Source organism: Chelmon rostratus, chromosome 9 (assembly GCF_017976325.1).
Source record: "Chelmon rostratus isolate fCheRos1 chromosome 9, fCheRos1.pri, whole genome shotgun sequence".
Taxonomy (NCBI): domain Eukaryota; kingdom Metazoa; phylum Chordata; class Actinopteri; order Chaetodontiformes; family Chaetodontidae; genus Chelmon; species Chelmon rostratus.
In genome coordinates, this window is record NC_055666.1 from 8,018,668 (window position 1) to 8,158,875 (window position 140,208).

Here is a 140,208-nt window from a genome sequence, read left to right on the forward strand (position 1 = left end):
TGAGCCAAACCTCAGTTTTACTCCCTCAGGAGCCAGTATTTGTTTACAGCTGTTTGTTTGGTCTGGATAAACCATGACAGCCCCTCAGTCACTGTGCATACATACAGCCCATAACTAATTCATCATGGGACTGGCCTTCAAACGGCCCAATTACTTTTCACTGCAGATGCTGATGAATGTGTGAGAGAAAGACTCACTGGGAGTCTATCTTAATACCAGAATGACCCAGTTTCACTGCACACCACCGACCTTGTTACTATGCTGTGTCACTGCCTCCCTTTCTTTAATTTCCCTCCTCACTGCACCAGTAAACCTCTAAATCTTCTATTTATTCACCTCATTGATTTACAAAGAACTTTTCTCCCTTTGTTGTCAGCGAATGACTCAAACTGAGAGCTCCAAAGTGATTGTTTCTTTTGACCCCGGACAAAGAGCTTTCTGTTTGAATAATCGTTTCCAAACTCAAGTTTTTGCCAAACATCTTTTTGCAGTATTGGCGTTAGACTCGTCTCCTCCCGCCGATCTCGTATCTGGAGATATTAACACCCCAGCTGTGGACTCCCTCTTACTAAGTTTGAAGCGGCTAAGATTATGTGTGCTTGCACGGCTAATTCACGGAGGAAATGAGTGAAACACGGGGAAAGAAGCATGATTCTTTCTTCACAGAACATCTGGAGGTCAATGAGACTCTTGGTCTTTGAAAAGATTTCTGATCTTTGTGGCACTGAACTAGATTCAGTAGATCATAGTTGCTACAGACTGTAGGGCTTTAGCCTTGCATGCGAATTTACACAAAGTGCATATCCAACTCTTCTTGATCACTTTGTTTAGAGAAGAAGAAACGCTTTCCTCTGGTGTGCCTCTAGCAAGATGGCTGAGAAGCGGAATGGCAACTCTGCGGCTGCAGTCCTGAGCGGCCGCAGTGTCACCACCAGATCACATCAACAGCTTTAATTAATTAGAATTAACACATCATGTTCTGGAGAAACAACTGAGTGTGGAGGGAGGGATTAACATTAGCAGGAGACAGATAAAGAGATCAGCGGACTAATGGAGGATAAAAAGATCTTCTGTGCAGAGAAAAATGTGATGATAGTGGAGTTTTATTTTATTTGTGCATGGAGCTTCAAATTGTGATGCTTTTTTGTCAAATTTCAATTCTAAGGAATTGATAAAAAAGCAAACAAGACCTCCGTTTTCAAAAATTTAATAATTCTGAATCTATTAAAAAAAAAAAAAAAAACATGCTCACCTTTATTTGTTGCGGGAAACAGCAGTTTTTATGAATGTCAGAAGGCTTTATGTGATTTGGAGAAGTGATGCAACGAAAACGTTTTGAAAGTCAAACTGAGGGGGCTTTCTGTCCGTGTGCGTCACAAAGCAGACCACAATACACCAGTGGCTCAACACATTTTCTGCGGAATACACGATCACTGTTGTGGACACTGTTCACAAGCTTCCTGTTAGAGCAACGACAATGTCTATAAGCAGGGGGCGAGTCCTCCGCTGCAGGGAGCCGTCAGGTGTTTAAACAGCAGGGAGTCTGACGGCAATGATGTGATAGAGTGGGCAATCTGAGAAGTTTTATTGTCTCTTTTCAAAAGGGAGGCTGAGTAACGGCTTGACATAGCTTGACCCCAGTTGGTCGTCAGGCTCCAGATTGCTATCATCTTGTCTGTAAGCCGTTAGTCCTCGCCTTTTTCCTCCAGCTAAACCTCAAGAGTGATCATTAAACATGAGCTTGGCCCTGCACTGTGGAAGAAAAGAAAATGCCCTCTGCATGTGGCCTTTGATGTGCGTTGAGTGGCCAAATCCACAGTGTGCGTGTCCAGTGTAGATAAGCGCAGGTATGCACACACTGTAAGCATGCGCTCATTTCACAGCAGCGCTCAGCTCGTGCCCTTCAGTGCCCTCGCACATTTTAGAGATATGTCTGAAATGGCAACTCGAGGCAACTTGCAGGAAAATCTGCGCTTCAGTACGCAGGGAGCATGTGATATGACATTAGTAAACTGCACAAGGAAGGCATATGTTTAATGATGTCGAGAACTTAGTGTGCCTTATGCCTAAGGATGTAAGAGCAGACAAAAGATTTAATGTTGGGGATTCTGCTTTCTCTGCTATCAAGCATACAGTTTATACAGTGTCCACAGATGAGCCAGGCCTTTCTAGGCATCCTGCTTCGCTGGCTGCTCGCCAGCAGCAAGATGGGGGGGGCGACCAGGCAAATCAAGTCTGGTTGCGCCTAACTATCAGGTTTCTATCGGTGCTTGTATTGGCCATCCACGAACTGTAGCAAGCATGAAGAAATCAACATATGTTCTGCAATTTTCCACTGTCTTGCATATTTCCACTAATGAGAGAGGAGGTTTCCATAAGTAGCAAATAGGCCTGTAAATAGCAAATGATGTGAGATCATGAGAATAACTGGAGACTTAAACAATAATCATTTATGTACGCTATGTATGTTGTGAAACCAACAGAGAATCAGCAGCCCACCTCAGCTCTGCGGACCTTTTTTATGTCTTTCACATCGTTGTCTTGACTCAGTGGTTGGCTTTTTGGTTTAGTCTCATTAGGGGCGTCCAGCAGCAGGCACAGCGGGCTGTTGTTTCCAAGGCAGTTGTTTCGAAGCCATAAAAAATCCACATTACACTACCTGCCCAGCACCAGCAGGCCACTGCCTGCCAGCACACGTTATTTCCGCTTTATAAGGTGATAATATGTCGGTGTTGTGTGTTCAGCTTGTTTCGCTGTGAATTAATTCCAGTTTCAGGACAGGGTGAACGTGTTGTCTTGATGCACTGTTTTAAAGGGGCACCCCTCTGATTTTACATGTCCTAGTCAATTCAGTTAGCCGCGTAAAGTAGCACACAACCAGTGAGATTACAGTTGAAGCAGCAGCGTGTTTCAAACAAGTTTGGACAGGCGCAACAACAGGCTGGGAAAGTTATGGAACGCTCCAAAAACACCTGTTTGGATCATTCCACAGGTAAACAGGTTGATTGGTAACAGGTGACAGTATCATGATTGGGTATATGAGAGGAGCATCCTGGAAAGGCTCAGTCGTTCACAAGCGAGGATGGAGCGAGGTTCACCACTTTGTGAACACATGATTGGATAAAGGATGTTACGACATGGACTCAGAAACACTTTGTAAAACTGTTTTTTGCAACGCTTACACAGCGTCCCAATAACTTTGGAGTTGGGGTTGCAAAAATATATCGGTGATTTCGTTCAATGTAAAGAAGTGCAGTGTTATCAATAAACTCCTTAAAAACAAATTGGTAGTTATACTAGCAGGGACTATCCTCACTTCCTGCATAGCTTATGTCTCTGCTGCGAGGTACACAACACAGCAACCACAGAGTCCCATCTCTAAGATGGCCCTGCCTCGCCGGCTGAAACAAACATCTTTTTGTGCAAACGGAGGAGCAGCCGATCATGTGCTTGACATAATCTGTTTATGGAGCGGTAATACAGAGGCCTTCTGTCTTCTAATAAGCAAGGTCAAGCTCAGCAGTCTGGTCTGTCATTGATGTTTTGGATTTGTGATCAACAAGGAGGCTAAATTTATGTCTGAATGTGGCCTCATAAGAATGAGAATGTGCTCTTAATCTAGAGATCTAACTTGTTTCTTGGTTTAAGTTAATATGTTTATGCACTGTAAAGACTGTAGAGTTTTATGATTTATACATGTGGTGATAATAAAACAATTGTAAAAGTCTACCACAACTCCTCTTGAAGTGCTGCCCCTTAATCAAAACAGCAAGAAATTGCTTTCGCAAAGAAATAGACATAAATAATCAAAAAGCAATCAAGAAAATGGTCAACTGGCTATTGACTCCGTTAGAGAGGGGCAACAATAAGATGTGCTGGTGTGACACCCAGTGGACAGGGTTCGTAACTCTTCATGCTGGCAGTGTGAAGTGCAGTGGATTTGACAGCGAGGAATTGTCCGAACATACTAAACTGACATGTATTGAAAGATTTATTAATGCAGCCGTCATATGCAACATGAAATATTATTTGCATACAATAGAGATACAGAAGCATATTTTCAGATGTTCAAAGGAATACTTTAACATTTTGTTTCTTGCTAAAAGTTAGAAGACTGTTTTTTAGCTTTAAACTGAGTGTAAAGACTGGAAACAAGGGAAGCAAGTCACAGATTGTGTGGGTTATACAACATGTTCATTAGTGAGCGGCAGGGACACCGGAAAGCTATTTCCCATTGTTTATAGTTCGTGTGCTGAGCTAGCAATCAGCCAGCTGCAGTTTCATATTTACTGTACAGATATGAGACATTGATCTTCTCATTTAACTCTTGGCATAAAAGCAAATGAGTATATTTTCTCAAAATGACAAACTATTCCTTTAAACCTACATTCCCGAACAGATTACAGTACTGAAAATCAAGAAGTTTATCTTTGTAAAGTAAGAATTGAGCAAATAATCATTATCGTCTTACAAAAAAATAATAGCAATTATCAATAGCACAGAAAGAAACTCATTACTCATATTAAAAAGAAAGTTAGAAGAGCATAATGACGGGTAATGAAAGATGGTCATTGCAGCATTTACAGTGGTAGAAGAATAAGGAGAACGATAATAGTGAAGAAAAGTAAAGGTGTACAGTCAGCAAAGTTTAGCCCTTCTTTACAAACATTCATATGCAGGTTGTGCGATATGAGAGTCGAGATTCTGGAAGAAGATCCAGATAAAAACACCATGACGTAATCTACAATACATTCATACACTGATATACTTTTTATTAATGTATTTTTATTTGTAATTCCACAGTTTGAGTAACTTTTTGGGACACAATAGGTTGCTGTGTCACATTGATAAACATCACTTAAATATTGAACAATATGCACTATTTAGAATAATAAATACCAATTTTAATGGAAAACATCCTCCCAAGACTTGTAGCTTAAATGTTTAAATACTCTTTTCACGAGTAACCAGACCTCATTTGTCTAAGCTTTTTTTCTGCCTTTGATCTTCTAATGTGTCTCTCAGCTCCTTCGCTGGTTTATAATGACAGCACAAGACATCCTGGACTCTTTAAAGGTTTCCTACGCAGCTTGTTTAATGGCCCTCTTGCCTGGTGAGCTGGCCTTCAGCTGGTGTTTTTCCCCAGGCTCTGAGCCTGTGACTGGTTGGCTCTACGTTGCGTGTTGCTGCCCACCACCGACTGCCTCAAGGAGGACAAGCGATTGCGGAAACCCTCTCCAGAGAAAAAATAAAGCAACGGATCAAAGCATGAATTGGAAGCCGCCAGGCAGAGTGTCACCACCACAGACTTCTGCATGGCAACCCGCTCTGAGCAGGTGGTGTCAGTTCGGGACAGGAAGCTCAGGTGGATGGTGCGCTGCACGTGGTATGGCATGAAGCTGATCAGGAAGGTCAGCAGGACTATGACAATCATTTGGATGGCTCTGGTGCCGGTGTCCCGCTGGCGTCGGGCAGCGTGGGTGCGGGACAGCAGGGCGCGGACGATGCCACCGTAGCAGAGGAGGATGACCAGGAAGGGCAGGGCAAAGCCCACCACCAGAGACAAATTGTTCAGCACGAGGAGTTTCTGCACACCTTGACCTTGTGGTGGCTCAAAGCACTTGGTTTTATTCGTGATGGGGTCAAAAAGCTGGCCAGTCATCAGGAAGGGTGAGGATGAAACACAGATAAACACCCAGACACCCACACACACCAGGCGAGCACGGTTCACCGTCACCAGGCGCATGTTCTGCACAGGGAAGACAATGGCCAGGAAACGTGTGATGGACATGGCAGCCATGAAGTAAATACTGCAGTAGAGGTTCACGTAGAGGGCGTAGGAGCTGATGCGGCACAGGAAGTCCCCCTGGTTCCACTGACCCTTGTTGACATAGTAGAGAACTCGCAGGGGCAGCGTCATGACACACAGCAGATCAGACACAGCCAGGTTCACCATGTAGACGTGAAAAGGTGAGCTCTGACGGTAGGTCCTGATCAACACCACCAGGGCGAAGCCGTTCCCAAACAGGCCGAACACAGTGATGAGGGAGTAGGATGTGGAGTAAACCTGGTTACGGAAGTCATCGATGGACGGACAGTCAGTAGAGTTGCTCTCTACGCTCTCTGTCACATTCTCTTCATCCATTTGTGGCCACATCTGCAGCTGCTGAGAGAGAAATGGCACGATGATGTGTGCAAAAGAGAGCATGCCAGTGAAAGAAACTGCTAGCGACGACGGGTCACCCACCCAAAACCAGATTTTTAAGAAAAAACACAGCCCTGCAGAGTGCGGTAACTGCACGGCAGATTGTTTCTGAGATTGGCTCTAGTTTCTGCTGCTGCACAGACTCTGGAGGAAACTCAGGAAGAAGATAAGCATTTCTGATTTTTGTCTGTCACATGACAGGTTCTGCTTTTTTCCTGAGTCAACAAGGTAAATAAGCAATTGCTATTTCTGCGACAGCTGACTGCATCAGTGAATAGAATACATTCTGATGAATTCTACCGAACTGAAGGAGACCAGAGCATACTGACTGTTTATATATCTGCACAACAGATCAAAATAAGTAATGAATTTGCATACTTGTTAGATTAACTGACAGCCTCAACTGAAAATACAAAGGCAATTTATAGAAACCTTTTTGTCCTTGTGATTGATGCTATAAAATGCAGTGGATGCACTTTACTGTCAACATGTTGTTTATCTGTGTAGCTCTAATACACTTTGTGTACAGTCTGTGCACAGAGGAACATCAATGAATGTTGTAAAAATCATACATTCATTCATTCAGACATGCTCCATGAAAGATTGTCTGCTGTACAAACTGAAAATGTTTGCTTTTGCTCAAATGATGTAACACACGACATACAGTTACATGTTGTAACTTGAATTATCAGTCAGTTACTTCCCCTTAAAAAAAAAGCGAGAACGCCTCTGAGCAAAAGTAATCCAGCTAGTTTCAATACGATAAAATCAGATTCCAGCAGGTTTTCCTTACCGCTGAATTCCTGTCTGGTGGCAGAACTGTGAAGCCAGTCTGTTGATCTTTCTCTCCTGGTTGATGTGCACAACAGCAGCGCTGCCTCAGAGTGTGTTTCCTCCACCGCCCTGTCTTGCCTGCCAGATGTCACAGCAGTGGTGGGAGGAGGACGCTGCAGCAGGTGACTGCCTCCTCAGACCCTCAGTTATTGGGAAGCTTTTCAAAGTCTTCCACTGCGCAGCGCAACAGCTCAATGATTGATGATTGTCAGCTTTATAGCAAAGAAAAGAAAAGTGAAGGTAAAAAGGAGATGAATCAGCACTAACAGCGGTGCTCGTATTATTTGGTTGCCCTGGACATGATTGACTTAATTTATGACTTAACCATTTGCCTGAATTCCCTTCAGTGTGCAGGCACAGACAGACATGTCTCTGCCCCAGAACTTTTGCCAAAGGCATCAAATTTTTTTTTCTTATCTTATATTTCAGTCTCATTTTCTGATATTTGCTTCTCCCTGCAAATACACAAAGACAGAACCTGTTCTACTCTAACTGCGCTAGTTATACTGTGTACACTGGAACTTGTCAACAATCTTTTGGCATGTGTGTCTGACAACTACACCATTAATTGATTTCATTGAATGTGTCATTAAAGAGGCAGCCTGGGCAATGAATCTATTGAGTTTGGTGCTGCTCTGTATTCTGTAGAATCATAACCTGAGATCAGATGGTGTGTAGATGGTGTAAAGCAAAGACCTATAAAGACACATGGCTCAGTCAACACAGTATGTCTTGGCTGATGATGGAAGACTTCTGTTTATTTCACACTATTTCCTCTGGATGATGCTAATGTGCAGTTAGTAAATGGAGTGCGGATACTGCAGTGGAAATGGGCACACTCATTTTTGCAGTTGAGAGGCCTGTGTGGTAGAAGAGCAGGATCATTTATCTGTAACTCATTTAGTGGTTAGGCCCCAGCAAAGACAAACTTTCAGCCCCACATGCACTCAGGGGCTGTCTGTATCAACACCGCTGATTCTATGATCAGAGACTTATTAACCTATTAGCTTGATGGCGCATTAAGTGCCCCAAGAAGAAGAACTGCTGGAGCAGAAAGCCGCAGGAAATGTTTTGACCCTTCTGAGACATGATGAAAGTGCATTTGTAGTTTCTGAGTAATCCCATTTGAACTTCTCTAAAGTACCAACTTAGGTCACTTTATTGTTTATTGATTGCATCATGATGAGGTCTTATTTTTGGCAAGAGATGCTCTCCAATCCAAAACATGCCAAGGAAACGGCATTCATCAACAGGTTAATCAGCGTTTCAAACATATCCCACGTAGGCAGCAAAGTCAAATGCAGGCGCACAGATTACAGCTACATATACTGTCTGCGTCTGCAGGTGGTCGAAACAAATGGCTGAGTGCAGTTTAATGTGCTGGTGTGGTTACTTTGTGGAGCGTAATTGCAGCGATCTGCAAAATCCAATAATGTGGGTGGGAAGCAGAGATGCTTGTTATACTCAGTGCATGATCGTGTTTTTGATTTGTGAGTGGATTGACTTTCGCAGTAACAAAATGGCCTGTTGACTTGTAATGTTTTTATTACCTCACCTCAGTATTTCCAGGACATTGGTGAGCATGGAAAAGAGGTCAGACGTTAATTTTGGTATTTTCAATTGTAGCAACAGGTAATGGCTCTGTTCCATTTATTTTGCCAGTGAACCAGCACGTAGAATGAGAAGCATTGGCACACTCAAATGGAATGTGTCCTTTCTTCATGTTATAAGTGGCGTGTGTCAAATCAAATATCGGCTGTTGGCAAAAAACGGTGTTGGCGGTGTGGGTGGGAGGCCAGTGAGGGAGCGTTGTTTTAGCTCCTCAAAACCAGAAGCAAATGACTCCGCGAGGCACACGGCCCTGCCATCGCCAAACAAGAATATCATGATTGGAAATCCCGCCTTGTGTTCAATGACAATGTTCTTTAAATTATTTATTCCTGAAGCGTGTGCACATGACAACAGTAGTAAAGTTAAGGTTCGGGAAAGACTGTGGTTATTGCAAATAAATTACAGTTAAGGTGTGTTTAAGGTAAGGCAACTAAAACTCATGGTTGCAGTATAAGGAAAGATCAGGGTTACGGCTGATAAAAAGGCAAACATGAACTGCAGGTCTTTTTCAACTCCCATTTCCTGTATAACAGACTTGCTACATGCCCATCCACCTCCCTGATCTCCACACCCTAACGTTCTGCCTCACTAAGAGCACGCTACATCCTGCACTGGCAATGAGCATCGGCACTGGACATAAAACACAAGGTGCACGATTGGTCACTACGGCTGTAATTCCACAGGTATACTGGGCTGGCCGTGCACTGATCAGGGACCATTCCAAAGTGTGAGAAAAGAAAAAAACATACACATAACAGCATTAGCATTCATGTGGAGTTGTGTGTGCCTGAAGGGTCGCTGTTAATATAAAAATACTGATTAATGCAGCTTTATCAACAGAGGCTAGAAAGCACTCACACTTTATGAGTCATAATGGAAGGTATTAACTAAGCGCCTATGCTCTCAGTTAGTTATAAACAACTTCTGTTTACTTAACACAGACAACCGGCATATTTGAACAGGGCCCAGCGGCTCCTCTGCCTTTGCTGCAGCACCACTCCTTTCATGGAAATGAGAGCAGCTGTTTGCCCTGAGCTAACACACTTCAATTATCACACGTGATTCATTTCATAATTTGTATGTTTTTACTCTGCCGTGAAGCTGTAAAGATCGGCAACACTGTTCACCTCAACAATTACAGTGCAATCTTGTTAATCTATCTTACATTAAAGATGATGCGATGGATTTATGGAGTTTGGATTAGAAAAGTCAAAGACCACTGGTACCTGGGTGGCCTGCTTACTCTGAGATCTGTCATCCAAATGGGCCTCTTTGCTGCTCACATAGAGCTGGCGAGACCCTGCAGACAGGATGTTTTTGTAGGTCACATTATCGCTGAAGTGTGTTGTTCATCTCAGCAGTTTGTTGAAGCATCTCACAAAGAAGGCTCGTGCTCGGAACAACGGTGGGAAACAAACAGCTCGCAAACAATCTAAAAGACCTTTGTGGTTTCCAAGTTGTTGAAATTGTACATGCAGCCTGTACAATATCAACAACTTCAGCATATTTTAAAGACAAGGCGGAGGCCTACCACACCTCTCGTTCAATGTCAGGTGGGATCAGCCCCTGCGACCCTTCAAAGGATAAGTGGTTATAGATAATGGATGGGATGGATGAGGCCCAGGTTTGCTGTAATGCGTCACTTTTCCATTCAGAAAACGAATGGCTTCAGGCATTGTTTAGATAATCTCACACACCTATTCAGCGGAGATGAAACCAAAATAGTTGAGCACGTTTCAACAAACACGCAAAGACAGACGCATCCCACTTAACAGCGTGTAAACGGGAAAAAGGAGAAACGCACTTATGTCCCCTGAGACAACATCCCGAGGAAGCTTCCCATCATTGTTATTGTTATGATGGCCACTTTATGATGCCTTCATCATTTTATGAAGGCTTTCTGGTTTAAGTTACAGAAGTTCATTTTTGTGGAAGTCGTCACTGATTGAGGTCGGGATGTGAGTCATTAGGCGGCCTTTCAATCCTTCAGCGGCATGAAGTCATGTTGTTGCCTGTGAGTCCGCGCAGGAGTAATTTGAGCCATCATGGGCGTATTCCATCGAAATGAACAGGCAGATTCACAAATCATACAAGGAAATCTTCCCTAAATATTATCCTTATTGTCTCTTTTTGTTTGTCATTTCCATACAATTTCCACGTAACATAACTACTACTGCATATTCCAAATAACAATTTTTGTAGTCTTTTCTGCCCACTCCCCCTTTTTTTTTCACCAAGGTTACCGGTACTTGTGGAGGGCACTGCAAGAGGTCCACTGTGGAAAGTGGACGGTAGTTCCTCCTAATCCTTTGTCTAATCTAATCCAAATCATTTTTGAATGAAAATAATCAGAATTTTAATTGAATGACAATCTCATCATTTCAGATTGTTCAACTTCAGTCTGCTAATGGGCAAAGCCGTACTGTTCAGTGTGCTGAATCAATAGAATCCGTTCATTAAAAAGATTCACTCAAAAGATTTGTTCACCGAATCATTCAGTGCTGACACAATAGCTGTACATAATATTTCATTTGCCCCAAAAGCAAGTCAGTCCCCATTGACCCCTTATGACCCCCTGCGTTGATCTGTTTGAATCAGTTTCAGCAACCAGGCTTTATTAGGCCCGTCTCAGCTTCACCCACGCTCCACCTCTTTGCCCAGTTTTGGATTAGCGTTTGGTGAAGTCGGGCGCTGCCAGGATGGTGGCTACCAAAGCCGCTGTCACTGAGCTCCACGATGGCTCTTCACGAACCTGTGGGTGATGCCATGGAGACTACGCTCTGTGGTCTCAGCCAAATGTTTTTTCATATTGCGACATCTTCAGTGAATGATACAACAACACTGACGGAGTCTACCACCACATCAGAGGCTCCGTGTTGAGCTAAAGCAGTTGTGGTTTGAGCTAAATACTCATCAGCGTGCTAAACTGCCACCAATGACAATCAGTGTCAATACTAGCAGGATGTATAATGTTTACCAAAGTTATTACAGTTCGTCCTGAGGGACATTTCATGATAATTTATCCAAGCATTCTCAGACACTTCACTAAAAACCAAAAATGTCAACTTCATGGTTCAGTCGAGGACAAGTTTCCCCTAAACACTAGAAAGAAGGAGAAGAAAATGTTACCAAATCCCACCACACGTAACGTCCTGTTTATGTGCATATTCTTGATATTTGTGAGGAGACCATGAAGCCAGCAAAGCTTTTGATTTTCTGATTTTGGTTTGGATGTAGTTTATATAAAAACAACTTTGCAAACAGTTTAGCAAATGCACTGAATTAACACACACACAGCACATGATTCACGTGCATGCAAGCACGTACACACACCCACACACACACACCCACACCCCCACACACACACACACCTGCCTTCATTCTGACCCTAAACATATTTCAACACTTTTCCTGTTATATTTGGCCAAGACGCTCATTCCATGGCTCACACACAAACACTCACATGCGGTGTGATACACACTTACTCACACACCTGGCCTGTTAAACACTGTCACATGGTCTATGAACGTCAAAACTAAAAACTAAAACAGAAAAACTAAAGCCACCTGCCGTCAGTCAACCATCAGAGAGGTGCAGCAACTCATGAATTAAGCAATGAGTGATTAGTCAGTTTAGAGGAGAGTCACGTTGTGTGTCAGCAATAACAAAGGCCAGTTTTCATGGTGATCACACCCTAGTTGCTATGGATACAGTTATTTGTTTCATCCGTCCTGCCCTAAAACAACACCCAAAACACAAAATGTATAGGTTGTTCCACTGAAGCCGAAACAACAGCGTACAGTAAATCCTTCAAGCAAACATTTCTTACATTTTTTTTCTGTGGCTGTTATCAGTGATTTATTTTTGGAATCTTTGGAATCCTTCCCTGAATGGATGCAAGGCATCTCATCAGCTCACTCCCTGGCACCGGTTTCCCCATATAAAGCTCCTTTTTTGGCTCTGTGTTACATCCATGGAAAAACACAATACAGGTTGACACTGATGCGGTGCAGGGAAACCCCGCGGGCTCCGATTCTGCACCAGCATGAGTCAGGCACAGTCTGGCTCTTCTCCAGACGAGACACGATGACACTAACAGACGGTTGAAGCAGCCAGCGTTGATAAAGAGAAGAGAGAGGGAACTCCTCACAAACGCTCGCTCAGCCTGTGTTACAAGAGGGGCTAAGAATGAAGAAAAACACTATCAGCCCACATCAGCCCAGGTGAAACAGGACAATGACTTTAAATCCCAGCTTCCTGTCAATACACAGGTGAGTCCCGCACAAACAAGACACACTGCTTTGGTTACAGGTAGATACAGCTGTCAGCTCGTCGGTGGAATCAGTTGTTGAACAGTGGGAGTTTTGGATATGAAGAACCCCTTAAGATATTAACACAGGGGCCAACAGGAGGGGCTGAGGAGATGGATGGATTGAATTAAAAAGATGAAATGTATCAAATTCAATGAAATATCCACAGCTTTTCAGACAAAGTCCCTCCTCTGCCTGCTATGGTTAAGGCACTGCAGTCAGTAAATGTTGTACGCCATGCTCCCTGATACAACATGCACTTCCCTGATTGTTTCTGTTCTGTTCTTCCACCTTAATTTTTTTAATGACTGAAGTGTCCCTGTGTTCCATATGCTGCCCTTTTCTTCAGTTAGAATCTGTGCCACATGCTGTTTTAGTGGAGTTCGGAGTGGATGAGCTGGGGGAGGATCAGCCTGTGTCAGATGATACCTGTAACACGATTTATTGATGGCTTGTTTGCTTGTCAGGGCCTCTGCCCACTTGCACAACACTGTGGCAAAGTCATAAAAATGAAGAAGCGTGCAGAGAGAATTACAGAGCGATAACTCATGTGTCTGTGCATGAGTGCGTGTGTGTGCGTGTGTGTGCGTGTGTGTATTTGCACTAATGAACAGGTGAAGCATTGAGAATGTTAATACTGAAGTGAGATGGTCTCATTGAGCTCCACGTGTTGAACTCTCTGCAGATCATATCAGGTTTTAATGTCAGTGTTGGGGATGAACTCCTGGTGCTGGCCCAGCTCAGTGACAGAAGGAGGGCTCTCGGCCTCCAGAGGATGGCTGCGCTGGTTCTTGCTGCTGAAGTTGGTGACGGTGCTGCTGTTCCCGCACAGCGCAGTCCTCCCTCTGCTGGTGAGCTGCATGTACAGCCTGCGGGTCCTGTTGCTGCTCCGCTCCCCGCACGTCTCCACCAAGCCCTCCACTGTGCTGCTGGGCCAGCTGGCTCTCACAGACAGTCTTGTGCTGCTGAACTGGATGCTTCAGCTGGGAGCGACTCTGGCCTGGTGCATGGAGGTGACGGGCTGTGAGGTTAAGATGGGCCCCATGAAGGTGGGGGAAACAGTCTGGTGGAAGGAAGCTGTGAACCCACTCCGTCAGCTGCTGCTTGATGCCCACCACCTGGCCTCTCTGCTCCTGCTGGGGCTGCTGGGACTGGAGGCCACGCTGGTGTCACGCTGGCCTCAGCAGACTCGGAGATTCAGGACTTCTCGCTGGGCTCAGCTGAGCTGCAGCCTGGTCTGGATAATTGTGCTGCTGGAACTATTTTTCTCGCTCCACGTGCCTCTTATTCCTTATTCTTCAACACTACACAACTCTGAAACTTCCTCTCCGGGTCTGGTGCCTTCTCCCTTCCTTCCAGCTCTCTCCTCCTGCGTGAGGAGGACATTATGGCTGGTGAATTTATGTCTGCATTATGCTGTCCGCTACAGCAAACCACAGAAGAGAAAGAGCTCCTTTCATTAAAGGCTTTGGCTGTAAATTGGCATGAATTCAACCTAAATTACTGTCTATCCTTGCCATTATATTTAATTGTTTTTATATAACAAAACTATGTTTTATATGTATAGAAGATATTCTAAATAACATATCTTTATATGGGCCTTAAAGAGAGACTATGAATCTTTATAAGTAATATTTAGAAGTTTGTTAAAATTAGCTACAAGCCACAAGCTACTGGTCATCCCAGACCAGACAAGGCTGTAGCAACCGAAGCCCTGAGTGTATCACAAACATAAAGGGTGCTTTCATTACTTTTGCACTTGACTTTTTTTGTAAAAGGAAGATTGTGTTGTTTCTTCTTTGAAATGTTACACCAGCTCCACTTGAATGAAGAGGGCAATTCATCCTCAGTGTGACACATGAACAGTGTGACAACAGTAAAAACATGTAGTATCATGAATGTGTGGCAGCAGGCCCATAGACACTGTGAAAGGTGGCTTTATGTTGTTTCCTCAGGTTACACTGATGAAGCAAGCTGATCTCACATTTAAACACTGACAGATTATGATCTGGTTCATGTTGTACACTTGCTGTCAGCCTGCAGCCTCTCAGCTGCTCGGTCTGGCAGACAGCCCAGGATAAGATGTTAAGATGAAATGCAACGCAAACATGTCAACACACAGCAACTCGCCAGCTCTCTAATGTGTTTCGAAAAGTGTGTTCTGCTTGTAGCTCATGTTTCTCCTGCAGGCCACTAGCTCACAAATGTCTGCAGTCTGTCACTTGTACAGCAAACACTAAACAGGAGAAGATTTATTTCTGCTAATGCGGCTCCAGCTTAACTTGTTCAACGTCTGCCACCCACCCAGTTATTCAGCCGGCTACTCACATAATACCAACATGTTCTCACTAACAACACGTCAAATACGGCAGCTTGGTCAGTGGCCCAATGCTTCAAACTGTGACACTCTATGTACACAGAGTAGAAAAGCATTTTCTGTCTATCTCAATCAAACGCTGGTACAGCCAATAAGAGACATAGTTTAAGGCTTGAAAAGCAGAACCCAGGCACACTGTGGCTTCAGCTCTGATATCAGGCATGACAATCATCACTGCTCTGCACAAATTTGTCTCTGAGGATGTGAAAGATCAAAGACGTACATCCTGTGTTTGCATCTGTAATGATTGAAGGGTAACTGTGACCACATCACACAGCACAGTCACTGCTGGGAAACATTTGCTTTGACACTGGTACAAAGGTCCCGACTAAGCAGGAGAAAAACTCACACTGGACTTGGTTTAAGGTACAGGTGAGTGAAAATGTGCAGCTTTATTTCAGTGATGAGCCACTCAGGGTTTTATTGGTGTGAGCTGCGTCCAGCAGAGGGAAGCACAGAGCAACTGTAAGTCTGCTATTGAGATGCTCTCTTGACAATGTGCAAAAGGCTGAAGAGGATGGAGCCATACACCAGCTAATTAACATGGCTGCTGCAGTGCATGTTGGTTTGTGTGTGTGTGTGTGTGCGTGCGTACGTGCGTACGTGCGTGCGTGTCTGTAGCAGCAACTTCAAGTGTTCCTGGAACTAATCAATTGAGGCTGAAAACTGAAGAACAACAGGGTGAAGAGGAGTGAGGAACACTGGTGGCAGCTTCCTTCCCATGATGCTCTCTGCTTGGCAGTGGTAGGACCGCACAGTGTACTTTGGCACAGGGGCTGTCAGTCACGAGTAAACAATGTGGGAGGTCAGACTTTTGAAATAACAATAGATCCTGTTTGTCCTCTTCAGCAAGTCAAGGTTCATTTGTTCACTTCAGACTTTAAAAGACCAGCATGTGCCGTGATAATTAGGTACAGAAATACAGGGAGGATTCCTTTATCATGAAATGTGTGTAAAGAAAAAATGTATGAATTAAAAAATATATGAGACGATAGCACAGAACTATTAAATTCATCAATGACATGTTGAATGAAACACTGCCGCCCTTCATTTGGCCCGCCAAGAACATGCCCTGCAGTATGTTCTCTTGCTTTGCCATGCAGCTCTAGCACCTCCTGATGGACCGACAGGATGCATCCATGTCGGCGTGCAGTGGTGACTTTTTACCCAGTCACTGTCTCCAGGTGATGGATGAAGGAAAACCAACTTCTAATATAGATACATATCATATATATATATATATGTATATATGTATATATATATATATATATATATATGTATATATGTATATATATGTATATATATATATATATATGTGTATATATATATACGTATATATGTATATATATGTATATATATATATACGTATATATGTATATATGTATATATATATATATACACATATGTGTATATATATACACACACACATGAATATATATATGTATATATATACACATATGTATATATATGTATATATACATATATATACATATATATACATATATACATATATGTACGTATATACGTATATGTATATATACGTATATATATATACATATATATGTACATATACGTATATGTATATGTATACGTATATATACATATACGTATACATATATGTGTATATATACATATATGTATATATGTATATATGTATACGTATATGTATATGTATATATGTATATGTATATATGCATATACGTATACATATATGTGTATATATACATATATATATATATATATTTTTTTTTTTTTTTACATTTTGAGCTGTCAGAGCCAGAAAAGCACAGCTGTTACTATTAACATTAACAATGTTCTGTTCAGGTGTCCCAGTAAGCCATGGCTTACTGGTGTCAATGAGCCTGCATGAGCAGTACCAGGACTGGATTCATAATGGAATTCAGCCATTGCTCATTATTTAGACCTGAAAATCCCTACAGAGATGTCAAATTAACACAAGAGAACTATAACTATCTGTAGCTCTTGCTTCCTTTATGTCTATCACTCAGACATTTTACCATCAAAACACTGGCAATTTTAAACCTTTTTACATCTGCTTCTTTAATAAAACCAAACATGAGGGAAATCATGAAATAGACTTGTGTAGTTATCAGAAATACACCCACATCCATCTCAGCATAAACTGATATCAGTTCAATGGAATATAAAAAATGTGTCATATACAAAAATGTTAATATGGTTGATTTGTTCTTTGCTGATTTCATGGAGGGCACTGAGGTGAGGAATAGTTGTCGGCTGTTTTTAGGTCAACAAAATAAATTGATAATCAAAAAAGAAATAATAATTGAGTACCTCTCTCTGTCTCTCTCTCAGAGTTTTAAGAAGTTAATAATGAAGTCCCTTGGCCTATTTAAATATGGCTTTTCATCTTGCCTTTATGTCTTGTGTATGTCTTGAATTGTCTGCTTGTTCAAATGTGCTATAAAAATAAACCATGAACTGATCAAGTCTTTATCAGCTGACTTTATACTGTGTGTACCCTGAGGTACGTCAGCCCGTTGTATCTCACAGACATAACAGCAGGCTCTGTCTGCACAGGCCGGGGTCAGTCTGGTCAGCCTGTGCCTCGTCTCTCGGTCTGGAGAGCCAGTGCTCACCCATGGCTGCTCATGCTGCACCTATCAGTGCTGTGGGATAAACAGCCACTCGATCTCTGTGGCTGCAGAGCGTCTGCGGTCTCCCTCTGTGCTCTAGGTCGCATTGATCCGGGCTCTGTTCTGCTGTGGATGAGCTGGCCTCCAGTCAGGTCAGAGCTGAGCGTTGGCTCACAGGGCCAAAGGTCAGTTATAGATGTACACACATACATACTTGGGACACCCCACTGCAGTCATGTTAATATCAGTCCATAAAGCCTATAAAGCGTGAGACTCCTGTGTTGTACTGCCTCGCTGCCTTTGTCCGGCCCTGTTGTCAGGGCAGAGGTATGTATGGCACGACGGGGCTGCCCCTAAACCCTCCTGGAGCCAATGAATGAGAGGATGGACGGAGGCAAGAGGAGGAAATACACTCATCATCGCATTAAAGGAGAGCAGGGCAGAGGGGTCGGAGAGGAGAGGAGATGGAGGGAGGGTGGAGGGAGGTGCAGTAATGGGGTCTTTGTTCTGGTTGGTGTGACTCACAAAGGCTTCGCCAGGGCAGCACAGCTTAGTTACCGTTACCAAACACAGAGAATAAGGAGGGAGGAGTGTATGTGTGTGTGTGTGTGTGTGTAAAGAATGAGGGAAGTTTCTGCAACCCAATCAAACCTCACATGTCCTCTGGATCATCCAATCATGACATTTCAACACAGCTTTTGCTCCTCTGCCTTCGCTTTCATGAGTTTGGCTTCTTGGTCCCAGTTTGCTGCTGTGACAGTGCATCACAGTAGTCGTCAGCTGTAATCACCCTCTCAGACTGTGAGAGTTAATCAAAGTGACGTCATTCTCTGCAGTATCTCCTCCTTTGATTACACAGGAGTCTATTGGCGGGAGTCATCTCAAGAGACAAACTCATCAAAAGATAAGATAAGATAAGATAAGATAAAACTTTATTAATCCCCAGCTGGGGAAATTTGGGCATTACAGCAGCATGTAATAGCAGTTTGAAAGAAAAATAGCAAAACAAGGTAACAAGGAAACAGGTAGCCTACTCAAAGGACATGAAAACCTGTGAATCACATGGTTTGGAGTTGGTGATTAAGTTGTTTGGCCCAACCTTAATTGCTATTATGTCCAAGTTAATGGGAAACTCTTAACTTGCCACCTAATGAAACGGTACCAAGCATACATGAAGGCCAATATTAGAATCATGTTACGAAACCTGATGAAGGAAACATGTTTTTGTCTCAGCGTGTGACTCATACACGTACACTTCAGCAACAACAATAAAGAGGTTGGACATGGTATGTAATGTATTGTGTGTGTGCATGTTAAACGTGTGTGTGTGTGTGTGTGTGTGTGCCTGAGTTCAGCAGTAAGCAGGATGTCCTGTCCTCCCTGCTGCTATTGTGGAGCGGTCAGGCAGCCAGATGTAACCCTCAAAGACTACTTCCCCTCTGTCAAGTGCCTCTCTCTCTATCTCTGTCGCTCACACACCCACACACACACAAACACAGACAGCCCCATGCCAGCCTGAACACAATGGGAACCTGTCCAACACCGCCCTATCACCTGGCTAAAAATACCTCTTTCAGTGGCCCCAGACATGAAGATTGTATTGTAACAACAATGTGGCAGGACTTTGAACAGCCAAAATAGCACTCTGCTGTTATTCTGAAGTATCAAACATCACAGTGTGTTTGGCTGGTGTGAAATTAGCAGAGACTCTGTAGCTTCACCCCATTTTGAACTTAAATTATGGCTCTCTTCTTTAATTGCTCTGCAGGAAGATTATAGTTTGTGGCTTGTTGGTCTCAGGATAGTCTCTCATTATGGGAAGTTCAGCTACTCTGATGTGCGCAAGCACTTAAATCTCACTTTAAACAATTCAATTTGTCCAGCAGAGTTTGTGAAGAATTCAAGGCTGATAAAAGTGTCTGTGTTTACACTACAAAAGGCACTTCAAATAAAATTGAAACTACAGTATAATGATTCTGTTATAAAACAAAAAGACAAGAGAAATTAAATCTGTTATAAACATGTCATAAATACAATGTTGACCTTTTGTTTAAAGTAACGATAAAGTCTAAAGCCAACTGTAAGCCAATATACAGTAAACATAAAAGGCTTTGCCGAGGCTTCATAGCTGATTAGACTTCATCACAGAATATAAAAATCGATATTTGAAGATGTGGGTCTAAGCAAGCAGCAACATAATACATACACACATGTTTCTTTGAATGTTTCACACCTTATTTTCCGCTCATGAAGCTAAAATAAATAAATGACATAGATATAGCATGATATAGCAATGTAATGCCCTGCTACAAGTCTGGCATCTAATATTTACTTCAACTCAAGGACATATCCTCTTACTAACCAAATATAGTACTGATAGTAAAACTAATGCAGAACCTTTCAGACTGTAATAGATTACATTATTGTATTAATATTACAGTTAGTCTACGTATGAATTTGTGTGTAAGCAGAATTTTAATGCGTCTGGTTGAAGTGGAGCTACTACCTGGCACACTGCTTTGTCACTTAATCTATAATAATACCTCATATATCGTTTGGGTTTAGTACTGCATGTTAAATCTCAAAACACAAAACAGCAACTAAGGCTGTCAAATAAATGCAGTGGATTGAGAAGTGGCAGAAGTAGAAACATAATAAAAACAAATAAAAAGACTTGAGGCACACCTCAGATTTGCAGTTACTTTGGACCACTGGCCCCTGACTCAGCAGAAATATCTGCTGTCTCATGAATATTATGACACAGTGAGGTTGATGAAAACAGCTAACAAAGTGATGTCTGTGAGGACTTCCAGACATCCAGCTCCTGCTTATCCAAGGCGGGCTGAGTCAAGGGCGACTGGACTCGTTTGGAGAAACTTGAAACTCGCACCCAGGTCCCGTTGCTCTTGATTCTGCCCCCTTGGACAGCTAACAAAGTATGTTTCTGGCCCTAAAACGCTGCGAGTTCTCCAGCTGATACACCAGCCTATGTCCCCCGCCCCTCCACTCTCTCCCTCCACAATCCCCTATTCACACCCCCCTCCACTACCTCCTCCTCCCCGCTGCCCAGCCGAGGTGCTATTGTCTCGCTTCCTGTGTCCGCGCGAGCGGCCCTCCGCATCCCCGCGCGCTCATGCACGCGCGCGCACAAACTCCCCGGGGTGGATGAGACGCGGTCCCATTTCAAGCGGAGCGAGTCTGAGACTGAGCGAAGAGGTCACCCCCCGCGGGATTTGTTGTCGCTAACTGGCTGAAAAGCGGCTCCGTGACTTCTTGGCGGCGTTCAGGAGCGGTTGGAGTTGGAGCAGCACCGAGAGAATATGGAGTTTTCCCTCTGACAGCTGCGCTGCTGCCGGACTGACAGACCTCAGAGACCCGGAGGTGAGCTGTCACCATCCATTCAGCCGCTGCCAGTAAGTCCTCTCCGCTCTGTCCTCAGACGATCACATGTTCGAGTCTGGCTGCAAAAACACGGTTTCACTCGGGTTGAGGAAAACTTTTGAGTAGCGGACTGTTTTATGCTTTCCCACCGTAAACTGAGCTGACAAACAGAGCTGAGATTTACTGTGCATGACAAGGCTTTGAGCTGCCACTCAGTCCACTCTAATGCTATTTACCACACAGAGTATGCGCTCTCAACAAACTGGTGTTAATTGAGTAGTGAAGTGTAATTAGCCCCTGCAAAAACTGAGATATTTGTTTTTTATAGGAAGTGAAAATTATAAGGGATATTGCAGATTTCATGTTCACAGGCTTAACTAATGAGTTTGGAGGCACAAAACAACACATTTAATTGTAAAGTTAATGCAATTCACTACAACATCTCTACAAATTGCAGTATGGCCTCAAGAATTAGGTGTGGATTGAATCTCAGTCCTGCCAGCACCTAATTTATTTTTTATTAGTATTTGTGTTTAGAAAATTTAAGGCTGCATCATTATTTAAGTATTGTATCTATTGATTTATTACTTTGGTCTACAAAATGTCACATTTTCCCAAGGTGACATTTTTAAACTCTTACCACAACCACCGCCAATTTCAAAGATAATCGAATTGCCACCAATGAATATTAAGAAATTCAGTGAATTAAAGTGACCCAAATGAATAATGAAGAAGTCAGTAATTAACTGTTTCAGCTCATTTTTACTTAACACTGTGGACCTCTCTGATTGAAAGTATGCTCTGTATAAACTCCATCCGCTCTCCTGGCTGTGAGCAGTGAAGATGTCCACTGTAAGCCTGGCTGTCCTCCACCTTCAGCTCTGCCTGCCTTCTCCCTCCTTGCATGTGAGAGAAAGGAACAGCTGGATGTGAGCTGAGCCTGAACTCGATCCGTTCAGACCAGCGGGTCCCAGAGGCCTGTTTCTGTCACTGCCACGGCCAGCCGCGGGGGGAAACCCTTTAACTGTGCAGCTGTCCTCAACATGTACATGAAACACACGCACACACACACACACACGCACATGCTCAGGTCTGAAATCTTTCAGCGGGACTTATAGAAATCCACAACTTGCTTGAATGTGCCTCTGCTCCAGCTCTGGATGTGGTTCTTGTTTATTTTAACATAAACTCTATAGTAGCCAAATTCAGTGTTCTATAGACTGGCCTCCCTGCAGAAACAACATCAGCTGAATATGAAGCCAGCACTGTCAGGGGTCCTGGGACGGAGCCACAGTACACAGAATCCTACAGTGTGTGTGTGTGTGTGTGTGTGGGTACATGGAAGTATTTGCCTGTTTGCGTGTGCACGTGTGGAGAGTTGTGCATATGTAAGTGTGTGTTTGGTGCAGATGGGTACAGTGAGGGCATTGTGAGGGCCGATGGAGACTTAGTGGGAGGCGTGTGAAAACGCAGTAAAGATGTCACTCTGCAGCTGGCACAGGACAGGACTGATGGACTGCCTGCACTCACAGCGTTGCCTTTGTGTCTGTGTGTGTGTGTGTGTGTGTGTGTGTGTGTGTGTGTGGTGAAAAGACATATATAGAGTGAATCTTTTCCAGAGACACTCAGGATTTTTACAGGCCGACAACCTCACTGCTGCTTTAGCTTTGTTTCATAACACAAGATAAGGCCAGTGAAGCTTGTTAAATCTGCTGCTGTAGTGATTTAGAGTTTCTCTCCCGTGAAGCTGGACTGGTGAGGGACATTTAAGTAAAGACAGATAGAAGAATGGTCGAAATCAATAGAGCAGAGGCTGAGATTTCATAAGTAGTCCATAATATAGGTCAGGCTCTATAAACTATGGATCCCACGTAATGCAGCTGGATAGTGTCTTCCCCTCCCTGCCTAACGAACGGCCATCTGTATGCTTCAGTTTTTAATGTTGCATTTCTTTAAATTTTGTAGCCTTATATCTCCAATCCCAAGGCGAGATAACCCTGATTACATGAGTAAGGTTATTTTTGAGGGAGCTTCCTCCAAAGCCACACGAGACTGATGAATCTAATGTGCTAAATTGGTGGAGTTTCCCTTTTAAGATGGAGCAGTGAAGTTAAAGGGGAAGAGGACGCCTGCTTCTGTTTTGTCAGTTAAAACTTCAGCGATTCAGTCCAACACTAGACCATTTTGTCTATTATTTATTTGCCAGGAAAAAACTGCCGTTTACTGTGAGTTACAGTGTGTTTAGTTCTGTCAGCACTAAGTCAGTAAACTAGAAAAGAAGTGTACCGATGTGATTTTGTGGGTCATGAAGAATTGGCTCATTATTCAACATAACACGTACGTTGTCATGGTGGGAGCAATAACTCTTTGGTCATCACATCAATACAGCTGCTGAACATGTAGAATATGAAGTGCGCTCGTATAACAAAGCTCACTGTGAGATAACTCAGCACATTCTCAACAATCCTAGTTCCTGAAGGCACACATTAACACAAATATTGCTTCAAGTAAATGAAGTATTGTCACTGTCTGTCACAGTGTCAGGTCATTCTGATTGTTGGTGTTGGACAACAAAACCGTTGTGTTTGCGGCCTCACTGCTCTGCGGTGGTCGGAGCAGCTCTGTGCTGCTTCTGTGCCAAGCCAACATGTTGACATATTTACTTCCTGCAGTTGGAGCTCAGCCTTGAATACTTTCTGTACTCTACTTTAATGCTGGTTCATGAATGAGTGTGGCTGAAGCAGGTTTTTACGTCCTAATCTGCTATACAAGTTTCTGTCTCTGGCAACCATTTACCTCTCACAGTCCTGATGACAGCCGAGTGCCTCGTGAGACACTGCCATGTGAACTAAAACCCCTGTGGACGGATGAGATTGAATGTATACAGATGTGCATACACACACTGACAAGCATGCAAATAAACTTGAATGTTACAGCAATAACAACACTGAAAGTGTGGAAGTTATGCTGTTGATTTTTAAACATTTTTAAAATGATTTAGATTGTGCGCCATTTATACTTTACTGTGAAGACACATTCACATTGATTAATCTTATGAAAGACAGTGGTATACCTCTGTCAACTGGCTGTGATGGATGCAACCTGTGTTAATGTTGGTCCAAATGGTTGAATGAAATCTAATTTACCTGAGAAAAATGTAACAGGGGTTTGCATGTTGGACATTCAAGATTCTGTTTAATATTCCTGTTTGTGTGACATGGTGTGAATATCTCTCCACATTGGATACAGTAAACACGCTAAATGTGTGCTTGGTGTAAGGCTAAAGGCGTACAGGTCTACCATATGCTTTGTCTTATAGAGAGAGTTGTTTGCTTCTCAGTCTGTAACTTTTATAGCGAGGAAGTGACCGTGTGCTTTTCCTTTTCTCTCCACAGGATGACTGGCCAGCCCTGCAGGCGTGCATCCTGACTGTCTCTCAGCCTCCATTTCTGTCTAAATGTCCACGATGACTAGGACGGGACTTGACTGGTGGATCGCCTGCTGACACCTCCGATCCCCAGATATCCGCCGCGACCCTCCCCCCTCCCCTTTCCTGAGGGCTTTGGTGTACCGTTTTCTGTGGAGGCCCCTCTCCTTGTTTAAGCTGTCGCCATGGCTAGCCTGGTGCTCAACGAGACTGGAATGGAGGACTGCGGCATTGACGACTCCTTCAAGTACAACTTGTATTCAGTGGTTTACAGTGTGGTCTTCGTCTTAGGCCTGATCACCAACTGTGCTGCCCTCTTCGTCTTCTGCTTCCGGATGAAGATGCGCAATGAGACCACAATGTTTATGACTAATTTAGCGTTATCCGATTTAGTATTTGTTTTTACGCTGCCATTCAAGGTCTTCTACAATGTTAACCGCCATTGGCCATTTGGAGATGGTCTGTGTAAGGTGTCAGGAACAGCCTTCATCACCAACATCTACGGCAGCATGCTCTTCCTCACCTGCATCAGCGTAGACCGCTTCCTGGCGATAGTCTACCCTTTCCGCTCCCGCTCCATCCGGACGCGCAGGAACGCGGCGCTGGTGTGCGCTGCCGTGTGGCTGACCATCGTGGGCGGAGGAATATCAGTGACCTTCTTCTCCACCATCAACAGCACAAACAGAGCCACCACGTGCTTTGAGGGCTTCTCCAAGAGCACCTGGAGGACGTACCTGTCCAAAATCACCATCTTCATCGAGGTGAGGAAGGACAGGCTCTCATAGTCACACACAATACACGCGATTTATACACTCTTTATGATGCTAACGAGTGAATGTTTCTTATTTATTTCCCAGATCGTGGGCTTCCTTCTCCCCCTCCTGGCTAACTTGGTATGTTCCTCACTTGTCCTGCGGACGCTGCGGCGTCCAGTAACTGTTGGTCATGGCTGTGACAGCAAGAGACGTGTCCTACGGATGATTTTGGTCCATCTGGGCATCTTCATCATCTGCTTTGTGCCTTATAACTCTATCCTCTTCCTGTACGCCCTGGTGCGAACCCAGGCCCTGGCTAACTGTGCTGTGGAGCGCTTTGCCCGAACTCTTTACCCCATCACTCTGTGCCTGGCCAGCCTCAACTGCTGTCTGGACCCTGTGGTCTACTACTTCACCTCAGAGAGCTTCCAGAAAAGCTTGACCATGGGAGGCAAAGGGTCCGGCTCCCGGCCCGAGAGTATCCCTCGCAGCGACACAGAGACCCAGGACACAGCAAACAGTCTTCCCAGAGACACACACACTCTGGCCAGCAATGGAAAAGACTCAAAGATGTCTGAGAGTCAGTTCTGACTCTGCAGGAAGAAGGAAGGCAAAGAAGGACAGGTTGGGTTCGACAGGAGCCCTGAATTTGAAAAATTAAGCAATCAGCTGTTTGGTCCTGGAAGTGACAAACGCATAACTCAGCAGATTAGTTCAGTCCTGAGGTAAGTCCTGAGGTATGGCCTGGGCTTTACGGATTAATCCACCACTGGAGAGCAGAGGAATGTATCTATGTGCTAATTATGAGACACTACAGGGACCAGAGCGCCAGCCACACCGGGACTGATGTCCGGAGACTCCAACACATCATCACTCAGGCTTAACACACACAAACACTCACAAATGCACTGGATTGTGGATAAGATGGAGATTTCCGTCCACATTGTTGAAATATGCTGTTTAGTACTTTTGTAACACACTGAGCCCTTACATGTTATTGATATAAGGTTGAAGCTTTCACAGTACATTATATCACTGTAGACATTAATGTTATGACACTCTTTAGTGTGGTGGGACCCATTGTTATTATAACACAGCAGCGCGCTGACATGCTGAGTTAAATGTGTCTCATGTTGAAGTTTGAGGCCATTAAATGTCTGTTTTGAATTGCGTTCGTGGCTGCATTTATTATTTCTGTCCCCCGCCTCGTGCCTTTTGGTTCATTCAAACATGTTCTGAACCGGCCTTTGTCAGCATGACTGTAGGTTTGAACTCATGGGGGAGTTTTTTGACCCTACTCTCCCCGTTTTCATCAAGCAGCCCGAGCGATCTTGTTGTCGGAGCAGAGGGCAGTTCTGATCCAGTCGAGGACCTTGGCCTGCGTGCTGTGTCACAGGCCAAATGCTTATTACGACTGGAGCAATGGTCCATTGTTTGCTTCTGAATGAGGTCTCTCTGTCTTAATCTGGCCTTAGCCTGCAGATCTGCTCAAAGTCTCCTACACACAGCAATGTGCACACACTCCAAAGTACGAGTGAACACTGTTGACTAAATACCCAAAATCATCGCGTCACACTGCACAAAGTGCAAAACAGCGATGTCAGCAGGTCCAGTTTTGCTAGATTTGAGGGCCGTTTGGTGAATCTCTTATCCAAAAGGTCAGGAGTATGCCATCAGGGCATGAACTTTATCATGCAGGACCTAAGGGGACTAAAGGCCCAGTCAAACCAGCATTTCAAATGGCAAAAAAACAGTGAAATCAAATTCATTGTAAAGGGGAAAGTAAATGTCTTTGCTTTCACATCTGTGTGGGACATTATACGAGATGTCAGTACAAGTTGTTTATCCATTCTTTCGTAGAGCCATGCACAGTTAGAGATTAATGGCCATGCCTGGAAATGAATAGGCCTCTATACCTGCAACAGAAGTATGCACAGAGTGCAAGAGAAAGACAACAAGACCTAGTAATCCTGGTAGGCCTCTCTGTTGGAGTGAGTGATGTGACCATGTGCATCCAGCAGCAGAGACAAAGAAAAAGTAGATGCAATCAGGGATTTGAGGCCAAGGGAAGCAGAGGACAAGATTAATATACTGGAGTGGAGAGAGGTGCTGTAGAGCAAGAAATAAGAAGAGTGGGAGTGTGGAAAAATATGTAAGAACCATCTTTCACCCCTCGATTGGTTCATGCCAAAGATGTGCAGAAATGTTGCAACAGAAGACACTCAGAAGAAGAAGAAGAAGAAAAGTGTGTGCTGTAGCTCAGCTGAGAGTATTGGCCTGTCCTGACCTCTAGTGGGTATAAGTTAGAACACACATTTTAGTGAAAATACCAGAAAGGACACCACTGACCACTAACTGCTGTGCATTTCTTTGTGTTCTACATGTTTGAGGACCATCAGCCTGTACATTAAACTGCGTGTATGAACTGAAACTGCACTGCAGCGGCACAGGAAGCTTCACACAGGCCTGGCACACGCTGGGAACATGTCAGTAAGCCATTTCTCTGGGTTTGGCTTCAGGTGCAGTCAGTGGTGTGAAACTTACACGATAGATAAAACTGCTGCCCTTCTGCTGAACTGTGGCTTTGCATTGTGGAGGCATGAGAAGACTTTTTTTTGTCACAGAACTGAAACCGAGTAGCAAAAGTGTTAATAACCACTCCTTGCAAACAGTAACCGCAGAAGAAATAGCATCACAGGACTTTGTTACAGAGGACAGATGAAAAGTCGACATACATCAACTCACAAATCTACCATCCAGAATGAATGCTTTGATTTACAACAGCTTTAAAAAAGGAAGTGTAGCACTGATAGGGGAAGTGGATGGACGCTAGCATTTTTGTCACAAAGCCTAAACATTACAGGATACAAATTGAGACATTTGCCGCACAGCACTGTACAGCGTGGACATGTAACTGCATGAAAAGCAGCAGGTGATCTAAGGCTGTGCTGTGTCGTCGGACCAGATCATCTGCTGTAGACAAATTTCAGAGGTGACAGTAACTAACATCTTTTAGATGAATCTCTTTTTCATGTAAGTGCCTCATTTTGGTTTCTTAACCACACGCTCGCCCTCTCTGTGTACTTGTCACTGTGTGCGTCTTCAGGTTTGGCTGTGTTGTTAGGCACTCTGACGCAGCAAACGGTAAGAAAAAAACACTCACATGCATGAGGGCAGCTTCCCCTTCCCCTCATGAAAACACTGAGTGTGAGACCAGCCCACACCAGACACCATCACCTCACGCAGCTACGCTTTCAAACAGAAACCGCATCACTGGCGGCTGAAGGCTGACTTGTCCGCATGCACACGGGGAGGCGTTTTCTGTCTGCTGCTGTAGTGCTTCAAGACGGTTTGCTGTTGACCTCGTCTGCGGCTGTACAGCTCGGGGAACCAGGGTGTCTGTGCTGTTCACAGAGGAGTGTGAAGCTGCTGGAGCATGTGGTCGCTGGTGGTCACTCCTGGCTCTGACCTCTCCCCTCCGTGCTGATCATATAGGAAGAAACAAGGTAATCTGACAGTTTTCATTAAGAGAAATAATGTCTGCAGTGTGGTCACACGGCTGCGCCGTGTCTGAACGTTTGTGGTCAAAGTCATGCATCGTATTTTGCTGATCATAGAGGCTTTGCTGTTAAATCCGCTTTCAATTAGCACCTCATGACACATCAAAATGTGTCAGTCAGAGGAATTATTAATGTCAAATTAGTTGCAAAATGAAAAAAAAAAAACCCCTGTAACTTTTTTTTTGTCTCTGTTGTGTCATGCATGCGAAATGATGCCGCTGCAGCACTCTTTGATGCAGCTGTTATGAAATGTAATGACTGATTTAATTCTAAACTGGAACATAAGTCATGGAGTTGGAGAAACTGTTCAAACGTGATTTCAAAATGTTTTTTTACTCTGAAGTCCCCACAAAAGGTGGCTCGTGTATGACTTCCTCAAACTCAAGTATTAAGACATACGGTTGCACAACTCTTAACTGTGCAGGTAATATGAGGGGATCTGCTGGCTGACTGGGGGCAGACTGATACCCCCAACAGCCAGTAGGAGCAAAACACAAAACTGGTCAGAATTACAGTAAAGTAGCAAAAAAACTGTCGCTAGTTGTCTGTTGCCTCTCTGGGGCTGGCAGAGGAAGGGTGTGGTCTCGTCTTGATGGCAAAAGGAAGAGTGGTGCGTCACTGATAAGCAGAGTTAATCTCTTTCTCCTGCATGTTTCCTGCTGCAATCTAAGGCCACACAGAATCCTCTCTGATTTGTTAGACTTTTTAATCCGTGCTTTTCGCAAACCTGTTTAATTTGGCATCTAGCAAATCAACTGCAAAAAAACTCCAAAGATTTTCATATCTTACGACAGCTATGATGGATGATGCGTACAAGAACGGGGGAAATCATTTTTTTGCAGGTCGCTGCACGTTTCCTGTGACATTCATGAATTACAGAAATTTAATATCTAATTTTTTTTCTGTGATATATTTCAAGTTATATTTTTCTCTTGAATCTTTTTAAATTGTATTTTATTGCTCTTCTTATTTTTTTCTAAAATTCTATGTTTGTTTTTTTACTTTTTTGTAAGGTGACCTTGAGTGTCCAGAAATCACCCATAAATGCATTATTATTATTATTAATATTATTATTATTACCACTTTCTAATAAGGCAAAATGTTGTAAATAAATAACTTTATTAATATTAAGAATTGTCATTAATATTTGACAAATCATTCAGCTATAAGCCATTACTGAGAGCAATTTTTGGGTTGCCAGGTTGTGAAAAATCTCATTGGCCGCTGTTTATCCTCCATCAGCATGACTGCTGAAGGAAAATTAAAAGACCATGAAGTGGATTGTTTTGCCAACCACCAGCCAAAGAGATTTTTTACAACCCGGCAACCCAAGTTTTGTCCTTAATAGTAATATATTAGATCTATTAAGCATCACTCAACCATTTATCAGTGTTTAAAAAGCCATTAGTTAGGACCTACAGGCTGTTTAAAGGCTGCCTTATTACATTAAAAGTGGTCCCAAAAATGGTAACAAATAATTTTAGAAACGTATCACACATTGTTTGGGGCAGTAGTTCCATAACTCTTTTTTCTCTCTCAGGTGTTATGGGTGTCTGAGTAACTTCAAATGTCTCTGAATACGTCTGAGAGTTGGGAGGAGTCCCTGGCCAACTCCTCCTCACAATGTGGTCACAATATGAGCAGCTGGGAGCAGCGCATGGATACGATGTACACCTACTTCTACCTGCTGCTCTTCATCCCCGGGCTGCTGCTCAACACCACTGCTCTCTGGGTCCTCCTCAGACATATTAGGTACACATTCAAACACGCACACGCAGAGCCTCAGACACACTCTGCACGTGGCTAACTCTCCTGCATGTCGCTCCACAGTAAGAAGACCAAGGCGGTGATCTTCATGATAAACCTCTCATTAGCAGACCTGGCCCACATCCTCTCTCTGCCCCTCAGGATTTACTATTACTTCACACACGCCTGGCCCTTTGGACGAGGCATCTGCTTGTTCTGCTTCTATCTCAAATACCTCAACATGTACGCTGCTATAGTGTTCCTGGTAAGCTGGAATATGGTGAAGGAGCAGTTCAAATGACAGCTTAGCATCTCCTCATCTGTTTAAAAGGAGTCACTGCAAGAACAGGAAGTAAATCCAGTCTAAGCTAGTGACTCCGTTCTCCTCAGATTTGGAGCAAGTGGCTCGAAATCTGCTTGATATTTTTCATGTCACTGTTTTTCAGGTGTGCATCAGTGTGCAGAGGTGTGTCTTCTTGCTCGACCCGTTCTCCGCCCGCCGGTGGAGGCGGCGCTACGACCTGTTGATCAGTATCATAGTGTGGGTGGTGGTCGGCCTGGCCTGCTCGCCTTTCATTCTCATGCGGAGCAGCAGCAGCAATCCCAGTATTGGTGCACAGACAGTCTATAACATGTCCTTCTCTCCAGACGCCACTTCTACCCAGCATCCCTCAGGTTACACCAGGCTTTATGCAACAAGCCCCAGTGGAGTCAGTTCAGTTAGTCCCAGCTCCGCAAAAGGCAGCTGCTTTAAGGACTTGCCCATGCGCCGTCTGTCCGTCTCTCTGGCGGCCACCATGATGGCTCTCGCCGAGCTGTTTGGTTTCGTGATTCCTCTCGCCTGCATCGTTTACAGCTCCGTCCGCATCGTCCGCTCCCTTCACCAAAACCAGACCCAGGACCAACAAAACTCTGCTGTGCTCAACTCCTCGGCACGCAGCCGTCTCCAGTCCGTCACCTCCAACTGTCAGACGGATCACGAAAAGCAGACAAACGGTGAGAAGCGGCGCGCTCTGCGGATGGTGCTGAGCTGCTCTGCCCTCTTCTTGGTCTGCTTTGCCCCCTACCACATCAACTTCCTACTCTACCTGATGGTGTCGCAGGGCATAGTGTCCAACTGTGCGACCAGGCTGGCTGTGCGTCAGTTCCACCCGGTGTCTCTGTGCCTGGCGAGCATGAGCTGCTGCCTCAACCCTCTGCTTTATTACTTTCTGACAGCCGAATTCAGATCACACCTCACCAGGCGCACCTCCTCCTTCACCTCCTCGCTGCTCTCCTCCCCGATCAGCTCCCCGACCCAGCGTCCTCTACAGCAAAGACTGATGAGCATGGAGAGTAGCTGCTCAGACAGGGATTAGCATTATTCAGATTCAGTGTTTTTTCCTCAGGGAATGACACAGCTGAACACGACAGACAGACGTGTCTCTGATGCGCTCTGTGGAACTTGAAAACAGACGAACAAGATCCAAGCTGGACAAAGATGATTTCACATGTCACAGCTGTCTTAATACAAACTGACTCGAAGAGCTTTGCCCTCAATGTGAAGAACGTCCCGGAGGACATTCACATGAGAACAAACAAATCTCAAATCCAGCTGAAATGATTCCTGTGTAGCACACAAGATCAATGTGAATATCATCAGAGTTGTACCAAACATGTTAACTTCAATGAAAATGCATCAATTTAAAATAAGCTACATCATAAAGGTCAAAGCTGTATGCATGTGCATGTGAATGTACTGTAAATAAAAGCAAGTCTGCGCTTTTTCTCCTGCCTCGCAGTGCGATGTTTCTACATGGTATCTAATGTTTGTTTAAGATGAGGTTTCCTCTGGGTGAAAACGAAAACAGGTGCCAGCTCATTTTTGCTGTACTTCCTCTCACAATGCAAAGTGGTGAAGACAGTTGGCAGCAGTTGCTGCGGCTCTGCAAACCGATAACTGCCATGCTCTGAGGTTGGCTTTTAAACTGACAGTCGGCCCGCCGCCCACCTCCTCTGGCATCCGCTAAACCAAAGTGTGACTCTGTGGATACTCCCACCCCCAGGCAGATGCAGCCCACCATAGGAAACTGTCTGATTCACCCACCAAAATGCACCCACACCTTGCTGTTGTCGTGCTGCATCACACCTTATCTACTGTTTAGTAAGTGAAACCATCATGTTGTGAAATATGTGAAACCAAAAGCTGCTAAGAAGGCCCCAAAAGTCCCTGTCTGTCCCTAGTTTTAGTATTGATTCTATGAAATTCCTGTGTTTTTATCTGCCATCAAGAGGACACACACGCCAGATAGAAATCGTCCACAAGGGAAAAAAGCAGCCACAATAGCAGAAGTCATGGTGTCAAAAATTCTGATAAACCACACCCCCACACACTCACAGGAAGCCCTATGTGTGCTAAAACCTCCGGCACAGCAGACACACAGAGAGAGCAAAGACAGACATATAGAAGAGATGTTGAGAAATCAAAACAGGAAATCGAGCAACGTCTGATGAGAGAAGGACGAGACGGTAGGACTTGGATACAAACAAGTGACAAAAGAGAGAGCAGAGTGAGAGAAAGTCAGACGGCGGGACAGAGAAAGTGAATAGCATCAGAGAGGGAGGAGGGAGGGGATGGCATGCGTGTTGGCTGATGCTCTGCCGTTCTGCTTTTTGATGTGACGCAGCTTCAAGTTGGAAGAGAGAGGTGAGATATTCACTGGCAATCTTATGGGTTCCTTTAAAAAAGGAGAGGCTGTAACAGCTGGATGCTTTCAGCATGGAGTCATGCCTCATGGGGGATCTCGCATGTTTCTCCAGTGTGAGGAATGTCTGTTATGTTGAGGGTGTGAATGTGTGTCTGTAGGCCAGTGGCAGAGCGTGTGTTCCTTTATCTGTGAGCAGCCCACAGCGTATATCTGTGGATGGGGTTCATGACGTGTTTTGTGTGTTGGAGCAGCGCACGTGGAGGGACCTGGGCGCTCGATGGCAACGTTTTGGATGCTGACACACGAGGCCAGATGTCGCGTCTGAGTGGAAACGCGCCAACAGCCCACAGAGAGATGAATCACTCTTGATCAAATGATGCGTTTCCATTGGCAAGATTGGAGGAATAAAACTGCTCAATCCTAAGGTAAGGGTGCTGCTCCTTTTTAAAAAATAAATAAATGATATTCCCCTAGCCAGGTTTCCTTTGTGGGTCTAAAGATAAGTCAGATCTAAAGACATACAGGGATGTTTCTGCCACAGAAAGATGACATGTAGCTACCGGATATCACATATGTGCTTTCTTGGGAGGGTCATCATCGTACACACGATACAACTGCCATAAACTCCAAGGAGGAAGTGAAATAAAAGTGATTGGTCATCAAAGAGAAGTCCTTTGAGGTCATATTAACAGTCTCCGACAGAGGTATACTGTACTGTACATGCAAAGAGTGACAGCCATGAGAGATGAATCACACTAAAACAGTCTCACATGGGTCGAAGGTTAGTGAAGCTAAAAGGAAGATGGGGACTGAGGGTCCGCTGGGAGATCTTTGTGAGTGCTGCGAAGTGGGATAAGAGGCAGTCAGAGAGCAGAGGCCTGAGTGCTGCGGAGGAGTTTGTATCTCTTAAATCAAATCCCTGCTCAGCTTATCCCAAATTCCTCTGCGCTCTAACGTCCTCGCTGGGAGAGGAAAGAACAGTGCTGTCCTGAGGAGCTTGGTTGTTTGCACTTTATGCTACTTTATGCTTCTATTCCACAATATTTTGGAGGTAAATATTGTCCTTTTTGTTCCACGACATGTATCTGATAGCTATAGTAACCTTTCAGATTAAGAGTTGACATTAAGAACATATGAAGGTAAATGGACTGTACTGTTTACACAGTGTGCTTTTCTAGTTTCATCACCACTTTACAACCATGCCTCTAAAACACAAGTCTGCATTCACCGTTTGACACACATTCATACAATGGCTTGGCCTCCGGCTCATTGCAAGCCTGCAAGCCTTTTAACCATTCACACACACACACACACACACTCAGTATCTTGCCCAAGAATACTTTGACATGTAGACATCACTGACCTTCCTATAAGTGGACACCCGCTAAACCTCCTGAGCCACAGCCACCCCAACTGATAAGCTTATAAAACACACAATGCTGAAGATTAAACAAGTCTCTACATGGGGCTCCTTGTCATTTCAGAAGTTAAAAAAATCATCTAATGGCCCTTCAGACTCATCTTGTGACCCTAAGGTTGAGAACTAATGGACTTAACTACCTACAAGTGAGGCAGTTGCAACAGCTACAACAGTACAATGCTACTTACTGTGCAAAATGATTACTGTTACTGCGAAGTACACTGTGCTGATGAGACTGCTGTGCTTCATCTTAAGGAAGATACTGATAGCAGAGTATTGTTCCACTGTGTTGGTACTTTTACTGAAATGAAGGAGAAGCTGCTGAGAAGTGCTCACACTCCGTTTAGAATACATGTAGAAAAGGTGAAGGTAGACATAAAACAGATGTGTGTTATCAGTATTATTTATGTCACATTGTTTCCTTGCAGGCTTCCTTGAGTAACGATGCTCTGAAGAGATAAAGTAGCTGCAGTAGCTTTCATGTTAGAAACAGACATTTAAAGGCATTCAGTGGGTGTAAAAATCAAAGTGAGATGAAATATCTTAAATCAAGACTATATATGGTTGCTTAGATTAAATTTATCTTCTTATCAGGCAGTTTTTATGGAAGAGCACTTCACTTGTTTCAAGCTTTTTGTGCGTCATTGTCCTAATACGATTTCATAACTTCTTACTGACATTTTATCACTGGTTCTGTGCAGCTTAATGCTTTAAACTAGAGTTCCCAGAATTATGAAGCTGTTGAAAAATGACAAGAACAAAACTGCTTTCTCAAAGTCAGAATGTCTTTGTATGCAGACAAATGTACTCTTTATTAGTCTGGCTAAACTACTTTTAAGATAACTGTGGGTTTTTAAGATTAGATATTTTACTTGGTTTAATAATAAGTGAAATTTTCCCAATCTGTCGGCAGACAATTTTGCTTGTTTAAAGTAACTTTTACCCCAATTTATCAGTTTATTTCTTGTGTTCGAGAGCTAAGGTTCTTCAGTGTGGAAATGCATGTCATATGCAGTAAGCCTGATTGTCCAGTTTGAACAATGTGATCAATGAAATCATGAATTCAGATGTCTCATCTGTGAAAATACTGCATGTGTGAAAGACGTGCAACAAAGAAAACAAAACAACTTCTCCTTTTCGTTTCCATAATTAGCCGGGATCATTTCGTCCAAGTCAAATCAGAAAATGAAAGAGGCAGAACAGGATGAGTCCTCATAGGTCACACTGCGCGTTCTTAAACAGTTTACACGGGCTAAGCAAACAGAGAGGCAGCCCATGCTGAACCAGCATACACCTACTGATGTTTACAGCCTGGGTGGATGGATCAGGCCTACAAAGATCAGAAGCTCGGTTCCTGATATGACTGGACATTTCTCCTTTATCATGTTCAAATCTGCGTCTGAAGTTCATGAGGGTTCAAAGTTGCCTACAAGTTTCTCAACTCTTGCAAAGTGACTTTCATTGTGTGCTGCTGGGGATGTGAAAACTCAACAGAGAAACAAATTTTTCTCACCTGTAAGTAAGAGAGAGCCGGTGTGTTTGGCCTGGCTGTTAACCACATGTTGGTCTCACTGCTACAGTCACCACGCCAGTTTCACTGATGCCTCGCTGCGAGGCGTTTCGCACAGGCCTGTTGTAGGCTTCCCTGCAGCGGAGACGCTCGGTGCTGAGCACTCCGTGGGAGACTGTTGCATCAACTTCTCTGTGGGTTTGCATATTTACTGTAAATGGCACTGCAAAAGCTGTGATCACATAGATAATGTACTGTATCAGGCACTGCTGAGTGTGTGTGTGTGTGTGTGTGTGTGTGTGTGTATGTGTGTGTGTGTGTGATATGCCTGATGGAGAAAGGCTCTCTCTCAAAGCCTGAGAGCTTTTCTGTGCAACATGCAAAACATGCTGCCATCATAAACTAATTAACCATGGCACAAATATCACCCTGTCTTCTACAGATACCTGCTTTCACCTATCCCAGCATGCACAGGGCAAGACAGTGGGCACTGGGATTGAGTGCGGTCTGAAATACCAACAGTTTATCAGCGCTGGACACACACTCTACCTTCACTGAAAGAAGCGTGGACCCCCGCCCTCCTCGCCATAACAGACAGCATGGACGCTCGAATACGTCCGTCACCAGACTACAAGCAGATTCCCTGATAAAAGCTTCCTGCTGGCTCACAGGGCTCCTCGTGTTAACAGTAAACAGTATAACAGCCCCCGGTTTAAGATGAGCTACAACCACAGCTGTGAAAGCAGTGTAGACCTCCGCACCTACCAGCACTACGTGTATGCAGTGGTGTACAGTGTGATCCTAGCGCCGGGCCTGCTGGGTAATGTGCTGGCGATCTGGGTGTTCAGGGTCTATGTCAGAGAAACCAAGAAGGCAGTGGTGTTCATGATGAACCTGGCTGTGGCCGACCTGCTGCAGGTAAAAGTCTTTGCTGCTTCATATGTGATTATTCTGTTATTCGTGGAATTCCTCATATATGTACGTATGTTTATGCATCGATTTATGTGTCAGATCCTATTTGTTTCACCTCATCTATGATAATCTGACTAAAGATCGCTTTTCATCATTGATGTTTCCTGTTCAGATGATTTCTGAGAGGACAGTAGAACTAATCTATGAAGTCATTAATTAATGATTTATTGATTGATAACTCACTATATAACACCCATAATGACATTTAATGACAGATGAACAAACTGTGTCATAAGGCACCTTGATTAGTTGTTCATACACTTGTGCAAACCAAGAAATGCTGAGCTTGCACATTCATTCTTGACCTCAGTTTGACAAACAAACCCAGAGTCCACATGTTGGACCTTTGGCAGCGCTTTCAGCCACTGCTCATGGCCTTCAGTGGAGGATGCAATTTGTTCAGCTGCTATAGAAAAAAAGAAGCATGTACGAATAAATCAATGCTAGATTAATAAATATACAAATTTACAAAACTGCATCTACAATGTGATTTCAACAAGACTTGAAACAATGTGAATCAATCCTTTGTTTTAATCAAAGTCATCACAATAAGAGAATATTATGCACAGATAGGAGGGGTTTGCTTGTTTTTTGGCTGCTGTGTTTGTAGTTCTACATCTTGAAACTCTTGACTCTCCTCAGGTGCTCTCCCTGCCTCTGCGGATCTACTATTACCTGTACAACAACTGGCCCTTTGGTCATTCGCTCTGCATGATCTGCTTCTATCTCAAGTATGTCAACATGTACGCGTCCATCTACTTCCTGGTGTGCGTCAGCATGCGCCGCTGTGAGCTCATCATGCGCCCGCTGAGGTACAGCTCATCCAGGCGAAAACGAGACTTGTTAATCTGTGCCCTGGGCTGGCTGCTGGTCTTCCTGGGCTGCCTGCCCTTCCCTCTGCTGAGGAACCCCAGCAGCGATCTAAACTCTAACTCCAGTGACCGGCGCCTCGGCTCGGAGGCCAGCGCCCACCTCACTGTGCCTGACTCAGTGTGTTTCTCAGAGCTGCCCATGAGGACCGTCAGCATTCCCGCAGCCGGGGTCCTCCTCATCATAGCCGAGCTGTTGGGCTTCATCATCCCCCTCATCCTGGTGTTAGCCTGCACCTGTCTGACTGCCGGGAGCCTCCGGGAAAAGACGGCAGGCGCAATTCCTGACCGAGGGGAGAAGAGGAGGGCGTTAAGGATGGTGCTAAGCTGTGCTGTGGTCTTCCTGGTGTGCTTTGTTCCTTACCATGTCACAATGCCCCTGGACTTTCTGGTAAAAGCAAACGTCGTAAGCAGCTGCGCCCTGAGGGACCTGATTCTGCGATGCCACCCCGTCACGCTCTGCCTGGCCAGCCTGAACTGCAGCCTGGACCCACTCATGTACTATTTCACAACTGATGAATTCTGGAGGCGACTGAGCAAGCCGGAGATACCAGAGAGCATAACTTTCAGCAGGCGCCTGTCCTGTATAGCCGGAGGGGAAGACTTAGAGGACGACTAGACTACAGTGAGTCTCTCTGAGGGGCAGAAGTTCAATCTCAACCACTAAACCATGAGATAAAATCTATATGTTCCTGAAAACTAATGTGATTTACATGCAAACAGTATGTGAAAACATGCGAGCAAGTTTCACAATGTTTTTTCTATTTATAGTTCAATAAAGGGTGTGTCTGCTCTTTCTAAATTTGCATGGTGAAGAGTGAGCTGTTCCTGTCATAAAGGATGACCATCAGCCATCATCGCTAATCAGGATCAGGAAATACAGAGTACAGGCAAGGCCATAAACCCGCCAACAGAGCTAGCAGCTTGCAGAGGATCATAAAGGGGTTAGTGCTGGCTTTCCAAAGCTTTCGTCGGCGCTGTAATAATAAGCAAACAGTCAAACTATTCAGTAGGTAAAGAAATGCAACTTTATTCAGCAACAAAGTGAAGTTCATTTCAATAGCTGCGGACAACATTGTTTTTTTTTTTTTTATCTAATCTAGTATTGTTAAAAAGCTGAGACAGAAACACAGTTTTACAAGCACATTTCCTGTCTGATTGTCTTTCTGTGCAGGCGTCGAGTGGTAAACCACTGAAAATCACTAGAAGTTATTTGGCTAAAGGACATTTTTTTCCACACTTTCAAGCTTGTTCTTCAGGGTTTTCAAAAAAGTGTTTTGTGCGGACTGACTGAAACGTGCTGCTCCTATGACAATTTTAAACACGCAGTGCTCTGCAAAAACGTGCAGCCACTTATAGTTGGCCGTTTACCGCAGTAAAGGTCATCTCATGTCACATGGGACAACAGACTCATAAATAAGAATTCAAAAACTGACAGAAAGTGTTTTCAGATTCGGTGAAATTTCCCTTTAGTTTATTCACTCATCAACCATCCTTCAAGTTTATTGTCACAGATGAGGTTTCTACACAAACACAAACACTGGTCATATAGGGTGCTGGACTGCTCACCATCAGGTTCGACACCACCAATTACATAAAGTCATCACGCGGCGGGACAGCAGAGGGCTCTGGGAGCAGCAGGGCACTCTGGGAAATATCTACAAAAATGGTGACTGAGAGCTCTGAGCTTGTGCCATCCATTAGGGGACACTGACAGCCACGTTACGTGTGCACTGTAACTGTACTGTACCATACGTCTGCATGGCGACTTGTGCTATATCACACTATAACATATGGTAGATCTTGTCAAGGCTGCTCTAGTGGGAACAGTAAGCTGACAAACACACACACACACACACACAGGTCTGATATGAATGACTTCTCAGTATCGTTAGGATATTCAGTAGAAGGACTAACAACTCTGGTCTGGAGGCGATCGGCTGTTGTAACACAGAAACAACAATAATCTGCAGGAAGCTACAGCAACAGAACAAAAACCAACATAACAAATGGAAACTTAGTATATTCTTAGTAAGCAGGCTGACGCTGGTTATCAGTACAAGACTAACTAGTGAATATTTGAGCAAGAGAGCTAAGACTTATACAGGGAAATACAGCAGAGGAGGGGGTTAGGTTTTATAACACTAACTTAAATTCACTTATCACTGGGGTTAAAGCAGGGGAGGCAAAAACTGGAGATTTGTACAAAAGTAACTTTCTGCTAAAAGTTGTTCCCTCCTTCGCCTACTCCCTCCTACTCTCTCTCTACCTGTCACTGTCTGTCACTCTGGCTCTCTCCATCACTCGCTCTCTGACCTATGCTCACGCTTTCCCATCAAGCCTTGCAGATCGTGGTCTCCGTCACAAACTTGTTCTCAAAGTGGCGGATGGTGAAACATTCGTCAGCAGAGCGCTTCTGGATGCCTCCACCTGAGGGAGGGACACAAAGACGCACACAAACCATGAAATGCTGAGGAGGCAAGAGTCAGAGTGGAATTACAATTCGGTCTCTGCAGAAATCAGTCTATATACTCTCAGTGTTTGCTTTGAGTTGTGCACTTTGGAGTCAAAACTGGACTGTAATTACAAAAAAGAACCTTATGCATGCATGAAAAACAGCTGACGTTGACTAGCTAGAGTTCCCTCCTTTCTATGATGTGGGACAAACACAACACTGAGTGAGCAGGAGCTGCCAATGACCCGGTAAGTCTGCGAACTGCAGCAAGGTGAGCAAATAAACTTCTACTTTCAAAATTAACAGCATGGCTGGTCCACTTTAATGCTGAATGTGAAAAAGGGACAGACATATTCAATGATGGTACATAACTAACACCATGTGGGCTTGCTGAAGAAGGGAGACAACATCTTGTGCAGAATGTGGACAGAATGAGAACTACTGGGGGCGTTCCTGGTGTGGTGTCACGTAGGAGGAGCGGTTTTTAACATGGGAAGCAGATACAAAAATTCAGAAACAGTTTAGCTTATTTAGAAAATAAAGAAATGAAAATGCATGCTGCTGCGGGCGTCAGCTGAACAGTGAGTCCACACCTGGCAGGCTGGAGCGGCGCTGCATTCTGTATGTTTCCTTCCCATCGCACAGTCGGCGGATGTAGAAGCCCAGAGGCTTGATATCATCGATGCGCTCCGTCACCACCAGGTCCTCGTGCACCAAGTAGCTGCGGTAAGAGCCGGACTGCGACAGACAGAAGGGATCGTGGGTCATGGAGGAACCATAATACATGTTCAAACCACTTTAAAACGTCTCCCCAAAATGAAACGCAGCTCGGTGAACACAACTGAAGTGTGAAAACACAGCGTGGGAAGTAAACTGCCTAATTAATGAATCATCCCCAAACTTCTGCATTTTGCGAGACAGTTTCAGAACGGATAATGAAATTCGCCGATTGCACCACCACCCACCAAACACCAAATGCTGTACAACCTGTCATGGAGGAGAACTCAGAGACGCCAATTCAACTCTCAGTGCCTACATCCAGGAGGACTGACTGTTCTCAAACCTGCTCTGCTGACCACGCTCCATTGTCACTAAAATTCAGAGATCTGGTTTTCTACAGGATCCTGAAACCTAAACCAGGACAACACTACTGGAATGGAAAATACACACTGTTTCAGATATTTTACCATCAAAACAACACCCTTTGTATTCGTAATGAAATAGCTTTCTGATACCAAGAAATACCTGTGATCTAAATGTGATCATTTGTGGCCACGCTAACATCACGGCGCGAGGAACAGCAGTGACTGATCCTTTGACTTTTCATCTGGTGCCATCATCAGGTCAATGTTTTCATTTGCAAACAAATACTTATTCTTAATGACTAAAACCCTGCAAAACTAACCACCTTCCCATCAGCCTCAGCTGTGCTTTGTGTTTAGCGCCAACTAGCAAATGTTAGCATGCTAACCCGCTAAAATAAGTCGGTAAACATACTAAACATTACATCTATGGCATGTTAGCGTACCGATGCTAGCATTTAGCTCAAAGCACAGCTGTGGCTGAGTGGCCCCACTGAGCTGCTAGCACGGCTGAGGAATATGCATTTAAAACATGTTAAACATGGATTACATTTAATGTTCCGCTGACACCCTTTACCGCACCACAAATCTATAGACACTGAGAGAGGAAAGAAATACACAAGCTCTAAATTCTGGTGGAGATTACTCATCCTGATTCATGCAGAGTTACTAATATCCCAGACTGTCTGGAATAGGGGAAGGTGGCATGTGCTGGAAATTATTACTTTACAAATGACAGAAATGTCAGATTTGCACAGGATTAAAGCGCAGACAATCTCTGGAATTATTATAAATCCCTGGATTTCATCAGGTAATATTTAGTCCGTAATATCAGAGCTTACGCAGGAGCTCGAGTGAGAGTGCTGTGTCAGTACATTGTGTTTCCTCTCGGCCTCTTCTACTGGCAGCTGCATCCTGAGGACGTGCGCTGGTGACCACTCACCATCAGCTGGGAGAAGAGGTCGATGAGGTCCTGAGGGGGGAGCACCACCGAGGTGTTCAGAGGAATCACGAAGCAGGTCCTCAGGGTCAGGTCCAGGTACGCCGTCAGCTTCTGCTCGCACACAAAGCGATCAGGGTAGAATTTCAACCACATTAACGGGAGCATTCAGGGGTAATCTGTGTGTGAGTGTTACCCTGTTGAAGTCGTGGAGGATGTAAGCAGGGTCTCCGGGTCTGAAGCGGGGCGGCGGGACGCTGATGACGGCCATGCTGTCAGTGATCTCCATCTCCTCCTCCACCCGCGGCAGGTAGTATGGCTGGCTCTCTCCTCCAGCTCCGGGTGACACATCACTGAACTGCATCGCTCCGTGATACAGCCTCTGGAGGCCCGAGGAAGAGCACAATAAATCACTTTCATGCACACAAAGACAAATAATACGTTTGGTGCCCAAATATAGTTGGTTAGTTGACAAATCTTTGCTTTTTTAGACATCAGGAGTTTGTGGCTGACAAATGCATGGTGCTCATTTGTGATGAAATGCTTGGTCTGAAAAGACGTACTCCAGCTGCTTGCTAGGTATTGAGCTCAACCAGCCACTCACTCACATGTCTCTCGACTACGTGGGTCTGTGTGTGTGTGTTACGTGACAGTGTGAACTTGTAAAGGAAACAACATACAGAGTGTTAATTCTCAGTGCAAACTGTACGATCTGTATCCGATTCAAGGGACTGATGTGATATGAAATGTGTTGCTTAAAGGAAATGTACTTCTTGATGTCACACCGTGGTGAGGTTTGTCTTGTCTTGGGTTTTGTCTCGTTATTTCCTGTTTTATTTTGAAAACCTAACTCTCCTGTCGTTTTAGAGCACTTGCCCAGTGTGTCTTAGTCTGAGGGCCGATTCACCCGTGCCTGTCTTTGTCCCGTGTTCTGTAGTCCTCTTCGTGTTTTTGTTTGTAATTTAAATAGTTCAGATTTAGTCATTTTGCTTTTGTCTTTGCTAAGCCGTTTTGTAGTCCTCATTAAGAGAGTTTTTAATTTGTTAGACTTTTCTTATTTAGTATTAGTTCTGTTTGTAGCGTTTCATAGTGTTTCAGTTACTTAGATATTATCCTCTGTTAGGGCATCTTCTGTTTCTTTTCCTTTCTTAGATAATTCCGTATTATTGTGAATATAGTTAATATTATATATACCTTAGGTAATTTCATAGCCCTAGATTGCTTTGCTCAGTGAAGAGGTCTGGCATTACGTGCTCAATAAAGCTGTGTTTCGAGTCTCCGCATCTGAGTCCTAATTGTGTACCGGCCTGACACTTCAACAACAAGAGAGGAATAAAGCAGAACAAGTCTTTCATATTGCAGGTGGTACCTGGGATGAGTCTCTTGAACAAAAGCAGAATTTCATATGAGCCAAGAAGTGTTTACGTATGGTATTAATAGTTTTAATGAGACGTTTTGGTCTCTGCTTCATTTGCACAACAGAAGAAGCCCTGTGGGCGCAGACACACTTTTATTAAATGTGAGACCCTCACGCTGACGCTTTCAAAACGTTGAAGTCCGCACTTTCTCTGAAGGTGGAAGTGAGCGAGAGTCAGCATTCTGGTTTCCCACCAAGGAAACAGCGTCCCATCAGCAGCCGAGAGCAGCGTTAATAATTCTCCAAAAACTCCAATAACACTCCCCCACGCCCCCTCCCACACGAGTCCAGTCACAGTGACAGAGAATTAAAGGATAACATCTGATACTGTTTCATTCCGGACGCACCCTGTATATATAAGCATCCTCAGGGGTTTGCATGTGTAATCTGAATTTTTGCTTCACTTCCACTGGATGCTGCCTTATTCATGATTATTCTTTTGCAACAGGAACCATGAGAAACACAGCTGACAAATGTCAGAAAAAAAGTCTCTTGTTTCTAATCTTTATAAGAAAAGGCTAAAGGATGATTCATGGAAGCATTCATTATTATCATTATTTTATCATTACTTCCTAAAATAGGATTATTTTTTGGCATTTTGCCTTTATTAGACAGTGACAGTGTAGATACAGACAAGAGACACACGGCCATAGACTACACATTGCAGTGACTGTAACCTCATCACTACACCACCCAATGGTCCTGACCTGCAGTTACTTCTGTGGAAAATGAATCGGCCACATATTACATGATTATCCATCTGGTTGCACTCTGATGCTGACTGAAATGTAGATTAACCATTTTAAACCTCTATGCAGCCTGGACTGGTGCTGTGTGGTTGCATAAGTAGTACACTTCTACCAATAGAACGCATATAAAAACATAAAAGAAAACTCTAATAACAATATTACATACTAATATGCCTTATGATAACGACATACAGAACCACACACACAGGCACAGACGCGCACATTTACCTTCGGGGTGAAGTATCGATAGAGACACGCTCCCCCCACGATGAGCCCACTGAGGATGAAGGCGATGCCCAGCAGGGTGAGCAGGCAGCGACCTGTGGAGCCCTCGTTGCCCGCTGGAGCAGAGGCCAGCTCAGGATCCTAAACACACACACACACACACACACACACACACGTAGGCAATACTGTACACTGCAATCCCATAATGATAAATAATATCGCAGATACTGATTATCAACATTCAATGCGCACAGCTTCGACTCGACTGTCTCTGAGCACGCTGGCTGCTTGGCCTCTGCAGAACAGCTGTGCAGAAGATGGGCGGTCCCACTGTGCGCTGCATTAGGTGCAATATGCATCTCCGTGCATTTTGAGAAAACCACTGCAAACCTCTTAATATCAAACTTGCAAAACGCAAGATGCTACACGAGTTCACTGCATGTGCTCAGATGAAGTCCACGGTCACAGGCGGCTGGCCGCGGCCGGCGCAGGCCTGCCGCCAGACTACAGACAGACACCGGGCTCAGGCACCGCGCCGAAGCACCGTTAGCTCACCATCGCTGCGGCTGGCACCTCTTTGCCCAGCGCCTTCTGCGCCAGGGCCGAGTTAAAGGCGATCTTCACCATGCTGGAGAGGAGACGTCGGCTCGGGCTTCGTGTGCAAACAGAAGAGGGAAGACTGTGCCGGACCGCAGGCTGCGTTTACTCTCGGCTGCTCCGCGATGTGACGCACTTTGCAACCTCGGCTTTATCTAGCGCTTCCGGTGGCTGCAGGGGATTAAGATGAGATCCGAAACGGAAGCGAGAGAAACTCCTTCAAATTCAAGGTACGCAACATATGCAAACACCTGACGCCTGGGATCATTTAGACGACTGTTACTGCTGGTTTGACAGCGACCACTGAAACCGCTTATTGTCTCATTTATTGCCACCAGTATCCCATCCAGAGAGTTAGTTTGTGTAGCTTTGATGCCATCTAGTGGCTGCAGGTGGAATCTACCAACATTTTCCCTAATGAACACGCTCCCCATCAGGAAAAATCAGCTTCCATTCATTAAACTGAACCCAAAAGCACTAAAGACTGGCACTGTTTACACTTTCACTTAAACTAGTCTCCCTCTACCTGCTCCATTCTGTGCAGTACATGACACAAAAATAACTCCATTTTGTAAAGTAATGAAGGTCCTATTTTGAGTGCATAAAGTGGCCTATTCATCTCTGTGAATATTCCACTCTGTAAACTGACTCTGTAAATATATTCCCTCCTACAGACTGGGCACTACCTGCCAGTGTGTCTGCCCACTCACACTGACACACTCAGTACACAGCCTTCACTGCGCTGTGTGGAAACACAGGCCGGTGCCAAGGCTGTACTGTACGTCTGACACATATCCCCAGTCCTCTGGTCTGTGGTGGTCCTGTGCTTCCTCTGCTTTCACTCTCCTGACTCAGTTAAGTTTGAATGTATGAGTAAATAAACACTTACTGCTGCACCGGCGCTCTAATTCCACGCAACTCCGTGGCACCCCTCCAGCCCTCTGCGCTACAACTGTACCATACGCATCTCCCGGTCTCACAAACACACACATACGCACACACGCTATGATACTTCCTCTGTTAAACAGACAGATTGGACCGGTAATCACCACTGAAAGGTACATAAACAGAGCAGCTGATTTCTGTACCTAACCCTCCCTCCACGTACCCCCCTAAACTGGCTCTCCCTAAAAATCCTAAGTGGTCCTGAAGGCTTGTTTATGGGCTCGTCTTACGCTGTGTTTGATCTGAGAGCTTGCCCACACATGCATGCGTGGACACACACACACACATACACACACACATGCACACAGCAAGAAAGAGGGAGAGCCAGCATTAGCAGTAATAGCTGAGATGATAAACAAAAGACTTAGATTTAATCCTGAGGGCTTCTCAGCATCACACACAACAGAGGAAGGGGAAAAAGCAGAGGAGGCGACCGCACTCTTGTTCCAGAGGGAAACGAGGGATGATTTTGGGGGGGGAGAAGCGTCGGGACAGATGGGGGTGAAATGGAGTGATTCCGGGGGAGAGGAAAGTGATGACTGGGAAAAACACAGAGGGAGTTACAGGGCGAGGGAGAGCAATCTGCAGTGTCTGATGCTTGAGTGAGTTTTCCGAGGAGCTGATTAACGGCAGATTAAACTTGCCGTCCATCCAGTTTACATCTCAAACTTTCTAACGCGCCTGCTAGGTACAATTTCTGTGCCTCTCAGACTGAAAAGAGCAAAACATACACAACTGGACACCCATGTTTTTGTGCACAGGCATACAGAGGCGGCGGGCGTCATAATGGTGGATGGCAGGCGTGTATGATCGAGTTTGAATGCCAGTGTTTGCCTGTGGTCTGCAGCAGACGTCCAATGAAAGCAATAAAATCGCACGCACTACACGCATGCACATGTATACACAAACACACAGCTCCTTGCCTACAATGTCAGCAAACTGTGAAAGTCTGCAGGGGCAAAGCTGGCTTCATCAAGTGTGAGAAAAAGAAGCTCTCATGCATGACATCACCCGCATGCAAGCCAACAAATATGAACACACACACACACACACGCACACCTCGTAGATTTGTCATCAATTTCAATACCAGACATGTGAAGCCGCAAGTGACAAATGACTTTGTCCCTCTCGCTGCTCCAAAGACATACGTCTAGCACACACACACACACACACGCACACACACACATACACACAGTTCCAAAGCAGCTGGCCACAGAGCTGCCTTGAACCGAAAAGTTCGACGGTGCTCAGCGCCTCATAACGTCACTGACATGTGTTCATGTGGACCCACCATAATCACCATGTGCCTCTAGTGGGAGAACATTTAGTGGTCAAACAGAGAGAGAGAGAGAGAAAGAGAGAGAGAGAAAATGTAAGAGAGAAACACAAAAGCAGATCTCATGAGTAGACATGTGGTGGAGAGCGGTGATGCTACTTCAAAGCAGCCGTCGGATTTCCCCCCCTCCTCAAAATCAGCGTGCATCACAGTCTCATGATCCTTGGCCCACCACACACACACTTTTGGCAATCACATGTGGCTTTGAGACAAGGGTGACAAATGAGTCTTTCCTGTGAGTATCAGCTTCTAAAGCTACCTTCTTTCTCCCAGAGCACTGCCTGTCGGCCTGTCTTCATCCTCTCAGCTCGGCTCACCTCAGGGAAATGTAATAATTTCACGCCGAAGGAGCTCTGGTGGGCTGGTTGGGGAGGGGGGGCACGTCAAAATAAAGATCAGGACTGGGTTGCACCAGCTATTCATAAGTTTGTGTCTAAAGCCTTAACGTACTGCAAGTTCCTGGTTAGCTAGTTTTAGCTAGCTAGTGTCTGACGCGCCATTAAAACCTATGAAAAGTCGTAGCTACAAAAGACCTTTTTAGCTAGGAAACATTCGTAGCACGAAAATCAGTCAATGATGTAAACAGAAAGTCAGTATAGTCTATAGCAGCCTCACAAGTTGTAGCACACCATCCAAAAACGACAGTGTAAAGATATACTAAACTTAAAGTGTGTTAGCGATTATGCTAACCTAGCTGACATTAGTTGGTTACTGAGCAAAATGTTGCCGCCACAGCTTTTTGTAATTTGAGGTATGTCGTGTTATTTTTGTGAATGGTAATTTAAAAGCGTCCAATTAAAGATATTATTAAACCACATTTGAAGTGCTGAGTTCCAGTTTATCAGCCATATTTCATATCTGCTCACCTCATCAACTCTAAAGGGTCATATATCAGCAAGCTAACGTTAGCTTTAGCTTCAATTATCTACGTAGCTAACAGTCACGTACGGCTCTTAAATAATTACTAATCTCGTCGCCTCATTTAATTTAGTAATAACTGTGATCAGTTTGAATTCATGAAAAGCTCATAAGTAAATCTTGATGGAAACTATTCTTTCACTTCTTACAAACATGTTGAATTTGAAAGCACGTTTGTTAGAGCTGTTGGAGTCATTTATTAAGGCTAAAATAATATATGATGTAACACGGACTACAAGTTTTCAGGAGGAATGGGTGTTTTTCTCTAAACATGTGACCTAATGTTGAAGCCTGTCTGTTTGGTGACAAAGAAAGACGAAGGAATGAAAGGATTTATGTTGCAGAAGAGTGAAGGAAAGGACGAAACGTCTGCCTGGAAGAAAGGAAGAGTGCGGGTCACACATGTATGTGATGAAAGACAAGTCAAGGTAAGAAACTGGCACAGGTAGAAAGAGACAAGTCGAAGAGTAAAAGAGGATGAAAAGGGATGAAATGAAGAGAGCGATGGAAATGGACACGTCTGTTAGTTCCCAGGGGTTAAACTCTGGGGAAATGACCTCATCATCAAGAGACTGCTCCAGAGCGCTGCATGTACACTTCAGCCATGTTGACTTAGTGCTGGTGGAGCACGCACACACACACACACACACACACACATCCACACACATGTTTCCATCACTTTTGGGGACATTACGTAGACTTTAATTCATTTTATGGAGACTTACCCTGATCATAGCCATAACCACTACTTGCCTAACTCTTACCCTTACCCCAATCCTAACCTAACCTACCTAACCATAACCGACACCTAACCGTGACCCAAGTCTTCACCCTAAAATGTAATGATTTCCATTATGGTGGTTTGTCCCCATAATTAAGGCGAATCCCCACAGTGTGACTGTAAACACATTTATGTCCCCACAACATGAGTAATACATGTCCACACACACACACACACACACACACACACACACACACACACACACACCCTCTTCTGAATCATGGCCAATAGTATCATAGTCTGGTCGAATCACTTCCAGATTCAGTGACGTCACCTCTGTCAGGTTCACGGGAGGAGCAGCAAGCACGCACACACACACACACACACACGCACACACACACACACACACACACACACAGCACCTTTCCACGGGAGAACGATACTCTCATCAGTATTTTCCTTCAGTTGTGCTGTATTTCAAAGCTTTGTATTCCAGCTTCTTCACTGAAGTCAGAGAGAAACTCTCCTCGCATCACACAGTGGGTACAGCACAGAGCTGACAAACTCTTATGGCTGGAGGCCACGATGCTACAGTCCCACCTGGACTCGAAAAAGCCTGCAATAAGGTTTTAGTAGACGTCAGAGATTAGGAAAGAGGCCTTCGTGAGGCTGGTGGGTCAAATCCCAGGACGGGATAATACGAGAAAACTGACGCTCCTCTTTCTTTCATCAAATGCTGCTGACGTACCAAAGAGCAAAACACTTTACTACCAACTGCTCCTGGTGACCAAGAAGACTGTGAGCAGTGAATTACAGCAAGGGTCAATATTCTGTGGATTAAAGTGAAAACTCTAGAAGGAAGGCAGAGAGAAAACATCTGCTAATGCAGAACAAGTCTTCATTACTCCCACTTCAACTTGATTGTTCTACCAAAATTTGACAAAAACACATGAAGGGTGTATTGGTTTTATTCATGGTTAATAAGTCATCCATGAAGGCTTTAGTGATAAGCCATTAAAAACACGTAAGTAACAGCTGAGGAGAATATACATCAGCTGAAGGAAACCTGGAAACCAAACATTTGACTTTAATAAATCTCTATTAATGATTAATAAATCTTATTTATTAATCATTAATTGAGATATTAGTTATCATTTTAAACTTCATAGTTTCACTTGTCGTTTTATAATTTGCCTTTCTGCAATTTGTTTTATTTTTTCCTGTGAAGCACTTGTAATACTTGGCTTTTGTGAATTGTACATAAATAAACATTACATACTAACTTAAAAATAAACTAACTTGAGGTCAGTCAAACAAAAAAAGTGTGGATTGTGCATACGTATCTGTTTACGGTTGCTTGGTTGCTATGATGAATGTGTGGTCCTTTATGGGGCTGGATGGATACCTAAAAGCATCATTGTGTAGTAATGTGTGTGTGAGGGTTTGTGTGTGTGCGTGTGTGTGTGTGTGTGTGTGCTTGTCAGAGGGGGAGGGTTGGAGGATATAAGAGTAAGCTGCTAAAATTGATGACATCCCCAACACCACCCCCGTTTCTCACCATGTCAAAGTTCACCATGCTAGAAAGAAGGCAAACGTGATGTGATATACTGTGGATGAAAGTGATAGCCTGTGTGTGTGTGTGTGTGTGTGTGTGTGTGTGTGTGTGTGTGTGTGTGTGTGTGTCTGATTGTCTGGAAGGATTTTCCTGTGCTTCAAAAGTCTAAGCTTTGGTCAGGATGTAGTTATGGAGCGCTAATTTGAGAGTTGTCTGATTGCGGGCTTTCTGTGGGCCCCTACCAAGCACACACACACACACACACACACACACACACATGGACACACACACGCTCTTTATCAGTCATTAATCTATCAGGTGTCATTAACAGGGGGAGGATGGGCTGATTGGAACCAGAGGCAGACAGAATGATGTCACGCAAACACACTTCACTGCCAGAGCGCTCATGTGTCTCCGTGTCTCCGTTTCATCCTCGTCACACACACACACTCGTAATGTGACTGACACATAGACAGATAAAAGTGCGAAAGAAAGCCTACAAGGGAAACACTTATTCACGCTGCCTCAGTCTCCTCCAACATCTGAGCCGCAGCAAACGAGCGGTGGTCACTGCCAACACCAGCTTCTATAAAAACAGAGCAGCGGCGAGCCCGAAGACAAGCGACTGCACAGCTTCGGCTCGAAATGTTTGAATATTTAACAGGGAAGTTATTTTGTGTGAGGAGCAATGTGTATCTTTAATGAACGGGCCTGTGTTAAGAAGGACGAGGGATTGATTCTCCTGCTGCGGCCTGTCGCTATTTTAACCTCCCTCCCACAACACACATGACCATACTTTTTACACGCCGCTCAGCGTGCACGCTACAGGCTATCTTTGGAGGAGAAGCCATTGTTTAGCAGTGACAGTAATCTCCTAAGGAGGTGCTGCGTTTCCAGGCTGAGAATGGATCTCTTTATTAACACTGACGGAGGGGCATTATCTATAAATACAGGCGGGAGCCACTAATAAATCATTTCTCATGGCCCTGATAGAGCGCTGACCACAAGGCATTAAGGCATCGTGAATGCAAACCACACGTTGGCAGGCGAGCTCTCTGCGCGCGCGTGTGTTTGTGTGTGCGAGCTACACCACGCTTTGGCAGGCGGGACGATGGGGCTCGAGCTGGGCTTTTGATTGAAATAGCATGTTGTCTTTTGAGTTCCCATTTCGGCAGCCTTTAAATTATAGTGTCTCCACGGGGCTGCAGAAAATCTCTCGGGGTGGGAGCGAAGTCAGGGAAGGGAAGAGGCTTTTCTATAGGCTACACGTGACGACAATCTGAACACGGCTGAAGAGATGTTGAATGACTGTGATTTTTCTCCTGACATCAGCGGCGCGGGAGCAGGATTAATTAGTTTCTCCTGTTTCAGAGTCAGAACCATTAACATGTATGTGGATATTCGTGTCCGCAGGTGTCGTGTCACGGTGGATCACTGGTGATGCGTTCAGGGGCCTGGCTTTCACCAGCTACTAATTTTGTGTGTAAACTTCTTAGTAACTGCTAGCCTACTAGCTAGTTTCAAACTAGAGATTTACTAAATTGTAGTGCACCATTAAAACTTAAGCACTTTCTGAAAAGTAGTTTTAGGGGGGAAACAATGCATCAAAACTTACTGCCAATCCTTTAATAATGTAGGCAGGCCTGTTAGCATGATTTATTTATAAATGGACAGATGGAGAATTATATGTGCTTTAGAGTTAATAGTATTCAAGCTTATTCTCAGGTTTAGAATATTGTGGACATGGACTTTCAATGTTGACTTATTTTAATAAATACAACATACTTTTTCAGCCTTTCAGGTAAAGTTAGGTGTTGACCAATAAAGATGATGATTCCTCACCAGCAGAGCACTGATGGCCAGATTTTTGCGTTGAGATTGTTGCAATGAAGGTAGATGCATATCGTTTTAAATGTTTGCCTGAAACTCGTCCCCCAACCTGAGAAAGAATGTCGAGAGACGCAAACGTCTAAGTTTAATTCCAGATTTGAAATGAAGTTGTCTTTGCTCGTAGCTGCAGTTTTTATGCGATAGTTGGTCAAATCAAAATAACTTTGCTTGGTTTTTTAGGGATTTGCCTGCTGGCACTGGGTCCTGTGTGAATCTTTTCCTGATACTTAGCCAGTAAGAAAGCCAAGTTAACATTACTGACTGTTTTTTCACCACTTTGTTTTGTGTTTTCTTCTTCATAAATGCACGAATATAATTCAGAATAGGTGAATCCTTTTATACTAACGTGATCATTTGAAAACCATTCTTGCCTTAACTTTTTGTAATTTTAAGGAATGTTGTGTTATTATGTGAATCGGGCGGTCAGAAGTGTTGACTTGATGCGACAAGACTCTTCACACCAGAATCAAGTTCTTATTCAAACCATTTGCAGTGAAAACTCATCGCCCAATCTATGCACACACAGTATGACCAACTGTTCCCCAGCCTGAAACGACTTCTTCGTCTTCGTGACCGTTGGCTTAAAAACGCAGGATTCTTGCTAGATCACCGCCGTTTCCTCTCTTCCAATTCTTCGCTCGGTTCATCCTGTCTACCTCTGCTACAGTCTAACTCGAGCCAGGAGAGACTGGCTAAAATCTGACAGTTTAACCTTCCTCAGGGGTCACTCCCGTCCTTACAGCAGCCAGTCCAGCACAGCCTCCTGCTTCAGTTCAGGCCAGCCCTGTATAACCAATCATACCCCTATCCAGGCCCATTTTGCAGAGATGAGGGATGAAAGGTCCGATTAGGCCCTGCTGGAAGTATTCAGCGTGCAGCCCCCACCTCGCCTGGCCCATCACCCCAGTCGGCGGCCCCTTCTAACCAGCCCCTCTCCCCTCAGCCTTGCACTGCTCCGGGCTTTGATTGACATGTGAATTACAGTGTGTGGTGATGATAATAAGAGTGCTACCCGGGGCCAGGCCTGCGCCTTCCAGCCAGCAGCCAATCCCAGCTGGCACTGCCTGAAAGACGACCGCTGCCACCATCTGAAGAGGCAAATAAAAATGACAAGCTAACTGTTAAAGAACTGCAGATTTTTTCGCATGTTGTTTTAAAAGCTTTTGTGACTCTGCCAGATCTTTTTTCCCAACTCCCTTTTCTCCTACATTTTCACTCTTCCCCCCCCGACCACATCCAGATATATGAAACCCCTCATTTATCAGGGCAATCTAAAAATAATTCCCCTCCACTGTGGCGAGGCTTTGATAAAAAATATTTGTGTTCAGAGTGATTGCGCTCAGTGGGACAAAAACAGATAAAGACGTGTGTGACTGTGGGGTCCCTCAACAACCTCCCACCACATACACGCACAAAACGACGGTTTTCCCCTGAATAATTACTACTTCCCTTCACCCTGCTTGTTAACAACACCGAGAGGAGCCCTCAACAGACTGCAAACTCTAAACAGTCTGAAAGTGTGTTTTTGTTTCAGCGCTGGCATCGTTCAGGTTAATGCATTATTTTATCCATACCGTCCAACATAATGTGCTAGATACACATTATGGTATTAGGAAATAATACTCTAACACCCTGTGGATTAGTTTTCCATCCCTTGACATCCTCCTGGGAAGAGCCCTGCTTGGCACAGCTGCCCGTCTGAGCTGTCACTTCGAGGAGCTGATGAGACGGAGAGGAGAGAAAAGGCGCTCGACTGAGATCCTCACATGCAGAGTCTGACTCTCATTACCAATTACGCCTGTTTTTGTTTCTTTTTACCGCAGCCATTAACCACACGGTTACTGGCAGTCGAGGAGCGAGAGAATGGGAGAGAGGAGAAAAGGCAATTTTCATCAAAAAGAATTAGCTATCCAAACAAGAGAGATGAATGTGCTGTGGAGCCGGACTCACAGCGGGCCTCATGAAAGCGTTGTGGACAGATGAAGATCTATATGTGTTTAATAGGAAGAGGGTGAGTAGCTAGGGATAACCAAAGGCTTAGGGAGAGAAAAAGAGACGGGGGGGGGGGGGGGGGGAGAAGATAATTCACAACACACTTGTGGTGAGAGGAGGAGGCTTGGCACAGATGCCTCCTCTCCTCTTTCCCTTTTGCCCTCATCCCTCGTTACCCACCCGGCCTGGCTGAGGCTGTAGGAGCCAGTAAAGGCTGGATGCCGTGGCACATGAGCCATTAAATCTTCCTACACTGTGGGCAGGGGGAAGGCGGTAGTACCAGGCCTCATGCCCGGGCTCCTCAAATGCTGCCAGGCCCGAGAGCAGAGTGCAGAGGTGCTGCACAGGAGGAGAGGAAAGCAACGCCGAAAAACATTTTTTATCTCTTTCAACCATGACTACTTTAACGCTCATCAAGTTAGAAACTGCCTTCATAGAATTCAGAAACGTGTTGCCTGAGTGCTGACTAGGACCGGAGGGAGATGACACATTACACCTAATTCACAGTGGAGGGGCCTGCCCGAGGATCTGAGAGCAGCTGAGTGTTGATATCTTTAAAGCATAAGAGTGGCAGCATTATTCAGCGTTCATACTGTCAACAAATCCTACAAAAAGACCAAAACTAACAGCGCCTCAGTCTCTCTCTCCCCCTGTCTGTGCAACTCCAAGCCCACTGGCTCCTACCAAAGATGTAAATGCCGCTTTTTAAGGCGGTATGACTCAAAAGTGCTTTTGTCGGGGCTGATTTTCAGCCGCTGGTTCGCTGCTGTATTCTGGCAGCAGGACGCCGTGTGAGGGACTGAATCAAAAAGAACAACAATGGCCGTGTGAGGAATATGTCAGCCAGAGCAACAGTGTGACTCACTGATACGTCTTGAAAGGAAAGGAACAGGACAGGTCACATGCAGGCACAGAATATACTGGTGAGTGGGATCAATGTGATGTTGGTTTTAGGTGTTTTATGGAGGTTTCGTAGGAATTGTTTATATATAAGAAAAGGATAGAATATCACCAGCCTTATCCTTAAGTGTGCTATTAGCTTAAAAACTAGCTTTAACATTTGTTTTAAGTCTCTTGTAATGTTTTTGTCTTTTTGAAATTATTTGTCTTCTTCATATTTTGACCTTACACCTATAAATTCTTGTTGTTTTAGTGTTTTTATTTGAACTGTCTCATTTGCCATTCACCTGTAAAGCACTTTGAACTGCACTTACCCACATTACTGATTGTAGGCCGGTGAGAAGATCGTGTAATTCACAAGGTGAGATTTTGTCATCAGGATCTAAACCAGATTAAACATAAATTTCTCTCAGTAACAGCTGATTGGATGAGAGAATCTGGATGCTTTTGAATAGCAAATGAAGGAGCAGGATGAAAGTGTGCTGGCAGACACAATCAGTTAACTTTAAACGTAAAAACATGTGATCAGAGTCGCACTGACTCTCCCATTAGTGCTGCTGCAGAAGCCGCGAGGAGGCTCTAAGAGGATCCCTGCAGGGACTCGACAGTCTGAGAGACGCTCTGGACCTCAGACAACTTTACCCCCAGAGTAAGGAACAAGAAAGAGGTTATGAGTAGCAGATGTGACACTACATAAACACACACATCCACACACATACACAGCATGGAGCTGATGACATGTCAGGGTCGAAAGAATTTGTCACTCTCTAATCGGTCATGTTGTAAAAAGCTTTGACTGGTCGCCTTCGTTCCCTTTCTGCTCTCATCTTCTCCTTCGTCGTCTCCCTTTCGCAGCAGCTCGGGATGTTTTGGCGCTGTCTATTTCAAGTAGAAGTGTCAGAGGCAGCCAGTAATAACTTGGGTAAATAACAAACAGCCCATATGCTACTTGAAATCCTCACTGAAGATGAGGTTTTCAACATCAACTTTATGTAGCCAGTGTTGGAAACAATTAGCACATCATTGTCTCCGTGGAGAGTGTGTTTTCCAGGTGAGCCTTCATTCGTGCCCAAGAACTCACATCCCATTAGTGCCACAACACGCTAAGTGTGTACAGCATTCTATATTCAAACACTCGGCGTGTGTCACGGCGGACGAGTGGTGGAAGTTTGACATTTGGCAGTGTGTGGGCATCCGCTCCAGCAGCCCATGCCCAGAATATCCCTCGCACACACACACACACACACACACACACGGTCATGTTTCCATCATTTTGAGGACATTACATTGACTTACAATCATTCATCTTATCATGCAACTTATCACCCTAAAATTTAATTAGTTACATTATGAGGGATTTTGTCCCCATAAGGTACATGAGTCCCCACAATGTGACTGTAAACAGATTTATGTACATACAACATGAGTAATACATGTCCACACACGCACGCACACACACACACACACACACACACACACACACACACACTCTCTCTCTCTCTAACTGCTCAGCATCAGGATCCAACTTAAAACAAACCATCAGGGGGCCCTGTCACATCCACTCAGCACTGAGCAACAGACAGACAGGCCTGTTTATAAACACACACACGCACACACACACACACACACACACACACACACATGCATGCATGCATGCATTAATGTTTGAGCATGTGCACATATACAGTACAGACAGATGCCTACCATGAGTGTAAGGCTGGTCATGATTACTCTTTGGGCACAGGGCCCTCAGCTGCAGCACACACTCTCACACACTTCAGCTTACGTGTCAGTCATCAGGTCATAGTGAAAACATTACACAGTGAATATCATAAAACAAAGCATTTGTATTGAAGTCGAGAAAAAACAATTCAGTAAAGCCATATTTTATAAACAGGAAAATTTCCCCTTAACCAACTCAAGTTTAAGTTACCTTCATGATTAATGTGTTGCACCAGAGCCTGTGAGGCCTGCCACAAAGTTTCAATTGCTTACCAATTACTCACCAATGAGTATTAATTAGGTCGTGGACACGCAAATCAGCAGCATGCGAGCGGGCCTGCAGGCGCAAAATGATCGGAAGGCCTAATTGCAGTTGGTCATCAAACTTCCGCATTAATGGAAACCCGAGGCCCGCGCTAAATTGGATTTGAGTGTCTTGTTTCCGCCAAGCGTGCGTATTGTGCTTAATAAGAGGAAACACGTGTGCCAAACATCCCCGAATGGCGCAAACGCAGATTTGCACCGGATTAAGAATCATAAAACATCGGAGAAGCAGCTTCCTGTTGTGCTCAGCAGAGCCAGGCATCACTTGCCCGCACGCCCCGTCATCACTCGTCTGACATCCCATAATCCCATGACGAAGATTTATGAGCTGACTGCTGAAGACAACATGGAAAAATAATCTCTCAGACTTGACTGGAAGGAAACTGCGCAGGCTATTTCTATCGCGGCAGCAGCAGCAGACCTGCGCGCACACGAACAGACAGCCCGCGGTTATTTCTGCTGCGCTCCTTCCTCCAGGCCGCGCGCTCGGGATGCACTTTATACAGTATTGAGAGAAAACGACAAGTTGGGAAAGAGTAAACATGAATCCAGGCCGCAGTCCTGAAAAAGGTTATGATGACAGAGAGCATGTGATTCCGGTTGGTCATAGTTCTCCATTTCCCGGCTGTTGTCAGAGATTTCCATCACCAACCAAACCAACCGTGCCGTAAACACAGCCCTCATTTGTTTTCTCCTCACAGCAATTATATCATGTGATTAAAAAACATTTTAAATAGAGCCTCGGTTGACTTTTATTTGTGTAAAGCGGATCTATTTCATGTTGAGCAGTAATGTAATAATCCCGAGCTGTCATTACGGCCCAGTTTTCCCTTGTGCGCCGAACTCAATCTGATCTCCGCACTTATGAGAACCAGACTGACGCACACCCTCACCGGGCACCGCAAAGACGGGAGGAAAAAAAAAAATCCCACTTCTACACCGGAGGGACGGGAGACAAGAGACCGCTTTAAGGAAAGCCTTCAAATTAATATAGGAAACGTTAGCTTCAACAGAAATGCAGCGAGTTTCATGGAGATATTTTACTTCCAGATGGTCTAAATTAAAAGACTTAAATATTTGTGCCTGGGCTCGCCCTCCAGTGCTCGAAAATGTTCATTCTATTTATCTATCGGATGTCTAAATGGGGGGAAGCACCATGGAAAACACGCAGGTCAATCAAAAAGCTTGATTGTGCGCAAAAATGAGAGAGAATGTGTTTCACAAATTTGAAGTAAATCACACTGGATACTTTAATGCCTTTATTAAAGGTATTACTGTGATTACGCATCAGTTAGTTGTCATTTTGCGGCTTTTAGTCACATTTCATTTTTGAATCCATTGAGTCTGCATCATATTACAAAATGCCACAAACCCAAAATAATAGTATTAAAAAATAAATTAATAATAATACGAAATAAGTTCAACTTTTACCGTTCAGTCTCAACGATTATCATCATCCGAGCAACGCGCGTAAAGATGCTGCTGCTGGTTGCCCTGGACGCTCAAAGGCCACTGAGACCAAGCAACCACTGTAAAAAAAAAAATCACACACACGCACACACACGCACACACACACACACACACAGATATGTGTGTGTGTGTGTGTGTGTGTGTGTGTGTGTATATATATGTGTGTGTGTGTGTGTGCGTGCGTGTGTTAATTGCAAGGGAATTAGTTAAATCATCCCATCAATTGCCATTGGTCTAATTAAACTCAGCAAATAACACACACACACACATATATATAAATAAATACCTTTACCTTAAATACCTATACACACACGTGTGTGTGTGTGTGTGTGTGTGTGTGTGTGTGTGTTATTTGATGAGTTTAATTAGACCAATGGCAATTGATGGGATGATTTAACTAATTACCTTGCAATTAAAAGAATCTAATTACACCTGTAGATGCTGAGAAAGTAATCTGCCTCATCGTGCATCCTTTCAAAGAACCGACAGTTCCAAAAGGAAGGAAAGCAATTGATTTCGACAGAAACGTTTTTGCAGTAACATTCAGATTTCTCATTTGTCTCAGGAAGTCAAGATTTAAGGCTTGAGAAGTATTAGTGCGGATATTTTTTGCAGCGCAGGGCCATGTGGAGGAATGCACGCTGCGCTCTTCCCTCCCCCTCTGTGACGCGCAGAGGGTAACCAGAGGTACGAGCCCTCTGCGGGACAGAAAGGGAAGGGGAGACGCAGAAACGGATAAAGGGGGAGAGAGGGAATTATTGTAGTTGAGAGGAGAGGCGTGCCAGTAATCAAGGATTTTGGATGAGAGCGAGCGTGTCGGAGAACACATGGGAACGCACTGGATCAATTACGCAGCGTCACGGAGCCGCCGTGAGAGAAGAGGGGCTCCCTGAGGTGCCGCTGCTGCTGCCTGTTCTGCGCCGTCCTGTCCTGAATGAGCTCGGACGCAGAACCCTGTGCGGGACAAAGTCAAAGTTCAGACGGATATACGAGTCGCAGGAGGACGGGATCTTTCGCTAAGATGCAGGGTCTGAGTTCCCGGGCTCACGCGTTTTCGGTGGAAGCGCTAGTCGGGAAACCATGTAAGAGGATGAAAGTGTCGGAGGGACACGAGTCAAGTTCAGCTGCAGACACCGGCAGCGATACGAGCATCTTCACCGGTGAGGCAGAGGGGTCCATGGATTTTCGAGAACATCTCTTTGTTGATACACGCATTTTACGCACGAGATGGAGCAGCAAAAGCCGTTACACCACTGCCAGTTTGCTACATCAGACCTTTATTTCATTCATTTATTACATTTTCACAATTTAACTTGCCTTGATATTCAATCACTTAACAAACAAAAGGATCACATAAAATTAATTTCGAGGGAAAAGGGTTTTGCAAATATTCTCCATGTTAGTTGACAAACTGGAGCAACTTTCTGCGCGTTGCAATTATACATCGGAAACATCCAGCTTCTTTAAGTCAAAAAGTTACATTTACAGCTAACTTGTTAATGATTTTGGAAAACAAAATGTTGCATAATTGAATATATTACTGACTGGCCTTCTTTTCTCATCCCCGTCTTTGCCCGTCTACAGGCCTGAACGAACATCCAGTCAGCCAGATGAAGAAAGCAGGTTCAACACCTCGGATTACGGAGGACACCTCCCGTGACCCGGAGAGACAGAGTGTCAGGGCGAGCGCTGAGGAGGCTGACCCCAGCGGGGAGGAGAGCAAGCCGAAGGAGAGCGACTGCCGCCCGGATAGAGAGGTCCGTGTAGAGCTGCAGGGCTCCGAGCTGTGGAAGAGATTCTATGAGATCGGCACCGAGATGATCATCACTAAAGCTGGCAGGTACAAAATGTGGTTACAGCGATCTGTGGCAAATACAGAGAGGGCTTGCACTACTGCAAACCCGGGCCTTTGCGTGCCTTTTACCGACTGTATGGATTGTTCCTGCAAAACTTTGAAACTTCTGTGGCCTACGTGTCCTGTGATAAGAGGAACAATAAGCACTTGGCATTTGGTTTATTCATAATATTTAGACTGGTCTGTATGTATGTAATTATTCTAAGCGTAAAAACCAGACACATCAGCTGAAACGAAACAAAGGTCCTGTAGAATTTGCTGAGATTTAGGACCGGACCCTGGCTTTACTCTTCCAAAAAATCCCGGTACTTTCTCTCAACATGATAGATTAAACAAAAGTGAGAATAGGCACACAGAAAAAAAGCAGGCCTCGCACTCTGCAGCCCGGGCCTCGCTGCTTGAGCAGGGATGACCTAAGAGCGTTTCAATGCAAAAATTAGAGTCCAAGAGGGTCTTTCGATCACGGTCCATTACAATTGCGCGTTAGTTTCCGCGTTAGAGTGTCTGTTCTAAATAAAATACCAGCCGCAGAGGTGATTATCAAAGATGTGACACATGATATATTTACATAAACCGTTGCGCGGTCACAGGTGCGCGTTTATCAGGTGTAAAACGGCTCTGGGCGCGCGGCAGCTGAGCAGACGTTAGCAGCACAACTCAGTTTTATCACTTTTAAACAAATGAGATGAACTCAGGAGTGATCGGTTCATATATAGACTGTTCACCAGAAACTGTCCGTTTTTACTGTTATATTTCCGTATGCTTCTATTTACGGTTAAAATGTAGAAATGTCATTAAACTTTCTGATTTTGGATCATGGGAGAAAAGTTTATAGGTTTTGTTTAAAGTCACTGAAGTTTAGGAAATTCTGAAATTTTGTCAAGCCGAGTTGAATTATTTTTTATGTGGTCCAGGACTATTAATTAAATAATGGCACCGAGAAATATGAAATATATATGTCTCAAATTTTATTTTTCAATTTAAAAGAAATCAATTTGTGGTGCGACAAATAGCCACGTGCGTCTTCTTCTGTTTTTTTCGTTTTGTTTTTCTTTCCAGAAATGAGTTATTGAGCCATAACTACCTGCTGAAATCTAAGTTCCGTTTACTCAATTACAGAGAAGACACGCTATAAATCTCGGCAGGACGATGCCCTCATGGCCCCTCGGGGTTCCTGAACTTTCCTCTGAACTGGGCCGCTGCAGGCACGAAAGTCTCTGCCTCAAGTTGTGGTTCCTGATCTCTTTCTCTGTGTTTTCAAGATGTAAAATCCGCGACAGTTAAACACGCTTTCACCTGTTTTAAGAAAGGTTTCAAACGGATAAAAGACGAGTCATGTCCAGATCCTGATGAAGGCGCTGCGCCTCTTCTCTCTCCTCCCGTTAGGAGAATGTTTCCCTCCGTGCGCGTCAAAGTGCGCAACCTGGACCCGTGCCAGCAGTATTACATCGCAATGGACGTCATGCCCGTGGACTCAAAACGCTACAGGTGTGTGTGTGCGCGCGCGCGTGCGTTCGCATTAATTAAAAAGTCACTGCATGTTGCTTTATTTACTTTACTTGCATAAACCCCCGCAGGTACGTGTACCACAGCTCGCAGTGGATGGTGGCTGGAAACACGGACCACTCCTGCATCTCTCCCCGGCTCTACGTGCACCCGGACTCGCCGAGCGCAGGAGAGACGTGGATGCGTCAGGTGATCAGCTTTGATCGGGTCAAGCTCACCAACAACGAGATGGACGATAAGGGACATGTAGGTAACCCATCTGAGCATGCGCTGCTTCCTCTCTCTGTGCAGCTCACAGACAGCACCACGATAGTGGGAGGTGAATCTGTTGCTTCTTATTCTGGTTTATTATTCTGGTGTGTTTTTAATGTCTTGGCTCATAATAACAAAGAAACCTCATTATTTCTATATATGTTTTAGTGTGACTGTAATTTGAGAGGCTCACATCAGCCTTTAAAGGAGCGGCAGAGTCAGCCTTTAACTGCTTTGGCAGCTTCAGTCTTGGACTGCTGTCACACGCGCGCGCGCGCGCGCACACACACACACACACACACACACACACACACACACACACACACACACACAAATATTGAACCATATCTGCTGGGAGGAAAGTCAGTCTGTCTTTTAGGGATAGTGGAAGTGGAAATCCTCCTCAGCTCCAGAGTTTCCTTTAAAAAGGTTCAGTGATGCACAGATGTGACAGATGTGGTGACTGGGGAGGCTGCAGGGGGCTTTTCACTTGATCCCCGTGTTTAGAAAACCACCGTAGAATTTGTGTGTTTGGAGGATTCATCATTATGTATATGATGAAGGAATGTAGAGACTGTGTATCCACTGCAGCTGAAGCCAGGCTCTCTGAAACAGCCTGATAATCCCTGATGCTGCTGTGGTCACTTTTCACATTAAATGGCCTCTCTGGACTGTTTATTAAATATTTCAGTCAAGGTGCTCTGTGTAGTTTAGAAGAAAATCTGCTTTCTTCTGTGAAATCTTCTGTATATTTTCATTTGGCTTCTAACTTAACGACAGAAAAGCCACAGCGGCCAAACTGTTCATTTATTATTCTGTTTCACTTTTGCTGTTTATTTGAAAAAATACTTCACCAAATATGCAAAAGGAGAATAATAATAACGTAGCACAAAAGCCACACTACAAAATGCAAGATGAATTTTGGGATATCAGTTGTACTCAGATGAACTTCTTTTAGCAGTATTAAGACCCCTCAAGCAAACAGAAGCGCACCTGAAACACAATTGTTTTTATTTTTTGTTAATTTTAGAGATATCCAATTAAAATCAAGTCAAGTTCAAGAGGTTTTGTCAGTTTAATTTGCTGAATAGCACATCTGAGCTAAACCTGGACCAGTTTTCGTGTATGTAAAAGCAATTGTTTTTTACAGTGTATTATTGTGTTTTCATAGATTTTGAAGACTGCGTCTGTGACATTGTTGTAAAATTATATTTTGTTCTATTAGCGTGATGTTAAAATATCACCAAATAAAAGTTTCTTTGTGCAACTGAAATAATTTGCCGACAGAACAATTACTTAGTCGACCAAAATATGAAGTGCAGCCCTCAGGTCATTTCATTTTGATAGAGTTTATAGTTGTAAACATTGTTTAATTTTTCAGTCAGAAAAGCCAAACACTGTCTGATTCCAGCTTGTCAGCTAGGAGGGTTTGCTTTCTCTCTATGTCTTCAGTGGTAGTAAATTTGGTATCTTTGGGCTTTGGATGAAAACATCTTGAGCTGTAGGAAACAGACGGGATAATTTTCACTATTGTCTGCAGTCAGTTAATGAAGATGATCTTCAGATGAACCGATATTAAACCTTAGTTTCAGGCCCATGTTGCTGCCCCATGTTTGTCTCTGCGGTTCAGATCATAGATAATGATATAAGTGAGGTTCAGCTCAGAAAATTTGAAAGATCCTCTTCATCTCTTCATCCAGATTATCCTCCAGTCGATGCATAAATACAAGCCTCGTGTGCACATCATCCGGCACGACCCTCGGATGGACTTGTCACAGATCCAGTCTCTGCCTGCTGAAGGAGTGCACAGCTTCTCCTTCTCAGAAACCGAGTTCACCACAGTCACAGCCTATCAGAACCAGCAGGTAAAAACCTCTAACTGATCCTATAGAACAGGAAAAAAATGGAAAATAAGCACAAACAATGGATTTTGACTGACAGGGTTTAGAAATGACTGCATTTTATGAAACCGAAAGATGAAATGAAAATGTTTGCTTATTTGCTGCTTTAAATAACTGATGTGTATATCCATTCCTTTATTTGCCAGAAATAGTTTTTTCTATGGTTGTGCATTAATAATAATATTCCTCAATGATGCAATCAACAGCTCCAATCTGCCTGACCACACAGGACAATTCTTTAATGTGAACATCATGAATGTGATGGGGCACACTACCCTGCAGTCTCGGTAAAGTCGTGCAGTGTCCTGATTTTGTGCCGGGCCACTTGCTCGGAGCTGGTGTGTGTGTTCCTGTGCAGGGGAGCTGACCCCGCTGCTGGCTACCATTCATCCAGTAACAGAGCCGTTCGCGGGGGCTGCCAGCTCTTTTCATCAGGGCTCATTTTACGATCAGCCAACGTATTATTACAGAAACTCAATAACGAGCTGTGACTGGGCCCGCTGCTGGAGTCCACAGCCCATTAATGCACCAAATAAAACTATACAACCGCCAAGAACCCTGTTTGACATGGCTGATCGCCCTGGGTGCTGCTGGGAGATGCAGTCCCAGAGGGAGGGCTCTGCCGCTCTCCGCGCTGTTGTAAAGCTGAGCTCATTGTTAGCTTAACACATCAGCGGCTGACACGTCCACTCTAACCCATGTCTGTTCCTCTCTCCTGGGCAAGATCACAAAACTAAAGATCGACAGGAACCCGTTCGCCAAGGGCTTCAGAGATCCAGGAAGAAATAGGTACAGAAAACCTTACCAAACATCGACACTTGTTTGAGCTCAGAGAGTACTCCGTGAAAGGACCCAAGAGGGATTTAAGCTCCAACCGCTCACTTTTGACACCACATAAAGCCTTCAAATGAAGTTGAACTGCGTAGTGCAGAATTTCACACCTCTCAGAAACAATATTCAAATACCCAGAATAACATTTTACAGCGCTATTACATGTGTGTGTGTGTGTGTGTTTGTGTGTGTGTGTGTGTGTAGGGGGGTGTTGGATGGCTTGTTGGAGTCATATCCCTGGAGAGGCCCTCTCAGCTTAGACTTCAAGCCTTTCACCATACAGCTCCAAGGTACCGTGCCGCGGCTCTTATTACTTTTCTGCTGCCGTCTTTGTCTATGTGATTCAAGTGTCTGACGTCTTTTCCGACAGGGGGCTCGGGGTCTCCGACCAGCAGCGTGAAGAGTCTGCTCCCTCTCTCCTCATCTTCATCCCTCCACCCGTTCTCCATCTCCTCCTGCCCGGACGCCGCTCTCCAGACCCTTGCGCTCCCTCTCTACGGCAAGGCCTCCAGCCCCTCGCCCAGCTCCCCGCTGCCCAGCAGAGCCTTCTCTTCCCTGGGAGCAGACAGACTGGGAAGCCTGCCCCCGCTGATGGACCTTCCGCTCCTCTCAGCGCTACAGGCAAAGAAACCTCCCCACTGTAGGGACCCATGCCTTCACGGGTCTCCGGGGAGCTCCCCCTGCCTCTTCCCCTTCCACAGCCCCCTCAGCCCTCAGGGGCCCTCACTCCTCCCTCATCTCTCTGACACTGCGGGCCCCTACTGTCTCTACCGCTACAGCTTCCCCCTGAACCCCCAACTCGCAGCTATTTCCCGGCACGCCAAACTAGCCGAAGACACCACAGACTGTCTGCTGCGCCAGGCTCCGTGGCACCCGACCACCAACCACTGCCTCTGACAGCTGGACCGCACTTTTAAGCTCCGGCCCATTGAGTGTAACAAGCCAAAGCTTATTGCAACAAAACAGAGAGGGCTGATTCTCTGTTTGAGCAAGACTCAAAGGAGCAATAAAAACAGAGCTGTGGCTGTGGGGACTTTTTTTTTTCTTGTATTTAAAAACTGTTGTTGTGTTGGATTTACCAGCACAAAAACTGATCCTGAAGCAGATCACAGGCTGCTGCTCCTCCACACTGTGCACGCTCTGCTAGAGCCAAAAAGCCCAACATTGGAGTGAAGAGAAACGTAGAGAAAAAAGCAGATTTTTATTTGGGACAGAAAGCACAGTTTCTTTACCGCAGGGCAGAACATGTTTTCCGCCTTAACTACTTCACACGCTGTAACGGTGTTACCAAAGAGCGTCAGCAATAGGACCTGAGGTATGTAATATAAATGTTAATGAACATGAGAATGACTGTTAAACTGACCACAAGTGCCCATTAAAGTATTTTTCATACTTTTTGTTCAGATCATATCCCAGCATTCAAAATGTTCTTTTCCCACCCGTACAGTGTGTATAAAAGAAGTGAGACAGTTTTCCACTTGTATTGCATGAATATACAGTGAATTTCACAGGAAAACAGAAAGCAGACGTGCTATTGTGCAACAGGAAGTTATTTTGAATAAGAAATTCTGCAAAAATCTCCTCTTGAGGTACTTCAGTGTTTCTCACCATGGCACAGACATTATGTTGTAATTACATGACGCTGAACAAAAGCTTGTGTTGTGTTTCTCGAGCTCTAAACTCAGCTGAATCTCAGAGTCAAGCTTGGCCACCCCTGACTAATAACATGAGCTCATCAGGTCTTTCTGTGATTTTAGAGGAAGAACAACAGCTGCCAGGATTCAGGCGGCCAGTTTCCATCCTGTACTTTATTACCAATAACAGGACTAATCAGAGACGCATGGGGGTGAAAGGGTTATTCTATAGAGGCCCTCATAAGGCCCAGTCAATAACAAGATTGGAAATAAGGCTCTTCGCCCTCTAAAATGTGTTAAAGCAGCCCTGTCATCATTCTTGTAGTCGTTGCCGTCACTGTTCCAGGATCGGCAGTAAATCAATACTGCTGTGTGAAGACTTTCTTTCGGAAACATGTGGAGGGTTTGCAGAAAAGTGAATTCTAGCGTGCTGAATGAAAACCTCTCACTACTGTGGGCCAACATAATGCTGTGTTTTTTTGTCCCTACCAAAGGGGGCACGCCCGTTCAGCCGCTGATGTGATAATTCCTGCTTTCAGCTCAGACTCAAAACCCCGCACCATCCCTCCCTCCCTCCCCCCCTCCCTCTCAGCAGAGCTAGGAACAGCGGTTTAGGCAAAGCGGGGGAAATGGCCTGTTTCCCGACAAACGGTCATAACCAAACAGCAATTTTCTTGTCACGGCCAAGCATGGCAGTGAGCTAATGCGCGCTGGACGTGGAAATAGCAGGAAGGAGTTAATTGAGGAACTCAGGCTGGGGATGGCCCGTGTTTCAGCGTGCGCTGCTATCAAACAGCCTGCCCTTTGTCTGCAGACAGACATAATCTGTGCTGGTTATTTGATACTGTCTGTCATTTCCATGTTTGGCTATGTAGGACAATCATTTTAAACTTCCAACTAATTCCTGATCTTTCAATTAGACAAATTGCTTTCATACCAGGAGAGCTGAACTCTGCACCTGCTGCTCTCTGATAGAGTAATACAGAAACACACATTACAGAGAGGAAGACGCAAGCACCTGCCAGTTATTAGTGTCATAATACTGCTATGCTATTGCAAGCAGAAAATAACATAAAGTTTAGATAATTAGCTTTGATTAGAGTGTCTGTGCATGCACTTTGCAACAGCAAAAATTGATGAAAAAATCAGTTACACCATATGTGGCACTCAATTCACAACAGCCTGTATCGTAAAAGAAATACTACTGTGGAAAATACCTTTTTTCGCTTTCTTGGTGAGCGGTACATGATAGCACTCACATGTCTGTACGATAAATATGAAGCTAGCCTACCGCCAGTTAGCGGTGAGCAGCAGTGAGCTTAACTTAGCATAAAGACTGGAAGCAGGGCTCCGTACACTATAGCTGACATTTAATTCATCTAAAACGAAACATTAAACAGACAGGTTGTGGTTTTACGTTAGGTGGCAAGCTATTTCTTAGCTAGGCGCAGTGCGAGCCGACCTACATTTCTACTCTTCGGCGTCTGCATGGACTAAAGAAACAAGATGTACCGTGTTAATCAGTGAGCTTTAGAGGTAGCCTACTGTTTGGTGGTTTCTGGATTTGCTGGACAAAGCTAGGCCTGTTTTTTCAAATTTTTATGCTAGGCTAAGCTAACCGGCTACTGGCTGTAGCTTCATACTTGACAATCAGGTATGAGTGTCTAACTCTGTGCAAGAATGCGAATAAGAATTTTTCTAAAACTATTCCTTTTAAATGAGTTTATTTTGTGAATTCAGAAAAATTCAGTTTGAAAAACAATATTTATTTATACCGTACCTATTAAGCGATATTACAAGCTTCTATATTTTTCATGCTGGTCTTTCTTGTCTTATTAAACACTCTTGTTTAGGAACTTGTCAGACCTTAAGTTGGTTGAAAACATCTGTTGCGTTTGCCTTTTATCAGGCGATCAGATGATTAACCGCGCTGTCCGCCCCACCACTTTGTTAATTTGCTTGATAATGCGTCAACATAATCCTCTTGAAGCTGGTGGCTGAAACAACATGGAAACTGTGCTGATTCGACTTTGTCATAACACAAGGAGGGAAGTTTCTGGGCCGTTCCAGAGTGATTGACGGGCAGTAAAGGGAAAGAAATTTGACCCTGAAGTCATTTGTTTCCAATCATGTGAAATGGCATCCTGAAACAGGAGAGAAGCTCGGCAGAGAGTCTGGATGTGAAAATATACTCTGCCTTCATTAGATTAAAACACACGCCGCACACACACACACACACACACACACACGGCACACACACGCTGCACAAGCACACATGCATCAGTTATCTCCTAATAATAGCTGCCATACACCCGTTTGCAAGGACCTCAGATGTACACACACACACCCACACCCACACACACACTCAGGCCTTTGCCCAGTCAGCTTCGTGCCCTGCAGCCTTCACTCGTATTTGGCTCTGTGAGTCTCTTATGAAGGTTTATACTGGACGCTATTTTCTCTGCAAACTCAATAAAAGCTGGTTATTTATCAGGTCAGATTATGGGACGTGACTGAACTCAGCTGTAAAGTCGAAAGTGAAACCAGCTGTGGCTGAAATTGAATTACACTGAGTGAGTAATGTGAAAAGCAAGGGCAGTTTAACAGTTATTAAGCGCTCTTCTGCTGCCCCATGAAGCAGGCATACACTGCTCAAACTATATTTGCCTCGAGGACAGCGAAGTCCCTCTGCTCTGCTCTCCTCTCCTGCCATCCCATCACTCTCTCCTGCGGATCAAAAGACATCCTCGGTTGCGGGAAACACGGACAAGTTCATTTTAAACGAGGGCTAAAACTCTGAGGTCTCGCGGCTGTAGATCACAGGAGCTGACAGAACCTGGAGTTTGCGTGGATTTGCATGTCGCTTTGTTTGTGTGTGTGCGTTTTCTGTATGCACACTGCTTGCAAGTGTGTAGACACATGTGTGTGTAGATACGGGTCACTGGGGCATTGCACAGGCATGCGCTCCCTGACAGGCCTCAGGAGCAGAGGTTAGATGAGTGGAGGACAAACTACTTTAACATGTGGCCTGGCACCTGGCCTGCATGTTTGTGTGTGTTTTGGGGTTTCCTCTGGGCCTCACACTCATACCGTTGTCAGAGAAAGTGTTAATGATCCAAACAGTTTGCCTCACACCTCACTTTCTTTTTCACCTTTTCTCCCTCATTTTTGTGAACACCTCGTTAGGCTGCGTGTTCGTTAATTACAAACATGTGACTGATTTGTTCCCAATTCCCAACAAAGCACTACTGTACTACAGTAACTATGTATATTCACTCAGTTGCAGATTCAGCAGTACTGTGCGTACCTTATATACTTCTACATCACTACATGTCAGAGGGAAATATTACACTTTTTACTCCACTACATTTAATTCACAGATAAAGTTACTAAGATTTCACATACAAAACATATGATTGGTTTCAAATGCACTCATCCAAAATCATAGAGATCAGTAACAATGGCATCCACTTCGACCAACTACAGTATTTAAGTGTTGCTTACATGTTAATGACATGATAATTCAACTGGTTTTTAAATGGTTTTCTTCATGAAGAAGCAGGTTCTAAATCCACGAGGGGACATTTAATCACCAGATTTCTTTGGGCAGCAACATTCTGATCATTGACGTGCACTATGTCGCATAAGCAGTTGTTTCTTTGAAGAAAAAGATTTTAAAACATATATGAACATAAAAAAAAATCTAGTGCATTGTTAATAAATAAACGTACCCAGCATTATATAAAATGAGCTCCACTTGGACCAGCTACAGCATTAAAATGATGTTTACCAGCAGTAATAATGTGATTATATAATGTATGCTAATATACGTAGCAGTGACTGAGTGTCTACTTGATGTGTACATTTTTGCTGATAATACACACATGTACATATTTTACACGGTGCTGTTGCTACTTCGACCGGATTATTGGATCTGATTGCTTCCTCCATCACCGCCGCACTAACATGAGCGTTGAGTGCTGCGTGTGTGTTCCTGTGCGAGCTAAACGCACCTTAAGTTTGACTTTAAAGTCACATGAATGATTACGCTTTACCACGGCGTCTTGTTGTATTCGCTTTCCTGTTCAGCTGATTCTCCCGTCATCAATGGAGCTGTGTGTTGGAGGGCAGGGTGGCTGGAAGAGGCCTGTCAGCACTCAGCTCATGACCAACAAACACAACGCACACTCTGACCCTGGCTGTCCATCATCCAGGGCCACCCCTCCCCCTCGAAGAGAGTGTGTTTGCTAATTCCTTCCGCTGTCTGATGGAGCTGAGGGGGATTCTACAGGTGCATGTGTGTGTGTATGAGAGAGAGAGAGAGAGAGAGAGAGAGAGAGAGAGAGAAAGAGAGGCACTCTCTGGCATTGGTTTTATTTAATACAGACCTATAAATCAACCCTTTTGGAACAAGAGATGTGAGATATTCTTTTTCTCTTTGCCCCGATCTCTGACAGAGGGATAGATCGTTCTTACCTCTTTTTGCTTCCTGTGTATGACAGGTTATCACTCCTGAGACAGATACAGCTGAGAGAGGGGGAAATAAGGAAAGGGCCGAGTGAGGAGAAAGAGAAAGAGAGTGATTGAGTGAGAATGATGCTCCGTGGCTGATGTATCGGATGGCAGATGAGGGGCTGGGGTGAGGGTACGGGGTGCGCAGAAAAGAGTGATTTAAGGCTGGCCTGTACTCTCCTCTCCTCTTATCCCTGCCCTGCTTCTTTCATGTCTCAACCCCGGGTCGACCCGCCTGCTGCCCCAGATGGTGCTGTCTGTCTGCGCTGCCCTCTACAGGATGTGCCCCCCTCAAACCCCCAACTACAAACCTATACTCGCTTAATTGATTTCAGGGAGGGAAGGCCCTCTTTCTCCTCTGTTTCACCCACACACCCACACACACACACACACACACACACACACACACACACAAAGACAGCTTGCCAACAGCTAGTGCCCTCGGTGCACACACACATACACGCGGCTGGCGCTGTGCGCTGTCAACGCTAATTCAATTTGAGACGCGGGAGTGTGACTAACGGCAGACCTGCAGAGTGTTTTACCATATGCACCACACACACACACACACACACACACACACACACACACACACACACACATCCACTGGTATAATAATAATGTAATTCCAGAGGTATAAATCCTATTAATAGATGTGCTCTCTTCCTGTTTCTCTCAATATTGTCAGGAGACAGTCATGTAGTCAACAACTACAGAGCAACACCTTATTAACCCCTTCGACTCCACTGTTACTCCACAGTCAATTAACATGACCAGCCAAGTGAGACACAACATTGCATTTGTAATTAGCACATTAAATCAGAAATAAGTGGGTGAAAGTTTGCAGGTAAGAGAGAAAATAGAACCACAAGTGATTTACTGTGATTACGTCTCATTTAAAATGCATTTGAGCATACTGTGTACTTCTTTATAAGAAAAATAAATGAAGATATCACATGTTAAAGATTAATTTTATAATTTTAAAGTCACAGAGTTCTGTGAGACTGTACTCACAGTAAATGCTAATGTCGGCATGCTAACATGCACACAGCTGGCATTCTGACGTTTACCCTGTGGGCTCCAGTTCAGGCTGATGGGAATAAACCCAAGTGTTGGACAAATTCAAAGTTTGACCTGAAGATGGTGGAAGATGAATCACTAAGGGATCACCAAAGCTATTACAGTTCATCCCGGCAGGAGCATGAATGCCAGAACCAAATTGACAATCCATCCCATAATTGTTGAGACAACTCTTTCTAGCTGAGCTGCTAGCTTTGCTGGTTTTAGGCACTCCAGAGAGCCAAACCAGGAAAAGCAAAAAAGGCATGAAGTGTTTTTGCAGTTTTGAAGCACGTGGTGTAAATGAGAACTCCTGTGGGTTTGGCCACAGTTGCCAATGTGAGGTGATGAACTATAAATTAATAAAGAAGCGTGGCACATACTCCATACTACTGCCATTCATGTGTGCAGACACAAAGACTGGCAGACAGCCTCAATAAAGAGTAAACGACAAGGCTACATGTCCATGTTCACGGGTTGTTTGACGGTAAGAGATACCAGGGTGGGTGATGGGGTGAGGTGAAATCTTAATGAGGCGTGCTCTGCAGAGCAGGGATGGATAGGGCCAGCTGTAGCGGCGCGTGTGCGTATGTGTGTGCACGAGACAGTAAAACTGATTAAAAGCAGCGTTAACACATCTGACAGGAAGCAATGGTCAAGAGGTGAGTGGAAACTGTGGAGAGCCTTGGGCTGGAACGATTAGACACACACTTATCAGCAGCAGCAGCAGCAGATGGAGACTGAGGAAAGCCCTGGGCAGCAGCGATTGGTCACACATGCTCATCGATATCCGAGTAGAACCAATCAGCTCGGCTTCCTGTGTTTGACCTGACCCTTCACACATAGTAATAGAATATTTCAAATAGGAGGCTGAGGAGGAGGGAGAAAGACAAAGAGAGGAAAAGAGGGAAAGAGCCTGTGCAACCTCATCATGTGAAGCATTTCCATCTCAAACTCCACCTTAAATAGATGTTGAGTCTCTTTACTGTCTACACTCACTCAACTGATGATACACTGGAACTAAATGGGGGTTGAACTGTAACCATAAAAACAACTTTGAACTGTGTATCACAAAGAATATAAGCAACAAAAAAAGCAATATACACATTTTTTGTAAAATACGATATATACTATTTATAAAATAGTCTTCTATATATACCAGGTTGTCTCTCTTGTGTAAGGCCTGTATCAGATGAAACCACTTGTATACACTATAAATATGCAGCAGAGATTTTTGTGAGCTCATATAAGTACATCTGGTAGTGCTATATTTTGTTATGAGTAATGTTCTAAAAATATATTCATCATTTCCGAAAATTTGCTGGAAAGAACTATGTAATTTGGTACTAATTATAGGGAAAATGGGAATTTTCAAGAAAGAACTTCACCATTTAAGTGCAAGGAAGACTATGAGTTATCATCAAATTGTTTTGATGATTGATTAATCCTTCAGTCTATGAAATGTCAAGAAATAGTAAGAAAATGCTTATCAAAAGCTCACAACTTGTCCGAATTTGTGTGACCAAAAGTCCAAAACATTCAGACTTCAATGACGTATAACAAATCAAATGCAAGTAATTGTTTTTACAGAAAATGTCATTCTTGAGATAAAATACTGGGCTTTAGCAGCCTGTATCCTCTCCTGCTCCCAGCGCGTGACTTACTGTCTGGACAGTTTCACATCCTGCGTGTGAATCATGTAAAAGTCTAACCAATCTCCCTTCTTGTAATTAGAGCTGTTTCATCGAGCCAGTGTGTGTGTGTGTGTGTGTGTGTGTGTGTGTGTCTCTGAGCAGCTCCCCCATCCCTGCAGAAGCAGACAGGTTGGCCATGGGGACAGGGACAGGACCACCGACCTACCGGATCTCTGCTTGTCAGCAAGTAACACTCCTGTGGAAGAACGCCACTAGGTATCAACACCTGACACACACACACACACACACACACACACACACACACATGCACGTATACAAACACAGGTTTCAGCCACAGGGCAGTGCTCATACAGGAGCTGTCTCCAGCACATCTGGAAGAAGCATCCCTGCACATGTTGAGATGCACAAAGCGGAGAGAAAAACAGACCACGAAAGACTCCCCTGGCTTTAATCATACTTAAAGAGATGACCGCTGAAGGTTAAAAATAGATTTAAAACGAAACTTACCAAATAGATTGTGTGGCTCTGACAGCAAAGAGACATGGAATTTTAATTTCAGGTGATCTAACTCCTGGCAGAAATGACTGACAGCTGTTGGATCGCCGGGGTCAGTGTTTCTTGGATAACTAAAACGTCTGAGAACTTGAAGAAGTATGTGTGTAATAGGCAAAATAGAGACTTGTGTCAGTCTAGGGGCACTGATGATGATTGTGAATGTAGTTAAGTGTGTGCTGATGATGATTAGGAAGGACGCAAAAAGGGTCAGAGGTGGCCGAGTGTCACTCTGGAAGACTCCCATCAGCTACAGGGCTGCGGCTGTGCTCATGTATAGATATTTGTGTGTGCTTGGACAGCACCTGTAATGGCTCCCAGCTGAGTCTCGCCTACCCCTTGGGATATGGTGAATTCAACGTGTGTGTGTGTGTGTGTGAGTGTGTGTGTATGTGTGTAATGAGGTAGTGGCATGCGAGCGGCAGAGGGCCGCTTCCTCTACAGGTGACACCTTTGACCTCTCATCTGTTCCCTGTTGGAGGAGAGAAACAGGAGGGGTAAGATGGAAAAAGGAGGGACAGAGAAGTATGCAGGAATGCATACGTTGGCCGAGACACAGCACCGAACTGACTGAAAAAATGTGACAAGTAAAACGTGTTAAAAACCCTTTTAATGACTCTCTCTTTGCATATAAGTGCATGATGAGCCAGTAGAGTGGTCACTGCTACATGCAGAAAATTAAAAATATTCCATATATTCCAAATATAGTTGCAATACAAGCATGCTCTTCACAACACCCATTCAGTCAGTCAGTAAATAAATACATACACAATAATTAAATATATTGCTCTTTGCATTTTATACATAGTATATATTGAAATGAGGTATTAGCGATTCAACAACACACAATTGTTCCTTTTTCAAGGTGTGCCACCTTAAAATAAAGAAACATAACAGCACAGTAGTGTCCTATTTATAAAAAATAAATAATTAGAATATATGTTGAATATGAGAGTGCAAATTAACATTAATATGTTAGGGCTGCGTGGGATACGGTTTGGACCAGCATGTAAATATTCCATTTCTTCCAGAAAAGAACAAACCTGGAACACAGAGGAGGGCACAGAGCTTGCAGGCACATGGCACCTTATTTGTTTACTTTCTACTTTTTCTCTCCCCGTTTCTTCTCCCTCCTCCCGATCGCGTCATCTTCTGCATCATTATGACACCTGGTCTCGCAGCCTGGACAGCCTCTGGGAGAGCTCATCCTGGTGACAACGCACAGCAGGTAAATCGGTCAGGGGAAGCTCTAGCCAAAGATGAAATCGTTCTGCTCTTGCAAACGCCAGCCGTGCAGTGTTTTGAGACAAATATTTCCTCTCAGATTGAGTCAGTTTTACAACCCAAAACATCTTTCTTTTATTACATGTACTATTAGCTGCTATGAACTTGCAAAACATAGAAACCCTGTTTCGGTTTAGGTGCCTCAAGTAAAAAAAAAAAAAAAAAAGGACCATTTATCAATGGGGCAGCTTGAGAAATTGGACTTCCAGTGATACTTCTCAGAGTATCACTCAACTCTTGTAGGCTTGAGAGATGAAGCAATAAAGTTTGTATTTATTTCCCTCACAAATAGCAGCCGTGGTCAGCTTGAATTATGCTCCTAACAATGGATTCCGCTGGTGAGTTAATGGAAAATGTACGAAATCATCTTCGGGAACGACTCAGACATTTCCTGCCACATAATCCGCCTTTCCGCTGTCGATGTGTATGATCACAAAGTTCCACACAGTCATTGTTTAGGTGAAAGAGGCTAAATATACTGCTTCTGTGTCACACTATCACTCTCCATTCCGTTCCAAAGCTCCACCAAAGGCTGTGTCTCCCTGAAGCAATTACTATTTGAACATGCTGAGAATGTAAATTGACTGGAAAAATAGATTGAGCTGTGTGTTTTCAGAGCTTTCTGTGGATATTTTAATATTTTTGTTCACTGTGAAAACTTGTCAATAGTAGAATCTACATACTGTGCATAATTCAAGCTACTCACAGCCACCGTTCCAAACAACACCGCCTCTCAATCGTACAGGAGGTGAATTTGTCGGTGGAGTATCACTTTTAATTTCCATTTGGGTGACACTAGCTCATGTGTACCAATGAAACTGCCAAAGACAAGACAGATACTGTGTGAATTCTGTTTCTGGGATGTAAAACACCAAAAATAACAGCAGAATAATAAGAGCGGATGTGTTACCTGCTCTGTTGATGCCACAGATGAAGCCAGCGAGGAAGTCTGGCCTGCAGGGAGCTCCAGGTTAAGATCCAACCTAAACAAAGGTAAAAATGGAAAACATTTTCACCATGTTTTCTGCTTGGCAGCTTAGCTGTTAAAGAAAACCAAGAGAATGGGGGATGATTAAGTCGCTCTGACCTTGCAACACAGCTTCCTTAAAATTGTCGCATTAATCTTAATGGGCTTTTTGCATTACAAGGAGGTTTTTCTTTTGAGATTTCCATACAAAAGTGACAGTCAATTAAATAAAGCTTTTAGTACAATTTGTTTTGTGAGTCTTGTTTTTTTAAGGTTGGTCTATTTTTTAAAATGTGCAAGTATGTTTTTTAATTCCCTGCATTTATAATCACCCTTTATCAGTGCTTTTGCTGCTGTCATTGCTATTTTCAACTTGTTTGGTGATATGGGTCATACTCACCCTGCTTCATCAGCCATCTCATGCAACAGCATATCCACTTCATTCTAGAGACCAAAACAAAACAGGCAAGCATTTCAAAAACATGTGATGATTCAGGGTTGGAATCATTACTGGGGTTAAGACTGCCTTCAGAAGTAGCCACAGGAGCACAGTCTGCCCTGGTTGTGAGACGACAGTGCTTATTACCTGAGGTGTTGTCAGAGTGGTGGTGTTGCCCATTGTGTCTTCCATCTGAGCTGTCTGCACATCAAGAGTTTCAAACTGGTTTTCAAACTTGTCCATTAACGCAGAGATCTGTAGAGAAAGACAGAAAACAACATTACTATTTTATTAAAACTTTATTGACATATTTTGTTTCACTTTGTTTGTGTATGTGTCTGTCTACGCTACCTTTTCCAAGTTCATGCTTTTGAGTGTAGCATCCATAGACTTGACCACTCCTGACATGGACTTAGACACCTGGACATAAAAAAAACACATAGAATAAAGAGCTGAAGCCTCGGTAGTCCTCTCACTTTTTACTGGTCTAACTTGTTGTGACTGAAAGCTGGATCAGGGCAGTGGAAGTCAGACAGGGAGATAGCTCTTGACATGGCCAAGCTTAGAGTGCTATATCCATACTGTTCCACTAGGTGTCACTTTTACCTTTTTAAACCAGATATTTGCCATGACTGCCTCTCAGCCTAAAACCAGAATTTTCAGGGATGCTGCTTATTAGGGATAAAGCTCTTCAAAACCAACCAATCAATAGTCGACCAAATTGTCATAAAGGTGTTAATTATGAATGTAATGTGTTAATGTTTTATGAGACAGGCAGCAGAGGCTCCAAGAGGTGTTTCTCAGTCTCTCTCAATAAGATCTCACACCATGCTTCCATTTCTATAGACGCTATTAACTTCTATTCTATGAAATATCTCCTGTCCTACAGCGAACCTGAATTAAAGCAATTTACAGGGGCTGTTACTCTCACAAGAGCGAGCAGCTAAAGTCTAAAGCCTTAAGTCCGAGGCACATCTAATGACATTACATAATTGCCGGCTTTTTGTTTGTGTGTCTGCTAGCCTTTTTTGCTCACTCTCACTCCCTGTGTCTCCTTTGTGTAGGACTCTTGACTGAGTGTATCTTAAGGAAAGACTACTTTGGACTTTTTAGCCTAAAATAGTTGCCTCTGCAGCTACCCGCCTTCTGAAAAAAGATGTTTTCAAAGTGTTCAAAACATACACTTTGAAAAATAGCTGCACAGTGTAAATATCTGGTAGGCTGATGACTGACTACTGGGTCTGCTGTTTCACAGGAAGTTACAATGTTGGGTTGTCCCTATGGCTTAGGGGATAAAATGCTGACCATGGATCACAAGGTCCCTGCACAAAAAGCCAGCTGGGAACCAGTTTGTTGCCCATCTCTCATCCTCAATTCTGTTAATCTCTTCCTACTATTGCTATCCAATTACGGCTGAAAATATTCCAAGAATAATAACAACAACACTAAGAAAAGAAGTTGCAATGCTGACCAGGCATGCTGTTTGACACGATGGAATAATCATTTGTGGTGGAGTTGATTTTTCACAACGGCAGACAGTACAAACCCCTGCACACTTTCTCCAATCGAAATGATCAGGTAATTCTTTGAATACAAGGTTATCTTGAAAAATGGATCTGTGCTTGCAGTAAATATGTTAGGTATGTTTATCACAGGTTGGCATTTACCTGCTATACGTAGCATCAGAAAGCAAGGCAAGTCTTCTACAAACCATGCACCTGCAGTCCTGACCTGGTTCATTGTGACAGCAGTCTGGACCCGAGAAGCCACAGCATCCACACGAGCACTCATCCTCAGGAAGTTAATGGACTGATGCTTCTGACGGATGGCATTTTCTGCATGGATCCTAGCTGCCTCCATATTACCCTTCTGGATAGCCTGAGAAACAAAGAAAGGGGGTACATGCACAAAAATTACGCAACCTCTCTCTCTGGATCCTGGTCTTTGGTAAATTCACAATTTAACAAGCCAACCTGCTTCACTTTTGCCTTTTCTGCCTTTTCTTCTTTGTCACATTTCTTGGAGTTGCGCTGTAGATCCTTGGCAGCAAACTTGAGGTTGAACAAGTGTTCTGTATGGCTAGTCAGGGGATGGTTTATTTTAGTAATGGTAATACGTTGTTATTGTAAAATATATACTGAATATAAACTGAGGCACCCAAAAGTTATCACCTAACTGCAACCAAGTAGCTGTAAGCAAGACAAATGTTTTTTCCGTGACAAGTGAATACTTAGCCAAAGAATGATCAGATTAGCTAGGCAAGCTAGCTAGCGGACCATTCTTTTCCCTCATTATTGAATGACTGGGCAGAAGTTACAAGCTAGTGCACATCAGGACTAGCTACCAAACCCATCTTACATTTGACCAGTTACTGCCACTGCTCGTATCTACCGTTATGTCTGTTAGCCTAAACAGGAAAGGATACTCTCCATATTCGACATGGTGGCCTCTTTCTGAGACAAATACTCAGTCTGGTGATACACTGCTACGAAGGAGCAGCCAGCCACTCACAGCTGTTTGTTTTGATTTACTCGAGCTAGCGTACATTCGTCACTGCAGCGAGGCGAGAGGCTTCACTGATGTTTACTTCCGCATTTGTTTAACATCAGCTAAGAAGAAGGGCAGTTTCGCATTTGCCTTGGTGTCAAAACGGCAGTCTTGTAATCTTTTAACATTTTTTTTCCTTCGGGAGTGAATCTGTAATTGTTCAGGTAAGAAAGACTTTGTAAACATCCTATAAAACGTTTAAAAATGTTCGCTCATGTTACGCATGCGCAGCATAGTGACGTTAAGAAGTACGAAATTCACAAAATTTAAGCTTTTTTAAGCTGTTTTGTGTTTAATAACGAACCTATTTGTTGATTATAAACAAATATCATAATTTTAGACGGATGGATGCATGTGCAATATGATTTGTCGTCCCTTCTGGATAAATACATAGATTCGCTAAAAACCATTGCGGGGCTCATACATACGTGGCTAAACCATTACATGTGAACGATCTTGACGTATCTTTATCTTTGAATACAGTAGCAACTTCAGTCCACCTTTCACCGTCGTCACACAGTCACGATTTTGCATGGCGTGCTCGCGCCTCCTACGTCACGGCTGCTGGAGAAGTGGACGGGCGCGCGTGTCCAAAGCAGACAAGTTCCATCCAGGCTAAAAATAGTTTGTACCCGGTATCGGTAGGTTGTGGTACACGTCTAGTGACGTCATTTGTGCTTTTTTAGTGAAGGAGTAAATTGACCTTTTCTGCTGAACCACTCGCTGTTTGCCTTAACGCTTTCAGTCATTTCTCTCACTTGATTTCTGATGCATCAACGAGTATGGAACATCTGTAAACGGTTTTTGTTGGGTTCTGCATGGAGAGAATGACAGTCGGGACGGGTTTGTGATCTGACGGGAACATAGAGGGGTTTAGGCTAGTTGTTGTCGAAGAGATGGGATAGAAAGCTTGAAAATGCAGCACGAGGAATAACAGGATCATCGGTTGTTCAGAAGAAAAAAAAAGATTTCCGGTGTGTGCGTTCACCGGCCAGCCGAAGGGGGCTGGGGTTGTGGGGATTAACGGCTGGGTCAGGGGGAGGGAGCAGCACGGATGACTCATGCTGTATCTGCTGATAGTCTGTCCGGACACAGCACCAAATAAAATGATGTGTGCTTGACAGTAAAGAAGTGAATGAGAAGTGTTTAAGAAATGTCCCCCCAAAGTAGCCGATGAGCGCATCCGGCGGTTTAACGGCAATTTAACAGTTTAACAGTCGAGCTTGTCTGCCTGGGGTTGGAGCTAGCTCCATAACCTTAACACAGAAGTCCTGGCCTTAACACCAGTACAGCCATGGGCTAACATTTGGGATTTTAGTCCATTTTAATACCCACTTATACGACAAACACAGCAGGGCAGGTACACTATAAAGTGCTTCCTCATCCAGCCGGTTTAATAATGAGTTTAGACAGCCATTCATTCAGTACAAGGCCCAGACTTTAATGGTTCCTCCTCAAAATTTAGCTCTTGAACCTCTATTTTTAAGGAGGCACATATTAGAACTATATTACACCTGTTAACGCCCTACGCGCCACCACCACAACACACTACTCCACCGTCATTGTTGTGACCGTAGACGGCTGTACACACGCACGCACGCACACACACGCGCGCGCGCACACTCCCCAGTCATAACTGAATGACGGCAGGTCGCTATGGAAACTGCGTTACGCTCCGGGCGGCCGGAGGAGAAAACAAGAGCGCGAGGACTCATTTCAGTCCTCATTTCAGCACCACGCGAGCTCCTGGACAGCGCCCGGATGAACTCGCGCACAGATTCTAGCCTCGTATGCCTTGTAAGGGACAGAGCAGCGTCAGCACCGAGCATAGCCGGAGTAGGTAGCGACTTTAAAAGAAAAACAAACCCACGTACAAGAGACACAAGACTCTCCGGACCTGAAGCTCGGTGGATACTCAAGGTTTAATTCCGCTGACAAGGAGCCAGTCGCTCCCTCAAATGCCACAGCAACAGGTAAGAACCTTCAGCTCTTTTTGTGCGGCTGCATGGAGCAGACGCGCTGGTGTCTAACGTGTTTTTAATCCTGGCACAGAGAAGAGCATCTGCCCTTTACCCTGACAGGCACTTAATTGCGGTTAATTACCCTCACCTGGTATCTCAGGAGTAAGTAAGTGCGTGATTAGGCGATTAGAGCGAAGACCAGCAGGGCACAGTGAAATTCGGCAGGGCTCTGGATCAGTTCCAGGAAATGTTAAGTAGTGATGGGCTGTGAAGCAGTACAGAAGATAAACTGTCACCTTTAGTTAGTGGGAAACAACTCTAATGATTTTTTTCTTTCATTGTCAGGGCAAGTTTGGCAGTAACATTTTTAAGATCCTATACTCTGTATATTCTATACATAATATCTGACCAGTAGACACTGAAATTACATTTTGTAGGGTAATTCAACAAATAGTGAGTTGTTTAACTGCAATTCATGGAATCATAATTGTTTCAGTAAGTGGAAGAGAAAGAGGATATTTTAGATATATAGAAGACCTCTGTATAATTAAATTATATTCCTGGACACATAGGGCTGCTGTGGGTTTTATGAAGAGTTTTCTACCCACAGGACAGAATTCTTTTATTTGATTTTATGTGTTTTATACTGGAGTGGCAAACTGAGTTTACAGAGCGTTATTGTTTGTGTGTGGTTTGGGTTTTGCCCAGTGTATATGAGACCCTGTGGTTTGCTGGGTTTTCAGTGGCCATAGATTATGTGTGAGCTGAGCCGATACGCCTGGATGAGTCACTCAGGCTGCAAGTTTGCAGAAAAGCGCGAAAAGGGAGGGGGGGGGGGGATACAGGGGCTAGCTGGAAAACAGTCCCGCAGTGCCGCTCTGCTCTTCAACACATTGTTTCATTGTCTATATGATCCGTGTCAACGTGTGGAACTGTATTTATCACCTATGGATGTATGATTGCTCTTTTTTTGCACTTGAAGCTCACCTTGTGAAAGTGGGCTCAGACAGATGTCTCATCCACAGCGTTTTTTTTTTCTGAGCATTGTGTTCTCAAACTCAACTTCTTTGTCTTCTGGTGAGCATACTCAGTTCTTTCTGAATGAGCAGCGAGGTTACCTTTTATAGCTTTACAGATGCTATGGAGTAAAGCGTTCTTTAGATTTCGTTGAAATGTGAATTGGAAGATTTATAAACACTCCCTATAATAGATTGTTTGTGGCTGTTACAGACTGTAGCCCTCTGATGTCTGACAAACGGCTCACAGAAAGCATCCCATTACTGCTCATTAGTATCCCAATGTTTACCCTGCTAGTATTGACAAATCATAGCAATCAGCAGCATTCAGCTGTAGCACTGAGTGACATCTATTGATTAAAGCAAACAATGGTTCATAATGGGCTGCTATGAACCACAGTTACACACTCAAACATGAGCACTCGCTCCCTGAAACACTTTTATACGCACCCACAATCACACACTCAATCACATAGCAGAGACTCTTCTGACAGACTTGGTTAGGCAAATGCTGTTTGGTTTATTGAAAAATATGTCTAGTTTGTAGACATTGATTGATGGAGCCTGGATGCAGAGGCTGCTGTGTGTGTAGCTGCCAAGAGGATTAAACATGTGAAAGCCAAACAAAAATAATTGGCTGATATTAAATCCCGCTTTGTTCCAATTTGTGTTACAGTTTACAAAAGTGTTATATAAAAGCCTGTGTGCACTCACATGAATGTGCGTGGGAGTCATTGTTTGTAATGTATACACATCATGTGCTGCACACACGGACACAAAAACAGATGTGTGTCTTTAATTAGTGACGTTGGTGTGATTAATGCAGTCTGCTGGTGATGACTCATTCATCTTAACCCTTGCTCCTCTGGTGGAAACAAGCAATAAACAAAGATTAAGTCTACCTTTAAATGTTATTATTATTATTGTTACACATCATACATTTACACAATAATTGAGTATAAGTACTTTTTTGTTTTCAAAAGAGCTGAACCAGATGTTGTATCTGACTGAGGTTGGAGTGTAAATAAAGGGACTAATTGATGTGAGTTTGGGTGGTGAGTGTGTTTCCGATTCTGTGATTCCAGTCAAATATGTCCTCTTAATTTGTTGTGATCTGGTTGATTGAGTGGAAGAATATTTATGCAAAGCACATCTATGTGGATCGCTCCATGTGTCAGCTTGTCAACACAGCAGTTACATTAGCATTGTGGAGAATCTGTCAGCCAAGCTGTGACTTGCAGACAGCAGGCCGGCAGGGAGTGTGCATATGACTGTGAGTGAGTGCTAAGTGTGTGTGTGTGTGTGTGAGAGAGAGAGAGAGAGAGAGAGAGAGAGAGAGAGAGAGAGAGAGAGAGAGAGAGAGAGAGAGAGAGAGAGTTATAAACATAGCACATATTGTTGGGGAGTTATAATGAACTCTCATTGTCATCCTCCATCTCTCCTTTCAGGGCAACAGCATGACTGAAACCAAATCCAGTCAGCGGTTCCACAGCCTGAACGCTGAGCAGGTGGAGGTTCTCCATCAGGTTTTGTCAGAGGTGGTTCCAATCCACGGCCGAGGGAACTTTCCCACGTTGGAGCTGCGTCCTCGAGACATCATCATAGCTGTGCGGGCCAGGCTGCAGAAGCAGGGAATCACCGTAAGAGATGTTCGTCTGAATGGCTCCACGGCTAGCCACGTCCTCGTCCGAGACAACGGAACAAGCTACAAGGACCTGGACATCATCTTTGGAGTGGAGCTGCCCAGTCAGGAGGAGTTCCAGGTATGATTACTGTACAGCTTTGGATAGGAAAAGGAAGCAGGTCAATGTAATAAGAGTTAAAAGAGAGAAAAGTGGGGCTCAATCCCCTCTGTCTGAATCTCTAATATCTCAAGGCTGTTGTAGTATTTATTATAGTATGTATTTATTTTTTGAGATGCTATGTTGATTATAATGTTATTGTAGTCCTACCCATAATTTAATTTCAGGACGTTATACTATGAGGCTGAATCAGTAGTATTGATATTAATATTCTTAATTGTATTACAGAGAAAACGAAACCACAAGAGCATCACAACATTCTGTTCAAAGATGCAAGCAATATTACACTTAGATTGCAGTCATTAGTTTTAGCTGTCACATTGTTGACCTCTTCTCCTCCCAGGTGATCAAGGAGTCAGTGCTGGGCTGCTTGCTGGACTGCCTGCCTGCTGGGGTCAACAGGGAGCGTATCAGCAGTGCTACAATGAAGGAGGCCTACGTCCAGAAAATGGTCAAGGTCTTTAATGAGCATGACCGCTGGAGCCTCATCTCACTCTCAAACAACAGTGGCAAAAACCTGGAGCTCAAATTTGTGAGCGTGCTGAGGCGACAGTTTGAGTTCAGCGTCGACTCCTTCCAGATCATTCTGGATCGTCTCTTGGAGTCCTACATGCAGCAAGAATCACAGCACAAAAATAATACTGTTGATCTTAAGGAGCAGCCAGCAGAGAATCAGAATAAAGACTCTCCCTCTCTGCTCAAACAGGCCACTGCTGCAGAAACAGAGAAGAGTGCTGCTACAGATGTTTCCAGTGAAGAGGGGGCCCAGGTCAGCCAGACACAACAGAGAGATGAGGTGCATGAGATGGAGTCCCAGACAGAACTCTCACACCAAACTGAACACTCAAACCAGACAAAACTGGACGAAGTTGAAAAAGATGACGATGAGAAAACACCTGCAGAGTTGAACGAAGTGTCAGAACACTTTGATGAGACACACTTCTCTGACCAGACATCTCTAGACCTTTCGTCAGTAAAGAAACAAACGTCTGAGGAAGCCGAACCGCCAACTCAGATTGAGCTCAGACACGAGCCAGAGCTCTCAGACGAAACCAACAGCTCAACGAAGGTAGAACAGTCAGAGCAAACCCAGCCCCGTGATGGCCAGCAACCAGCACACTCAAATCACAAAGAACCCTCTGCCCAGAGAGAACAATCTGACCACACAAAGCCCCCCGATGAACAGAACGAACTCACAGAGCAGATGGGACACTCCGAGCCGCCAAAAACCTCAAACAAATCCCAGACGGAGTCTCTGAACCTGGCAGAAGAACGGCACAGTGCAGATAAGTGTTTCAGTGAGGATCAGAGAAGTGATGAGGAAGATAACACACAACATGTGTCTGCTCCAGACTCCAGCACATCTTCACATGCACAGATAGAGACACACTTAGCAGATGAAAGAGAAGTAGAAACAGAGACGGGAGAGCAGGCAGAGAAGGAAAATGACACGGAAATAAGTGAAGTGACAGAAGAGGTTGCATCAGAAGCAAAAAACATAGAAGACACACAGGGTATCGATTGTTCCAGCTCCAGCTCTTCCATATCTCTGACGCTTCACAACACACAGCCTGCTGGCACACAGGATGCACCGGAGATTCACAGCACACTACACAAAGATCACTCAGATAAAACACTGAACACACTTGATACCGTCAGCCCTCCAGATTCTCAGGATATTTTACCTGCACCACCCAGCCTTGTTTCCGACAAAAAGACCTCCTCTTCTCCCTCTTGTAAGGCCTCAGATAGACTGTCTCACATGGTGGTGCTCAAACACTCCTCTCCCAAGCCCCCCCGGAGGATGTGCAGGAAGGTTACCCCCAATCATTACCCCGGTCCAGTTTCTGAAAGCGAACCTGTCATAGCACCCTGTCCAGATCCAAACCCCTGCCCCAGCACTGAACATGAGATAGCCTTTAACCCAAAGCCAACAGCTCCCAGTTCAGACCCTGGAAGTGCTCCATCAACCAGTGTCCCTACTATAACAACCCCTGGGCCTGAACCCAACCCTTCCAGTAACCTAGCTTCGAACCTAGACCTTACCTCAGCTCCCGATCCAGCCCCTGATATAATCTCCCCCTCTGCTGCAGATCCCGTGTCTGTTATACCTCAAGAGCCATCATCCCCTCAGCTCGTCACAGAGAGTTCATGTGAGACAAGGATTCAGACCCTAAAAGAGACACCGCTTACCCATGTGGCTATCGATGAGCAAAGCCAGTCCTCCGCCAGAGAAACTGTCCCTGCACCCAAACAATCAGAGCATCTCGACTCAGTGGACGTGTTAGTTTCACACACTGATACGTCCAGCTCACACACCCAAGAACCTGCACATACCTCAGAGGTTGAGCTCAGTGATGAAGATGAAAACAGAGAACTAGGGACCAAAAACACAGACTTGAATCAGCCAAACAGCAGCCCACAAGAGACCACGCTTAGTTCACCCTCCCCTTCCCACTGTGTCACCCCTCCTGTTTCCTGTCTCACCCCTCCCGTCCTCAGTCTTTCTCCTCCCTGCTTCACTCCCTCGCCACCCAGCCTCAGTCCTCCCCCATGTCTGACCCCTCCGTCTCACTGCCTCCCATCTCCGATGCTCGGCACCGTCAGCCCTGCCACCAGCTTTAGCTCTCCGCCCCTGAGTTTCAGCCCTACCTCATCCTGCCTCAGCTCATCTCCTTACCTGACGCCGCCTATGCTTAGCCTCAGCCCTCCTCCGCTCTGTCTTAGCCCCCCATCCCCCTGCCTCAGCCCTCCCCTCCTCTGCCTCACTCCGCCGGTGGAGTCAGAGGACCTTGTACCTCAGGTATCTTCAGACATGGAGCCTTTGATACTGAACACAGACAGCGAGGAACAGATTAAAGAGTCCTCCCCTCAGCCAGGAATTCCTCTCCTACAGTTGGAGGATAAAAAAGAAGAAGATTATATCTCATCGTTGCCTCGGGTTGCAGAGCCTGTTTCTTTTCCAATCACAATCCCGAGCTCCACCTCACATGTGCTGCCTCCATCTCAGTCTGCAGGCCCAGGAGATTCTGCCCCTCCGAAAGCCAACGAGGCATCCAGCTCTGTGCCTGAGAACAAAGACGTCCCCGAGGCAAACGCAGACATGCCTGAACAGAGCAACGGTCCTCAGGCATGTGGCTCAGTCCCTGCTGTCGAGGTCCTGGCAGAGAGCATGTATGGTGACTTTGAGGCAGCCATGGACCACCTGCGCTACCGCCTGATCGCTACCAGGAACCCAGAGGAGATTCGAGGTGGTGGCTTGTTGAAATACAGCAACCTGTTGGTCAGGGACTACCGACCGGCCAGCGAGACTCAGATAAAGACCCTGGAGCGCTACATGTGCTCCCGCTTTTTCATCGATTTCCCTGACGTGCAGGAGCAGCAGAGGAAGATCCTGTCCTACTTGAAGAACCACTTTATCGGCGAGGAGAGAAGCAAGTACCAGTACCTGATGACGCTGCGTCGTGTGGTAGACGACAGCACAGTGTGTCTGATGGGACACGAGAGGCGTCAGACACTGAACATGATCACAGTGCTGGCACTGAAGGTTCTAGGAGAGCAAAACATTATCCCCAACACAGACCACGTGACCTGCTTCTACCAGCCCGCCCCATACCTTGCCGAGCACAGTGCCCCCTATTTAGCAGAACCCAGCTACTGCAGCTACTATATACCCCAAGGGGGATCAACTCTGCTTTACCAGCCGTACCCCTTACACCTCCACACGCAGACTGGACTAGTCTAAAACACACACAAACACATACGTAATTACACAAAACACACAGTGGAGCAAGGGTGCTTGCCGTGAAGAAAGAGCTGGAGAATGGAAATATAATCCAGGGATAAACTGTTTGGTCTATAATAGACCTATGGGGGTGGGGTTGAGTGGGTTTTTACAGTAAACTCCCAGAGTACTCTGTAACGTTCTAACATGATTATATTTAATTATCTGGGCTTTGTGGGGAAAATAATAATTCTTCCGATATTGTTAAAATTCCAGAAAATGCTGTATGCATTGCATGAGTCATAGCCCTTTGGTCTCCCTAGGAAACCAACTGTGCTGACATTCACACACACACACACACACACACATTAAACACACTTCCAGGTTCTTGAATTCTTGTACACTCTTTTCATGTTCTTACTGTGTTGTTCTTAATGGGTTTGTTCAGAATGTGGACCTTGCCTGTGGTTGATATTGTGCATGGATAAATTAGGACTGTTCTCTCACTGCCAAATACTGTGTGACTACTATGCTTCTTAAACAGTTAAATGTAACTCTGTTAATCCGTTGCTGAAGGGGTGTATTCTGAAAAAAAGGACACAAGTCTACAGAGGGACAAGTCTACCAGTGTGTACAGTGCGTTCATCAGAACACACACATGCATGCACAACACATACACACAAATGCACACACACAAACAAACATACAGTATACTGTACGCACACAAAGTTGGACAGGCATGAGTAGCTACATATACAGTATATCACATTCTGAAGTTAAAGCAAAGGCTTTTAATTTAATAAAAATTGATCTATTTTTGCAAGACTTTCCAAGATAATACTCAGTGGTAAACAGACTGGTTAGTTCTTACAGAAAAATGCCAACAACAATGCCTTTGCAATAGACTGTACAGCGTATTGATTACAGTATATCGTGTGCAGATACACTGCATTGTTTTCAGGTAAATTGTGTTAAGATGTAGTGCTTGATTCCTTTCCCTTGTGGAGTCCTTTCTGTAATCATGTGAAGTACTGTACCATCTAGTGTTGATTTATTTACTGCTAAAGTTTACTCTTTGGAGGTGGTCAGGTGATAACCATCTTTGGGTCATCTCTAAACATAGCAGACGCAGATCCGTCTAAACCGAAGGAGTTACATTTAAACTGGTGTGACTCCTGTCAGCATGAATCAACATCCTCTAATTCACGCAGTCGACATGAAACAAGTTCAAATCCACCTCAAACCTGTTTCAATCTAAGTTCAAAGCCGTGCAACAGCAACTATGACCAAAGATGGTTCGGTAGGGAAAATCAAGTGCCTAAATGTGAGACATCATTGGCATGTCTTTATCTCACTGCACTGGGGGTGTTAACGGGGTGGGCCTGGGGCTGGGTTGGGTGTGTGTTCAGTTGTTGACCCCTGTTATTGCTGCCCGTTTTGATGTCTTCTTTAATGTAGTCCTTTGTTGTAGTTTATTCATGTACATTTTGATAAAAAATAAAGGGGGAAACGAAAAGAGAAAACGAATTCCAACAGCGCTTTTTTTTCTCGTATTTTCGCTCCATTCTCATTCACACCCCTTCCACTTTCCCCAAAACGACATGCTGTACAGCTTACGTCTCCTCCCCATGATTGCGCTCTGCGATGATCCACTTAAGCGTGACCGTCAAATCACAACGGTGCCCAGGAGAGCGACCCAAAGCTGTGAAATTCTGTGTGTGTGAGGCCTCTTATCGCAAATCACCTGTCCTTCAGATGTGTTTGGACCCGAATGACGCACGTCTACGCAACACAGCAGGCTCAACAATGTGTAAATGTGAGGAGAATATGGTTCGTGAGGTGTGAGACTGAAAGGGGAGATGGGAGAGGAGGGGGCCAGAGAGGAGTGTGTGTGTAAGTGTGTGTGTGTGTGTGTGTGTGTGTGTGTGTGTGTGTGTGTGTGTGTGTGTGTGTGTGTTCAGACGGGAATATACTATGTGCAGTGGCAGCATCAGGTGGTCCCCTTCTCCATCTAGTAATTGAAGAGACCTACAGTATAATGAAATAACAGGGCTGCCTTCTTACTCCCTCCAGCCTTTCCTCCCACTTCACACCACTCGTAAGTCTTGGACACAGGGGAGATGGGGCATCTCTTTCCACAGGAGGGGCGCTCATGTGTGATGGCAGGTAGTGACACTGTCACACACCCGCCCATATACACACGGTGCAGGCTTCCGCTCGTGTGCGCACAGCTGCAAGCATGTGGCTCTCTGCGAGAGAAAAGTGAGTGTGTGATCTAATATGGTCTGTATCAGCGTCTCACAGACCTCTGAGCCACTCATGTCCACTCGGGGTTTCCATAGAGACAGAGACAGGCAGCAAGGTGGGCGCAGAGAGCATGACGAAAGACAGGGAAGACCCACACACCAAACGAGGGGGCGAGAGACGAAAACAAGCAAAAAAGGAAAAAGCAGGTGGGTGAAGTGAAAGAAAGATAGTGGACAGAGAGATGGACGGATGAGAAAAGAGAGAGTTGAGGGGGAGACAGAAAGCAGAGAGTGGAGGGGGGGTGAGGTTGTAGATAAAGCGAGGCGAGAGGAGCAGGAGCAGGGGAGTTGATGGGGAGAGCGTGGGAGGTTGTCAGGCCTTTCAGTCACAGGGGAGTCACTGTGAGGTGGCTGCAGTGACGACAGCAGTGATGTTAGAGCGGGAGCACACACACACACACGCATACACACATGCAGGAGCGCGCACACAGCTGCGCGCACATCAATTCTCCTAATGGCCTGCCCACCCATCCACCTTCAACAAACACATTGAAACTCACCGAGACAACAAGAGAACATCACCCACACATCTGTCTCTCTGTGGCTAATACATTCAGTTTGACTGTCTTCTCTGTATCATTTCTTTAATCTCTCACGCAGCTTCGACAGCTTGAACGGACAAGTAAAAGGCTTTTTATTTGCTCTGATTTCCAAATCTGTTCATACCTCGGAGTTAAAATGGGAATCTTTTGAGTGCACACGCAGCCTCTGCAGTACACATGGAAACAAAGGCATCAACTTGGGGCTAGCAGAGGCTTCAGGCACGAAACATGTTGCTCTATCTAAAGTGTGAATCGAGATAATTGTGGCTGCGGGCCAACTGATTCCAATCTCCCTTCATCTTGTCGGCCAAATTAATTCCTCTGTAACTCTCCGTTGATTGCCAGCCCTTTTAAAGTCTCATGTGAGAGCAGTGTTTATTGAATGCCATGATAGTCACCAGTGAACCTGCTATTATAAAACACTTAGTGGAACACAGCTGATAGAGACCAGAATCGTCCGCGAGGGCTTTATGCAGCTTCGCAGGCTGAGCTGCTGTTTCTGCGGTAATAAAACGAATCCATAGTATTCACCATTCATAATTTTGTTTCATTCACTACAACCTCCCCCTCACCCCCCTTAACCCATACCTCCCACGTCCTCTATCTTCCTCCTCGCCCCCCTCCCTATACCCACTGTGTGCCTCCCACCCACCTGCTTCCTTGACTGCTATGACTCAGTCCTCTTCCAGCTGAGGGTACAAGAGGATAAAAACCTTGATGAAAAACAGCCAAGAAAACCATTTTACTCAAAGAAATAGAGCAATTGGCAAGGCAAGTGGCTGCTGCATCTTTAGTTCTAATGCCACACATGCACACACACGAGCACACACCTTCAACCCCCTCCCTGCATCAGACATGCACACACACACACACTGCCACCACATTGAAACAGATGCACTCTTACTTTAGTCGCTAATTCATCCTTAACAGCAAAAATAGGAAGGCAGTGAGGAGTGTTTCAAAAATAGTTTTTCATTTCTCTAGATAGAAGTCTGTGTCATCACGACTCTGTGACATGGATGGATGATTTCTTAAAGGCGAACTTGCCAAATACATGCTATGCACAGAGCCTGAATCCGAAAACCTTGAGGGATTGAGCCTGTCCATCATATCACTTTGTTATTCCACTTGCAGCTTCAACCCATGTGTGCTATTTTCTTTCTCAAATTGTACCGTCATTACTTCAGCTCCTCTTACATCCATCCGCATTGTGCAGGGATGCAGAATATAGTGGGGGACGATTATGTTTCCTGAATGGTGTCTGTGCCTCCCTTCCGCTTGTCTCTTACGTATCAAATCCATTCAGAAACTTGTGGGTCACTGAGACCTTACTTCATTAATTACGCAAACCAAATGCACTATAATGGATCACAATGTTATCCATGTGACAAAGACGCACGCTTACATAACATGTGATCAATCAGGTGGACAGAAAGGCAGATTCACTTACACAGCGAGGGGTGTAATTTACTGAGAAAGGCAGCACAGCTGTACATGCAGCTGGCTGCTGTACAACTTTACCCATTATTTTACCTGCCACAGCAGCCCACGTGCCACTGTGTGATATACACGCTCCATTCTGCATAGATAAATCTTATATAGCCTCAGCTGAAGGTGATCGTCTTAAATGGGCATTCCACTCATTTTGCATTATAGGAAATGTAGGATCCAGTGTAACAGGTGTTTGAGCCGGGTGGGTCTTCAGCTTCATGAATGATCTTCCATGTTTGCCTTTCTGTAAAACTTTTAAGACTGCTCTTCCCTGATTACTTCTTCTGTCCATGACACGGAATTGTTTTTTTTTTTTTTCTTTTCTTCCTTTTCTTCTGGATGAAGGGCAGAAATGAGAGCTTGACATCATCGGCAGGTCAGCGATGAGACTCGGCTCTGCGTGTCTCTGTGTGTTCCTGTGCTCGTGTCTGTTTGTTGCTTGGGGTGGGGGCTGTTTGTGTGTGCTGATGTTTATGCCTGTGATCTGTGGCGCTGCTGCTGTTTGCACTGAAGCATATATTAGCATGGGACTGGAAGAGGAGGGGAGTGTCTCACTGTGTGTGTGTGTGTGTGTGTGTGTCTACACTGATTGACGTCACAGACGCCCACTCATTTCCATCTTGTCTGCGTGCGCGCGGAGAGAATAGATCCCCATCTGCATCCAGCTCTTCTCCCCCTGCACGCCCCCCCCCCCTCCCGGTACTCTGTCTTCCTCACCCTGCCTCTTTTCATTCACTCGCTCTTGCACACCCCACCCCCGTAGAGTGCAGCCAGCCCCGCGGATAGCGACACATGACAGTCGAAGACAAACAATTTAAGACAGGCAGACAGCGACATCCTCTCTCAGCAGCATGGCGGAGAACCCTGCCCTGCCACTGAACATCTGTTCTTTTCAAGCATCGCTAAGGTCCGGTCTGCAGGGAGGACATCTGACTCTTCTTCACACAAAATGTCAGTGTGAAGGCTACCTGTTGACAGCTTGTGCGCGCGCATATTCTCCTCTGCATGCGTGCGTGTGTGTGTGTGTGTGTGTTCGCATGTGCAGAAGTGTGACGTTCTTCCCACAACAAACGTTCGTCCACATCCTCTCACTGGTATCCCTAGTGACGACAGGACATCATTTAAATCACTTCCTCGTAAAAGGTCATCCTCATCCTTTACGCAGAGAATTTCCTCCCACTCCCCTCACCGTCTTTATAGGCTACTACACACACCGGGAAGGCGTGTGCAAACACACGCACGTGCGCGCGCACACACACACACGCACCCCCACCCTGCGTGCTAGACTTTGACCAGAGCGATGCGGACAGGGGCTGTGAATGGATGAGTGTGTGGAGGAGACAGCGGCTGGGAGCGCGTGGGATGACAGAATAGGAAATGCACATGTTTAAAAGGGGAAATGGGGCTATTTATACATATCATAACCCATCAGAGAGGACGTCACGAGAGTGCGCACTGTGGTGGGGGCACGAGGCTGGGGGCACCTTGAGGTTACTAGACAGTGAAAAGAGAAATAAGAGGATGAAGTGCAGACAGGCAGGCAGACTGGCAGATGGTCAGACAGACAGTTGAGCAGGCAGACAAACACTCAGTTCAGGCAGCCAGGGTGCAGCCAGGCAGACGAAAGCTAAAATAATATTGGAGCAATTAGCTGTTTGATGTCAGAGCGCCTCGGGAGAGGCTGCGTGTGTTTGTTTGTGTGCATCTCAGTATCAAAGCCGTTAACGAGTCAGAGGGCCGATCACAGGAGACAGGATGAATGGACGGATCAATGGAGGTGCAGGAGCCGAGGAACAGCACAAGGGCTGCGCACATGAAAGGAGGTGGCGCGGCAAAGAGAGACCACCGCGGGCTGAGATCAGAAACTTTCTGTCTGATCAATAATGTATTTCCCTTCTTCGTTTTCCCCTCGCAGCGCCGCACCCCATCAGCAGATCTCACGCGGAGGGATGCTGAAATCACAGGCCGGGCAAGAGGACTCGCTCTTAATTGACTCGTCTGGTTGAAAACAGGTTAAATAGAAAAGCAAACGCATCAAACAGATAATACTGACAGGGGATTAAAGGGAAGGATGATGGGAGATGTGAATGAAAGAGGAGATGGGAGATCTCTCTGGAAGCCTGGAGGGATCAAGTTTGGATGTGTTTGAAGTGCTTTTTCATGGCGGAACGAGTGATCTGTCTCCTTTTATTCAATGATGCCTCGAAATAGGACCGAGGAAGAGGTAGTAACGCTTTAAACACAGCAGTTAATAAATTGCAGGGTTCATCAGGGCTCGCCAGGATGCCATGAGCAAAGCGCCCGTGTGCAGGGATAAAGATAAGGCAAGGCTGCCATCTAGCGGCGGCGCGGCGCAATAGCGCCGTGCACACAACAAAAAAATCGACAAAATGGAGCCCGGTGCTCGGCCATGACAATGCAGGTCAGAGGGGCTGCAACTGCTGTACAAAACGGCGAAGGAACCGCGACACGGCGCCGCAATGTGTGGGAAACACAGGCAGTGAGTCATAGGTAAATGAACTCTCACCAGCGCTGCCAATCAAATGCAGCCAATCAGATCTTCTTTAAGCTCTTTTCATAGAGGGCACTGCAAACCCATGCAGCATGTCACCAAAAAGCATCCTCTGGCATATTTTTACCGCACGTCTGAGCTTGAATGAACAGGGCAAACATGCATTCACACACTGTCAGTGCTGGGGGCCAGTGCGCGCACACACACACACACACACACACACACAGAAAGCTCAGGAGAAAAGTGGCCTATTCATTCTGAACCTTCTTGATGGCCTACGTGCAGCTTCTCATCCCTGCTGCTGCCAGGCTCCTACCATGCAGCACGCCCTGTATGCCCAAACTAAATACGGAGCTCTGTTCATAAGATGTTGCTAAATAAATCGGTGATATCTTGTTTGGGGGGTTGGCGGGTGAATGTGGGTCAGCGTCGCTCATGCTTGAGTTCATGGAGAGTTAAATCTGACTGTGTGAAGCCTGAAGGGGAATGAAGATGCAGGGGTGGATAGACACTGTCTGCTCCTTCAGAGGATCCGGGCCTCTGTAGACCAACACACACACACAGCACTAACTTCTCTGTCTCTGCTGACGGCTGCAGGACGGGGTGCAGGCTTCAGTAGAGGCCTTTAGTCAGCTGTTGAGTGCAACACGCTTTAATATTTTAGTGCTTCACAACACTTGTGAATCATTCTGCGAGGATGAGGAACTACGGAGCGGATGTCTCCTTATCAGAGAATCCTAGAATAGTGTCCCGGCCACGGCTGACCTTTGCTGACCCGAGCTCCCCGCGGACCCTCAGCAACAGTCCCACAGGATGAATCACGCTGGTTTCAACCCTCAGCGAGCATGTGCCGACCCACAGCGAGTTCAGAGGATCGACGAAACTTCCACAAATTAGACGGAGGATGAAGTGCCCGTGTTGAGGGTCTGTATCCTGCAGCAGCGGCCTCGGAGGAAACGCTGGATTTGCTCTGTGGTGAAATTACATTACAGGCTTGTTTCCTTCAGTCAAAGGTTGCGTCAGCAGTCTGAACTCTGCTTCATGTCCTGCACCTAAAATGAACATGTGCATCAAAGGTCTGACATCTCCCTATAAACACAGAACAGCTCTCATATGCGGTAAAGAACAGAGAATTTACTAGAACTAGATTACAGGATTGAATATAGATTTAACTTGTCGTTTGCATCAGTGTTGCATTTACTGACAAAATTAAAGTGGGATTTAAGGCTGCACATTCAAGCTGCTACTGAAGTTGCCTGCACTTGTAGATGTATGCTTACAAAGTTCACAGAAAAGCTCTTTTTTATGGAATATTAAGGTGTTAACGTGGAAGCTCTCACTTTATCTCTGCAAGAAACAAACACGAGACACCGATTCGAGGAAAATTCCCAGGACTTCTTTTTATTAAGAGAATTTCAGAACATAAGAGAGGGACCAGACACCTGCATTTGTCAGAGAAGGTTTCCAAATTCAGTCGTTTTAAAAAAACCAGAGTGTTTAGAAAAGCCGACATGACAGCGTGGATGGAGCAGGAGCTGTTGTACACGCAGGGTCGTCTAGGAGACAGGTCGGAGGCAATCGCTGTTCCCGGAATGTTTCACATGTTCATCTTCCTCTTTCTTATGTGGACAACACACTTCAACACGCTTTTTTTTTTTTTAAAACACGATTTCAATGGAAAAAAAAAAAAAAAACAAGAGACAGAAGCAAAAGGGAACTCACTGCACATTTAGAGGTCTAAAAGAATCACCCACATTAACATGGCTGAACCGTTAATAAAACATGGATAAAGGTTGAACTGTCGGGGGGAGGAAGGTCTAATCTGTGGAGGAAGAAGAGGGGAGGAGGAGGGCGGGAAGGGAGAAGAGCGGGGAAGGAGGGAAAAACACAGGAGTACACAACTCACAACATAGCCAATCCGGCAGGGACGCACTTTCTACACCACACAAGCCTTCAACAATCATGAAATGCCATTTAAAAAAGATTTTAGTGTGTTCATCTTGCTTGCAGACACTTGATATGACCACTGCAAATCTGCAAGGCGCTCCATAATCAGCTTTGCTTTTTGTGCTAAAAATCTGTACGGATACTTATAAAATCATTGATAAAAATATTCCTCTGTTAACAATACGCCTTGGAGGGAAACCATGTGAGAGACTTGGGGGGGCTGGCTGGCTGGCTGGGGGGTTCAGGGGGGGGAGAGGGATCGTAGAGGAGGAGGAGGAAGCTTGGGCAGTGGTGCTACTCGGACTTGGCCTCCTCCTTGGCCTCCTCGGGGGCCGCCTCCACCTGCGGGTCAAAGCAGACGGGTCAAGGTCAAGACTCGATCCGGCGCCGCGCGCCTGAAGCCTCAAAGTGCCGCTCCGCCGGTCTACCCACCTCGTTGGTCTTGGCCTCTCCGTTCTCAGAGTGGTTTTCCTCGTTTGCCTCTGCCTCTGCGTTCTCCTTCGCCTTCTTGGTCTTCTTGTCCTCCTTCTTGTCATTCACAGCCTTTTCTTTCTGCAGGGGGGGCCACAAAACAGGCGGTCAGCGAGCTGAACGTGCGCTCGAGGCCCGCGGCTTCCGCTTTGGGATGCGAGTTCACGGACTGTCGCTGTCTTACCTTCGCTGCCTTCTTGGCCTTTGGTTCCGGCTTGGGTTGGACCGGTTTCTGTGAAAGGACAGACTGCTGCATTTGAATACAACACTACTCTCTATGCTAACGTGTCACCTTTCTGAACGCACTGGAAGACACATTTTAATGGACAACCAAGAATCAAACTCCAAAATGTTCCCTATGAGGAAGCTTCTTCTAACGCAGACATCATCTGAGGGTTTATAACATCAACATGTCTGCCCCTAACCAGCTTTTTTTAGGAATATTAAGAGCCTCTGCTATGCCTGCTGTTGGTATTAAGTATGTATTGTTCCAGCTCTGCACTTTTTAATGCAAAAACTGTTCTGAATGCTGTTTCAGTCATGTAATAAGGCATTATATTAGCTTTAAGGCATGTCTGTCAACTTAATTACGGCCTAATTCACTACTTAAATGAACTTAACTCATTCTTAAGTTTAACAATGTCAAAAAAAGAAGGTTTTGAGGTTTAGTATTGTCAGGAAGCAAACTAAAGTATTTGATAAAAAGAAAATCTACTCCTCAACCTGTTTTTGCTCCTCTAAAAGCAAAGTATTGCTTAACCTGGCTTGCTGCATGTGTGGAACTACTTTTAAACACCCTGCCATGTCTTTTTAATCTAAATCTGTCGATGTGAATGAGCTGGCTGAGTTCGTATGTGCGTCTTCTTACCGCCGATAACCGGGCCGATCTCCTCTGAGGCTGAAACAGAACAAAGAGTGTTATCGGGGGGGCGTTCGCTCTGATCGGGACTGAATTCTGGAAACACACCTTTAATTTCAACACTTAAGTACTTTCTCCCCCACGTGTCCCACTACTGATTGAAATGTCATTTTAATCACATGTGTGAGGCGCTGCTGAACGTGGCCCCGCTTACCTCCTCCTTTTCTCCTCCTTCTGTTCCGTGAGGCTGAAAGACAGAAATATAACGAGTTAAAATGGGGAAAAAAATAAATATGACACTTCTGAAAGTTTAGATGGTGTTTATACGAACAGGAAGCAGTGGCTAAATGCTCCAGGGCCATATTACACATAATTACACACCTGCTGAAAAAACTTTTTAGCTTCACGTGAAAACAAAAATTTATTTCAAATACAGGCCATTTTAAAGGACTACAGGCCAGAAATGTCGGGCTACTGCACGCTTTCAGTAATGGGCTGTGAGGGCTCAGCCATGTGGGCCTCTGGAGCCATATTCTGAGGGCCCGGGCCCTGCTTGTCCCTTTCACTCCCCCATCTCTTTCTCTCATTCAATGCATGAAGCTCAGATTTGAAAGCTGGCGCGGGAGTCTTTGAGAAGGGGGAGGGACCTGCCGCGGCTCGCGGGCTCCACCTGGCGGCGGAGCCACGCCATCGCAGCCATTTGGGACTATGAACAAAGAGAGAAAATATACATTTTTATCGAAACGCCGCGGCGAATGTACGCTTTTACGGCCAAAATGCAAAGTAAAGGCACTAAAGCATTTTCTAGTGGCATTTTTGGCCGGTTTGGCGGCGAAATGGCGATAAGTGAAGCGTTTGTTCTCGGTAGGTCGGCGACGAAGGTGGACAAGAGCTGCAAAGCATGGCTGCTGCTTGTGCTTTAACTGCATGGAGACCGAAAGAGACTTCTGACTCTCCAAAGGACAGCGGCTCTCGGAAGAAAACGCGTTTTATAGGCCGTGTCCGAGCAGGAAAATATTCATTCTAACACATAAAAAATGTACATTATATCTAGAAAATAGGCAAAAATTACCAGCGATAAATACCGACTATACATAACGTTATAATTAAGTAATGTCTCAGAGGGATGTCTTCACAATCGTTTGCATTGCATTAATAGCTGATATCCCCTTCAAACTATTTTTTTTATCTCCAGAATACGTACCTTTCTCTTGGGCATGTTGATCTCTTGGAGGTTTTCTTACAAATACAACTAAAAACTGTTTTTCTTAGTGGGTTCAGTGCATGTGAAGACGAGTGTCTCCCTTATGCTCGGCAGTGTAGTAAACACACTGGAACAGAGAGGAGAGTGGTTGAATGGGGGGAGGGGTGCGGCTAAAGGCATGATGGATAGGCCCTCGGCCAATCAGGTGACGCCATTCGGGGCTGCAGAACACTTGGAATTTTGGAGCCGGTGATGATCTGAGGTCTGCGCGAATGGCTTCTTGTAGGGAGATGGGAGGAAGCCTGCAAGAATGAAAGGGTTGCATCCGAGGACGTGTTGCCCCGATACAAGTGTGTTTAATTACAGTGAGCCAGAGGCCGCGCGGCTGACCTGCACGCACCGCCGTGCAGGCCCCGGCGGCAGGAGACATGCCCCCGCGCAAAGCCGTGCATCCTCGCTGGCTCGTCTAGAAGCCCGGGCTCACATCTGCAGCCGCCAGCGAGGAGAAATTTCACCGCAAATTCACTTCGTCTCTGAGTCCAATATGGCGCCCACTCCTCTCCGACACATTTTTTTTTTGTTTGTCAGTCGGCTTTCCTAAATTCGTTTCAGGGGAAAAAGCCTTGCGTCGCCTGCCCCAGACGCCTGCAGGGGGCCCACGAAGCCCGTGTAATGTTGAGGCTGCACAAGACGGCGCTTCAGCGCCTGTGCTGTTGCACAAAAGCGCCCAAGTGTTCAAAATCACAGCGGATTTTTATTTATTTCTTAAATCCACCCTCCCTCAACCAATCGCTTATCAAACCCGCATTTACCAGAACACCTGCCGCGGTGCACACCGGCGACGTTAAAGCAACAACAGCCCACGTCTGGCTTGCAGACAATGGGGTCGATGCTGAAATATTCAGACAGTATAACCCTGTTGTCTTGCCGTCCTGATAGGCCTGCAGCCTCCCTGTGCGCGCGCGTACGTGTCTGCGAGTGTGTGCTCCCGCTCGACACAGGGGGGGAGAGAGAGAGAGGGGGAGGGTGGGGGGAGAAAGACGAGGAGGGGCGGGGAGGAAGAGTAGAGGCGGAGGAGGAATGCAAAGCTCCATCCAGCGCTGAGAGCATTTGCGCAGATAGTGTGCGCTGCCTTCGACAGACGCGCAGCATCTCAGCCGGGGAACTTTGTTGTTGTTGTTCTTGCTCTTGTTGTTGTTGTTGTTGTGTTCTGTCTCGCAGTCCGCCTGCAAAGTGTCTGCGAGGAGCACGGCGACCGACCGCGGCTTACCGGACCAGTGTCAGCACCAGGGATTCAACCATGGTGATCAAAGTGTACATAGCATCGTCCTCTGGATCCACTTCGGTAAGAGATAAGAGAGCGCCGGGGCTTTTATATGCGAGCTCTGAGCCGGGTTCATTTGCAGCATCCAGCGCTCGTCAGGCAAAAGAAGGGCGGCTGAACTTTTACTGAACTCTCAAAGTGATGTCCAGTCATCCTCTCGGTCCGGAGTGGTCTGACTGATGCTCTGTCCTCCTCGAGACTTTGGACCCAGATGGGGACCCTCAGCCTCTTGTCCTCTCTCTCTTTGCATTCTTTTATTGTGTCACAGAAAGGAGGAGGCAGAGAGGAAGTTTGAGCAGGGCACCCTTCTCTGTCAGCTGTGGTTTGTCACAGTGTTTCCTGATGTGACGGTTTGGTGTTTTTGCAGCTGAAATGTGGCTGAGCGAGGAGAAAGGCATGCAGCAAAAACCCAGAAGTGCAATGAAAATGGTCTGTTCTGTCACCTGATGCCCGGATAGGGTGGTTCACAGTCTGTGTGTTTGATAGGGGGACAGATCTGACTTGCTCTGTGTAGAAAGTAAGAGTCTTGAGTGTTGCCTTCACTGTCCTGCGGCCAAGAGGACCTTCAGCTTTACTCTTGCCAGTTTCTTCCAGAATGGAGAGGAATGATGGTGATGCAATTCTCCAGGGCCCCTTTTAGACCTGCAGCTGCAGCCCAGGAACACTTATTCTCTGTTTAGGGCTTGTTGTAGGTCTGGATTTGCTTGGACGTACACATTTCTACAGTCAAAGTGCCCTAAAGCTTGATTTCTGGCTATAATGCACTATTCTCAGAATCAAATATATTTAGCTTTCAGATCGGCTACTGCAAGACTTTAAGCGAGATCAATGCTTTAAAGATGGTTTGGTCATGGTCCAGATATATACTCAAATGCTCAATAGTCCAAATTTGAACGTGTTCTGATGGAAGTGGCACAGAAAATAGCAGCCAGTAAATGTAGTCAAGCAGTAAGAAACATATTTGCACTGCAGAAATTAAAGTGCCTCGTCATTCCATGAGGTTCGGATGGCCTTGAGGATGATTTACCCTCGCAGAGCAGCTCCTTATCATAGCTCACACACAGAGGAAGTGATCACGTCCAGAGTCCCTTTTCAGTTGGACAAAGGCCGAGTGACTTTATTGCCCTTACAGTAAATGACATTTGCAAAAGCTCTGCAGCAGTCTTGCAGGACGGGAGCTCCCTGTAAAGTCAGAGCGGCCCGAGTTCAGTCCATCAGTTTGCTGGAGGCTGTCTGGGAAAGTGCATTACCTCTCATTGATCTGTCTTCAGTAGAGTCTGCTTGAAGTGGACATGCTTATGCCCTCTTAAATGTTGCATTGGCACACTTAGACTCACATTATCGTCTCCATTCTACATCTGCTGTAGAGTTGGAAGAAAAGCAGCTGTGTTACTGAGTAAAGTGCCATAAACAGTAGTGCTGTCACACTACGGAGCTTACAGGACCTGCTCCATGTCTGATTTATACAGTATTTATGTTAGAATCTCTCTTTATGTCGTGTCTATCTTTAATGTAACACCAGTAAAACAGACAGACCAGTAAAATGCTGCCAACTGGCAATTTGTGGTTGAAACCCTCTGCCCTCACCAAGCTTGCAGTTTGATTGCATCAGTGACTACCAAACAATGCGATTGCATTCCACTCTCCAGCGGTGTCTGCTGCTCCATTAATCACTCCAATCGAGTTCAGCATGTGAATGGAGCAACAGCCAAAACGGGGAGACAAGTAGGAGTATTTCAAAAACAATGTTTTACTCCACATGACAAAAAAATTGCAGGTCAATGAGAGAGACAATGTAGAATTAGCCAGAGGGATGTATCAGATTCAGCACTCGACAGGCTGCAATAGCCAGCAGTATTCAGGCGGATGTATTTCCTAAAGACACTAAGTTCTGTTCTCATGTTAGAGCACATTTTAACTCTCAGCGCCTATGCTTTCATGCAAAATCTGATCCCAAAGTTATCAGACATGGTTCCATGTAGCGCCAAGGCTGGTAAACATCTCAACAAGCATCAGGTTTAATGGACTGAAGTCTTCATTTTCTAATGTAAGACAACCACAGCAGGCTGACCAAAGATGTGTAATAATGCAGAAAGGTCAGTTAGAGAGAAGTGTTCTATAGAAGTGACAGATAATGAAGAACTGAGGTGAGCTGTGTCAACATGATTGTTCCCGTCTGCGTGATTGGTGAATAGATTAGGTTGGGTGTGTGTGCCCATTGGCTCTTGCTCTATACCTGCAAGTGTATATTCATTGCAGTCCAGTAACAGTCGTGGAATAAATATTATCTTTGTGAAGCCGTTGATGCTGTAGTATTAGGAACATTATAACATGTTGCGCCTTATAATTGAATGCTTTTCAGCAAAACACCACAAACTACAGTCTCACATGTAATTGTGTGGAATCAACAACTTTCTGACATAAAAAGTAACATAGTAAGATTTAAGAAAGGCTTTTTTCAGGTCTGCTTCCTGCCACAGTTAGTGTGGGTTAGAGTTCCTGAGCAGTGCGCTGATTGCCAGCTGAGTTCCCCCCTGTGACCCCCTGACCTGTGCTAGTCCTGCATGAGGGCTGACATCATCATATTTCCAGGCAGTAATGAGAAGCAGAGTGTTTGAGTCACCTGAAGAAATGGTGTTGTGACTGGCTGTGAATTCTCCAGAGAGACCTCTAGTGTTACCGTCAGTTGCTTTGCAAAGATTAGGTCATGCTACAAAGCCATATCCTCATATCAACCCGGGCCATAAACGCATTGTGATGTTTGTACGTGCGGTATCTTTGAGAAGATAGTACCACCTGTTCTTGATTTACCTGGTTCTTAGGTTACATGGAGGTCAAATTTGATTACCAAATACACATGTAAATACATACATACACCTGTAGCAATGTATGAGGCTGTGCAGTGCTAGGCCAGCTGAAAGGACTTTGTGGAAAGAGCCAGAAACACTGACCAGCACCACAGCACTTTTACTGCCTCATTTCCCTTTATGCACTGCAGCCACACCATTGTACAATTTCCTCACTGCCACAATGAATGTACTAAGAATCACAACATCTTGGGAATATTCAACGTGTGCAGCATATTGCATAATGCATGTCCAAAGCTTGTGCTCTCTGCATCTCTGACTGCTCTTCTTCCACTGCAGCTTTGACACCAGGGTCTGTAGGTCAGGCTGGAGTTGGATGGCTGTTCCATTCAGTCAGTGAGTTTGTACAACAGGTCCTCTTTTTTTTTTTGCCCATTTGCTGTTGTTTCACCTTCAGGCAGCAGTGAGGGCACACAGCCAGAGCAGCAGCGTAAGGCTCTTTTGTAATAATGTTGTAATGCTGACTGAGCTCAGGATTGGGTGGAGGCTACTGTTGCTGCTAAAATGCCAGTGAGCGTCTGTTTTCAGCACAAATCAGACCTGATCTAATCAAGACAAAACGCTTATCCCAGCGTTGTTATCATAAACACACAGTGCTGGGCTTGATTCATGTTTCCTTCTGTCCAGACTGGAGTTTCCCGCATTCAAATGTTGGACCCCTGAGCCATTAAAAAGGTCATTTAGTCTTATCTACGAAGACCTTTGAACAAATTCAGTTTAAATGTCTTTTCCTCTTCGTCTGAGTGAATTGAACATGAATTGACCCCAACCCCGATTTGACACAGCTGATTGAATCAGCCTCCACCATATTGATCCAAGCCTGTGCTGTGGATACAGTTCACCCGATCAATGCCTGCCATTGTCTGTCAGCTGTTGCCAGAGTTCAGCCCTTTTCCAGGGATTGATCAGCCCTGGATCTGGTCTCATTGCCCCGCCACAGCTCTCACATGATGATGATGATGATAGTATTGAATCTTAGGTTCTGTTTTGAATCAAAAGAATGATCCATGCAACATTAGATATGTTTCACTTCAACATGCCCTTTAAACCTCAGATCACTTCCAAAATTAAATGTTCATAATTGAATTTTGAAAATGAATTAGATAAACTTTTTAGCATGGTGATGACCTCATATTGTTGCATGTTTATCCAGATGCAGTCATTTCAGACTCACGTTTGTGCTCAAGCTGAATCGCCGAATGATTGCTGCAGTTCTTGTGTGCATGAAGCATCTTGGGAATGTGCTAACACATAAGTAGAGTGCCAGTGCGGTAAAAAAAAACAGACCAGTGTCAAATAGTGTTTGCAAGTGTTTGTTTTGTGCTGTTATCAGTCTACTCAAACCAGAAGTAAGCATTTGAAATCAGTTTAGTAAACTTTAATCCGAGTAACAATTTGTGTGGCAACATTTTCATGATCCTAATTCATGACTGAAGACGTAGAGTCTACAGCCATGCTAGCAGTTCTGCGGGGCTGTGCAGTGGTGCTGTGAGCTAAGTGCTAACATGCTCAAAATAACAATGCCAACATGTTGATATTTAGCAGGTATAAAGTTTTCCATGTTAACTCTTAGATTGTACTATGGTGTGCTAGAATTTGCTAATTAGTGCTAAACACAAAGTACAGCTGAGGTTGATGGGAGTGTCATTAGGTGTTTGTTAATAAACCAAACTTGACCTGGTGATGGCGCTAGAGGAGGTAGTCTGAGGATGATCACATTTATTACAGTTCATCCTGAGGAGGACATTAACATTTGTACTCAATGTCATGTCAGTCCATTTAATGTTGAGACATTTCACCCAAAGCCAGGAATGTCAACCTCATGGTGGCAACGCAGGAAAAGTCACTAGATTCATCAGGGTGCATCATCTGGGAACGAAGGATGTCTTCACTAGATCTGGTGCCATTCCACCCAGTAGACCTTGAGATATTTCACAGGATAAGTAAAAACTTTGACGTGCTGATGGCACCATAGAAAAGGTCAGGGGATCTTCTCTGGAGACAATGAATGTCTGGACAAATCCTATGACAACTCATCCAATTGCTTTTCATTTCGCTATAAAACAAAAATGTTCACTGCTAGAGGAAATATCAGGGAAACATCAGTCAGCAGGATCCTCTTTCTCATTGTCTGTGGGCCACAATGTCTGGTCTAAACTTCATGGCAATATATGAAATCGTTTTTGAGATATTTCCATAATGGTGGACTGGCTGACCAGTGCTGTCGTTCATAAAGCCATGTAGATAGCACAGATAAAACCACCTACGAGCTACTGTCTGATCCACGTCTCGATAAAGACAAACAGCAGAGAGACTGTCCTGCTTTTGCATTTAGTTCAGCTCAGCGTCAGTTCATATTTGCATACCACAGAAAGTTATTTAGGTGTTGTGAAAGAACTCAAAACCTGAAGCCTGCAGGCCTGACACAGGCTCATCTCTCTCACTCTCTCGTCTTTCTGCGAAGGACTGAGGAGTAACTTTCTAGCATTCCAGAGAAATAGATAAGGAGTGAATAATACGAGGCATCAGGAGAGCAGTAGTTGTTTATTACCACACCCAAAACCAGGGTCAGCCTGTTTTCTTCCACATTAAAATCACCAGGAGCTCCACTCGAGACACTAGGGAGCAATGCAAAGGGCTAAAGGAGGCAAAGCTGGGAACTGTCACTGTGCAATTAGAGTTGGGGGCAGATGGCATGTGGCCAGTTTGCCCTACAAATTAATTTTGCTTGGCAACAGTACAATGCAGCCTTGAATGGGCAGAGTGCACCAAAAGAAAGGAGGAAAGAGGGGAAAGTGGATCATTGCGTTTAATGTGCCGTTTTGGCAGTTCAGGATAACGTTAGTTTATTATAGTTTTGGATGAGAGTACCAGCTTAATGTGTGCTAACGTCAGTCCAAAGGGAGAAAGAGTAGGCAGACAGAGGACCGTCTGTGTTTAGACGCTGACTGAGTTAGAGTTTGAGCTCATGGTGTTCCACTCCGTTGCGTCGTCCCGCGCTGGTTTCCAGAGCAGGTGGGGTTTTAGGACTTTGGCCTCGGGCACGCAACTGCCATTAAATGATTTGAACTGTACCGCGGCTAATCTGCCAGCATTGTCAGCTCCCTCGTCTCCATGCCTCAGTGTTGTTCCAGCAGATGGCTGTTAAATAATCCACCTGTCTCATCGGCACATCGTAAAGCTGGGAGGAGCCCTCACACAGAGGTGTCTGGACTGACAGGGAGACCATGCACTGATAATCGTCTGTACAGCCTTGTAGTGGTTTTACCATGAAGTTGACTTAGTTTGATTTTAGGTGTGTGAGTGTGCATGTGTGTGTGTGCAGCTGAGCCTGGACGTGTGTGTGTGTGTGTGTGTCTCCAGACTGCAGGCCTTATTTGGCTCGTGTTTGACCAGTTACCTCCTCTCGAGTCCCAGAGGAGCTTTTGTTTCCGTCTGGCCTTCTAGGGCCATCCTCCCTCTGACACACGCCCACTGAGACCTCATTGGACCACAATTTCATACGCTAATCACACACATACACACGCACACATACACACACGTACACTTCCATCTAGATAGAGGCAGAAACAGGAAGCACAGATCCAGACAAGCACACACTTCTATCCTCTCTGTAGCTTTATTATTCTCTTGCTCTGTGTGACTGTATTTGAGACAGAACAGCTTCAGGACACTCCTGGTAGTGCACTCTGAAAAAGAGCCTGCCAAAAGTCACTGTGTCATTCTTCACACACTTTTTCTTCCTGTTGGGTTGTACAGTTGGTTATTTTCCTCCTCTCAGATGAAAAGCTCGTGGTTGTGCATCAAGCATGGTGGAAAAGTGTGAAATCTGGTTTTGTGCCAATGTAGCAGAACAGCCTTTTAAAAATAATCACATCTGCATAAAATTCCCAGATAGTGAGAACAGAGAGCAGCTGTCACGTGGGGACTGCCATCACAGTCCTTTGCTCACATTCTCGTCTAATTTGACAGTCAGTCAAACTCAAAGTATGCGACACCTTACAGATACACGTGAAATGGTCCCATGATGTGAAATGATGTGAATTTTCCTGTTAAAGTGTAAGGAGGCTGGGAGTCCAGTCTTGGGAGTCCTCTTCACTATCTGGCATCTTTCAAGCCGATAAAACACAATCGGTCCCTGCAGCCTTGCCTGATTCTCCAATTCTCTTGTATCGCTTCATTCAGTTGTGAGCAAATGAGCGGTAACTTAGTAACAGAACAGATCTCTGTAGTGTCATTTCTCACGGCAGAGAGAGAGTGTCCTTATTCTTGGAGCAGACTGATGGCAGTATGGTGAACCGAGGCCCTTATGTTTCCTCATAAGGCTGAAGTTAGCACATGTCTGACTGACAACTTCCCCTCTGTCGTCCTCTCTCATCTCCACGCACGCAGATTAAAAAGCAGCAGCAGGACGTGATGGGCTTCCTGGCGGCCAATAAGATCGAATTCGAGGAGTGTGACATCGCGGCCAACGAGGCCAACAGGAAGTGGATGAGAGAGAACGTTCCGGAGGAGTCCAGGCCGGCCACGGGGAACCCTCTCCCGCCACAGATATTTAACGAAAGCAAATACTGCGGGGTGAGGCACGCATGCACACAGACGCTCTGAGCCATGTGATTGTTCAGGTACAGCACTGCTGTGTTTGGTCCCATAGCTGCAGCTTAAGTGCACACAAGTCATGCACGGTGGGTTTTTAGTCTGTGGTTAAAGCTGCACGAACAACAGATCAGACTACGCTTAATGTGAAAGGCATCATATTTTCAGCAAAAAACTCTGAAACTCTGATAAATTTACGTACAGACGTAGCTAACACGAAGATGGTGGAGCATTTAGCAGCCAAAGAGCCAGATGTGTGTCCTTCAGGAGGTGGTGGAGACATAAATGGAGCCAAAAGCAGAGTGAACATTGAATTCACAAAGCAGAGTGCTAATTGTTGTATTTAGTTACTTTCAAAATGTGATACATTACATATAACTAGTTACTTTAATTTACAAATAATCTTACTTCACGGGATTGCTGTCTGTGTGGAGTAATGTGTTACTGATTACACTACTTTTGCATTACTTTCACCAAAATAACTGCAGAAGTACAACAAGCGTTATGGTTAAGTTATGGTCTGTAACAATAATCCTGTCTACTTTAGCCTCAGAATAACCTGGTCTCTATGGCAATGTCAGATCATCTTCTGATTGCTTTTGACAATAATTTTACTGACAAGCTATATTAGAAGCGTTTTTTTCCTACTTGCACATGTCACACTGCTCTCAGGTGTTGTGTCGAAGTCTGTTTCCCATTGGTCCGTGTTTCCCCTTTAGCCTGCACCCAAGCTTAACCCCAACCAGGCGGTGGGAGGCACTATAGGAAACACACTCCTACCAGGAGGAGAACATTGTTCTACAGGAGAACAGATTTCAAGCACACAGCACCAGCTCTGTGCAGGCTCGCACCTCAGCTGTGTCTCACAGTTGTAACCGCAACCTGAAGTGTGCAGGGAAAAGTGAGGTTTCTGCACAATAAAAAGGCACTGAAGCATAGAATAGAAATATGGAAGTATATTTATCTACATTTTGCAACCTAGGAGCAGAATTGTGTCTGCTTTATATTTCCAGTAGTATTTAATTAAATTGAAATATAAGTGATTTTGAATTTTTCTGCCATACCTTCATCCTGGCAGCATTTAGAGGAACAGCTCAACATTTGGGAACGGAGACTAAGCTGAGAATTAAATGGGAAAATCGATACCACCTTTGTACCTATTCATTAAACATCAAACTGGGGCCAGAAGCTGGTTAGCTTAGCTTAGCTTAGCATAAAGACTGGAAACAGAGGGAAACGGTTAGCCTGGCTCTGTCCAAAGGTGACAAAATCCAACTACAGCTCACACTGCATCCTGCTTGTTTCGCCTGAACAAAAACCAAAGTCCACAGGAGGCACACAATGCCTGGTAACACTGCAACTCTCCAGTTTTCACGTTAATTAAGCAGGCATGATATAAAGTGTTAATCAGTGAGCTTCAGAGGTGCTGGTAGGCTTTTTTGATCAGAAGCAGGAAAGCTGTCCCCCCCTGCTTCCAATCTTTATGCTTAACTTTGTATTTAACTTAGCTTAAGTTAACCGTCACCTTGTTCTGGCTTAATATTTAACAGACAAAATAAGACTGGTATTAAACTTCTTATCTAACTCTAGACAGAAAGTCAGTGCAATCCTGCAGTCGTTTTTTGGGGGCAGCTATTCAAAGATGTAATTGAGGGGTGGGGTTGCAGTATTTTTTAAATCCTGTATTGCAGCCCTGCTCAGATATACTCTGCCATGTACCCCAGCCTTCCGCCCGGTGTTAGCAGATGCTAATTTACTCCCATTAGAAAGACCTTTAGCCTGGGTGCACTGAGGTGTCATGCTGAGCAGCTAATGGACGGCTGGAAGTGAAGTTGCACACGCAGGATGGGCTGTATTGAATGTCACGGACAAAGAGAGCAGCATTTCCCAGGATACTTGCAGCTGTTTGTGTGTGCACCGGTATGTGTGTGTGGGAGAGAAATGAGGGAAAACAAAGGAATGAGAAGGAGTGAGGGAACCAGAATAGGGGAGACTGCAGTAAATGGACGACTGTGTTAGCTTGTTTACTCAGGGTTACATTCCCAAAGACAATACCCTCCTATCAGATTGACTGCCGAGGCCTGTCCCTGGACAAATAACAAAACCCTCTCACAAAGAGGTCTCCGTGTGGTATTGCCGCCCAGGTTGTCGCCCCCAGGCGAGTTCAGATTTAGGCGAGCTCGTCCTCTGATCGATCTGCATCTGAACTTCTCTCTGTGTCCCCCTCTTTCTCAGAACTACGAGGCCTTCTTCGATGCCAGAGAGGACAACGCTGTTTATGCATTTCTGGGTCTGACTGCTCCCCCAGGCTCCAAGGTAGGCTTGTGAACACAAACACGCACCGATTGCTGTCCTGTCTTTGAACTGCAGTCCAACAGCGTAACCGTTTTCCCTGTAACGCCGTCTTATGTGCCTAAATATATATTTATCCTCACAGTGTGATTTCCATACAGAAAACACACATATTACATAATACATCTGTTCATGATATCCTCACACCCAAACAGGCCTCTTCTCCTTTTCCTCTCCCTCCGACACGCTGGTGCCTCCTCTCTGCCACAACAGGAACTGCAGGGAGGTGTGCCAGTTACCATGGAAACAGAGGGGTTTTCCTGTGTGCTGTGGCAGAGGATATATAAACCAATATCCTCCATTTTAATATAACACACTCTCCCTCTCCTGCTCTCCCCTTTCTGTCTCCCTCCAGGAGGCCGAGGCTCTAGCGAAGAATGCACAGCAGTAGCAGCTTTACATCGTTTCTACCTGAGACCTCAGGCCTAGTCCTAAACCCAGACCTGGACCCAGACTGACCTGGAACTGATCCAGGAAAAAACGAAGCAACATTTCACTCAGCTTAAAAATATGTTTTTCAGTGTGTGTGTGTGTTTTTTTAATTATTAATCTGTGTTCAGCTGTGCCTTGTCAGCTGCAGTGAAGGGAGGTACTAAAGCAAAGCATTATGGGTATCTACAAACAGCTCTGCTTCCTCCCGTTAACCTCAGCCTGCTAAGCCTGTTGCCCTAATGACGTGTCAATCAAACCATAAGCATGAACGTGTAGCATCCAGTCTGAGAACACATCATCAGACACAACAAAATGCACACACTCTGTAAATTGCAACACAGATTCATCATTAGGTCATCCACGTTCACATCAGACGATGAAACATCGTGACTTATCTGTTGAATCGTGGAAACACCGAGTCGAATGTTGTGCTCCTGCCAATCATGTCATCGCCAAACCCGCAGCACCTGCTGGAAAAGTCCCATTCTCAATGTTTTTACTTCCTTTATATTATCTTAATGCTGTTTTAATAGCAAACTTTTTTCTACGAGATGATATTTCTTTAAAAATGATAATACATGCCAAAATTACAAATCTGCAAACATAGAAGGATGTGAAATTGAGGGTTTTTTTTATTATTATTCGTTGTTTTTGTTTGCAGAGGAGTCGGACAGCTGTTTTGTTTGGCTGTGAGCATCCTGTTCCACATTGTGTTGGTATCCCTGTCTTGCATAAATTGATATCTTCCCTAAAATAAAGTAAAAGACTGCAAACAAAACTACAAGCCTGACTCTCAGTGGTCCTTGGTGGTTTTAATAATGACACAATCAAGCTCATTTGAAATAAGCACTGCCTTCTTATAACATGCTGTAATTTTTCTGCACAATAAATGACTTCAGGTTTATAGAATATGACTAATCTTCCGTTGACATGGCTCGACTGCGCGTGCTTTGGGTGATATCATCGGTTTTGAAACACAAACATTGTGAAAGAGACAGTAGGTAGTTTTGAAGAAGTTATCCCTCCCTCTTGAATTACTGGTATTTCTGATCTGAAACACTGTGCAGCTATTTCCCAGAAATGTACACACATAAAATAATGTATGATCCCTGCAGCAGTCCCACAGAGGATTAGTTTTTGTGCACCTGACTATTCAAACTCCTCCTACTCCTTCAGTATCAACACTATGGCATTGCGTCGTCTATGTTGAGCAAGATTATTAAAGTTGAAGACGGTTATTCTCACATAATACTGACAGAGGAAGACCTGTAGTTTGTGATGAAATTAATAGGAGCTGTGAATCCAGTGTGTGTGGGCACTCCTGGTTTTGTGATTATATTGATTTTTTTCATTCCAGCACCTCCTTGGATATGCACACGGCTACTGCACCTGAAGATTAGCGGCTGATTTTTCCTGATGACCCTGTATAAAAAGCAGTGTATGGTTGGGGCCTTTTGTCATGTTTCAGATGTCTGAGTTGGCAGCATTTGCACCAGAGACTGATTTCCTGTCTAAACGTGTCAGATGGTTTCATTTCATTGACTCTTTTAGGCCCAAATGAATCAATTCAATAGTTCACAAAAAAAGCAAGCGTGTGCTTTTTTGTGTAGCAGAACTTTTTGTGTGTTTGTTCCCTGCCCCAGATCACAACGGTACATAAAGTAGCAACTGAATAATGTGATATATCAATGTATCACTCACAGGGGCCATTTTTCTGCAGGAGGAGTACTTTTGCTTTTGATATTTACAGCAGGATTTTAGTATTTACAAGTATTGTTGGAGTGTTGTATTTGTGCTTTCAATTTATAACGAGCCTCCTCACCTTCTGTGTAAATTGTACAGACTAATAAAGGAAGTGCGTGGTGAGGGCGGCGGGGCTGCTCTCCGTTGCAGAAGTGAAACAGGCCTGTAGAACTTCCCAGTCACACATGCTCTCACGCTGTACCATTCGCCCTGAAGACTGACAATTATCAGAAGCAAAGTGGGGCAAGAAGAGGCAGAAAAGAAGGGCACAGCGATTCTGAGCCATGTTGGCGGAAGGTTTTCTCAGATTGCTGCGTTACAGGGAGGAGAGAAAGCTAGCCTCTGCTTCCAAGCTGAAGAGGTCGCAGACACGCACTCATTGTATGGATCCGATCAACTGTATTCCCTCTGACTCTGACTCTGACTCTTCAGAGCGACAGACAGACTCAGCTGAAGCGGGTGAGCAGCCTTAAAAACGTTAGAGCATGCAAGCAGTCTGATGCAGTGATGGGTTTAATATTCTGTACTGGTTTCATGTACTAACGCTAACTTTACACGGTGTACTTCCCTTTTTTATTAAAATGCTCTTCTTTGTCAGATATAATCCTGCTATTGATTTCATGCCACGTTGCAAACATCTAAATAATCAGTTTACTTTCTCTAATCAGGTCCAAACCAGGAAGAACTGGACCCTACCCAATTCGAGGGACTGAAAGTGATGCCTCATGGTTCTGCAGGCCTCTCAATCCCTGGGGTCACACCTGTCCTCACCTTGGACTCTGACTATGCAGGTTGCTTAGACGACTGCAGCCTCCTGGAGCAGTATCCAGACCTGCAGGTGGCCGACTCAGGCCGCATCTCACACAACCCACTGAGAGCCATCATCGCCCAGCATGGTTTGGTCTCTGAAGCTGCCCGTCAGCCAGAGTGGGCAGCCCAACAGGAGCCGCAAGGCAAGACTGTTTCATCGATACCAGACCAGGGTTATCTGGTCATGGGGCCCAGTTTGAGCATCAGCTTGGATCTGCCTGGATCAGTGTTGGAGCCTATGTCTAACTCGGTGCTGAATGGGCTGCTGGACAAACAGCTGGAGGAGGTATACATGCAACATCTGACTGACAACTTGGCTCGATGTAACTCCCACCTGGGGAACAGCCTCCTCCACGGCCTGGTGCCTCCGCCGAAGCCCAGCAGCCAGCTGCAGGGGCTTGACTCGCTGGAGGCCAGCCTGGAGGAGGGAACAAGAGGTGACAGTGGCAAGAAGATTAGTTATCTGAACACCCAGAACTTGGTCCCCTGCTCATCCAACTTCAGCTCCCCTGTGCTGAGGATTTCAGACGCTGACAATACTCATCTGCAATGAACTCAATCATGCATGCACCCTGCAAAAGTATTACATGTGATGCTCAACTAGTCTTTTTTGCTCCTGCACTTCTCCACCTCCAGGTTTAAATATAGCCACATGCAAGTGATATGTGAACGCAGGTGTTATTCTGTAAATCTGTGCATGCTTTTATTTGTGTTCACCTATATTTACATAATGTCTTTGTTTACTTCCTTGATGAAGTGATGCCTCAGATTTACCTGCTCTCATGTGCCACCTGCTGTTAGACTTTAGGACTGCACCATCTTGACTTCACATGAAATACTGTACATACAAATGTATTTTATTGACTTTGCTGGTAGGTGTAATATTTGGCCTTATGATTTGTGTTTGGCAAGAGAAGAAATTATAATATTCAACACTGTGCATGATTTCTCTAATGTTTAGAGAAATACATGAAACATATTGAATGATAAAGTGGACTGACAGCATCATATGTATGGCTACTTTAATATGAGGTAATTGCAGCCATTATAGTTACTATGTATGACAATTACTGACTTGAAATGAATCCTTAGAGGGCTTGAAGTGGATACTTCTTTCTATTTTATGTCCCAAAATCAGTCAGAAGTAAAACAACATAACTACATTAGGTTTTTGTTGAGACAGAGTGTAATTTTAGGGTTTTCTTGGGATGTAGTTTTGTTGTGCTTTATGGTATTTCTGTCAGTGTTATATCAGGGTGATGTGTAGTTGTAGTTGTTTTTGAAAACATAATAACCACAAAATTGGACTTTCAAAATTACACACAGTTTGTAACATTATGGTGTGCAGAAAGCAAAGGCAAAAGAACTTTATCACTCAATATTCTGTGTGATTATATACTCTGTCTGGAATGTAATGACAGAAGGCTGTCCTGTGGCCCATCGGATAAACAGCTTTTGGTTGTTAAATTAACTATAGAGATCAAAGACGACCCTCTGACAAACAGAAGAGTCACTGTCAGGATACAGCAGAAATTACTGATGAAGCTTGAGTACAAAGCAATAACTTTGATGAAATGAAACAAAGTCAGTCTTGATTTTCTGATTTCCTAATTAGGATGACAGTTGACCATGTGTGTCCATAGATACTGACTTTACTGTATAGCCAGGACAGCACCAGGTCATTCTGTTTCACTGTGTTTTTTCCTTTAATGTGAGGAAATACGATGAAGCCTCCCATGACGATCTGTCAGACTGAAACCTGTGAAGGATGGGACCTGTCCGAGGGTCCAAAGCATCTACATCACTGCAACACTGCAAGTAGATTACAATGATGAATAAAAGTGGACAGTTCCTAATAAACATCCAAGGATGCATGATCAAGGTACTTTAATGAGGAGCCATGCATCACAACCTGGCAGGCTCCACCACGCTGACTCTTTGGCTGGATATGGAGTCATCACAGTGAGGCCCAGCGTGAACTGACAAAGCAATAGCCTGAAAGATTTACGCTGCATTTGACTGCTTCAGGTTGATTTGTAACCTGTGAAGGACAAATCCTCGCAGCTGCACCCACAGTGAAGACTATGGTGCTCCATTAACGTGCACTAACACACTGGGCTTTTTGGAAGCATGCACTGCTTCAGTGATCTGTGCAAAAATGAATAAATACATTAAAAAAAAAAAAAACAAACGGTCATTTATTTGCTAATTTCCAGATAATTTCCATTTTTCCAGCTGCTGAAATAAAAATTAAATACAAAAAAGGAGGGAAAGGAGATGTTAGCCTTTGGAGTGGTGAACCCTGTAGGAGCTATTGCAAAAGTGTGATCTTGCACTTTTCATGCTGCGCAGCTGTATGATTGTAGGGTAACGGGTTTTTTTTTTACATGGTAATACACTTATTAAAGGCCCTGTACCTTGTGTTCACAGTAGTGTTTTCAGCTGGCTGATTAGAAGTGTTCTCAGGCTGACTTTGGGTGGAGCTATGCAGGGAACTGGGCCACCCAAACCCATGCAGCCTACTGGAGCAATGAGAACGGCAAAGGTGGATGTTGTCCCACCCGAATAGGTGCCACGTCACAGCAGGAAAAGCACAGGTGTAAAAAAAAAAAAAACCTGTGTAAGAAAACACAAAAAAGATGCTGAAGAGATTGAACTGACCTTAGAGCTGGCCGCCACCTGCAGTGAACTTAAAAACACAAAGCTAACTTTATGTTAGCTCTGTAGGAGGCTTCAGAAATGTGTCACATTCAGGGTCCAGACCTCTAACCCAGCTGAATGACAGCAGGAGGCGCTTCCACCTCAGCCAAAGCTGTCAATGCTAGACGCTGCTCATCTTCCAGTGTTCAGAGGTGTAGTGTAGAGCTGCTATCAACATAGGTTAGAACATATGACTGTCTATACATGTAGTTTTCACTGTAAATACACTTATACAGTGAATGGAAACAGAATAACAACTTTATAACAAGATGCAGAAAATTCACTCATCTTAAAAGCAGCAATAGACCTTTAGACTCGCTGTAGTTGAAAAAGCACAGGTGCTTAATAATACTGGCAATGATCAGTTTAATTAAGTGTCCCAGTAAGACCTCCCAGCAATCGTTATCCATGTTTTTAATTACATCGGTGCTTTTCCTGCTTTGTCAAAATGCATGGGAGCCAATATTCCCTGGGCACCACTCATTACTTTTATTTGTTAGTCGGCTTGCAAAGAGATGAAGAGCATATCACCTCGTCCTTAAAGCCTGCTCTGTCACAAGAGAAAATACCACTTTCTAAATAAAGAGACAGTTGATAATAAAGGGTTCATCCTTTCCATATTGTTAACATTGGATAGCCAACTAAAAATACAAAGCAAGTTGTGCTAGAGGAGGATAAATGGACTGTTCACATGCTGGGATCCACAAAGTTGCTCACATCTATTTAACTTGGAGAAAGAGCTACTTCAAGGAAGAGCATAAACAACAAAGCGTTATCATTTTTGATTCTAGTTTTCTTTCGGCACCTTTCCTTTTTATTTAATTATATTCAAAACAAACTATCAAATTTAGATTTCAAATGAGCCGTGTAATGAGACATTACCAGAGGTTATCTGAGCTCAGACAAACCAGTTGGGCAAGTTATTGTTTCATGATTCATAATTAAATAGATTGAGAAAAAGGCAAACTCAGGTTCAATCTGTTCTCTTGGGCTGAAAAATAACACGCAACAACCTTTTCAGAGCAGCTCCATATTTTAAAGCAGAAGAAAACTCTTCACATGCCATCTGGCTGAACAAATGTGCAGTGCAACAAATTATTAGTGGCATATTCTTTGTGTGAATGATCAGTATGATCAGCTCAGTAAAAAGCTTGGCTGACCTGCACAGGATTTGCAGGATTTGTTTGTTGATGCATCTAAGAGAAAAGAGGGTCCACACTTTGACTGTACATCATTACAGCTGTGTATTCAAAAAGGTCTCAAGGACATAACAAAGTACTTTCTAATCCAGATTTGAGATTTGAGATGGCGAGAAAAGTAGCTACCTACCTGTGACGCTTGACTCTACTGTCACTCTACTGAAAAGCTGCTGCCCGCAGGGTTGGCACTGCTGCCAACTGCCAGTAAAGCAGCTAATAGTATATATCGACATTTAGGTAATTAGCTGATCTCATGTGCATTTAAATGATCTGACTTGACACCAGTCCACCGTTCACTGTCAGATAATGACAGATGTCCCCTCTGAGACAGCATGGAGGGACAGTCACACTCCAGCATGGATGCATAAGGCCAGAAAAAAGCAACGAGCCAAACAAGTAATTCTGCTGAGAAAAATACTGTTTATTTGTAACACCACCATCGCCAGCTCACAGTTTTAATCAACACTAGTTGAACTAATTTGTTATTCTTTATTCTTGATTTGAACATTGTTTTGCTTTCATAGTCACCATATGAGCTACTGGACATGAACCAGCTTAAGTGCAGGCTTGGCATATTTTTACTGGTTGTAGCTGTATTTGTCTGTGTGTGATTTTTAATGTGATGTTAAACTGACACTTATAATGTTTGAAAAGCAGCTCACTCATTGAGTTTTGAACAGGACGTGCAGGCAGATGTGAGCTAAAAGAAGGCGCACACTTTCACTGTACAGAAAGACGACAGCCCTCTCTCAGCCGGCCTGTTCTGACCGAGGGTCCCTCTCAGACAGCATGAAGCTACAGACTCACTTCAGCAGGGAAGGATAAAGACAGAAGATCAAATCAGCACTGTGAGTTTACACTGAAGGCTCCAATGATGCTCAAACAACCAAGTAAACTCAAGTCAAAGCATAACACATCAATCAATTTGCATCCTCCTTCCTTCCTCTTTCCAGTTCTTTAAAGAAAAACTGCATTTTGTTTTGTATATACCAGGCTTGTGTCAGTCAGACCTGCAGAAAACATGCTGTCCGGTCAACCTCTGCAGTCAGAAGCTTCTGTTTGCATGTTGGTGTGTCATTTGAACTCATGTCATCTCTCATGTTGGTGCCCTCGGCCTGTTTGTTGTAAAACTTGCTGATTTAATTGAATTTCATTTATTTAGCAGGGAAGTGCACAACTGAGGGGAAACTCTAGTTGCAGAATAAGGCATTACTATGTGCTTTATAATGTCTAACAAAGAGCTAATATGCTACTAATATGCATGCTAACAAGAAAGTAGTTAATGGTGAGTATGTGTGTCTTGATATATAGTTTTACCAAAACTCTTCATACCTTTCAGAGTGTATTCACCTAAAACAGCTACACTGCAGGCTATGAAGGGCCCTTCTTTGATAGACATCAGCCTGGAAAGCAAGACCCCTCTTGGTCATTTTTTAAAAGAAACACTAAAAAGCTTTTTTGCACCTTGAATAAAAATGTTCTATTTTATTTTATTTTTTTGAAAATGACTCAAAATAGTACTACACTTGGGCAGTGTAGAACATGAGTCCACTGTTGGTAATGTAGGAATGCATTTGTTTGTGTGTGTGTGTGTGTGTGTGCGCGCATTTGTGTGTGTGTGCTGAGCGCTGTACTGCTGGTTGGATATCAATGCTAGCTCAGGGATTCCTGTGCACATTAGCGGCTGCATGAGTTGTTAGCAGGTTGCTGTATGTGTGTGTGTGTGTGTGTGTGCTGCCCGCCCTCCCCCTCTCTCCATAACCCCCTGTCCTATTCTCTGCCTGTCCCTCTCTCCTGTTGTTCCAGCATGGCTGCAGGATGGCTGCTCTGTGGAAGCCCTCTCTGCTGCTCTCTGCCTGCCTGTTCGGGCCTCTGTGTTTGGCCCTGACCCCACCTGCTGAGCTCCCTCAGCCCCACAACCTGCCCCCCTTGCTGGGCTTCAACAGCAGCGATGGCAGCCCGTCTGTGGATCTGCCCATGGCTTTGAGGGTTTTCAGCGTGGACTACCACCATGTGCAGGCTCCCTTTGAGATTGTACTGTGGATCATGCTGGCCTCACTGGCCAAGCTGGGTAAGCTTCCATTGGTTTTCTGTTCATACATGGAAAGCCAACATTAGATGAGATGCTACTGCAGGTGGTTAGATGTTTCAAATCCAAGTGGTTTACCAAGCTCATTATCATTTGTGTTCTCAGATTTCTTATTTAAATATTTCTAATATAAAGGCACAGAGGAAAAAACTTCTCTAATCTACATTTTTCTAACAACTGGAACACATGTCACTATCTATGTCATTCATGAATTTCTGACTTTAAAAATCATTCCCAATCCAAAACTGTGTGATTTTTCCCAAGATATAATAAGGGACTGTATTGAAATTGCCTCTATATTCAGAATATATAAAGCCAATACACACTTCCCATCACTACCCAGCTGTGTGTGTATATTCTATGATGTGTATGAACTGTTGGTGCAGCTGCATGTTTGAGTGATGGAGTAAAAATTCATGCAGCTCAAAAAGTCACAACATTTGATCTCCTCCAGGTTTCCACTGGTCAGGTCGAGTCCCCGCAGTCGTCCCAGAGAGCTGCCTCCTCATCATGGTGGGCCTCCTGGTCGGAGGGGTGATCTATGGCGTCCGCCACTCTGCTCCCCCGACTCTCAGTGCCGATGCTTTCTTCCTCTTCCTGCTCCCGCCTATCGTGCTGGACGCAGGGTATTTCCTGCCGGGGAGGCTGTTCTTTGAAAACCTCGGCACCATTCTCTGGTTGGTACATGGTCAATGTTTTAATTCCTATATATGTGTGTGTGTTCTGTCCATCTCAGAGAGCATCGGTGAATCCAATAAACAAGCAGATGAGCATAAATACTCTTGTCAAACAGAAGGAAAAATATAATTTATCTGTTTAAAGCAGTTAACATTTAGCCACGCCAGCAATGTGGCACCTGGAATGGCAAAGTCATCTGGTCCTTTGTTAGACGAAGTGCCATGAAATTTTGTGCAGACATTCAAATATCCAAAAGGATAATTCCTAAAGACTTTGGTGATTTCCTGACTTCTCATTTAGTGCCACAGCTATGTCAAAATGTGTCTAATATCTTGATTTGTGTCCAGATATTACAGAAACTACTAACATTCCCTCAACTTCACTTTGTGTTAGGAGCTAATTAGCAAATGTCAGCATGTTAACACGGTCATTATGATCATGCTAACATGCTAGTGTTAGCATTAGAAAACTAACACCCTGAAATTTAACCATGCAGATTGGTTTCAGGGTTGCGGATGTGTGGATGATTGTGCTCGTTGTTTTTTGACTACCATAGCATTTTGTGCCATTAATGTCTAATTCTCTCGCTGTGATGCCACCTACCTGCCCAGGGGTGACTGACAGAACATTTGCTAAACCCTGGTACATTACATCTCTCCTGGTTTTATATACGGTTAGGGTTCTTTGTGTATCACCCTCTTCAAATAAAGAAACATGAAACATTTGCTAAATGGTTGGATCACCCGACTCGGGATGGACTTAGAACAGTGACTTTAAATATTGGCACTGAAAAAATAAATTAAATTCTCTGTTGTCATTTTGGTGTGGAGAGGAGGCGTTTGAGAGTTCACAAGGAACTGGGTTAAAATGAACTTTTAATTGATGCTATGTTCAGTGCCAATCCAACTTTTTCCAGTTTTTCAATGCCAATTATTCCTTTTATAGTTCGGGTATTATTTTCAATAACAGAATTTAAAGTCACTGTTCTACCTCAATAGACCAGCACCAATTGGCAGACAGAGAAACTTAGCAACTTAGCTGGTGAACACTGCAGCTTTAGCAGCTAAACAGCTAGAGAACTGTCAGGGCCTCCAGTTGGTGGAGAGTTAAACAGGGCTAAAAAAGAGAGCACTGCAGCTTAGCATCTTAGCACCTTGGCAAGCAGCACTCTGTGTATTTCTGCAGGTATGCAGTGCTGGGAACCTTATGGAACGTGTTGGGCATCGGCCTGTCTCTGTATGGTGTGTGTCTGCTGGCTCAGAGCTCTCTGGGAGACATCTCTCTGCTCCACTGCCTGCTGTTCGGCTCCCTGATCGCCGCCGTCGACCCCGTGGCCGTGCTCTCCGTCTTCCAGGAGATGCACGTTAACGAACAGCTTCATATCTTGGTGTTCGGAGAGTCGCTGCTCAATGACGCCGTTACTGTGGTGAGGCGAGGGGTGGGCAGGGGAGGTCCCAAAATGCAATGAGATGTGTTATTCCGTGCAGAGTGCTCTAAACGCTCTTCCTCCCAGGTGCTCTACAAGCTGTTTGAGTCCTTCCTCCGTCTGCCGTCAGTGTCGGGGCTGGACGTGCTGCTGGGGGGCTGCAGGGTGGTGGTGGTGGGCCTTGGCGGCCTGTTTGTTGGCCTCTTCTTTGGCCTGGTGGCTGCCCTCACCTCACGGTTCACCTCCAGAGCCCAGGTCATTGCCCCGCTCTTTGTCTTCCTCTACTCCTACTTGTCCTACCTGACCTCGGAGATGCTTCACCTCTCTGGTATCATGGCGTGAGTGCTGCCGAGTATCAGCTTCATCTCAAAGACATCCTTTTATACGTGTTTAACTTTGTAAAATGTGACTATGTTTTATGTTTTGGGTTTTTTTCCCCACTTTTTGCAGCATTGTGACCTGTGCTGTGACCATGAAGCAGTATGTGGAGGCTAACGTGTCCGAGCGCAGCAAGACGAGCATCCAGTACTTCCTGAAGATGTGGAGCAGCGTGAGTGAAACCCTCATCTTCATCTTCCTGGGCGTGTCCACAATACAGGATGTCCATATGTGGAGCTGGCCCTTCGTCTGCTCCACCCTGCTGCTCTGTCTCATCTGGAGGGCCACGGGTAGCTTTTACAAACTTTCCTGCACTTTCAAAAAGCTGGCGTTGTTCATGACTACCGACGTGCCCGCAGTGCTCGACAAACAGTTCAGACTCAACACATTTCCCCTCGTCTGAAGGTGTTCTCCTGCTGACTGCTGTGGTGAACAAGCTCCGGAGAAATGCTGTGACCTTTCGAGACCAGTTCATCATTGCCTACGGAGGCCTGAGAGGGGCAATCTGTTTCTCCCTCGTCTTCCTGATTGACGACTTCCCAAAGAAAAGACTCTTCATCACAACAACTATTGTGGTCATCCTCTTCACCGTCTTTGTACAGGTGGGGGAATAATGTGAATTCAGATGAAAGAGTTTGTGTGGCTTCGTGGAGCGCATGTTGATATACTTGTTGAGTTTGGTTTTGTCCTGCTCCCAGGGGATGACCATCAAGCCTTTGGTGGAGCTGCTGGATGTGAAGAGGAAGAAGAGAGCTCTGCCCACTGTCAGTGAGGAGATCCACAGCAGGGTGAGAGGGAACGGCTCCTACAGCGAGGTGCTGGGCCTGACACATGGTCCTCAAGGAACACAGTATATGTGTAGTATATCAAATTTTAATTTATATGACGTTATCTCAGTATAGCCATGTTGAAAGTTCTGACTAACCAACATGATATTTAGGTATAATTTAATTTTGCATGCCTTTCATGCTGTTGTAGTTTAGCATCTGAGTGCAAAATTTCTTCTTTGTAAGATAAGATGCCAGAGTGATGGGCTTTTGTCCTCCTGTTTTCTTTTTTTTTTTTAATATAGAAATGAGTCTTTCATCTTGCACCGGTGTCGTGGCCTGGTGTGTGTGACCACACAGCTCACACACTTTTTTTCCTTTCATCTGTTAGGTGAACATAAAAGTTCAGCAGTCTGTTTTCTGACTATATTTTCTTCAAAGATATGCAGCACACAGGGACGGACTCCCACACAGGCCAAGACGCAGGCTCACAATAATCTATAGAAAATGATACAGACGTTCTTACTCATTCTCATGTCTCCCTTTTAGCTCATTGATCACCTGCTGGCAGGAATAGAGGATGTGGTTGGCTACTGGGGGCAACACTACTGGAAAGACAAGTAAGTTTCTCTTGTTATACTCTTACTTTTCCTTCCTTGTGTGTTTCCACTGAAAGTCTTTCAAACAGGTTCAAACAGAACCAAAATTACCAGTAGGTGGCAGCAAATACTAGAAGCAAAAGTTCCTGATCATTAGTGAGGAAGACTGTCAACTGGTAACTGCACTGTATTTTATTTGTGTGTGAGAGGTTTGAGCAGTTCAACAGGAAGTACCTTCGTCGTTTCCTGATCCGTGAGGATCACCAGGCTCGCTCCAGCATCCTCAGGGTTTATCAGGAGCTGGAGAGAAGGGAGCAGAGGGGAGACGAGGAGGCGCCACCACTGTGAGAAAACACTCCTTTACTTGATGTCAGTGTCTCTAAAAAAAAATGAAAGTTTCATGACCATCACAGTTAACTGTGCTAATTCAAATCTTGTGTCTCACTGGTGGACCCTGGTTCAACACAATCCCTGACAACATCATCAGTTTGATAGTCAAAAATCACAGAAAATTTCCAGCGTCTTCCTACTTAAAACCCAATCATGCCGCTGTCAACAACACAGTTTTTTGCTAAACTAATGTGAATATCCACACTTGACTTCTAGGGTGGACCCTCGCTCCCACAGCCGTCCCCTCCTACCAGAGGAGATGGACAGCATCAGGCGAATTCTCTCCAGAAACCTTCAAAACTTCAGCAGTAAGGTACATTCACGGCTTCGGCCTCTGTTTTGTTGAAGGAATCACTGAACAGGTGCTGTAGGTATGTACTATTCATCTGCTGTTTGGCTTCCTGTCCATGTGGTCTCTGCAGCAGACACCAGCCTACAGCAGACACACTTTGCACCAGGACGCCACCACGGACAAAACAAGGAAACCTCTCCACAGACACCACAGTCTGGGAGAGAGATACACGTATAATACAATCACTCACTGGCCACAGGTACTGTGTGCATATAAACTCACAATGCAGATTCTGAGGGTACAACGCTTCCGGAAATTCGTCAGACAATTAAAAAACGTATTGATTTCTCATAAAACTGTTTTTATAAGCAAATGCTTTCAGCCATAATATGTTAATATAATTTTTAAGTGACTTCTTGGCTCCACGCGGTGGAGACTGTCCTCCAGCCTGCAGTGTGTTTGACTGTGTACTTCCACTGTGACAGGGGGAGGATGGTGAGTTCAATGCCTCTCGCAGAGTGAGAGCAGGACTCAGCAGGTCTCACACAGGTAAAGTGACAGACAATCCTAGACAAGTTAAGACACAAAAAACATGTAATAGACAAAACATGCAGTTTTTCCTTCAAGTTTCGAGCCTCTATCACAGACTTAGGTCCCAAAGACACGTATGTGTGTCTTATTTCTTTGTGTCTGTATCTAAGATACTGCTTTGGGAGATGACAAGCACTGTTTTCACTAAAATGACGTTTCAAGAAATGACTCTTTAATTAACTTATAACTTTTTATCCATGTAAAATTCTAATTGCGTCCCTCTCTTCCTTTCTCCTGAGCTTTCAGTACTCACTGTAACAGTATAGAGATGTATCATCAGGTTGTCCCTCACCTTTCTCTTCCTCCTGACCTTTGACCCTGAAAGCTATGGTGTGACTTTGTGGGTCTTCTCTCTGCAGTTTGCTCCATAAGCCCGAGGCCCATCCTTCAGGACCCGTCGGCCTCAGCTCAGACAGGGCCAGCGGATCCAAAGTCTTCCGCCGCTGGAGAGGACCAGGTCTCGCCACAACACCAGGCACCTGCGGGAAGAGCCCCAAAGAAACAACTGAGCTTTGTTCTGGAGAACGAGAAGCAGCAATGAAGACAGACTGTGAGACAGGCAGGAAGAGAGGGAATGAATTCAGTGTGTTCAGTTATTTCAAAATGGCTCCATAAAGTGATAAGTACCTCATATTTATTTACCCATAGAGCTGTGGGTTTCAAGATTGGGTTGATGAAAGCTTTTAGCAATGTCATGGATATTTTCCAATTAAAACTGATTAAAAAATTCCGTAAGTATTAAGTAAGTATTCTGGTTTTCATCATTTTGAGTGTTTGCCAGCTACAATAAAGCTTTCCTTAGCTCCATGTTTTAGCTCCTTAGCTCCATGTTTCACCTCTTGAACACCTTTGGTGGAGGGTTGAGGGTCATTTGCATCTTGAGTCTAATTTATTTTCAAAGTGGCTCTCCAAGTGTAACACCTACCTTAGAAATGCCTTGCAGTCATAAATGCTGATACTGGCTGTCCACATTAGAAGCTCACACACGAACCATTCGTGCCTCTCCTTGTTTCCTTTCTAAATGCACAGCACGCCCGCCGGTAATTTGATGAGGACAGGCTCACTGCTTCCTAAAATAACTCCCGTCCCCCTGCCCGACCTCCTCAGTTACTGAAGCTTCTTTCCCCCACAGCTCCCAGCATGCCAGGGAGTGGCTGGGAGAGCCAGACTGTTTTCTTTAGGACTGGGACTGGGCAGAGGGGTGCAGAGTGGACACCAGCGAGGAGCTGAGGAGTAGCTGGCGTGGAGAGAAAGAGCACAGTGAGGGAGGGTTTAGGCTGGAGTAATGGCTGCAGTTAAGAGGCTGCTGATCGCGGCCTTGGTTGGGGGGATGTTTGGGGTAGTAGGGACTCTGTGTTTCTTCATAGCTTTTGGTACAGACTACTGGCTGATGGCCATGGACGACTGTGGGCCGTATACATGGCCGACGCAAACAACAGTGTCAGATGCCAATGGGACTGAGGTAGGACAGACACATCTGTGCACATAATTGTCCATATTCACTCACACAAATACATACAGTGAATGCAAACCCTGGTGCTTGCTCTCAGAACTGGTCCGTGGCCTCCGACTAAACAAATGTATTTAATAATAGTCACAGCAGTACATTATTTTTATCACTGAAGCATCACATGTGAGAACCACAAAAAGACCAATATGGAACATGAACAGATGCTGTGTAGACAGTGGTTTGCACGCTATGCCACTATAAGATATTTAAAGACGCAGCAAAATAGTTCAGTCTTGCTCTTTTATGAAGCCGGGGGACTCGGGAGAAACAGATTTTAAAAAGAATGGATCAAATCAATGCAGCAGACGTCAGCACATCCTGACTTATAGTTTGACTATAGTGACTTTTAGTGTGGGCCAAGCTCCAAAAACACTGGATCCTTCACTTCCCATAAAGCAGATAATAGGCTCTTTTTGTCAGACCCTCTCTGTGTGGTCAATGCCCACGTCTTGACTTTAAACTTCATCAGTCTCAGTTTGTAATTCAAGCTTTTTGTTAGCAAGACCAAGAGTCTTATCTTAGTGTGTTAACATGCAAACACTTTCTGATTAGCATTAAACACAAACTATGGGATATTTCATGGCTAAATACTAGCCTCCGAGTGCCCACGTGGTCTAATGGTTGAGGTGCATTTCCAGCCCTGTCAAGAAATTATGTTTATATACCACAAATTTGCAACAGAAAATACATTTTGTATGAAAAGTAAATGTGTTCTCTAATTCATTTGCTGACTTTCTGACAAAACAACCAATCTTGTGATTCAGGTTCCCCTTGCGGTGACTATGAAACTGTTTTATGGTTATGTTTAGGTACTGGCTGCTCTCGGTTAAGTTTTGGGAAAGTTTGTCATCTGTTTTGATATAGAAAAACCCTGGACTCTGGTGTCAGGGTCCTTCCCACTATGAGCCACCATTCACACTGACCTCCTCCCTGTGGTTCAGAAACGCAGCGCTGCGAGCACCCAAAAAAAGTTCCCCCTGAACACAATCCAGCCAGTCATTTCATTTTACAGCACAACATATTTAGCATCATATAAAACAACAGGGTTTGCATTTCATATAACTGCAACCTGCCCAGTTCACTATCTTCAAAAAAAAAAAAAAGTCAAAATAACCCTGGTGACATCATCAGGGTTATTTTTCTCAGACTTGGCAAAGCTCCTCACGGCCATCATACGATCCATTTCCACTCTGTAGTACTCCTCAAGTAAACTGATCTTCATGTGTAAACTCAGTGGGCTGCCCCTTTTATTTTCCAGTTTATTCTCCCATGACGCATTGGTGAGAAAGTTCACACGATTCAAAGGAAGGGATATATTTGCAAAACCTAATCCCCCGGCGGACTCCTCCCTAACATCACAGCACAACGTCCTTCATTTGAAATAAAAGTCGATGATTAAAGTTGCTGTGTGTTGTTCAGCCCATCAATCATATTTCTGACAAGCAAATGGAGTGTGTGTTTCATGAGTTCCCCCTTGAAAACCCCACAGAAGAGCAGGCCTTAATCAGAACCACGTCTGATGCTGTGGCACCACTGAAGAACAGAATCACACGGGGCAGCCAACAGGGAGGTGTTGACAAAGCCTGCAGAAACAGAGGCCCAGTCATCTTCAGACGGGTCCATCCCTCTGCTCGTCTGCTGACGGCGGTCTGTCTGTTCTGCTCTCATTCAGATCCGGGTCGTGAAAGCCGTCACCGCTCCTCCTTCGTCTCTCACTCTGCACCACGAGGGCTTCTTCTGGCGATGCGTGTTTCAGGTGGAGCCCACAGCGCACGCAGCCCTGGCCACGCTCTTCAGTACGTACAGGCCTTGAGTTGGCACGGAGCTTTTGTTGGGGCTCGTCCAGCGTGGTCGCACGCCTCATGCTCTGCAGTGTGGTCTGCTTGACAAGCTAACAAGCAGCTGCAAAGAAAAATGTCTATGATTTGAATATTTGACAGAAAATATACGGGAGGAGAACAAGAAGAATATGTTGGCATTTATTTCAGTTGATGGCTTGGCTTCTTTCTGAATTTTGCTCTTGTGTGGTGTTTCTTATTTTTCCTGACATACAGTAGGTGGATTCTTTTCAGCCTTAAAATGTTTTTATTCTCACATTTTCTTTTTCATGCAGCAAACCAGCCAGAGTCCAAGGTCTGTGTCCATGGTTACCTCTTCCCGCTGCCTGTCGCACTCGGACAGGTGCCTCATCCCAGTTATGATACTACAGCAGGTAACACACTCACTCCCATACTTCCAGGCAGGGGACAAACTCAAGAAAAAAAATGAGCCATCAAATGAAATAATGAGGTAATATATTTGATCAAAATGTTGTTTAATCCCTCTAGTGTTTGCACAGACATGTAGAATACTGTATATGTCAAAGAGCACTGAAGCTGTCACGGAGGCCTGTGTTGGTTAACACCTCACCAAGACACTCTCAATAAGGAGGGAGGTCTTTGTCACCCATCTGTACAGACACACAGACACACAAGCCACATGTATTCTTTACAGTCACTTCCTCACACACATAAATGCAAACCCACAATTTGCATTTGGTCAGTGAGAATAACAGTGAAATAAGCTGAAACTCCCAAATCACGATTAAACAGCAACTGTGAGACGTGAGAAGCCGAAGGGTCGCGGGTTCATCTGAAGGAGAATGCAAATGATTGGGAAAAGGAATAAGAGCCAAGATGGTGTTCATCTCTCTCTTCATTACACATGCAAACCAGGGTCAGAGCCAGAATTTCAGAAGTACTGAGGTCAGGGGTCAAAAATCTCCTGATGTGACATGCACACGCACGCACACAAGCACAAATATGAATACAAATCTGGTGCAGAAATACTCACAATCCTTTTTATTGATTTTTTTATTATTGGCCCAAAAGTTGTCAAATTAGTCTAAAAATACTGAAAACAAAACTAACAGCAAAGTTTTTCAAGGACTAGTTTGACATGTTTGGAAACACAAACAAACATTCACTTTCTTGCCAAGAGTTTGATGACAACATTTATATATCTGTCTGTTGGATATGAAGCTAGGAGGTGGTTAGCTTAGCATGAAGACAGCGAGCGAGGGTAGCAGCTAGCCTGGCGCCTTTGATTGGCACGAGGTCCAATTAAGAAATAGTCCAGCCCCCTTGATACCACAAACTGCTGTCTATGGATTTAACAAATGAGATATAACGTGTAATTATCTTTAGACAGAGCCAGCTTCATATTTAACATTAATTCAGATTTAATGGACGGATATGAAAAAGGCAGGCAATCAATTTCTGATTGAACTCCTGTCAAAAAAGCTAAGAAGCATGTTTCACAAAAGGTCAAACTATGTCTGAAATTGTAGAATGTCACGCCCCCCCAGGTGGCTACAAAGCCCAGATTTGCAGAGAAATGACTGAGAACGTGACCACAGTGTCCTCAGTGGTAGCTCCAGCCCACGCTGCATGCATAAACTGGTGAGTGCTCTGACGGTGGCCTGTGTGTATTCCTTGCAGTGTTTCGGGGTTTCTGGACCGTGCTGATAATCCTTGGCCTGGTCGCAGCTCTAACTGGAGGCTTCCTCTTGGTCTGTGGCGTCCCCTTCATCAGCCACAAGCTGTACAAGCTGGGCGGCGCTCTCCTCATCACAGCTGGTAAAACACAGTTTGTGTGAACGTGTGGAGCTCCTAACTATATTTACGCGCAATGTGAAGCATGCTTCCAGGGGAATAGGTGAATGTACACAAACACATGCTGCAGCCATTGCTGCTGCTGCTGCTGTCAGCTGTTCATACCTGTCACATGACAGCCTGCGCACACAGCAGTGGATGTCACTCTGCGCTGCTGTTGCTATAACAACAGCAGGTTTAAACACTGCTGCTGTGGTAACAGTGGAGATGAGCAGGAGCGGCATTCCTCTGGTGTTACTCTGATAGCCTCTATCTGTCTCCCCCTGTCTGATCCTCTTCATATCGCTCCACAGCCTGCTTGTTCCTGTCCATGCTGCTGCTCTACGTCCTCTGGATGGAGGTGGTAGAGGTAAAGCGCTACGTGCTGCAGGAGAGGGGAGAGGCCTGTCCACACGCCCAGGTTTCAGTGCTCTACGGCCTGTCGTTCATGGTGGCAGCTGCCGGCGTGCCCCTGGAGCTCATCTCTGGGCTGGTCTTCATGCTGGTGGGCCGTGGCTTGCGTGCCAGCAACTGAGCTGGCCTGCAGGGGAAGAAAGGACTGACCTTTTTATGTCCTGCAACTGGGACTCAGCGGCACACTTGTGGGATATAAATACCAGCTGGAAAGACATGATCAACATTATAGCACCACCCTTTGGATTTCAAGCAGCATGCAGCCAGAGACACTGATTTGGTTGATCAGTTTTCTATAACTTGCTTTGCTTTATTTCTATAAAAATCGCTAATTATTCTAGAATAATAATACCACGGTAACTCTGCAGTACAGTTTAAGGAATTAATGTGGTGTGATATAGATGTCAGTGGCATTAAGGAGCAATATGCTGTCTAATGTGTCATGACTGTGTTTTTCTAAACAACATTGTGTGTGTATAAATATTCATTCTGCAGAACGTTAATGTTATCAATGCTGCAAATGATGAGTCCATACAGCGGAAGGTGAGAAATGTATGGGCCAACCAGCTGTGTCCACTGCTTTTGGCACACGATCAAAGGTGGAGCAGAGTGAGGAGGGAGGCATGGCTGGATGGACTTGAGACAGAAACGGTAGGTTTTGGATGGAGGGTGGGGGTGGGGGTGGAGCAGCAGAGGGATGGATATGGGGGGATAGAGGGAGAATTGATGCTTGGAGGGGGGGCACAAGGGGGCTTTGAGAAATGAACAGCTGTTTGCGGGTTTGGTTGGTGTACAGCAGGCCGGCCACCTGCCCCCTTCACCCCAATCACATTTCACTCCCTCACTGAAATGCTATTGCGCACTCTTTAATGCCTCACACTCTTAGAAACTTTGAATTCAGAAACCCCCGCCTCTTACAGATACACCCACAAACATTGCGCGTGCACAAAATTTCCCATTCTTTCTTTTCCTCTGGGCTTATCCAAACGGGAAGCACGGACTCGTGATTGTATCATAACTGCCACAATATTAGATCATCCTCCTTTTTCATTGGTCTGAATGGGAAGCGCATGGAAACAAGCGGGAGGACTCTCAATCACACATATCAGCTTTCATCTGCTCCTCAGCGGAGCAGGAGCGGCGGAGGGAGGGGGCATGTTTGCTTCAAAGAGCCCACTGATCAAACACATACAAACACTGAAAAACTGTTTGATATATAAACTATGTTGTGTCATTTGTCTGCAACAACATGATTGCTACGTCTTGGCAGGGACGGTTTTAATTTCAGTCAAGTTTTCATTATAAAGAATGCTTTACTTGTTTGTGTTTCAATAAAAGTGTTTCAGTAAAATTAAACCAAAAGTCTGCAAATGTTGGTCGGGAAGAATAATACAGCAGCTCTCGAACTGTGAGAGCTTCAGTTCACACTGATTAAAATGAACTAGTTCACGTTCATAGTTCACAGTTTTGAAATTGAAAGAGTCCCAGAGTTCACAGTCTGATAAGAGGAAGCAGTCCGTCTGTTTGTTGGGAAGTGACTGTAACCAGTCCTGAACAGAGGCTGTGAGTTCGACTCTGGTGGAGGTACTCTGCAGCTCATTGTCTCACCCTTTGTAGATGATTCCTTGTGATCATCATTCACTCGCACATATTTCCCAGGACTGGTCGGATGCTTCAACTCGATGTGTCGTTTCAAATGCGTTGCCAGTGCGGTTGATGTTCAACTTGCTCTTTCAGACCCAGCGGGCACAATTTAGATAAAAATTTGAGATTTTTTATATTTGTTCGTAAAACTCCTTCAGATATTCCTTACTGCGTCTGAATTGCCAGTTGCACTAGCCCTGCTGGTCTTCTGTCAGTATGTGGTACCTTTAAAGATATGCTACTTATTGTACTTATTGCAAAGTCTACTCTGCCTCTGATTGACTGGTATTCGTTGCCTCTGTTGGTTGGGTTGGTTAGTAATACGCATGAGGAGTGACATAGGGATAGGGTTGGAGTGAGAATTATAATCCAATCAGAGGCAGAGTAGGGCGGGTCATGGCACATGAACATGTGTAATGAATGTGCTCTTTTAGTGCATTGATGTACAACACTGAACTGAACTATAACACCAGGAGGGAATTCTTGTTTCTGAGTTCAGTTCTGATCTGATAGCATTTCAACCACAATAAAACACTCCTGATATGAAGAATCCTCAAGACAGTAAAACACATTAAAAAAATAGTGGAGAAGAAGCCAAGAGGAGAGAGAAAATAAAAAGAGAAAAAGAAGAAACACACCTGAATCTGAGGTGTGAAATTTGAAATAGTAGCAGCGCTGATTGAGAGATGGATCTGCACAATTTAAAGATAGAAACGAACTTAATGGAAAAAAAATCAACACCATACAGAGCAGGGAGGGTCATTTTTTTCATATTCACCTCTGATGTTTCCTCCACTTTCCCAAAACAGTGGAGATAAATGAAATTATGGTCAGTTTTCTGTTGTGTCACAGAATTACAGGACTACTGACAGCACGATCTGGATCATTCTGAGTAACCATGGGCTGACAAGTCCCGTTTTTTGATATTGTTCAATGCTTTGAAAAGTCTGAGAGAGTCTGCAGAGATGTTTTTCTCTATTTGGGCGAACTGACCCTTTAAAGCTGTGTTTCCACTGCAGGAACTTGGTGCATTTCCACCACAGGAACCAGGGTCTAAATTAAGTACTGGGGACAATATTTTACTCCACAAAAAGCCCCTATTCAGGTGGGAGTAGTCTACTTTCCAAAAGTACACAAACTTCGGGGGTGGGGCTTTCGGTGCTGATATTTTCTGATTGGTTGAGTACCCACAGCATTTTATTTCAGTCAGCATTTTTAAAAATTTGCAGCTGCAAACCAGTTTTTTTTTTTTTTTTTTTTTTTTTTTTGTTCATTGTGCTTCAACAGCAGCAGTGGAAGTGTAACAGTGAAAAGACGTCACTGGCGGGTGAGTGGTAGTGAATGAGGTACTGGTGAGGTGTCTTTGGGGCTATCTTATCCACTGCAAGGCAGACAGCACTGGATTCTTCTCATTGCAGAGTTTTTGGAGGTAGCTGTCCATTGCTCTTTTCCAGAGATGGAAAGTTTGTTGGCCTACAGCAGCCAAAGTAATGTTGGCTCTTGGATTTGCAGGGAACCACAGAGTTATGAATTAGCTATTCGTAGAGCCTTACCAGTAATAGGACAACAATGTAAAGTTTGTCCTGAGGGTGGTACTGGATGAAAAGTCATGGGGTCATTAAAGTCAAAAAGGGTTAATCCTCAGGGGAGCATCAATGTGCCAAACAAACATCATGAAAATCTGCCATTTAGGTGTAGATTTCTTTATTTAACAGTGGAAATATTGGCTTGTGGGTGGAAAGGTCGCAGGGTTTTGACCATTCACAACAAATTTAACAGAAATCTGGCAAGCAGTTGTTGACATATCTCTCTTTGGAACAAAAACGGACAGATCTGAACATCGGCACCCTTAACTCCTACCTCTTGTGGGGCGAGAAGTCAAATATTATGGACCAAAAGGAAGGCACTCAAAATATAACATGTATTATGGTAATAGGGTTGTCAGTGGTGCCTGCAGTGCATAAAGGTCTTAATATTCAAAATATTCCAGTGTAAGAATGTTTCTAAAATCTTCAAATATTTGCTCTTTTTTGGTTTGGGTTTGATTCTCATTTTAATCACAAAGATGAAGAGAGTTTGTGTGTTTCTGACAGTGTTTTGAAGGTCCCTCTCCAGACCCCCGCCTGTTTCCAGAGACTTGCTTTACTGAGTTATCTAAATAACTTTGCTGAGTCCCCCCCCCCCAAAAAAAAAATAAAAATATATATATATATATATAAAATATATATAGATGATATATGACTTGTTCTGTTTTTTAATTGGTGTAAATTGTATTGTTTCAGCTATCACACTAGCACTGAACTATTATCCACTGGTCCACATCTTTGCTTAATTGATTCCTGTGTGAATTAGCACAATCAGCCAGCAGAGGGCTCTCCAGCTCTCCTCTTCGAAAGGAAAACCTCCCAGGCATGAATGGACAGCAGAGAAAAATACAGGGTGCAGTGAGCGGAAAGGAAAGGAGAGGAAAGTGAAGGAAAGGAAAGGAAGCAATTACTGAGCAGAGTATTGAGCTAGAACCCTGGCTTGTTCAGTGACTGTAGCTCTTCCTAATCATAGTTAATTAACTCTTATGTCTCCTCCCCTGTCATCCACAACAATGGAAACACACTATCACTTCATTTAAGGAAGAAATAATCTTGCACTTGAAGTGTCAGCAATTATGCCGTTATAATATTATGCATATGGCATAGCGAGCGTCACGTGAATAAAGACATGACATGATAATAAAGTAATAAATGGTTTGCAAATTAACCCCAACAGACCCAAGGAACCCAAAGAGCATACATCTTGTTGATTAGGCGTAATGAGTGTGTGTTATATGTATGTGTATGTGTGGATGCATAATGTGTTTTCAGGCATGGCAACATTATTCACTGCTAATGCTCCGCTATTTGCTAAAGGTCCCATATATGTGATGTGTCCGACAGCAAACAGCAGGATGTGGTCTCACACTAGGTAGAGAAAATTAACCCTATAAGGACCCCTCACCCCTGCGTCCTCCAGAGCACCTGGACTGAATACTGGTGGGCTCTAATCCAGTCAAAGAGGGGGATACACTTGGTGAGAGCTCTTTCCTTCCTTTCTCTGACCCCCTAACTTTGCTAGTGAGCCGATTACCTGCTCTGTGTGTGTGTGAGCCCCAGCCTGCACGGCCCCGAGCATGGCTCCGGGTGTGTGTGGGTGTGTGTGTGTGTGTGTGTGTGTGTGTGTGTGTGTGTGTGTGTGTGGCTGTGTGTGCGTGCGCTGGGCCAGACGGACACAGTTTCTCCCAGATAAAGGTTTTTCTCCTGTCAAAAATGACTGATAATAAGAGCTGATATGAGAGAATAGCAAACCTTATGGCATCACTCTTGCTGTTTTGTTTCTTTTGTACACCCCAAATCCCCAGGACCGGCCCCACCAACCCCCCAACACACACACACATGCAGGGACACACACACCCACACATACTGCTAATCTGTATTGCGGGGTAGCTGAGGTAGACGGGAGGGGGCAGGTGGAGGGATAAAGAAGAGTTGCTGCGTGCTTCTTTTTCTATTTTTGTATATATAACTAGTGTGGTGTTATTAAAGACATCCCTCCCCTAAAACACCCTCCAACACACACACACACACACACACACACACACACACAAACACACACACGCACTGTTCATGCAGACAGATTATGTCTCAGACAGTCAGAGCTCCTGCCTTCAATTAACCTCACAAAGACAGGATCACTTACACACACGTCTGATGATGATAGCAGGAGGGAAACAGTAAAGAGGTGTGTGTGTGTGTGTGTGTGTGTGAATGGCTGCTATCAATACAACAGGCATGCTCAGCGACGTGACAAGGCATCATACAAAGGTCAACTTAAAGGACATCATGTCATATACGCTGTCTTCTGACACCTTGTTCAAACCACTGAAAACAATGTTTTCAAATGCTGCAGCACATTCACCACATGCTGTTTTTGCTGCTAATTCGCAGTACAGAAATTCACCAATCAAGGTGCAATACACTGTTGTGTATAGTCTTCAGAAAACAGATACGGCACGTAAAGTAATTGGACGCATTTGGCAGAGAAATTCTATAGTCTGGTGAGGCGAGGTTCAGACAGCAGCACTGCCAAAGGGCTGAAGCACTGGCAAGGCTTTGCTCTGTGTTTGAATTTACTGGCACTCGCCACACTGAAAGGAAGTGCTGCTGTTTGAGTAGATTCACAGAAAGAATAATAGAAAACAGCATATTGCTTCGATCTTTGTTTATATTGTAGGAAATGTGAATATATATGGTTATATATGGTTGGGGGCAGGCTGTGTAACTAGGAACAAAACTGATGTTTCACAAAGCGAAAATGGATTCTGTCTGTTAGATTTTAGTCAAAGTGAAGGCGTCAGCATGCTGCAAATGAAGGCTGTCACATCACAAGACAGGAATATCTCCTCTCCTTCTTCCCCAATGATGGAAGGATCGAGGGACAACTTGTAACTCTCTGAAGCATGCAATCTGACAGGCATGCCCACTTCATGCTGCGAGTCGCCATGTTTCATGTGTACAAACAAGAACAACAGCATGGACATGGGTTGAAGGACACACTGAACCCTTTAGGATTCACCAGGTATCAGTCTGGCTCCATGTGATGTGGACTCGTGGTTGACTACCTCAAACCTCTGTCTGTCATTTCTGAGGAGAAACAGAAATGACAGACCAATTGATCTAATTCACAAGCTTTATGCTACTGATGGAAGCGCATTGCTTGGAGGGTCCTGGTGGGCCTGAGGTTTTAGATGCTGAGTCACTGAGTCCATGGTTAAAGTCTGAATCTTAGATGTGTGTTGTCCCCCATATGTGGGATCACCCTCAACAATTTAATGTCTTATAACGACAGGTGGTCCAGCCAACCAGTGTAAACATTATGTAAAGCTACCCATGTGTCAGCTAGGTTAGGGTAGATGTCCAGGAACTAAATGCCCCCCAAATACCCCAAGCCAGCACAGAGTGCATGTGTGTGTGTGTGTGTGTTTGTGCTGGGGGTCAGAGGTCAGCTGCTGTGACAGAGCTGGCAGATAGTGAGACAAACTCACTGTGTACATGCACTGTTCACTCTTGGAGCTCGTCTGCAGATACAGCACAATCCATTTGACTAATAAATAAATAAATATAATAAAGAAAAATAAAAACAAAGGTTCTGGCATAGACACAGGCAGGAAGAGCTCTGTGTGGACATGGACAGACAGAACAGAGGAGACGCTGCTTTGGGTTTGTGTCCCAGCCATCCCTTCTCTTCCTCTCTACTGTGTGTCTTTATTTTCCTTAAACACCCCCCCCCCCCCCCCCCCCCACTTCTTTCATTTCTGCTGAAGGAGAGGAAGAGGAGACAGAGGACTGGGGAGGGGGGCTGCGATTAGTTTCAGGGTTCCAGCCCACTTGATTGGCAGCTGGCAGCATATGGAGCTGTGAGGAAGGTTTGCCCACGCTCACTTCTGAGGAAACAAATATTTGCCTGAAGGGGAGAGACAGAGAGAGAGAGAGTGCGAGAAAAAAAATATTAATTAGTTTGCAGACGCGCCGAGAGATAAAAGTCGGCAAGACGTATCCATCAAAAGGCTGCAGAGTTAGCTGCAAAATGGAAATTTTCCCCAAGTTGACAGATCCAGTAGGCTGCCGGCAGAGCTGAGGGGGAGAACACATGCGTGCGGGGAAAGCACTGAGGTGCACAACACAGGAGCCCAACGTGGAGTCTACATTAACATCCGCGCATACGTTAGCATATTCCGAGTGGAATTAACAGTTAGGCATGCATCTTCCACGCTCGAGAAACATTTCTCTGGCCCCTCCAATTATTTCTTAATTAACCACACCGAAACAGAGTTGTGTGGAGATAAACATATGCAACACATCAGACGCACTCAAGGTGAACATACAGAGAGGTGCCAGTTGAGAAGTGTTTGCAGTCACCCTGCGATTCCAAACCAACAACATGTGAGACTGTGAGTTTGAGAGAAGAGATATTTGCATGGAGTTCTCTCACATATCATCTCAATGCAGATGTACACGCCCACAAGGGCTGCCCTATCCACAGTGACTTTCCAGTATGTTAAAGTTCTGCATTCTGGGGCATGTGATTTCCTTCCAAGACTAAAAGACTGATATCTGTGCGTGACGTACAGAGCTGAAGTAAGGAAGCGTTAACTGGGTTAGCATTAAAGCTGGAGGTAAGGACCTAGCCTGGCTCATTTTGAAGGGAAATTAAAAAAGAAAACATACACTGTATCTTTGTTTAAACCATACTCAAAAAGAAATGTAACTATTTTATTGCTGACAACAGTCTTGTGTCACTGTCAGGTTGCTGGGTTTTGGGATTGGTGCAGAGCGGCCGTGCTGTATCTGGTAATCCGGGCTAGAGCCAGAGATGCTGCACTGAAGTACTGGGTGGGAAACTGTTCATCAAGAAAAAGCCTCAACAGGAAACCCTGCCGAGTGCTGCAACTTGTCGTCTTTACATTTCTGTTTGGAGCCGCTGAATTCACTAATCAGGACCAAAAAACCCACATGAAAGAGACTCGCATTGCTTTGATACACGCCGTTCAGACACTGACCATGGGATTATGCAGCACTGATAAGGTAATTAACAGACTATGATAGTGTAATTAAGCAACATCTGAGAAGAAAGGCTGTTGGAGTGGCGTGTTGGTGTGGGCGCACATCAAAGCCCGTGGCTCTGCTTTAAAGGCGGCTTGGCTGCGCAGAACATTCGGTTTACCACTAAGGTGTCGAAAAGGGCTGAAAGGAAGCTTGGTATGCCATTGAGAATTAGCTGACAACACCAAATGGCATCATTGTGATGGAAATAATATACTGTTTTTTCGGAGCGTTCAGTTGTATGAAACGGACGGAGATCATATCAAGGGAACACAGAGGCAGTAACTGATAGCTCCATTGCTAGAGAGCCAAACGGTTCGTCTCTCTATCAGCGCACAGTCTCCACAGATTTCACTGAATAAATGGAACTTGCATGAATTCACTTAGGTATTTACCTTGCTTTGCTTTATTCAGAATGCATCTTTGTGGGGTTCGTCGTAAGGCCTTGTAGAGTGTGCTCCCTCCATTTCCCTCTCCCCCTCTCCCTGTGTGCACTGAACCAGCACAAATTCGGTTTTATTGTATTTGTTTGTTTATTTACTCTTATCTCTTTTCCATTTCAGAGGCTTCCTATCAGAGACCTGCAAACCTCAGAAGCCGAGTGGCAGGGGAGCCGTGGGTTTACATTTGTGTGTGTGTGTGTGTGTGTGTGTGTGTGTGTGTGTGTGTGTGTGTGTGTGTGTGTAAGTGTTTCAGGGGACTGGTATAAAATTAAAATACAAATAGAAAGGAAACGTTGGAATCATCACTTTTGTTATCGCCAGCTATACGGTTTTTAGCTCCCACTGTTAACAAAC

At 44.7% G+C, this 140,208-nt stretch overlaps 14 protein-coding genes across 17 annotated transcripts; 10 read left to right on the plus strand and 4 right to left on the minus strand.

Moving 5' to 3' along the window:
- Positions 1-3,989: 3,989 nt before the first annotated feature.
- On the minus strand, positions 3,990-7,134 carry LOC121611794 (cysteinyl leukotriene receptor 1-like). Its single transcript, XM_041944488.1, has 2 exons — positions 6,999-7,134; positions 3,990-6,166 (listed from the first exon to the last, which is right to left on the minus strand). Exon 2 carries the CDS (start codon positions 6,155-6,157, stop codon positions 5,126-5,128), a length of 1,032 nt encoding a protein of 343 aa, XP_041800422.1. The 5' UTR covers positions 6,158-6,166; positions 6,999-7,134; the 3' UTR covers positions 3,990-5,125.
- A 5,624-nt stretch (positions 7,135-12,758) lies between these two features.
- LOC121611958 lies at positions 12,759-14,666 on the plus strand. Its single transcript, XM_041944693.1, has 2 exons — positions 12,759-12,921; positions 13,646-14,666. Exons 1-2 carry the CDS (start codon positions 12,887-12,889, stop codon positions 14,421-14,423), a joined length of 813 nt encoding a protein of 270 aa, XP_041800627.1. The 5' UTR covers positions 12,759-12,886; the 3' UTR covers positions 14,424-14,666.
- A 6,508-nt stretch (positions 14,667-21,174) lies between these two features.
- lpar4 (lysophosphatidic acid receptor 4) lies at positions 21,175-26,618 on the plus strand. Of its 2 annotated transcripts, none has more exons than XM_041944350.1 (3): positions 21,175-21,365; positions 24,729-25,521; positions 25,618-26,618. In XM_041944350.1, the coding sequence occupies exons 2-3, from the start codon at positions 24,946-24,948 to the stop codon at positions 26,104-26,106; spliced, it is 1,065 nt and encodes a 354-aa protein (XP_041800284.1). In that variant the 5' UTR covers positions 21,175-21,365; positions 24,729-24,945; the 3' UTR covers positions 26,107-26,618. The 2 variants fall into 2 exon arrangements, with proteins under 2 accessions (XP_041800284.1, XP_041800285.1); XM_041944351.1 differs by having other exon boundaries at positions 21,175-21,333.
- Positions 26,619-28,714: 2,096 nt separating this feature from the next.
- p2ry10 (P2Y receptor family member 10) lies at positions 28,715-32,594 on the plus strand. The gene is made up of 4 exons (XM_041944244.1): positions 28,715-29,021; positions 30,616-30,827; positions 30,906-31,086; positions 31,268-32,594. Exons 2-4 carry the CDS (start codon positions 30,643-30,645, stop codon positions 32,177-32,179), a joined length of 1,278 nt encoding a protein of 425 aa, XP_041800178.1. The 5' UTR covers positions 28,715-29,021; positions 30,616-30,642; the 3' UTR covers positions 32,180-32,594.
- Positions 32,595-33,239: 645 nt separating this feature from the next.
- gpr174 (G protein-coupled receptor 174) lies at positions 33,240-39,358 on the plus strand. 2 transcript variants are annotated; one of them, XM_041943744.1, is made up of 5 exons: positions 33,240-33,507; positions 33,760-33,933; positions 36,881-37,356; positions 38,053-38,904; positions 39,096-39,358. In XM_041943744.1, exons 3-4 carry the CDS (start codon positions 37,156-37,158, stop codon positions 38,896-38,898), a joined length of 1,047 nt encoding a protein of 348 aa, XP_041799678.1. In that variant the 5' UTR covers positions 33,240-33,507; positions 33,760-33,933; positions 36,881-37,155; the 3' UTR covers positions 38,899-38,904; positions 39,096-39,358. The 2 variants fall into 2 exon arrangements, with proteins under 2 accessions (XP_041799678.1, XP_041799677.1); XM_041943743.1 differs by lacking the exon at positions 39,096-39,358 and having other exon boundaries at positions 38,053-39,075.
- LOC121611285 (integral membrane protein 2A-like) lies at positions 39,285-46,053 on the minus strand. Its single transcript, XM_041943745.1, has 6 exons — positions 45,703-46,053; positions 45,151-45,288; positions 42,953-43,138; positions 42,760-42,870; positions 41,328-41,472; positions 39,285-40,709 (listed from the first exon to the last, which is right to left on the minus strand). The coding sequence occupies exons 1-6, from the start codon at positions 45,772-45,774 to the stop codon at positions 40,615-40,617; spliced, it is 747 nt and encodes a 248-aa protein (XP_041799679.1). The 5' UTR covers positions 45,775-46,053; the 3' UTR covers positions 39,285-40,614.
- A 14,398-nt stretch (positions 46,054-60,451) lies between these two features.
- tbx22 (T-box transcription factor 22) lies at positions 60,452-66,760 on the plus strand. Its single transcript, XM_041944608.1, has 8 exons — positions 60,452-60,677; positions 61,102-61,357; positions 62,759-62,860; positions 62,950-63,124; positions 64,831-64,995; positions 65,756-65,820; positions 66,067-66,152; positions 66,233-66,760. The coding sequence occupies exons 1-8, from the start codon at positions 60,452-60,454 to the stop codon at positions 66,757-66,759; spliced, it is 1,602 nt and encodes a 533-aa protein (XP_041800542.1). The 3' UTR covers position 66,760.
- A 9,558-nt stretch (positions 66,761-76,318) lies between these two features.
- Positions 76,319-80,417, minus strand: LOC121611562 (charged multivesicular body protein 1b-like). Its single transcript, XM_041944174.1, has 8 exons — positions 80,390-80,417; positions 79,938-80,035; positions 79,696-79,842; positions 78,316-78,384; positions 78,112-78,219; positions 77,926-77,969; positions 77,469-77,541; positions 76,319-76,482 (listed from the first exon to the last, which is right to left on the minus strand). The coding sequence occupies exons 1-8, from the start codon at positions 80,403-80,405 to the stop codon at positions 76,435-76,437; spliced, it is 603 nt and encodes a 200-aa protein (XP_041800108.1). The 5' UTR covers positions 80,406-80,417; the 3' UTR covers positions 76,319-76,434.
- Positions 80,418-84,930: 4,513 nt separating this feature from the next.
- On the plus strand, positions 84,931-89,035 carry LOC121612018 (terminal nucleotidyltransferase 5C; the record flags this gene model as incomplete). The annotated part of the gene is made up of 3 exons (XM_041944763.1): positions 84,931-85,251; positions 85,634-85,933; positions 88,448-89,035. Coding segments are annotated over 3 exons (1,209 nt in total), but the record flags the coding sequence as incomplete, so codon positions are not given.
- Positions 89,036-97,239: 8,204 nt separating this feature from the next.
- Positions 97,240-100,502, minus strand: LOC121611230 (non-histone chromosomal protein HMG-14A-like). 2 transcript variants are annotated; one of them, XM_041943665.1, is made up of 6 exons: positions 100,347-100,502; positions 99,357-99,389; positions 99,152-99,181; positions 98,468-98,530; positions 98,245-98,364; positions 97,240-98,154 (listed from the first exon to the last, which is right to left on the minus strand). In XM_041943665.1, exons 1-6 carry the CDS (start codon positions 100,359-100,361, stop codon positions 98,107-98,109), a joined length of 309 nt encoding a protein of 102 aa, XP_041799599.1. In that variant the 5' UTR covers positions 100,362-100,502; the 3' UTR covers positions 97,240-98,106. The 2 variants fall into 2 exon arrangements, with proteins under 2 accessions (XP_041799599.1, XP_041799600.1); XM_041943666.1 differs by having other exon boundaries at positions 98,468-98,515; positions 100,347-100,499.
- A 940-nt stretch (positions 100,503-101,442) lies between these two features.
- On the plus strand, positions 101,443-111,959 carry sh3bgrl (SH3 domain binding glutamate-rich protein like). The gene is made up of 4 exons (XM_041943664.1): positions 101,443-101,691; positions 108,930-109,115; positions 111,369-111,449; positions 111,841-111,959. The coding sequence occupies exons 1-4, from the start codon at positions 101,647-101,649 to the stop codon at positions 111,874-111,876; spliced, it is 348 nt and encodes a 115-aa protein (XP_041799598.1). The 5' UTR covers positions 101,443-101,646; the 3' UTR covers positions 111,877-111,959.
- A 1,861-nt stretch (positions 111,960-113,820) lies between these two features.
- si:dkey-237j10.2 (uncharacterized protein LOC568721 homolog) lies at positions 113,821-116,618 on the plus strand. Its single transcript, XM_041944437.1, has 2 exons — positions 113,821-114,119; positions 114,329-116,618. The coding sequence occupies exons 1-2, from the start codon at positions 113,945-113,947 to the stop codon at positions 115,021-115,023; spliced, it is 870 nt and encodes a 289-aa protein (XP_041800371.1). The 5' UTR covers positions 113,821-113,944; the 3' UTR covers positions 115,024-116,618.
- A 3,569-nt stretch (positions 116,619-120,187) lies between these two features.
- Positions 120,188-126,120, plus strand: LOC121611317 (sodium/hydrogen exchanger 2-like). The gene is made up of 13 exons (XM_041943808.1): positions 120,188-120,440; positions 120,913-121,135; positions 122,322-122,562; positions 122,650-122,900; positions 123,013-123,230; positions 123,346-123,542; positions 123,639-123,728; positions 124,257-124,327; positions 124,516-124,650; positions 124,913-125,009; positions 125,119-125,247; positions 125,474-125,537; positions 125,939-126,120. Exons 1-13 carry the CDS (start codon positions 120,188-120,190, stop codon positions 126,118-126,120), a joined length of 2,151 nt encoding a protein of 716 aa, XP_041799742.1.
- Positions 126,121-126,793: 673 nt separating this feature from the next.
- On the plus strand, positions 126,794-131,779 carry LOC121611899 (transmembrane protein 182-like). The gene is made up of 5 exons (XM_041944625.1): positions 126,794-127,041; positions 128,762-128,885; positions 129,203-129,301; positions 130,569-130,706; positions 131,036-131,779. The coding sequence occupies exons 1-5, from the start codon at positions 126,865-126,867 to the stop codon at positions 131,254-131,256; spliced, it is 759 nt and encodes a 252-aa protein (XP_041800559.1). The 5' UTR covers positions 126,794-126,864; the 3' UTR covers positions 131,257-131,779.
- The last annotated feature ends 8,429 nt before the right edge of the window (positions 131,780-140,208 follow it).

Bases quoted from the DNA above. Each gene is read 5' to 3' on its own strand.
- gpr174 (XM_041943744.1), top strand. From the start codon at position 37,156: ATGAGCTACAACCACAGCTGTGAAAGCAGTGTAGACCTCCGCACCTAC. The intron at 37,357-38,052 runs GTAAAAGTCTTT...GACTCTCCTCAG, and splicing joins CTGTGGCCGACCTGCTGCAG to GTGCTCTCCCTGCCTCTGCG.
- LOC121611230 (XM_041943665.1), bottom strand. The intron at 98,365-98,467 runs GTAAGACAGCGA...CCCCCCCTGCAG, and splicing joins AGGCCAAGAAGGCAGCGAAG to AAAGAAAAGGCTGTGAATGA. The intron at 98,155-98,244 runs GTGGGTAGACCG...TTTGACCCGCAG, and splicing joins GAGAGGCCAAGACCAACGAG to GTGGAGGCGGCCCCCGAGGA.
- tbx22 (XM_041944608.1), top strand. From the start codon at position 60,452: ATGAGCTCGGACGCAGAACCCTGTGCGGGACAAAGTCAAAGTTCAGAC. The intron at 64,996-65,755 runs GTAAAAACCTCT...CTCCTGGGCAAG, and splicing joins CAGCCTATCAGAACCAGCAG to ATCACAAAACTAAAGATCGA. The intron at 65,821-66,066 runs GTACAGAAAACC...GTGTGTGTGTAG, and splicing joins AGAGATCCAGGAAGAAATAG to GGGGGTGTTGGATGGCTTGT.
- LOC121611317 (XM_041943808.1), top strand. From the start codon at position 120,188: ATGGCTGCTCTGTGGAAGCCCTCTCTGCTGCTCTCTGCCTGCCTGTTC. The intron at 120,441-120,912 runs GTAAGCTTCCAT...GATCTCCTCCAG, and splicing joins GGCCTCACTGGCCAAGCTGG to GTTTCCACTGGTCAGGTCGA. The intron at 125,538-125,938 runs GTAAAGTGACAG...TTCTCTCTGCAG, and splicing joins ACTCAGCAGGTCTCACACAG to TTTGCTCCATAAGCCCGAGG.
- LOC121611285 (XM_041943745.1), bottom strand. From the start codon at position 45,774: ATGGTGAAGATCGCCTTTAACTCGGCCCTGGCGCAGAAGGCGCTGGGC. The intron at 45,289-45,702 runs GTGAGCTAACGG...GTGTGTGTTTAG, and splicing joins AGGTGCCAGCCGCAGCGATG to GATCCTGAGCTGGCCTCTGC. The intron at 41,473-42,759 runs GTGAGTGGTCAC...TGTCTGTCGCAG, and splicing joins ACCTCTTCTCCCAGCTGATG to TCCGGCTCTTACCGCAGCTA.
- LOC121611794 (XM_041944488.1), bottom strand. From the start codon at position 6,157: ATGTGGCCACAAATGGATGAAGAGAATGTGACAGAGAGCGTAGAGAGC.
- LOC121611899 (XM_041944625.1), top strand. From the start codon at position 126,865: ATGGCTGCAGTTAAGAGGCTGCTGATCGCGGCCTTGGTTGGGGGGATG. The intron at 127,042-128,761 runs GTAGGACAGACA...GCTCTCATTCAG, and splicing joins CAGATGCCAATGGGACTGAG to ATCCGGGTCGTGAAAGCCGT. The intron at 129,302-130,568 runs GTAACACACTCA...TATTCCTTGCAG, and splicing joins CAGTTATGATACTACAGCAG to TGTTTCGGGGTTTCTGGACC.
- si:dkey-237j10.2 (XM_041944437.1), top strand. From the start codon at position 113,945: ATGTTGGCGGAAGGTTTTCTCAGATTGCTGCGTTACAGGGAGGAGAGA. The intron at 114,120-114,328 runs GTGAGCAGCCTT...TTCTCTAATCAG, and splicing joins GACAGACTCAGCTGAAGCGG to GTCCAAACCAGGAAGAACTG.
- lpar4 (XM_041944350.1), top strand. From the start codon at position 24,946: ATGGCTAGCCTGGTGCTCAACGAGACTGGAATGGAGGACTGCGGCATT. The intron at 25,522-25,617 runs GTGAGGAAGGAC...TTTATTTCCCAG, and splicing joins AAATCACCATCTTCATCGAG to ATCGTGGGCTTCCTTCTCCC.
- LOC121611562 (XM_041944174.1), bottom strand. The intron at 78,220-78,315 runs GTAGCGTAGACA...CTTTCTCTACAG, and splicing joins AAAGCATGAACTTGGAAAAG to ATCTCTGCGTTAATGGACAA. The intron at 76,483-77,468 runs GTAACACATCCG...CGTTGTCACCAG, and splicing joins CTGTGGCATCAACAGAGCAG to GATGAGCTCTCCCAGAGGCT.
- sh3bgrl (XM_041943664.1), top strand. From the start codon at position 101,647: ATGGTGATCAAAGTGTACATAGCATCGTCCTCTGGATCCACTTCG. The intron at 101,692-108,929 runs GTAAGAGATAAG...CCACGCACGCAG, and splicing joins CGTCCTCTGGATCCACTTCG to ATTAAAAAGCAGCAGCAGGA. The intron at 109,116-111,368 runs GTGAGGCACGCA...CCTCTTTCTCAG, and splicing joins ACGAAAGCAAATACTGCGGG to AACTACGAGGCCTTCTTCGA.
- p2ry10 (XM_041944244.1), top strand. From the start codon at position 30,643: ATGTCTCTGAATACGTCTGAGAGTTGGGAGGAGTCCCTGGCCAACTCC. The intron at 30,828-30,905 runs GTACACATTCAA...GTCGCTCCACAG, and splicing joins GTCCTCCTCAGACATATTAG to TAAGAAGACCAAGGCGGTGA. The intron at 31,087-31,267 runs GTAAGCTGGAAT...ACTGTTTTTCAG, and splicing joins ACGCTGCTATAGTGTTCCTG to GTGTGCATCAGTGTGCAGAG.
- LOC121611958 (XM_041944693.1), top strand. From the start codon at position 12,887: ATGACTTTAAATCCCAGCTTCCTGTCAATACACAG. The intron at 12,922-13,645 runs GTGAGTCCCGCA...AACTCTCTGCAG, and splicing joins AGCTTCCTGTCAATACACAG to ATCATATCAGGTTTTAATGT.